At 41.5% G+C, this 107500-nt stretch overlaps 2 protein-coding genes across 2 annotated transcripts in view; both read right to left on the bottom strand.

The window, feature by feature from the left end:
- Positions 1-18149: 18149 nt before the first annotated feature.
- On the bottom strand, positions 18150-95800 carry MYOM3 (myomesin 3). The gene is made up of 37 exons (XM_074305849.1): positions 95713-95800; positions 90266-90385; positions 89170-89247; positions 87917-88076; positions 85020-85177; positions 77258-77353; positions 75826-75914; positions 75269-75313; positions 74542-74682; positions 68736-68897; positions 68312-68453; positions 65792-65991; positions 65091-65144; positions 63067-63194; positions 62360-62543; positions 62023-62197; positions 57944-58065; positions 56329-56516; positions 54994-55120; positions 53074-53252; positions 51313-51427; positions 50023-50179; positions 45845-45954; positions 42236-42280; positions 41814-41950; positions 41092-41236; positions 39301-39360; positions 38163-38230; positions 35651-35761; positions 32719-32806; positions 31929-31967; positions 25205-25313; positions 22961-23124; positions 22589-22625; positions 21646-21668; positions 19126-19181; positions 18150-18592 (listed from the first exon to the last, which is right to left on the bottom strand). Exons 2-37 carry the CDS (start codon positions 90370-90372, stop codon positions 18326-18328), a joined length of 4266 nt encoding a protein of 1421 aa, XP_074161950.1. The 5' UTR covers positions 90373-90385; positions 95713-95800; the 3' UTR covers positions 18150-18325.
- An 8163-nt stretch (positions 95801-103963) lies between these two features.
- The window catches only part of IL22RA1 (interleukin 22 receptor subunit alpha 1), a 24124-nt gene continuing 20587 nt past the window's right edge, over positions 103964-107500 (bottom strand). Inside the window, exon 7 of the mRNA XM_074305848.1 lies at positions 103964-106165. Coding sequence (XP_074161949.1) covers positions 105275-106165 — 891 coding nt within the window. The 3' untranslated portion in view covers positions 103964-105274. The remainder of the gene's footprint in view (positions 106166-107500) is intronic.

Here is a 107500-nt window from a genome sequence, read left to right as displayed (position 1 = left end):
GGATCTCTGCTTCAGTGCCTATGACTCCCTGTCAAGAGTGTGAAGATTTGCAAACTTTCTTGTCCACCTGCAACTTGAGTTCTCTTCTCTTTTATTTCTTTCACTTCTTCCTCCATCTTTTCCTGTCTAGCAGAGGTTATATAGACACTACTTGGTTAGGCCACAAGGGCTGACAACCTATAATAATTCCCATCCTTTCCCTATAATCCTATAATTCCTGTAATCCTATAATTTCCTATAGTCCAATATTGGATTCATTGTTCTGAATTTGTTTGATTCCTCTTAATAATAGAAGTGGACTCCTCCATTTTCCTATTCTTTGGCTCTTCATCTCTGCTTGAGCTACTCTGGAGAAAGTCACTACTTTTAGAGTCACTTATTAGAGAAATGATCATGGGTTTGAAGTTTGAGGTTTTTCCAAACAATGGAAAGAAATATATATATATTTAAAAGGTATTCAATTTATAAACATGACTCAGGTATGGAAAGATAATTTGTTTCCACCCAGAAAAGGGAATACTAAATAATAAAGAATTATAGCATGATTATATCAGAATCCAGTAACTTTTCATTATAAATACCATCAATTGGAATTTTATTGGGCAGTAAACAGTTGTCTCACCCCCTTCTCCATCCCTTCCAAGACTGCTAATTGGAAAGTTCATATTTCACTTTTACTAAGCATTGTTGGATTAATTGCAAAAATCATCAAAGTAACTATCTTTCTTTTGTTTTTGTGAAACTGTCTCTTCTTCCGCCTCTCTTTTTATATCTGGTCGTGTCTCTGTCTCTGTATTTTTGTTTCTGTCTATATTTCTGTCTATATATCTTCTCATGTATCAGCTTCTCCTACTACTACTATCATAATTGCAATCTATTGCTTTAGTGGACATCATAGCTACTGATCTCAGCTGACTCTTGGGCCTCCTAATGAAATTCATAACATCATTTGATCTTATGAACTTCTAAAGAGTAATGTTGCATTACCTAGCTGGGGAAGGAAACATATAAAAAGAGGGACAGGACAGTCCCATCCCCAGCACAGGTTTGCTCAGATAGGACATGTACTCAAGACTGTAAATGGCTGGGTAGGGGACACATCTTCTGTCATTACCAAATCTCCCAAACATATCTCTGAATAGCTTTCCCAATCTTAAAAGCTTTCCAATCTTAAAAGAGGGCATGATCCTTTTAGTACATTCAAAGAGTTCCAGCTCAATAGTCAATTAAATAACTTTATTTAGGAGATAGCATTCATCTGTTTATGTTTTATTTTTAATTTATGGACTGAAACAAACATTTCCATAACATAATATAAAAAAGATGATTGGAATGAGATTGCAAATCTATTATGTATAACTTATTATTCCTTTAAAATATACAGCAAAGTTATCTTGTAAATTTCTTTTTTTTCTTTTTTTTTTCTTCCCTCCCCTGCCATTAGACACAAATGGGCATACACGATATGTAACATTATTCTATATATACTTCTCTTTATTAGTTTTTGGTTGCAAAGCCTTTCTTCATATGTCCTATATAGCTAATTTACATATTTATAATAGGCAAGATAACTTATTTGCTCATTCTTAAAATAATATTGCTGTTACCATGTACAATATTCTCTTGGTTCTGATCATTTCATTCTTCATTATTTCATGTTTTTTTAAATCATTGAGTTCATCATTTCTTATATCACAGTATTATTCCATCACAACCATATATAATAAATTGTTCAGCTGTTCCCCAATTGATGGTCATCCCTGCAATTTTCAATTCTTTCTCACCACAAAGAACTGCTACCACAAGTTCTTTTCCTTTTTCCCTAATCATCTTAGGAAATAGACCTAGTCGTGGTAATGCTGGGTCAAAAGGTATAGATGGGTTAATAGTCTTTGGGAATAATTTCAGCTAGCTTTCCAAAATGGTTGGATCAGCTCACAGGTCTACCAAAAATGAATTAGTGTCCTACTTTAGAAGCTCATATTCTAATGGATGAGAAAATATATAGACAAATAGGTATAAGATATATATATATATATGTGTATATATATATACATATATATCTATATACATACAGATAAATGGGAAGAAATTTCAGAGGGATGGACACTAGGAGCTGAGAGCCTGGGAAAGGTTTATCAAAGAAAGGTTTCTAAAAAAACATGTCCTACCTGAGATTTAAGTTGACATTTGAAGGAAGCCAGGAAAACAAGGAGGCAGAAATTAAAAAGAAGAAAATTCTAGGCAAAGGGAACACCACTTCACTTGCTGATCTCATCAGCTTCCATGGATTTAATTATCATGTATATGTTGATGATTCTTAAATCTACTTATCCTGCCTCAATCTCCCTGCTGACCTTCAATCTTGTATCTACAACTCCCTTTCAGACATCTAGAACTGGATGTCCAGTAGATATCTTAAACCCAATACATCTAAAACAGAACAATTATCTTTTACCCTAAATCCTGCTTAATTGTTATCTACCATATTATTGCAGAAGGCAACACCATCTTCCCAGTCCCTGAGACTTGTAACCTAGGAGCTATCTTGGCTTCTTCATTCTCTCTTCCACCTCTCCACCTCACTATTTCCAAGATGTTGCCAAAACCTACTGATTTCCTGATTTCACCTCTGCAACATCACTGGACTAGCCTCAAGTCACTCCCCACTCTAATCCATCCTCCATTCAGTCACTAAAGTGGTTGACCTAAAGCTCAGGTCTGTCCATGTCACACACATTCCCCCCCCCCCCCCACTCTGAATTCCAGTATTCCCTATCATGTCCCAGATCAAATATAAAATCCTCTGTTTGGCATTCCATGCTCTTCATCACCTAGCTACTCTTCCTATCTTTCCAGTTTTTTAATATCTTTCTTCTCAATGTATGCTCTTTGATCAAGTGACACTGGCCTCCTGGCTGTTCCAGGAATGAGACATTCAGTTTCTTGGCTCTGGGCATTTTCTCTGGAAGTACCTGAAATGCTCTGCCTCTAACCCTCTGTTCTGATCACTGATCTCTCTGATCTCTTTTAAAGCCCAGCTAAAAATCTCATCTTTTATTGGGAGCCTTCCCCAACCCTCTTAGTTCTAGGACCTCCCCTCAACTATCTTCTACTTATTCTGTGTATACCTCGCTTTGTATATATTTGTCTGTATATTCTCTCCTCCATTAGATTGTAAACTCCTTGAGAGCAGGGACTGTCTTTTTCTTTTTTTTTTAAATCCCTAGTGCTTAGCACAGTGTTTGACATATGGTAAGCACTTAATAAATGCTTATTGATTGATTGAGCCAATGCAAAGACACGGAGATGAGAGATGAAGATTCTGTGTGAAGAACGAGGATGGAGAGTAAAGTACATGGAGGAGAATAAAGTATAAGAATTCTGGAACATAGGAAGAGGCAGATTGTGAAGAGCTTTAAATGTCAAACAAAAAGTTTCCTATTTGGTCTGGAGATAATAGAGGGCTTCTGTTATTTATTGGGTAATGAGGATAATATAGGCAAATGAGAAATTCATTTTGGTAGCTAAATAGGGAATGGATTGTAACAGTGAGAAACTTGAAGCAGAGAGACCAATTAGGAGGTTATTGCAATAGTCTAGGGAAGAGATGAGGAGGGTCTGAATTAGGGTGGAGAGAAGGACACATATGAGAAATAGCAAAAAGGTAGAAACAATGATGAGTTGTTTCAGTCATGTTCAACTCTTTGTAATCTCATGTAGGGTTTTTTTGATGGATACTGGAGTGGTTTGCCATTTCCTTCTCCAGATCATTTTACAGATGAGGAGACGGAGATAAACAAAGTTAAGATTCTTACTCAGGCTCACATTGCTAGTAGATGTCTGAAGCTGGATTTGAACTCATGAAGATGAGTCTTCCTGATTTCAAGCACAGCTCTGTATACACCACGGTGCCAAGGAACAATAGGATTTGGCAACAGATTGAAGATATGGAGTCAAAGTGAGGCGTAGAATTGATATCAAAATTATCAGTCTGGACAACTGAGAGGAGGATAGTGCCCTTAAAAGTAATTTCTGGGAAATTCAGAAAAGGGTAGTGTTTAGAAAGAAATAATGAGTTTAGTTCTGGGCATGTTGAGTTTGAGATGTACTTAGAACATCCAGCTTGAAATTTCCAAAGGTATTTGAACATGGAGAAGACCTTCCAGAAACTTGTATCTGGGAATTATCTGCAAAGAAATGATCATTCATCCCATGAAAGCTGGTGAAATGACCAAGTGAGAACATATAGAAGTTCTTAACTGTTTTTGTGTTATGGACATTTTTGACAATGGAATGTATCTCATGGACCCCCATATCAGAATAAAGTTTTAAAATGTATTAAATAACATTGCTAGGATTACAAAGGGAAAAAATGGCGAAAATAAAAATGAAATTCCCTTTCCCTTCCCCAGGGCAAATGAAAAGAAAAGGGGATCTAGGACAGAACCATGGGAGATATCTGTAGATGACCATGAAATGGATGAAGATCCAGCTAAAAAAAGGAATGTTTAGACAAGGAGGAGAATTAGGAATGAGAAATGCTGTGAAAACCCAGGGATCAGAAGATATTAAGATATTACGAAGAAGGTGATTAATAGTGTTAAAGTCTTCATAGAAGAAGAAGAAAGATGAAGATAAGGAGTGTGTCTAGAAACATTCAAATTCCTAGTGGTTTTCCTGGAGGCAAATTAGTTCATCCACCAAAACATGGAGAGAATCAGGAGGAAAAATGGCAGATCACTACAACCACGGCACTTTAAACTTCTTGAAGCTTTACCTTTAATCAGTTTCCTCACTTTTCCAAACAGCACACCATAACTCTTTCGAGAGTGGGGCTAGTCTGATCAGGTTATACTAGTATTGAAGTCAGAGAAAAATTGGTGTAAATACTTGTTTTACCCCATTTTGGTATGAATAGAATCCTTGGGCTCATTTCCCTGATTGGCTTAGTTGAGAGCCTTTGTGCCTTTTTTGATCTTTTTGACTTTTTGAGCCTTTATGATCATTTTTCATTTTCTCTTTCCCTGAAATTACTTAGTATTTACTCTTATTTATACACTTATGTATATCATTCTTCATATATTATATATATATGAATATATATTTACATTATATATATTTTAATTTATTATATTCTTAAATTATATATATTTATATACACATGCTCCCAGTGGAATGTAAGTACTTTGGGGCAGGGACTATTTTAGTTTTATGTTTAGCACTCTATAAATATTGAATTGAATTATGCTAAGTGCTAGTAATAAAGAAAGAAAATAAAAATGAAACAGGCCCTACCCTCAAGGAACTTATATTCTACAGGAAAGAAAATAGTTTATTGAAAGAAGAAAAAAAAAGATAGATACCCTTTAATGAATAGTTATTAGTCTCATGGATCTTATAATGATCCCCAATGATTCATAATGCTTTAAATAAGGGAGTTTTTTCTTGCAGATGCTCCAGAAAACTCTTGTTTATGATTTCCTAGTTGTGTCAGAGATGAGTGATCACCTTTAGCTGTTAAAGACAAAAGTCTTTTGGTACATTTTTCAGTTCTCTAAATTTAGACACAGGGGACTAACACCAAAATGCACAGAGTTCTGGAGTTAGAAAGACATGTGTTTAAATCCTGCTTCAGACCCTTAGCTGTGCGACTCTAAGAAAAGTCACTTCACCTCTGCCTGCCTCAGTTTCCTTATATGTAAAATGGGAATAACTATAGGACCTAATTACTTCAAGGTTATCATGAGTATCAAATGAGAAAATATGACTTGTAAATCTTAAAGTTTTATGTTAACTGTTACTGTGATTATTTAAAGGATTATTTAAATTATTTAAACAGCATGGAAAATAGTTTCTAAAAATCCTTACTGAATAGTGGTTATTTCCTCAATTGATAAAAGGTCAAAGGCTATGAATAGACAATTTTCAGATGATGAAATTAAAGCCATCTATAGTCATATGAAAAAATCCTCTAAATCACTATTGCTTAGAGAAATGGAAATTAAAACAACTCAGAGGTCCTATCTGACTCACACCTCTCAGATTAGCTAAAATGTCAGGAAAAGATAATGATAAATGTTGGAGGGGGTGTGGGTAAACTGAGACATTAACACATTTTTGGTGGAGTTGTGAAATGATCCAATAAATCTGGAGAGCAATTTGGAACTATGCTCAAAGGGCATAAAACTGTGCCTACTCTTTGACCCAGCAGTGCCATTACCGTGTCTATATCCCAAGAAAATCATAAAGAAGGGAAAAGGACCCACATGTGCAAAACTGTTTGTAGCAACTTTTTTTTTTTTTTGTGGTGGCAAAGAACTGGAGAATGAATAGATGCCCATCCATTGGGGAATGGCTGAATAAGTTATGATATATAAAAGTAATAAAATATTATTGTTCTATAAAAATGATGAACAAGCTGACTTTAGAAAGACTTGGAAAGATTTACTCAAACTGATGCTGAGCAGAACAAGAAGAACCGGGAATACATTGTACACAGTAACAGCAAGATTGTGTGATGATCAACCATGATAGACTTGGTCCTCAGTAGTTCAGTGTGATCCAAGTCAATCTCAATAAACTTAGAATAGAAAAGCCACCTGCAGCCAGAGAGAGATGCTGAATGTAAATCCACACATGTTATGTTCACTTTTTGTTTCTTTTTCTTCTATTTTGTTTCTCTTATGGTTTTTCCCATTTGTTCTAATTTTTCTCTCTAAAGCATGATAAAGAAATGGGTATATAAAAATGAATGTACATGTATAGCCAGAAAAATAAAAATAATAAAGGTTTCAAAAAGTGATTATTCTATGTGTCAGATTTTTAAAATTATATTATTTATATTTCCATTATGGGCATCAGATTTTAACATATGTCACTCAGAGATCCTCTCATTATTTTACTATGTTCTTATATTTGGCTCTTGTCTGGACCACTTCTCCATTGTACTTCTGTAAAACAGCACCTGAACATCTGTTCTCTTCAACTACACTTCTCCTTTCTTTGTTGTGTAAAGGTCAGCCCAAGTCTGGATGACTTCATGAGAACCACAGAATTTCAGAAAAGGAAGGGCTCTCAGTGACTCTCTTGTCTTATCCATTTTGAATTGGAAATCCCTCTATGATAATAGCAGCAGAATTATATGGTGGGAGAAGCATTTTATTTGGAGTTAGAAGATCTGAGTTTCTTTTTCTATTTTGTTTCTTTTCTTGTTTGGCATTTAAGTTTTAAATAAATAAATAAATTTTTAAAAGGAGGGAGGTTTACTGGTTAAGAGTTCCTCCCTGAAAACATTTTTTTCTTCACAGGTGTCAGATATTCATTTCAATTTACCAAAGATTTGTTAGTACTTATTGTTTGCAATCATGGTCAGTGTTAGCTAAGCAAGATAGTTATGATAGACCCTGCTTTCAAGGAACTTGCTATTTAATTGGGAGAAGGGGGTGAGAAGAAGAATACCTTCTTACCATGTGAATGGGGGTAGCCTACCACAATTGGTTGTGTGACCAGAACAGGCTGAATCTTTACAAATGGCCAGACTGCGACAATCTCTCTTTTTCTTGCTGCATCCAGAAGATGAAGATCACACACAGTTCATCCACAGAGTAGGTAGTATAAATTGAATTAAGTAGAATGGCCAACTTTTGGCCCCAATCTCCTAGTTCTCCACCTGAAAGGTGAGGGTAAGAAATGCTAGAAATATCTCTTCTTGCCTCCCTCTGAGCTATACCTTGACAAAGCTTTATGGGCAATATAACCAACATGTACAAAAACAAAATTGTACTTCCACACTGTCCCTAAATCCAGGCTTATTTCTTGGAGCCAAATTAAAAGAGAGGTTGAGGGGACAAGATGTGTTCCCTCTCTATGTTCAGTTCATGGTGCTTGAGCTATGGATAAATTGTGTGTGATCTTCACCCTTTGTATGCAACAGGAAAGATCATGCCGGAAAAAGAGAGACTGTCCTTCTCTGGTCATGTTTAAATTTTATGCAGCCTTCTGGCAGCACAGCCAATCAAAGGAGGCAACTCCTGCCCATGTAGAACTAAGGTGTCTCCAAGTTAGGTGATTTGGGAATGTTCCAAAGTCCATTTAAATTTGCATGCCTTGTACTTATCACTGGATTTGCTCCTATAAAGGTTGTGTTATTGTTGTTGTCTTTTCTGACTCTTTGTTTCCCCATTGACCATATTGCCCATGGGGTTTTCTTGGCAAAGGTACTAGAGAGTTTTGCCATTTCCTTCTCCAGTGGATTAAGGTAAACAGAGATTAACTGACTTTCCCAGGATTACACAGCTAGCAGGGATCTGAGACCAGATTTAAACTCAGATTTGAATTTTTTGATTTCTATTCATAGTCATTTCTGTTCAGAAGGTCTAGTACCTCTGGTGGGAGGGCTAACCAAGCCCTTTTCAGGGCTGCTCACTCACCTTTGATGTGCACTTGTCATCTAATTCTCACCTGTGGCTCCAAGAAGCTATAGTATGGAGATCAGCCACAGCCCAGTAAAACCATCTTGGCAGATGGACCAAACCAGGTTTGGAGCCACCAACAGATCTCATACCTGTTGGTGAGTTTTGTGAAGACTTCCCCTGGTAGAATGGGCACATGAAAATAATTTGTTCCAGTGGTCATGAAGATGGCTGAAATAAGTGCTATGGAGTTGTAGGGCTTGGTTAACCATTAAAGATGCTTAGATCATCCATTGCATTCTGGGTCATCCCTAGACATTTTGTCTTGTCACTGGATTTTGATAACTCTAGAAGAGAGTAAAGACTTTGCACAACTTTGCCTCACTTAAATCCAATTTATGAGCAAGTCAAGATATCACTCCGTGATTCATTGGTCCTCTTTGAAAATAAAGTACAAATAATTCGTCACTTTTAGTTATTTGATGATATTCTATCATGTCAACATTCCATAATCTATTTCACTATTCCCCTATTAGAGGACTTTTTAAAAATAGGTTTTTAAAATTTTTTCCAAATACATGCAAAGATAGTTTTCAATATTCACCTTTGCAAAATCTTGTGTTCCAAATTTTTCCCTCCCTCACCCTTTCCCCTTCAATATAGGTTAGACATGTGCAATTCTTTTAAACATATTTCCATATTCATCATGTTGCACAAGAAAAATCAGATGAGAAGAGGAAAACATAAGAAAGAAAAAATTAACAAAAAGGTGAAAATACTATGTTTTGATACACATTCAGTTTTTATGGTTCTCTCGATGAGGATGGCTCTTTCCATCACAAGTCTATTGGAATTATTTTGAATCATTGTTTAAAAGAGCCAAATCCACCATTGCTGATTATCACATAATCTTGTTGCTGTGTAGGATGTTCTCTTGGTCCTGCTCACTTCACTCAGCATTAGTTCATGTAAGTCTTTCTAAGCTTTTCTGAAATCAGCTTACTCCTTATTTCTTAAAAGATAATAATATTCCATTACATTCATATAGCATCACTTATTCAGCCATTCCCCAACTGATGGGTTTCCACTCAGGTTCCAGTTTCTTGACACTACAAACTGGCCGCCACAAACATTTTTGCACATATGGGTCCTTTTCCCTTTTTTATGATCTCTTTGGGATATAAACCCAGTAGAGAGAGATTATTGAATCAAAGGATATGCACAGTTTTGGAAACAGTGCTAAATTGCTCTATTGGAGGACTTTTAGATTGATTCTGGTTTGTTTTGTTTGCAGTTGCATATAATGATGCTTAAAAATCTTTAACTTACTATTAAAAAAAGTTTTCAGATATATTCCCAATATTGTAATAATTGGGTCAAGGGGCATGATTATTTTTGTAATTTTTGTTGCATACTGCTAGGTTGTTCTCCAAGAAGATTGTGCAAGATTTTTAATTTTGCTAACAATGGATTGCTTCTTTATGATTCTGTCAGCATTTCATTTTATTGCTTTTAATTATTTTTGCCAATTTAATTGACTGTGAGGGGGTATCTCAGTTATTTTAATTTTCCTGTCTCTGGGGATGAGAGCAGTTAGTCATTTTTCAAGTAATTATTGATACTTTGTATTTCTTTACTTGGAAATTGTCCTATCTTTTGTTCCTTATGAACTTCATGTTATTTCTTTTTAAATTACAACTTATGAAGAATTATAATTCAATAAGTTTTCCATTAGAGTGCAATAATAGGGCTAGTGGGTCTACTTGGGAGCCTCCAGTAAAGAATGAATTGACTGAAAAATTGGTGATGCCCTGGATAGTATGTGTTCAAAATAGGGGAAGGTTTTAAAGGAAAGATAATGAGTCTAGTTTTGGACATGTTGAGTCAATTCACAGCAGAAATGGGACCAGATTCCATTTCTCTGCTCATAGGATCATGTCCTAGAACTAAAATCCTAGTTCTAGAGTAAATAAATAGAGGCCAATTAGTTCAGCACCCCATTTTACAGGAAAATGAGGCACATAGAGAGAAAATGACCCAAAGATGTCTATAGGACATCTAGTTCAAGATGTGCAATAGGTAATTAGAGATGTGAAAATGGAAATCCAGGCGAGAGGTGAGAGCTGGATAGATAGATCTGAGGAGCATCTTTTATTATATGTCATAATTGAATCCATTGGAGTTGATGAGTTTTCTGAGTGAAATAATATAGAAAGAGAATAGGGCCTTGTATAGAGTCTTGGGGACACCCATGGTTAGCAGGTGATACCTGGATGAAGAAAGATCCAGGAAAAAATGTGATAAGGAATAGTCAGATGGGTGGGAAAGCCAGAAGAGAGGATGTTATAGAGAGAGAATAGAGCATGGGGAGAAGAGAGTGATTGAATGTCAAAGGCTACAAAGAGGTTAAGAAGGAGGATGGATAACTAAGAAAAGGCTATTGGAATTGGTTCTTAAGAGATCATTGGGACCTTTGGAGAGAACAGTTTTGGTTGGATGATGAGATCTAAAGGAGATTGAAAGAATTTAGACAAGAGTGAGGGGAGTAGAAGTGGAGGTACCAGATGGTTTTCTAAGGAGTTAATACAAAAGGAGGAAAGTTTAAAAAATCATAGCTAACAGTGATGGTCCAATCAAATGATGTGCTTTTTTTTTTTTTTTTTTTTTTTTTTAGAATAAAGGAGACGGGGTAGCTAGGTGGCATAGTGGATAGAGCACCAGCCCTAAGTCAGAAGGACCTGAGTTCAAATTTGACCTCAGACACTTGACACTTCCTGGCTGTCACTTCCCTGGGCAAGTCACTTAACTTGAATTGCCTCAGCAAAAAAAAAAAAAAAAAAAAAAAAAAAAAAAAAAAAAAGAAGAAGACTTGGGTGTAGATAAAAGGGAAGAAGCCTGTAGACAAAGTGATGAATTTTAGGGAGCGTGTGGATGATATTAGAAACAATCTGCAAAAGAAGATAAGATGGAATGTGATGGAGGTATGCATACATAGGAATTTGCTTTGGATGATGCTTGAGACAAATACAAGATACCAATGGGGGATTTCTAGAATTAGGAGGAAAATATTTTTTAATTGTTTCTTTAATACCAGTTCTTCATTTCTGAAGCCATTTGACCTAGCAGAGAGACTTGCGGAAGAAGCCTGGCATTTCTCTCAAACATAACTGTTTATTTGCCTATCAGCCCAGATCAGGAAAGACCAGAAGCAGAGATTCTCTCATTTGTTTGTTTGTTTCTTGCCCTAGAATTTAGACCCTCCTCACTCTGAGTAAACACGTCTCTCAGAGGCTTCAGTCAAGTCTCTGCCTTTTATGATACATCTGGGGAATTTGGGCTTTTTCCCTCCCTGTAAATGTCACTACCCAGCTTTCTTTAAGTAGATTTTCAATATGATTTGTTTTGACTTGATGTGGATCTTCTCAGGTATTTTAGGCATCTGGCTTTTCAAGTGTTTTAGGTCCCAAGGGTGGAGTGAAAGTTATATTTGGCACATGACCAGTCTCTTCTAATTAAGAGAGCTAATGCTTCAGAGGAAGCAGCAACCCGCAGGAACACCTTTATATACAGTACTTTAGGGCTTATGAAATGCTTTCATATTCATTAATTCTTTTGAACCTCCCTTTGTGAGGGAAGGAATGAAGATGAAAAAACTGAGACCCCAAAGTACTAACCTGTGCAATGTGGTTCGGTAAAGTTGGAGATCTTGGATTCAAATCTTCCCTCTTTGTGCCTCAGTTTCCTTATTTGTAAAATGAGGAGGTTGTACTAGATGGCCTCCTAGTTCCCTTCTAGCTCTAGGCTTATGATTTGATGAGCCAAGAGACTTGGGTTTTAGGCCCAGTTGTTTCTGTGAATCCATTCACCTAGCCTTATCTCAATGATTCCTTTATCATATTCCATATTTTGGCAGAATTGGACTGCCCTACTCCTTGCTTTCTGTTCCTTTGCTCCTCTAAATTCTTTGTCCTTGGAATGGACTCCCTCCTTTATTTTCAGCTGTTGAAGTCCTTCCCTTCCTATAGACTCTGGCTCAGATAGCGCCTCCTCCAGGGAGCCATTCTTGATTCTCTGCAGGGCAGGGAAAGTGAAGTGGGCTCTTGCTTCCCACATGTCTTCTACTGCCTGTCCTGGGCCTGTCCTTTGTACTTATTTCCCTTTACTTTGTGTTTAGATCATCTTTACATTCCATTAAGTCAATCATCCAGATGACCATCTGGCCATGTGCTTGCCCCTCTCATCACCTGACCCTCCTCTAAGTCTCTAAGTCAAAATTCCCCAGATGTGTCATGAAAGGCAGAGACTTGGCTGAAGCCTGTGAGAGACGTGTTTACCCAGAGTGAGGAGGGTCTGAATTCTAGGGCTGGAAACAAAGAGAGAATGAGGCAACAAATGAGAGAATCTCTGCTTCTGGTCTTTCCTGATCTGGACCAATAGGCAGATAAACATTTATGTTTGAGAGAAATGCCAGGCTTCTTCCGCAAGTCTCTGCTAGGTCAAATGGTTTCAGAGATGAAGAAATGGTAATAAGGAAACAAGGAAAAATGGATAGAGGCTGGAACTGTGATTTCATGGGTGCTGGGAACCCCAAAATGAGAAAAGTCTCTTTATCAGTATAGACTGGTACCTGACCATATATGATATTCCATTTCCTGTCTCCAATTCCTTTGTACAGGTTGTCCCCCAAGCCAGAATACTCTTCTTCCTCACCTCTGCCTTTTGATTTTTCCAGCTTTCTTCAAGGCTCAGCTCAAGTACTATGTCTTTTAAGAGACTTTTCATGAATCCTCTAATTCCTAATACATTGTCCTATCCCTCCAACCCCTCTATTACTAAGAAAAACTTGTATTTAAAAAAAATCTCTTGACAGGGATTTTATAATTTATCTATCTACCATCTTATTGCATGTTTGACTCTACTTCTCCTTTCATCCTTCCCCCTTTAGAAAATAAGCTTCTCCAGGCTGGGGACTGTTTTCATTATGGTTTTGTATCACCAACACATTGCATAGTGATAGATGCTAAATACATGCTTTGAATTGATTGTCTTATTAGTTTTCTGAGCCGGCTTATAAATATAAATATAAATATATATTCATGGAAAGGTGATTGTGGTGTTAGTGAATTGGATACAGGGAGGGACCTAGAATCAGAATTTTGATTCAGCTTCTGATCTATTATGGTGACATCCTTTGGAAGCCCCAAGCATTTCCCTAAGTAACATTTAAGTTGTTAATTTATCACAGGGAAGGGACTTTCCCCAAGGGGAACTCCCTATGCTGCTGAAACACAGATCTGGAACTACAACAAAAAGTACACACACACACACACACACACACACACACACACACACACACACACACACACACAGAATATAAATGTGATCAGATGACATCTTTTTTTTTTTTTTTTTTTTTTTTTTTTTTTTTTTTTTTCTTCTCAGCCAAAAGAAGTTCTTGAGAAATCTGGTATTCAAACTGCAACCTCTGAACTTGGACTTTGTATCAATGTCCTCTGAGAATGTCTGGCTTTCTCAGAATGCTGACACACTTAAGCATCACTCTTGGGGGAATCTAAAGGAAACACACCAGCTTTTTCAATATCTGCTGCCCACCTGAGTCCATTGAGAAGTTGAGAGGAATCATTCAAACTCCAAAAGCAGAGGGATATAGATATACATTTAGCTAAAGTCTATATACATATATAAATTACACACACACACACACACACATACACACATACATATATATATATATATATATGTAATATGCTAATCATTATGGTTTAGAGCAGAGTTAGTGGTTACAGAGAAAAGAGTAATATAATAAAGGAAAACACAAGAAACTGGAAAGAAAAGGGGAGGACCAGGAAGTCCATGCTTGAAGGACTGCCCTAGGAGTGTTGGGAACCTGGCCCTGAGACATACTAGGTGTCCTTCCTTCTAGCTTTCTTTTAACCTGGGTATCTAGGTAAGATCAAACAAGGTTGTTGTTTCATTCTTGCAGAGGACCCTGCCATCAGGAAGGTGATGGGGGCCTTGCTCTAAGACATAACAACCATCCCTCCTGCTAGCTTTCTCTTAACATGAATATCTAGATTAGCTCAAATAAAGTTGTTGTTTTTCCTTTGTTTTTGCAGAGGAGCCTGCCATCAGGAAGATGATGCAATGACATGCAAGTGAATTGGAATGAAGTGAGGGCGAGACTTGTGCCTCAATTTCCCCTCCAGAACCATCTGGGTCCAGAGGCAAGATATAGATCCAGACAATACACAGTGCCTGGCATATAATGGGCACTATGTAAATGCTACTTATTATCATATAATACTTATATAATTAATTTATGTAACATACATTATACATAATATTTTAATATTTAATTATATAACAACAACAATAATATCAGTGTGGTGTAGGGGATAACAGGCTGCCCTCTGATAGACCTAGATTCAGTTCTGGTGGCGCAGACACTGGTTCTGTGGTCACGGAGAAAAGTTTTTTAACTTTTCAATGCTCTAGACAACTCTTTCAAAGAATGGTTGCAGAGAAGGTGCCAATCAGTGTTATTAGAGGGAGTTCCCTCACCTGGGAGTTCCCTATACTACTGAAAAAGTCACAAGAATAGTCCTTATTCTTTTCATCAAGATGAAATTAGGTTAGGATGAAGAATGAGGGAAGCCGGGAAAAGGAAGGAGAAAGATGGCATTCCAGGGCAGCCTTAAGTTATTGTGCAGAAGAGTACATGAGGAGGACCTGGGTTTGAGAACTAGCTCCAGGACTCACTATCTAGAGGACATCTGACAAATATTTCTGAACTTAATTTCCTCATCTGTAAAATGGGGATGCTCAAGAGTAGAATACTCAAAAGAGAGCCACAACATAACGGATGGAGGGACAGTCTAGAAGTCAGAGAGTTCAGGTCTCCTTCTCTGACTCAGTGATTGGGCCACTCTGGACAAGTTACCTCACCTCTCAGGACAACTCTCTAAGTCTTTGAGTGGTCATACAGTTTCCTATTGGCATTGATGGAGGGAAACTCTTCCCTTTGAGAGTCCTAATAACGAAATTATTATTTTATTATTTTATTTTTTCTGGCTGAAGCAATTGGGGTTAAATGACTTGCCCAGGGTCACACATCTGGGAAGTGTTAAGTGTCTGAGACCAACAGGTCCTCAGGTGCTCTAGATTTCAGGGCTGATGATGTATCCACTGCACCCCCTAGCTGCCCCTGAAATTTGTTTTACATCAAAAAGTGGACAAAGTTTACATTTAGAGTTATTGTGAAGAAAGCTTTGTGATAAAATCAGAGCTATTTTTATTGTAGAGAGGAAGGCAAGGGCTTCTTCTCCCTTGTTGATCTGTGGCTATAGAAGAAACCCTGGACCTTAAGATTCATAATTGTCCAGCAGATCCAAGGATTTAGAATTGGAGAAGGCTTTCAAGATCGTTTATTCTGACTTTGCTCATTTTATAGAGAATGCCTGCTGCTGTTCCTAGGACTCAACATGCCTTCTGCATGAATATACTCACCTTAGCTCAGACTCAAAGCATTTCCTGAGCCTCCAAGTCATTAGTGAGCTCTTTCCTCCAGTGCTGACTTTTCTTATCTTGGGGCAGGCCATATCCAGCAAGTACAATGTAGGATCTTTGAGGGATATTTTGGTTTTGTCTTTTTTTTTTAATCAGATTTATATATTTATATATCACCAACAAAATGCAACAGCAAGAGATACAAAGAGAAATTCCATTCCAAACAAATGTTGAGAGTATAAAATATTTGGGAATCCATCTTCCAAAGAATAGTCAGGAATTATATGAGCAAAATTACGAAACACCTGACACAAAAATAAAGTCAGATTTAAATAATTTGAAAGACATTCAGTGCCCTTGGATAGGCCGAGCGAATATAATAAAGACGACAATACTCCCCAAACTAATCTATTTATTTAGTGCTATACCAATCAGACTCCAAAGAAACTATTTTAATGACCTAGAAAAAAATAACAACAAAATTCATATGGAAGAATAAAAGGTCAAGAATTGCAAGGGAACTAATGAAAAAAAAAAGTCAGAGGAAGGTGGTCTAGGTGTACCTGATCTAAAGCTATATTATATAGCAGCAGTCACCAAAACCATTTGGTATTGGCTAAGAAATAGACCAGTCGATCAGTGGAACAGATTAGGTACAAAGGACAAAAAAGGGTACATCTATAGCAATCTAGTGTTTGACAAACCCAAAGATACCAATATTATGGATAAAAATTCATTATTTGAAAAAAACTGTTGGGAAAACTGGAAATTAGTATGGCAGAAATTAGATATGGATCCACACTTAACACCATATACCAAGATAAGATCAAAATGGGTCCATGATTTAGGCATAAAGAATGAGATCACAAATAGATTAGAGGAACAGAGAATAGTCTACCTCTCAGACCTGTGGAGGAGGAAGGAATTTATGACCAGAGGAGAACTAGAGATTATTATTGATCACAAAATAGAAGATTTTGATTACATCAAATTAAAAAGCTTTTGTACAAACAATACTAATGCAAACAAGATTAGAAGGGAAGTAACAAATTGGGAAAGTATTTTTACAGTTAAAGGTTCTGATAAAGGTCTCATTTCCAAAATATATAGAGAACTGACCCTAATTTATAAGAAATCAAACCGTTCTCCAATTGATAAATGGTCAAGGGATATGAACAGACAATTTTCAGATGATGAAATTGAAACTATTTCCACTCATATGAAAGAGTGTTCCAGATCACTACTGATCAGAGAAATGCAAATTAAGAGAACTCTGAGATACCACTACATACCTGTCAGATTGGCTAAGATAACAGGAACAAATAATGATGAATGTTGGAGGGGATGTGGGAAAACTGGGACACTGATGCATTGTTGGTGGAGTTGTGAAAGAATCCAACCATTCTGGAGAGCAATTTGGAATTATGCCCCAAAAGTTATCAAACTGTGCATACCCTTTGATCCAGCATTGCTGCTATTGGGCTTATATCCCAAAGAAATACTAAAGAGGGGAAAGGGACCTGTATGTGCCAAAATGTTTGTGGCAGCTCTTTTTGTTGTAGCTAGAAACTGGAAGTTGAATGGATGTCCATCAATTGGAGAATGGTTGGGTAAATTGTGGTATATGAAGGTTATGGAATGTTATTGCTCTGTAAGAAATGACCAGGAGGATGAATACAGAGAGGCTTGGAGAGACTTACATCAACTGATGCTGAGTGAAATGAGCAGAACCAGAAGATCGCTGTACACTTCAATGCTGTATGAAGATGTATTCTGATGGAAGTGGAAATCTTCAACATAAAGAAGATCCAACTCACTTCCAGTTGATCAATGAGGCACAGAAACAACTACACCCAGAGAAGGAACACTGGGAAGTGAATGTAAATTGTTAGCACTAATATCTGTCTGCCCAGGTTACTTATATCTTCCGAATCTAATACTTAACATGCAACAAGAAAATTGGATTTACACACATATATTGTATCTAGGTTATACTGTAACACATGTAAAATGTATGGGATTGCCTGTTATCTAGGGGAGGGAATAGAGGGAGGGAGGGGATAATTTGGAAAAATGAATACAAGGGATAATGTTATAAAAAAATTACTCATGCATATATACTGTCAAAAAAACCCTTATAAATAAAATTAAAAAAAAAAAAAAAGGAATTGTCATTTATAAAACACTCTCTTTACCACAACCTGGTGATGTAGGCAATGCATTTTTTTTATTCATTCTCATTTTGCCAATGAGAAAACAGGCTCAGAAAGGAAGAGCAACTTGCTCAAAATTACAAAACTAGTAAGCCTTCAAGTCCAGCCTTCTTTCCATCACATCATACTCCAGTGGGGTCTGGCCCAGCAGCAACATTTTGAAAACTCTTGCTATTTTTGCTTCCTCAGCTCTTTGGGTTCTTCCCCATGCTTAAATACACTGACGGTGACCAGCCCAGTTTCAGAACCATATTTGTTCTTGACGAAGATGCCATAGCGCCCGCTGTCTTCACTGCGGACTTTCTCGATGGTGATGGTGACCACAGTCCCCTTTACTTCCATCCGATAGCGGTCATGAAAGGCCACAAGTTGGTCGTTTTTCAGCCAGGTGATTTCTGGGGATGGGTCTCCTGAGATGATGCACGTCAAGCACAGGGTCTGTTTTGAGAGAGAGCCCTGTGTCAACCCTGGAGCTATCCAGTTCCGTGAGGGAGAATTACATCCTGGTTCAGTAAGGGTGAGGGTCTATTTTTGTAGGGGGGGCCACATAGTAGGAAAGGATGAAAGTGGTGGGGAGATGAATGAAAAGTGTGAGACTTGGAGTCAGGAGACTTGTGGTCCTTTCCAACTGGGCCATTTTATGTTGTATGCTCCCTAAGGTCCCTCCCAATGTGATAATCCATATTCTATAGTTCCTTCTAGTTCTAATATCTTAGATCATATTCCAAGACCCCCATTAGTTATAATATTTAATATGCTACTCGTTCCTTCTAGTTTTGTCAGTCTACATCCAAAGATCCCTCCTTGTTCTGCTCCTCTATTCTCTAAGTCCCTCCTGGATGTGACATTTGTTGTCCACGGTCCCCTTCTACCTCTAATACCCCAAATTCTCATGCTCTGTAGACACCCTATGACTTTATAAGAACTCAAGTGGATTTTCAGTATGTATTTGGAATTGACTGAACTCTTACCTTATCCTCCATAATGGTGGCGACATCTGGCAGACCTTTTACAACTTTAGCCCGATCTGGAAAGAAGTAAATGGGATAAAAGTAAAATCCTTGTTTATCTAGATGATTTATTACATAGAAATGAATTTTTCAAACAACTGATACTCACTCCTTTAAGTATTAAAACTCTTAAAAAACTAACAAACATAAATCAAATTTTATTCATCACCAAACCTTCACAGAACAGGTAAGGGAAATAATGGAAATGGACTGTTTGTGTGCCAAGATTGAAGGATGCTCTCCTAGATTCCACCTGACAACCATCAAATTGGCGAAGATAAATGAAAATAAAACTTAATGATGGTGCAATCGTGACAAAATAGTCACATAGAACAGAACTGGTCCAGTTGAATGTACTTTTTATGATGGTACAGGGCCATTGATGTACAATAATTTATAAAAAGTACATTGTGTAGAAGGAAGAGCACTAGGCTTGACAGCTAGATGTGGCTTTAAGCCATATCCCATAACTCTCTGGACCTCAGGTTTTTCATCTGCAAATTAGGGATATAGAATTGTTGAAAGCAAAAATAAGCTGGTATATGTAAAGTTCGATTGTCTCTCAATTGTAATCCTTCTCTGGGAGGAGGTTTCTTTTCTGTATAATCTTTTCCTCTGTGAGCAAGTTTCTTGGGAGGCTTCTGGAGCCTCCCCTCCAAAAGTGTGGGATTACTGGACTTGCGAATCCACAGGACATCTTCTCTTTGACTCAATCCATACTCTCTCCTTCCAGACTGCCGTCCAAACTCAATGTCCCCAGAAGCAGCCGTGGTGGCTCCTTATATCCTCCCAGAAAATGGGCTTGTGGGAATTCCAAAGGTGTAAACTTCTTTAAAGGTCCAAACTCCTTTTCAGAAGTTTAAAGGTGTAAACTCCTTGAAAGGTGTGAACTAAAGGTGTGAACTCTGAGCTAGAGAATTGTTAAGTAATGACTTATCACCTAGTAAGAACCTAACAGGTATATGAGACAGGGGCTATAGGTGATACCATGGTGCAGAGCACTGGGCTTAGAGATATTAAGACCTGAGTCCAAATCTGACTTCAGACACTTACTAGCTGTGTAATCCTGGACAAGTTAAGTGACTTTGCCTCCTATGTCAAATGAACTAGAGAAGAAAACAGCAAAGCACTCCAATATCTTTGTTAAGAAAACCCCAAATGAGGTCACAAAAAGTGAAATATTACTGAAATAACTAAGCAACAAAATGTGACAGTACTTAGCAGTTAGCTATATAGTGCCATGAAAATGTTCAGTGGATCTCAGGGGCATAGATTTAGAGTTGGAATGGACGCCAGAGGCCATCTGTCCAACCTCCTATATTTTAGAGATGAGAGGCTTTGGGAGGGTCACAGGGGTCGTGAAGGAGGAGCCAGATCTCTGGCCAACATACACTGATGGCCTTGGGTTTTCCTCAGAGTATGGGGCTCTTTGTCCATTGTCTAGATGACTCCAACCTGCTGAGCTTTCTGAGTTCTTGTTTCTGCTTCTGAGAGTCTCTCTGCATCCTCCCTCTCTGACAGTCTCAGTTTTCACTTCTCTCTCTTGCCACGGACTTTTGATATAATCGTTGATTTTTTTTGTTTTTTAAAACTTGCTACTTCTAATCTGTTGCAAGTTGGGAAAGCAGATAACTGAATTTGTTTAAATGGTTCATAAAATAAAAATAAATAAGCTCTGGTTAGGGGTTTGGGGGACTTTTCTGTGGGTAAAAGTCATGGGTTTTGTGTTAGCTATTTGAGGTATCCGGAGACTGTTAGGTGTTTGGGAGATGGAGTGCTGGACCTCCAGTCAGGAAGACCTCACTTCAAACCCAGCCTCACACACTAAACTGGCTGTTATGACCTACTTAGCTTCTGCCATCTCACTTTCCTCTGCTATAAAATGGGAATAATAAGAGCAATTGTTTAGCACAATATTTGGAATTGGAAGTCCCTAGTAAGTATTTCTTTTATTTATTTATCTATCTATCTATTTATTTATTTATTTCCTTCCAGATTCTCAGTTATAATATGATTAATTTGAGGATAGATCAAATGAGGTAATAAAGCCTGGCACCAAGTAGGTGTTTAATAAATATTCCCTTCCCTTCCCTTTTCCTCCTTTCCCCTAATCAAGTAAATGAGGTTGCCATATTAATTTTTTCTGGGGCCACTTAGTATCTAAATAGAACTAATTTTAGTCAAACCCTAGTTCCTGAACTTCTTTGAAGTACTCTGATTCAAACTTTCTACCAACAAAGACCTATAACTCTTAATTCCTTCTCTTCCTTCTATCCATCGATCTGCCCTCTCTGTGCCCCTGGCACAACTTAATTATCCCTCTCCCTCATCTCTCTTGTGTGGACTGATGGTGCACTACCAGTCCAGTGGAAGGATAAGAAATGGCCAAGGTGACTTGGCCAATCCTGGGACTTTTTCTCTCTTGGGGTAGTTTTCTTCTATCATGAAAATGGAAAGATATGTAGATATCAATGGACTTACTCTTCTCTATGATTGCAGCTTGCCTGAAAAACAGAAATAGGGAAAAAAGGGATGAGTTTCCAATTGTTCTGCAATCCTATCTAACAGCCCTAACAGTGACAGTGACGATAAAAGCTCAGTTATCTAGACTCCTTTGCAGTTTCTAGAGCGTTTGCTAACTGCCTCCCAGTTTGCAATTGGAACAAATATCCCTGCTCCCAGATATTCAATGGCTCCCTGCTACCAAATGAGTAAAACAAACCTCATCATGAGAGGAAATATGGGATAATGATGGATCACTGTATGTGGAATCAGGAAGTATTGGGTTCAAATTCTATATCAGATATTTAGTAGTAAATCACTTCAGGTCTGTTTCCCTCATCTGTAAGATGAGAGAGTTGGACATGATGACAGCTAAGGTTCTTTCTAGTTCCAAGGCATCCTGTGATAAAGCCTTTTCTTATATTATTCCTCTCCACATATTTGATGCTCCAACCAAACCAGGAAATAATCTCTTCCTCCCCTCCCCACAGATGCCTTGTATTCTCCCACCTCCAGGTCTTTGCTCCTGCTGCTCAGATTCCAGATTGCTTTCTATCCCCTCTTTGCTCATTGAATTCCTTCAACTCCTTTAAATCCCAGGTCAAATGGAACCTCTCCCAGGAGGTCTTCCCTGACTCCACTGGTTGGCAAAGTGCTTTCCCTGTGACCTACATAGGGAACTTTCTTTTGCAGTTTTTAATATTTTTATTATATAATATTTGTATCATGGTTGTCTTTGTGTCTTATCTCTCTACTAAACTGTGAGTTTCATGAGGATGGGTATTCCATATTATCTAAACGTGTTTCCCTACTCCCAAGTCCCTCAATCCCAAGAGCATTGAACGTGCACACAGTAGGTGTCTTATAAATGTTTGCTGAATAACAAGAAAAATCAATGAATGAAATGTCAGTGGAAACTTACTTCAGTTTCTGATGTTCAGCCAGTGCATCATCAAAAGCTGTAGGAAGAAAGATGGGTGAGACAGTGAATGCCTTATTTAATTTGATCATCCAATTCTGGGTCTTCAGTGAGAACATTTAAATACTAATTAATATAAGATGATAATAAAGCTGACTTTGTATAGTGCATTTTAAAACTGACAAGGGGGGGGTTGAAAAGCCTATTGAACTTAAGGATAGCTGGTTGTCCAAAATATGATTTTAAGTTCAACTTTAAATTTAAGTTCTACTAAACATAACACATTTAAAAACCAGAGAAAAGGAGGCTCCGAGAAGCCTGGGAGCTTTTCTGACCGTGTTTGGACAGACAGACAGACAGGGAAGTCCTGCTCACCTTGGCCTGACAAGTCCGCTGTGAGTTTACGGATGTCCTTCCCATATGAGATTTCGAGGGTGTATTTTCCCTTATCAGAGTCTTTGGGGTCAAGAATGTGGAGCCAGATTTCATCCAAAGTACTTCCTGCCTTCACCCGGTCGCCACTTTCCAGTCGTTTTTCTCTGAAGACGAAAGTTACCAAATGGTTAGTGTGATCGGTGTGATTGGGGACGGTGGGGCTGTCTCAGTATCTCTTCCATTCCACCTTCATTTCTGCCCTAACATTGTTAGATAGATTTTCAGGCCCCCTTGCTCCCAGTATCTAGAGAGAGAGGGAGCCGGTGGTGGTGGGAGTCAGCGCACTCAACTTGGAGTCAGAAAGGCGAACCAAGAAAACAGTTTTCCAGCCATTCTCGTTCCTCTCCATTTTGTCCCCTTTGTCTGTCTTCACCAGGGAATTTAAGCTGAAGGGGATATTAGTGGTCAACCATCAATACCCATTTTATAGAGGAAAAACCTGCGGTCTCAAGATGTGAAGTAACTTGTCAATATAACGTAAGTGGCTGAGCTGAGATTTGATTCTAGATCTTCTAACTCCAGATACTTTCAGATCCTTTTCTTTCAATCCTCATTCTTTTCCCTTTCTCTCATCCTCCTATGGCCACCACTGATAGTTCTTTCTGGTGATACAGACCCAATTCCATCCTTTGAGAAGACTGTGGTAAAATGGGAAAGGAGACGTCTAGAATAAGTCACAGCTGGGCAGCATTGGTCTAGAGAAGCCAGGCCATTCACACTTGACCGTGATCTCTGCTCATTTTTAAGAATGTGGTCAAGTCAGTCCAATAGTTAGTTTCCATCCGCCAAAAGATGGGGGCAATAAGGCTTGTTGTATGTAGCAGAAATGAGGGATCTTAGGCTGATAAGATGGAAAATTCTGGGCTGGTGAGGATTTGGGATGTCATCTGGACAACCCCCTTATGATGCAGCAGAAGGGTGGACTGACGTGTGGTGATCTCAATGTATGGTCAGAGATGAGACGGGCAGAAGACCTGGACCCAGAGAGCAGCACTGCTCTTGTGACATCGACAAAGCCCATCCTTCCTCTAGGCTCCGATTTGTACTCTTTTCTACACTTAGAAGATTAGACTACAGGATGTTTTAAAGTCCCTTACAGCTTTAAAGACTGCGCTCCTAAAAAAAAAATTCCATCCCTGAGGTCAGAGAATTTTTTCAGAACTAGCAAGGATTTAAGAATAGAGAGCAGGGCTGGGAGGAACCTTAGAACCCAGGAGGTCAGAGCTGGGAGGATCCTTAGAACCCGGGATGTCAGAGCTGGGAGGGCCCTTAGAACCCAGGAGGTCAGAGCTGGGAGGAACCTTAGAACCCAGGAGGTCAGAGCTGGGAGGAACCTTAGAACCCGGGATCTCAAATCTCATAGCAACTTTGGAATACAGGATGTTAGAGGTAGGAAGTTTTTGAGACCAGCCTGGTCCACTCAGTTTACATTTCAGGCAAGGCACAGAAGCAAAGCCTTCTCTAAGGTCAGACAACCAATCAGTGACAGAATCAGTGCCGGGACAGCCCTTTCTCCACCCAGTGCTCCAGCTGTTTCTGACCATGACCCAGGCCCCTGCCCTGTGTTTCTATAGCTGGATCAAGGAGAGATGTTCTCCCTGCTCTCGTTTTCTCATCCCATGCCTGGAGGACCTGCTGTGAGGTGTTTATCTAGGTCCACATTTTAAGATTCCTTTTAGCTCTAATAGTCTGGTTTTTTTTTAAGGTCCAGTGTTTTTGAATCAAATTCTCTGAAAATGGCCAACATAGACATGGCCAGAGATTGTGGTCTGGGATCTACTAGCTAGTCTCTGCTAGAGATGGTCATTGGTTGGAGGTACTATGGTACAGAGGAAAGACTGATGGATTTAGAGTCATGTGCCCTGTTTGAATACTGACTCTGCTACTTCCAACCCATGTGACCTGAATCACCTAACTTCCCTGGATCTCTGTTTCCTCTTCTGTAAGACAAAGGGGTTGAGCTGGATAGCCTCTGACTAAGCTGAGACTTGCTAAAGATCTCTCCTCTTGCTAATTCTGCTGCTCAAGGCTGGCATCTTTGACCTGGCCTCTTGTCTATTCTCCTTTTCAGCTTACTAAGGGGAAACACTTGGAAGGGGCTGTGTTCTCCCTATAGCCCCAGTCAGGGATGGAGTGGAATGGGAGAGGAGCTTCTTCTCTCCACTTCTAAGGGGAAGGGCATACTTGTGGTACCACGAGGTCTTCATGTAGTCTATATCATAGAACTTCACTTTGCTGAAGATCCGGATGCCTTCTTCAGTTCCCTGGATTTTCAGTGGAGTAGCAGAAAGGGCTGATGGGAAAAACAGAATTAGTTTTCCACACATTGTTTTCACTTTAAATACATTAAAAAAAAATTTCCCTAGTATCCCTTCTCCTACACAAACCAGACAGTTATTGCAAATAACAAATAATATTTTTAAGACAAAAAAAAAAAGAGAAAAAGAAGAGGAAAAACCTTAGTAAAATTGATAAATGCATCAAAAAGAGTTTGAGAATATGGGCAATGGATAGTACTTGTCAGATAGTATCACCTCTTCCACAGGATGTGCTGAAGATCAGATTGGCTGCAGAGAACTGATTTTTAGATTTTCTTTGTGAACATTTACACTTTATAAATCATCTATTTAGAGCTTAATTTATTGTTTTGTCTGTCTACACTTTGACTGTCTACACTTAAGAAAGTGATGGAGAAAATGTAAAGACTGAGATTGAATTTTAAAATATATCTACAACCTTTTGGAGAGTCAGCTTTTAAATATTTACCAGCATACCCCATGAATAGGTATCTGCTCATACCTTTTTTTTTTTTTTTTTTCAAGCCATGCTTGTTCTTTATAATTTTGTACTTCACCTTCAGGTTTTTTTTTTTTTTTTTTTTTTTTTTTTTTTTTTTTTTTTTTTTTTTTTTGTAGTTTTTCTTACTGTACACAATGTAAATAGTTGCATGTTCTTCTGCTGGAATGCTCTAGTGCTAGTTCTAGAATGGAAGACCATTCTACCCCATGATCCCTGACTGTAGCTATAGAGAGAATTTAGCCCTTTCTAAGTATTTCACCTTGATAATGTGTAATCATGTTCTTGGCACTGCTTACTTTGCATCAGTTCATGTAGATTTTCTCATGTTTTTTCTACATTCAACCAAATTCAGCATTTTTTTATAGCACAGTAATATTCCATTTTATTCAGTTTGTTTGGACATTCTCCAGTTGATGGGTGTTTACTCTGTCTCCAATTCTTTATTGTCTCCCAAAGTGTTGCTAATAAATATTTATATAAGAACTTTCTTCTCATCAATTACCTCCAAAGCCATTCCGCAGTAAACAAGTAGTCAAAGGATGTGAGCAAATAGTTCTCATAAAAAGAAGGACTGACTGTTAACAGCCATATGGAAGAATGTTCCAAATTGCTAATTATAATAAAAATTCATATCAAAACAATCCTGAGATTTCAAATGGGCAAAGATGACAAAGTATGAGGTTAATCAATATTGGAGGGGCTGTGGGCACTCTATATGCATTGTTGGTGAAACTACACAATCACTGGAATGGATCAGTACAACCATTTAAAAAAGTCATTTGGTTAGTTCCAATAGAGCTAATGAACTGAACCAGCTACACCCAGCGAAAGAACTCTGGGAGATGACTATGAACCACTACATAGAATTCCCAGTCCCTCTAATTTTACCCGCCTGCATTTTGGATTTCATTCACTGGTTAATTTGCACTATTTCAAAGTCCAATTCTTTTTGTACAGCAAAACAACTGTTTGGGCATGTATACATAGATTGTATTTACTTTATACTTTAACATATTTAACATGTATTGATCAACCTGCCATGGGAGGGGGGGAGGAGGGAAAAAATTGGAACAAAAGGTTTGGCAATTGGCAATGCTGAAAAATTACCCATGCATATATCTGGTAAATAAAAACTATAATTAAATTTAAAAAATTAAAAAATCATTTGAAATTATGCAAATAAAATTACTAGAATGCCCATATCCTTTGACCTAGAGATTCCCTTACTTCTCTGTCTGGCTTTTAAAATCCTGGCATCTCAGCTTACCTTTCCAACATTATTATTATGATTTCCCTTTCTAGTCTGGAAGTTCAGCCAGACTAGACTTACTGTTCTATCTATAATGTGTTCCATTTCCTTTTTCTGTATTCTTGTGCTTTTGCACAGGCTGTCTGCCAGTCTTGGGATGTGCTTTCTCCTTCCTGCTACCTCTCTGAAAGCCTGTTTTCTTCAATATTCTCCTTAGGTCCTACCTTCTACTTGAAGTTTTCCCCAACATTCCCAGATCCTAGTGCCTTCCTCTCAAAATTGTTTTATACCAATTTTGTGCATATATTTATATGTACATATTATCTCCCCAGACAGAAAGTGGCTGTGGAACAAGGACTATGTCAGTTTTGTTTTTGCATGAGTTTAGCACAGGGCTTGGTGCCATTTAATAAATGCTTAATAAATTCACTGACTGAAGCCTGAATTAACCTTTTTGCAAATCCAGCTGCTGCCCCCATTTCTACCCTCTGGGGCTACTACAACAAATATATTCCCGTTACATTGGTAATTTTGTTTTATATATTAGAAAGTTCTTAACCTGGGATCCATTGATCCATAAGAGTTCATATGTAATTTCAATTATATCTTTATTTTCACTAGCCTCTATCTGAAAGTTAGCATTTCCTTCAGTTATGAATTAAAAAAACACACACACACACATTCTATGAAAGTGTCTAAAGGCTTTACAAAGGGGTCTGTGACACTAAAAAAGGGAAGCGACCCTAGTGTAAATGGTAGTCCTTCAACTAACTGAAGCCAGATAATATGTCTCTCCTAATTCTTCTTTTTCAGGCTAAACCTCCTTGATTATTTCCAGTGTTTCTCACTGAATGAATGAGCTGGAAGCCCCTCCTTATCCTGGTTGCTCTCTTAGTCAATTCCCTTCCCAGTTTCTCAGTATTTTTCCTAGATGACAATACCTATAATTTAGCACAATCCTCTAGATGCCTCTATGGAGGCAGTGCCCTCATCAATAGCTCAGTGAAATTCATTCTTCCCTGTCCTGATTACCCAGAGGGCATTGCTTGGGGTTATCAAAGTGCTATGGGAGTCATTTCTATTTTTATGAACATCTTCCCATTCCCACTACTGAGTGCTCGGCAAATAGAAGGTAAGCAGTCAATATTTGTAGATCAACTCTTTTGATAGTGATTCTGGTCCAGCGGGTGCTTTTGCCTCATTCCATCTTTGGCTGGGTAACTGACATTCCAGAACTTCACACAGAGAACCTTGCACAGGACAGCCATTTAACAAATATTTGCAAGAACTCAATTCTCATCCATAGAATCACAGACTTCTAGACCAATGAAACTGGAAGGAACCTTAGGGGCATGAAACAAATGATCCTTAAGTTAAACTGAATTGGAGCAAGTTCAGTACCCTTGATAGGGTGCATGGGGTGAAGTTTCTAGGGGAAATATATCAGTAATCCTGAAGTCTTCTGCCCATAGGAATATAATAATTTGTAATGTCTGGGATAGCTTTCTGGAGGTCTTCAGGACCAGCCTTGATCTTAGTGTAGGAGGCAGGAGAGCCACCAGGAGGCTGGTCAAAGATAGAATGTCCCTCTTCCAGTCCTTCTTAGCCCTTATATACCTTATTGTAATTATCATTAGTGCCTACTGATTATGTGTGAACTTAGAGAACCATTACATCACCATGCTAAGTACTAAGTATGTATGTGAACTAGAGAACCATCATCTCATCAATTCCACTGAGTTAACATCTTGTTTCAAGTATACTTCTCCAGAGTTCCAATCTTCTATAAAAATATATATTTATTTATTTCTATAAATCTTCCTATGATTTTAAGGAAGATATAGCAATAATCTTGAGACCCTCTGATCTTAAGATATTATTGTTCTAACAATCTGTCTGTTAGTGATGCTAAAGTCTCCTGGCCTTAGGAATGTTGAGTTGGGAAGGGACCTCAAAAGATTGGGGGTCACTGACCAGTACTTCGAGGTGTCTCAAAGAATTTGCAGGCTTGAACTCATCTCCAAGTCAAGGGGCAAAGTTTATTGTAATTGTAACTCCAATTAAAGAGGTCTAGGTTCCAAAAGAATTTAGCAAAGAAACAGAAGCAAGGAGACACATTTATCTAGATCTTCGATGTCACAGATATGCTAACTTTATGGCCTAAGGGATAGAACCAAGGAGTGGTCTCCAGAATTTGGTTATCACTGACTAACCGACAGTAGTGTTTGTAGGACTATTCTAAAGCCAGAAGACGAGAAATCATCCACAGCTTGTCAGAACAATAGAGAGTCTCAGGATCACTAATATATCTTCCCTAAAATTTAAGGGAAGAGATATTATTATATTCCTGGGCCAGAAGATTTTTATAATCATTGACAGAACAATAGCATTCTTAGATCAGAGGGCCACAGGATCAGACTCCAAAGCCAGAAGATTTAGAATCATTGACAGTTAGAACAGAAGCCGCTCAAGATCAGGGGATCTTAAAATTATTGTTGTCTGCCCTGGAAGCTATATTACAACAGGAATATTATAGTATAGTCCTATATGCATTGCTGACTGTCAGATAAACAATCTGTTTGTCAGTAATAGCCAAGTTCTGAGACAATAGTGAATGGATCACCCCTCAAATCTACCTGTAAGCCATTAAAATTAGCAAATAAGTAACATGAAGCTCTGGTCTCTAACTTTACCTTATAAAATTATCTTCTTTCTCCTAGTTCTCTGCTAAACTTTTGGAACTTAGCCCGTTTCAATCGGCATTACAATTATAATCAACTTTGTCCCTTGGCTTGGAGATGGGTTTGAACCTGCAAATTCTTTTGAGACACTGGTCTGCAACCCAAACTATTTGAACCTCAACACTCATTTTAGAAATGAATATAATGAAGCCCAGGAAAGATAAACAGCTGACTCAAGTCTGTTTCTCTGTCTCTTTGTCTCTCCCTACCTCCTTACTCCCAAAGCTGTGTGGTATAGAGAGTAAAATATGGGACTGAGCCTAATGAAATGAAATTTAAGAGAGATGAATTAAAGATCTTATACTTGGATTCAAAAATTAGCTTCACCAATACAAGATGAGGGCTAAAAGACAGTTATTCTGGAGAAAAGATCTGAGGTTTCCAGAGGTCCACAAGCTCAGAATGAATCTATAATGGGATAGAACAGCTAAGAAAGCAAGTGTAATCTTGTGCTGTATTGAGTTGTGTAGCATCCAGGACCAAGGAGATGGTGGTCCCACTATCCACTATTAGGATCAGAATACATCGGAGTGATTGCCCTCAGCTTGACATGTGATATTTTAGGAAGTGAGTGTCCAGAGGAAGAGTCAGAGGGTCAGAGATTTAATTTAGAGGATGTGTAGTCTAATCTCCTCATTTTATAGATGAGGAAATTGAGGTTGAGAGTAGGTGCTTAGCCTTAAGTTCCCTGCTGTCTTAGATTTAAATATACTTTTTCAGAGTTCCAACCTTCTACAGAGGGGATTCCTTCTTGGGTATTGGTCAGAATCAGGGGTATGCTGGCAAATGTTCAACAACTGGCTCTCCAAAAAAAAAACAACTGTAAGCATGATACACATCTAAACTAATCTACATTACTGACATTTTTCTCTGGTATTTTCTTAAGTCTAGAAATCAACAAAACAATAAAGCAAGCCCTCATTTCTAGCATTTGCGGATTTCTGAGGTGCAAACATTCACATTGAATATTTAACAAGCTCTCTGATGAGTAGGACTTGGAACCAGCACATCCCTGACTAGGCCAGAGGCTCCTTCCAACTCTCAAATTCTGTGATTCGAGAATTCTGCCTTGGCTTCACATTCTGACAAATCACTCCCTCCTTCTGAGCCTCAGGGTTGTTTTTTTTTTTAATGACTTTTTATTTTCCAAATAAGTCTCCAACATTCACCTTTGCAAACTCTTGTGTTTCAAATTTTTCTTCCTCCCTAGATAGTAGGAATTCAATATAGATTAAACATGTGCAATTTTTCTAAGCATATTTCCATATCTGTCACTGAGCCTCTGTTTTTATACAAAAAGATGGTTAAGTATGTGGGCTCTTTTCAGCTGTAAATTTTAGAAAACTCTGTATACACACACACACACACACATATTACACTACACATTACATTACAAAATACATATATTTTAGGCCACTAGGTGGAGCAGTGAATAGTGTGTCAGACCCAGAATCAGGAAGATCTGAGTTCAAATCTAGTCTCAGGCAGTTACTAACTATGTGACCTTGGGCAGGTCATTTAACCCTGTTTGCCTCAGTTTCCTCATAGATAGAATGAATTAGAGAATGAAATGGCAAACCACTCAAGTATCTCTGCTAAGAAAACCCCAATGTGGTCACAGAGTTGGCTACGACAGAGGCAATAGAACAACAATATAGTGCTTTAAGGTTTGCATAATACATTACAGACATTTTCATTTCAGCTTCAGAGTCACTCTAGGAAGTAGATATAATTATTCCCATTTTTCAGATGAGAAGATCAAGTCACATAGTGATATATCAGTTGAACTCGGGGCTTCCTGACTTCAAATCAAGTTTGTTATCTATTCTAGTCCTAGCTTCCCCTTAGCAATTAGCCTAGTGTGTAAACAACAGACCAGGGATATTCATAGCCAATTTAGGGACATTATTACACTGATAAATCCAGGCTCATCATAAAAATGATTTCACATGGGGGTTACCCCTGAGTCCTCTATGTTTATCGGTGCAGTGCTGCCATAGGGCTTGAGGCTGGTCTGTCCACTGTGTGTAGAAGTGCAGCCCAGCATCAGGGGCAGAAGGTGGGGTTCCACATGTACCGTTAAGTTCCTAGCAGGGTTCACACAGGAGGTGGTACTTACCGCCGATCCTGCAGAGCTCCTTAAGGACGGCATCATATGCTACACAGGAGAGAGACAGAGAGGTCACAGATGTGTCTCTCATGGTGAGAGGTCATTGCGGAGAAATTATTTTGTGATTATTATCTATCTATATATAGTATGGATATGTGTGCTTTCACTGAGGTGGGACAAGTATCAAGAAACTGGGATATGGTAAGCTGAACCTGTACCTAGGGTGGGGTGACTAAGGCTTAGTCCCAGGGAGCCAAAATGGGAGAAGGGCACATTTCTTCCCTTTGGTGGTATTCTGTGTAGCACAGTAAATCTATCTCTGCCCCATTGAATTTGTCCCGGGTACCAGGATTCCTGACCCTAGCTCTGGGGGTATGGTGGGCATGAGGCTGGGGAGGTGGAAGCTTTAACAAGGGGAGTATTGATTGTACCAGCATTTTCACTGGGAGTTTTAAGGGTCCTGGATGGTCGAAGGGGGCTTCTAGCACTCTGTTGACTGCACCAGTCAATCAGCAAACATTTATCAAGTGCCTACTACGTGTCAGGCACTTTGCTAGTCATCTCTAGCTAGTGAGGCCCAATTGGGAATGCTTGGGTGGGCCTCTCCATGGGGAGGGGAACTCTGGGTGTGCACATGTCTGCTGCTGTGTCCTTTGTAGGGTTACAGGGGAGACTATCGGGTTATGGGAAGGCTTGGAGAGAGGGGAAGGAGGAAATAACCCCAGAAAGGGCAGCTGGGGACAGAGAGAGTTTTATCTTGGGAGGGGACCCTATTTCTACTTGGACTCAGAGTGCTCACCTTCATCTGTGAGGTCAAGGATGGTGTCATCTTCCCCTCGGTCATCCGAAATCGCAGCCCTGTACGTGCCCTGGTCTTTTTTGGACATCTGGTAGAAGCGTTGAGAAGATGTATGAGAGAGAGGAAAATGGAAATTTGGCATTCAAGGCTCCAAGGAACTGGTGACCCTTCTCCCTTCCTGGTCCTCTCTGCCCAGAAGGTATCCTGTGCTCCAGACAAATCGGGCAACTCATCCCCTCCTATTTAGGCCCCCTGCCAACTCTCTATTAGAATACCTTTCTCCCCAATTCTACTGTCTGGAATCCTTCAAGACCCAATACGTAAAAACCAGTTCCACTCTTACTCAACATCAAGATTAGGATAGGGCCTGTAACTTCAGTCATATAGGGAACCCCCGGGCCAGGAAATTCCTTCCCACTTGCACATAGTGGGTGCAGATTAAATGTTTGCTAAGTGACTTGCCCAGGGTCACACAGCTAGTAAGTATCTGAGGCAGGTTTTTCTGCCTCCAGACTATACAATATGGCACTCCTAGCTTGATGAAAATTCTTTTTCTTTATTTTAAATTTTTTTAAACTTTTTCTTTTCTTTTCTTTTCTTTTTTTGAAAATTCTTTAATGTTTACTTGATGTCTGGAAAACTGAGTAGGATCCTAATGGTGAAAGGGTCTCAAATGTCAGGCTGAGGAATTTGTTAGTATTCTTGAGGCAATAGGGAGTCACTGATGATTTTTGACTGAGAAAGTGATGTGACGGACCACATCTTTGCTTTAGGAGTGAAACCTTCAGTGATCTTTTCCATAGAGAGTAACTCCTATCTTTACTGAACTCCAGGGCTGTTTGCTCATCTCTCCTAGATGTTTGTTCTATAGTTATTTTTCTCTTTTGCTTCATTTCTAACCTTTATTTCCCCCCTTGCCTCCCATTCCGTTCCTGAACCCACAGTTTCTCTTTGGGTGCTAGTCAGGGAAGATATGTTCAACAAATGACTCCAAGAAATTGAGGGCAGGGGGCCCAGAGGGCCTAAGGGAAGAGACCAAGCAGACGTCAGCAGCTCCAGCAGAAACAGCATCCCCAGTGGTGGACAAGTTGGTTTCCTTCTCTAGGACCCAGTTACCCAGGCTGCAAAACTGTGGGGGTGGGGACAAACTACAAGAGCTCTAAGGTCTCTTCCAGCTCAGACATGCCGATTTTATGGTTTACAACCAGCCAGTCAACTAAGGACCTCTCCCCCCCCTTTTTTTTTACTTTGAAAGTTTTAACAAAGGAGTGTTTCTTTCGAAGGTATGGCAAAACAAACATACAGACATTTCCTCTAACACCTTGAAACATCACCCACCCTGTACCACATCATTTTGGGGGGAGTAGAAGGGGATTAAATTCCCAGTCTAGAAAAATTCCTGTATGGCACAGACTCAGATTCCAAGTTTTAAGCCCCCTGTGGGCTTGGGGTCCAGCTCTCTTAGGGCTTTCCTGTGGGGCTGGCTGGCTGCAAGGTCATCACAGCTGGGACTCTAGCTGCACATTCCATCAAGGACACACAGGGTGTGTTGCTATTTATTTTGCAAGTTCACAGAAGTTCTTGTCACAATTTGCTCTAGAGCCCAAATTTATATCTCCATCCTCAGAATTTAGAAAAACAAAGAACTGAGCTTTTTTTAAGTCAGTGACTTTCACTATAGCTCCCCATCTATCCTCACAGTCCCGATTTAGAAACCTTCAGGGGATGGAAGGGGAACTGTTGAAGTTGTCACAGGATTTTGGACAAGAAGGGATTTTTGGAGTGACTTCCTCCTACCTCCTCATTTGATAGAAGGGGAAAATGAGGCTTAAGAAAGGAAAGACATTTAAATGATCACATAGATAGTAAGAAGAAAGACCAGGAGTTTAAATCCAGGCAGTGTCTGCTGAGCAGGCCTCTGAGAGGGTGATGGGAGCTGCTGGGTAAGGAGCCTGGGATTCATTTTGGTGGGAGAAGGGGAGGGTGTGAGATACAGGCCAGAGAGACTCTTAGCTTTGAGAAAGGCTTTTTCCTCTCTCAGAACTCCTTATCTCTGTTCCAGGCTCTGTGGAGCTCCCTACCAGCTAAGGAAAACATTCCACACTCCTGGACAGCTGACTCATCACAAAGAACAAGGATCAGGATGAAGGGGGAAGATTCATGGCCATTTTCCTCCCCTTCATAATTGCCATGTTTACTCAACTCCCTTGCAAGAGAGAAGTCTGCTGTAGTAAAGCAAAAAATTTTTTTCTTTCATTTTTTTCTACAAGAGGAAGAATATTTATTTCCTAACAGATGTCCACCAGTGAGATTCTTTGAAAGCCACAGGGAGGCTTAGAAGGGGGAACTTCCTAAATGTGATCAGCTTTCAATTCTAGAGTCATATAAGGATCATCAAGTTACTTGATCCTGGTATCAAGGTTTAGAATATCAGAACCGGAAACCCTTAGAACACAGGATGTCAGAGCTGGGGGGGCCCTTAGAACCCAGGATGTCAGAGCTGGGGGGGTCCTTAGAACCCAGGATGGCAGAGCTGGGAGGGCCCTTAGAATACAGGATGGCAGAGGTGGGAGGCCCCTTAGAACACAGGATGGCAGAGATGGGAGGCCCCTTAGAAGACAGGATGGCAGAGGTGGGAGGTCCCTTAGAACACAGGATGGCAGAGCTGGAGGGGAGGGACACAGGATGTTAGATCTGGGAGGGACCTGAAAACATACAATTCTTAGTGACAAATTAGACTGAACACTTCATTTTAACAGAGGAGAAAACTATGACCTAGAAAAACGAAAATGACTTTTTCAAGGACACACAAGCACAGCAGGGATTAGAACCAGGTGATGTCACTTTACCTAACCTGCTTCTCTTGATTCATCCCTTTGCCAGTATTCTCATGCCCATCACCCTAGCCCCGACTCCCTGGTACCATGTTTACCTTTGGAATCACTAGAAGGCCAGCCCCTGTCTCCGCATTGTACTGGCCATCTGAATTCTCCTTCTTCTGAAAGAACCACTTAAATTTGGATTCTTTCTTGGTATTTGTTACCTGGGGAATGAGAGAAAGTTCAGGAAATAGGAGTGAGAATTTCCCTTCAAACAAGTTGTTTCTTTTCTTGTTTTATAGGGAAAACCCCACTAACCACTATATTATTCCCTGCTCTTGGTTTTTAAGAACAGGACAAAAGAAAGCCAATTCTCCTTTGTTTGATGGATTCATCTGGTTTTTAACACACCCTGCTCTGTGCTGCCCTCTTTTGTGGTTGGATTTTGGCTGCTAGGCAATGCCACAAACTCCTTTGGGAGTGGGGCCCAGACCACTCATGTCTCTTAGAGTTCACAGTCCTAGTACATTTTTTAAAAAAGGACCAAATCTCCCTATCTTTACTGGGCTGGGAGTGCAGAGGCCATTCCCAGGCCTGGTTCCACAACCTCAAATTCCCAAGTATCTGTACCTGGATTTTAAAAATATTTGTTGTTTTCCATATGAGGAATTTAGTCAAAAGACACTTCGAAATCAGCAAACAGTTCTTAACTTTTTCCTTCCTCCCACTTTGGCAGTCTGGTGAAAGTTATGGACTCAGAATCATACATACAAAAATACATATATATACATGTGTGTATATATACACATGTGTGTTTATGTATATGTGTATGCATATTTAATTCAAGGAAATGCTATATTTGTCAGACATTTTCTCCCATCCAAGTTCACAGATCCCCCAAAACCTATCCAGGAGTTCCCTAGAGAGTCTGTGAATTCTGGTTTAAGAACTTAAGCCTGTTTTAGACTGTAGTTTAGAATCAGTTAAATTAATCAAACAACAAATCAGCCTACACTCAAGTGTTTACTTTGGGTCAGTCGCTGGCCAAGGTGCTGATGATGCAAAAGCAAAAATGAGACTGTTCCTGTCCTCAAGAGGCTTAGAAAGTTTCTGGGTTCACAGGGCAGTTTCCTCCCAACCATTTCTTTAGGGAGGGGCTAGCAATGAGATCTGGTTTAAGGTTTTGCAAATGCTTCTTTATATTATCTCTGTACATTATATCTGTGAGGTAGTACTGATAGGGATAGAGACTGATACGGAATGAATCTATGATTTTACTGGTATAGGGAACTCCATTACGAGAAAACTCCTTTTACAGGTATTATTAATCCCATTTATAGATAGAGAAACTGAGGTCCAAAGAAATTGTAACTTGCTGCTTTTCTCCTCTTGGGAAATGACAAATTATCCCTCAACTTCCTCATCTTGGGGTCTATTTTGCTTCATTACCTTTTGGAGAAGTCCTCCTACAAGTTATATACTTGAGTTTACCTAGGGTAACACTTCATCATATTCAGGGAAATCCCAATACGTTTAAATAATTCTTCTCCTTTCCCACTTATATTGATTACTTCCCCTTTTGTGCTTAAGAATCCCTTCTGCCTTATAATGGGACCTTTCTTCTCTCAAATTTTGGTTGTTTTTGAGTCATTTTAGTCTGATTCTTTGTGTCTTGCCTAAATCTTCGGTAAAGACTTGCCATTTCCTTCTCCAGCTCATGAGGAAACTAAGGGAAGTAGGGTTAGGTGATTTGCCTTATCCAGAATCATCCAGTTAATAGGTATCTGAGGATGGACTTGAACTCATGAAAATGAGTCTTCTTGATTCCAAGCCCACTGCTCTATCTACTTTCCCCAACTGTTGTTGTTGTTCACTTATTTCTGTCATGTCCAACCCTTCACAGTTCTATTTAGCGTTTTCTTATCAAAGATACTGGTTTGAGTTACCATTCCCTTCTCCAGAGGATCCATTTATCCATTTTGTCAGGTAATCAGAAGTTAAGTGAAAACTAGGAAATGTCTGAGGCTGAACTTGAACTTGGGTCTTCCTGATTCTAGGCTGCCTCTTCTTCCCAGTTAGCGTGGCTTATATCCCATCATGCCTCTAATAATAATTATATATATATATATATATATATATATATATATATATATATATATATATATATATATATATATATTTATCAATTTTCCCTGGAGCCAACCCATGTTCTTCATTTTCATTTCAGGAACACCCACTTTCCTTATAATGGAACTAGCCCACATTCCTGGAGGAATTTCTTCCACTCCAAGGTCATACAGATATATTCTTTCTCCTGTGAACATATAAATTATTTCTCTCCTCCCATAAGATGGAAAAATCAGTCTTTAAAAATGGATTCCTTTCTTCCCTTCTACCCACCAGTCATCCCACCAGGGAAGTCAGATTCAGCCAGGCCAGTTTGGACTATTTTTCAGATTGGACTATAGAGTGTCAGAACTCAATTCTTGTCCTGGGAAAAAATACATAGTAGACTTCCTAATTGAGAGACATCAAGAAGGTTCATTGGGTTTGGTTGGGGAAGAGCTTTGTCTTCCACCGTGAAGTCAGAAAAGAAAAGATGAGGGATAAAAGTATCATACTTGCCTTGCAAGTCAAATGCACTTCACATTCTTCAGTGACTTTCCACTGCAAAAATTCCAGAAAATAGGGACCTGCCAATGCAAACATACCCACCCACCCATGTTCATTAGAGCTGAAAAAGTATTGCCTACTTGGCACAAATCACCCTTGGTTGGCCTCTGTTTTTAGTGCCCACATATCACCCTTATCTTAATTTTAATCTTTTACTTTGTTGAGGGACACTGGGCTCTGGAACCACTAAGGATTAAAGTCCACACAAGAAATTTAAAAAGTAATTGTGTGATAGATTGCTGAATAGAACTGTATTGAATTGAATTCTTTCTCAAGTTTAATAACACAAACTTGATGCTCAGTAACTATTCATTGACTATCATTACCATTGTTGTAATCACCATGGCTTCTTTCAAGACTCAACTCAAATGCCATTTTTTTGGCAGAAGGCCTTTTCTGGTTCTTCCAGACCCAGTGTCCTCCCCTCTCAGGTAACCTTGAATGTATTTATTTATTTAGATCTATTTATGTACATACTATCTTCCCCAATAGCCTATAAGTTTCTTGAAGGCAAGGATTAATTCTATCTTTTCTTTGTATCTTTAGTACTTGGCATGGTATCTAGCATATATTAAATACTTAAATACTTGTTGAAAAAATATTTGTTGATATATTATTATTTTTAATAGTATCAAAGAAAAGAATGGAATAATGATTATATTAAGGATATCATAGGACCATAAATCTAAAATTAAAAGGGACTTCAGAGGCCATGTAGATCAACCCTTTTTTATAGGTGAGGAAACTGAGTCCCAGAAAAGTTAATCCATTTGTTTAAGACTTCAAAACCAATAAGTATCAGAAGTGGTATTTGGACCCAAGTCTTCTGATTGGAATGATAACATATGTCAGCTTTTTCCAACCAGTGTTCCATAGAATTCTGGTAGTTTTCAGGATGTAAAATTTAAGTTCCAGTGATAGTTTTCCTCTAAAATATTAAGTATGAAAATATGTTCTTCAACAGATAAGTGATTTCTTTGGTGTGGATATTCCCTTCAAAGATCCAGATGTGAAACCCTCTGTGACTCAGTAGATGGCTTTCAGGGGTCCAAAAAATTACATCACCCAAGGGCTACCTGGGTGCCCTTACCTTGTTTTCTCTTCCAGTCTCTCCGTTTAGCAGCTGAAGCCCTCAGAAGTTTATCAAAATCTGTAAAAGCCAGATAGAGGGGAATGTCATTAGCCAATTTGGGAGACCTTATCAAGGTTAGGAGTAACAGACAACATGATTGCAATCAATATTCTAAATCAGAAGACGGGCTTCAAGCTCCCTGAGGGTAGAACTTTGTAGGCTGAGTCTGGCACAAAGTAAGTATATAAGAAGGACTTGTTGATTGGATCTGAACTGAATCTTTGATCTGAGCAGGAATTTTCCTGGAAGGAATACTGAACAATCACAGGAATCTTCCTGGGTGAAATCCACTTAAATCCTGAGGGAGAAAGTGTGGAAGGGGGAGAAGCAGGTCCTAATCTTTGCTAGGGTGATGGTGTAGGCTGAATGCATAGGTGTGTGTCTCATGTTTTGGGGGATTTTTAAGCATCAATTGAATCCACAGATTCTTTATTCCTTATTCCCAATCTGACTCATTGAAAAACCACCCAGCATTTGAGGAAATAGGAGGTTATTTCCTCTTGGAGACATCCCATTTGCTTTATGAAGGGACAGCTCTACAGGGGAGCCAGTATCATCATCATCATCATCATCATCATCATCATCATCATCATCATCATCATCCCTAGTATGTACAAATGGTTTTAAGATTTGCAAAACACTTTATAAATATCCTATTTTATCCATGTAATCAATTAGACACTATTATCATCCCCATTTTACAGATGAAGAAATTGAGCCATAAATTGAGTCATACAGCTTGTGAGAATCTGGAGTAGGATTTGAACACAAGTCTTTCAGTCTCCAGGACCAGATTTCTATTCACTGTACCACCTAGTTACCTCTCAGATCCCTGAGTGCCATAGAATTGTGAAATTTGTTTTCTAGAACCTAAATTCCCTTCACTCTCCAATTTTACATACTCTACCTCTCCTACCTTTATTGTATTCATATTATCAGTTGATATCCTACCCCCCACCCAAATTTCCTGGTATTTATTTAATATAAATTTTGTATATATTTATAGGAGTACAAGTTATCTTCCCATAAAATATTGTTGTTGATGATGATCTTTATTCTCAAAGAGGACCAATAACATCATGCAAATCATGTCTTGACTTGCTCTCAATTGGATTTAAGTGAGACAGAGCTCTGCAAAACCATCAGCCTCACTCTCTCTTCCAGAATCATAGAAGTCCATGGCAAGACAAATGTCAAGATGATTGCTGGTAGCCTGGGGTACAGACACTATGAAGACAAAGGACTGCTTAGTATCCCTGGCACAAAGCCAGGTACATGCCGGACTCTTACTAGATAATTGATTGATTGCTCATCAGCTAATGTATTATAGTTGACAGATGATACACCTGGTTATTCACTTATCAGTTAATACATTAGTTCTCAGCTAACTGTGGTTTTCAGCAATGCTTCAGTTGTTAATTATCACTTCAGTAATCATCCAGCACCTTAGAGGCTTTGGGGAGGGGAGGAATTTAATTTTTCCTCCATCACAATTTTTCATGGGCAGCCTTGCTCAGAGAAATTTCGTGGAAGAGTAGAATGGTAATTGGCGTGTGGTAAGGAGAGGGTACCCAGGTGTGGGAAGCTGGCCTGGATGACGAGGAAGAATGACGTGGGGACCAGAAAGGATGCCTGGGAGGCAGAACTTGTCTCAGGGATTGTTGAAGAAGGAAGTTTTGTAGACATTTCCTCTTCTTCAAGAGTAATCCCTGCAAAAAGTCAAATGGTAATGTATCTGCTTTTACTTACCATCATCAACCAGGGCCAGTGTGATCTGGTTCTTAGCTTTTCCATCCTGGAGCTGAGCTGTGTACGTTCCCATGTCTTCATCAGAGAAGTTATCAATAGTCAGTTCCACAAGTCCCTTTTCTCTATCAAAATTGATTTTGTGTGACTGGAAAAAATAAAACAGAGAGGATAAAGGATTGCAAAGGAAGTCAAAGAACTGGACTTAAGTCCTGTTTCTGTCATTTATAAGTTGATTTTGGGTAAGATACTTAACCCTCATGAGCTTCGGTTTCCTTAATTTTTTTTTTTTTAAACAAAAGGTTGAACTAGATAATGTGTAAGATCTTCAGTCCAGTTTCTAGCATGCCCAATTTAACATTTATTAAGCACTTGCTACATGCAGGGAACTGTCCTGGGTGCTAGGGACACAAACCCAAAATATTTGGTCCTGCTCCCAGTCGTTTATAGTTTGTTCAATACATGTATTGAGTTATTTAACAACTATTCCAGAATAAAAACTTCAAAACATTGCATGATAACTGTCAAACTACTGTATATATTAAGTAGATTTCTCATCCCTCCAAATCACACAAAAAAATTCAACCAATCCAGGTCCTCTGATTCTTGTTCTAGGATGGTTTCTGTTATTCTTCACTGCTTCTGTGCTGAGCTCTGAAAGTGAAAGTTCAGGAAACAAAGGGAATTAAGGAGCGAGGGTCTCAGTGGGAGGGGAACACACTTACTGGAGAGCTGATGAGCTCTTTATTATTGAAGATTAAATGCAGCTCAGCTGCAGGAGATAATTTTTCAACCTCCAGCCACAGTCGAACCTCTCCATGTTCGAGGATGTCAATGTTCCAACCTGATATCAGCTTAATCACTAGGAAACAGAAAGAAAGGACATGTTCATTTGGCTCTATCATTCCTTCCCTCTCTGTTTCTTCTTCTATTCCTCCTTCCTTATCACTTTGATAACACCTTTGAGTTCATCCTTATTCAATAATTAAAATGGTCTTGGGTGTCACTTCTAAGTTTAGAATTCTGAACTCCAGACCAGGGCTCTCAATTTCAGAACCAGTTCCAATGATATCTTTGCCTAGGACATCTTTTTTTTTTTTTTGAGGACTGGGCTGGATAATTCTACATCATGACTTTATATACTCACCTGGATTTTTGATCTCATGACTCAGTTTCTTCAGCTTGTCCAGTTCTAGAGCAGGGAAGAATAAGGGGGAGAATAAATTGAAGATATAAGTCACTTTTTAATTTTTTTGCTGAGGCAATTGGGGTTAAGTGATTTGCCCAGGGTCACACAGCCAGGAAGTATTAAGTGTCTGAGAGCAGATTTGAACTCAGGTCCTCTTGACTTTAGGGCTAGTGCTCTGTCCAGTGTGCCACCTGGCTGCCACTTGAAGGCATAAGTCAACAACCCAAATACCATCCCACATGAGATGTTCTCTAAGCCTCAGGTAGGGCATGATGGCCTAGAGTTTATCAAATACCTTCATATGCATAAGGCCTCTCCAAGCTCCATTTCTGATTCTTTGGATTTTCTCTACCATCCTCCCCTCAAGGGAAACTTCTCTGCTCTATATCTTCTCCACCCTGCCCTTTTTAGCTTTCTTTTTAAGTGTTGTCTTCCCTCATTAGAATGTAAGCTTTGGATGGAAAATACCATCTGCATCCAGAGAGAGAACTGTGGGGACTGAATATAAATCAACACATGCCAGGTTCACATTTTTATTCCTTCTGTTTTTTTCATCTTGTAATTTTCCCCTTTTGTTCTGATTTTTTTTCACCCAACATGATTCATATGGAAATATGTAAAAAATGAATATATGTGTATAATCAAAAAAGTTATTTATATGTAACTGGGGAAATAAAAAGAAAAAAATGTAAGCTCCTTGAGGATAGGGACTAGCTTTCTTTTTGTTTGAATTTGTTACTCAGGCTCTTAGCAGTATCTGGTAAAACACTTAGTAAATGTTTGTAAATTTTATTAAATGGAAAGAATTTGGGATTTGATGTAAATTTAGGTCCAAATACAAGTTCTGAACCTGTATAACTTTAAGCAAGTCATTATATTTCTCAGACCCTTTGTTTTCTCATCTGTGAAATAATATAATTGGATGAGACAGTCTTCAAGGTATGGACTAGTTAGTTCTGTAATTCTGTGCTCTTGTTTGATCTTCATAGAATCTCAGAATTGAAAAAAAAACATCAGAGTCCATTTGGTTCAGACTACTACTTGAACAAAACCTCTCTCTACTGTACATCTATCTTGGACACTCACATTTGGGAAGGGGAAACGGGGTGAGGACTGGTCTGAAGAAGCTTGTTCCACTTTGCAGTAGTTCTACCTACTTAAATGCACTCCTTTACAATTTCTATAACTCTTTGTTCTGTCTTCTGGGATCAAGCATCTTTTTTTCCTATATGATCCCATTATTTTTTTCAGTTTCCTCAACTATAAAATAAGCTGGAGAAAGAGATGGCAAACTATTCCATCTTTGCCAAGAAAAACCCACATGGGAACATGCCAAGTGAAAATAACTAAACAATAACAAAAATTAACCTAGGCAAGTCACTTAATCCCTGACTCCCTCAATTTCCTCCTCTGTAAAATGTTGCCCCTGCCCCACAGGGTTGTTGTGAGGGACAAATAAGATAATATTTGCAAAGTGCTTAGCACAGTGCCTGGCACTTGGTAAATCTATATAAAGGTTCACTGTTGTTATTATAGATCTCTTTCAAATGTAGAACTTACATTGATAGCTACTTAACTTTGTGTGATTGGATTTGGTCCAATGTATTAGTCGCAAGAGCATTTTAAAATTCATATTCTATCATCCAGCATGTCAGCAGGACCTTCCATTTTTGAGTCATACTGATGTCATCTATGTCTTATTCAAGTCAATGATAAAAATATTAAGATCAAGATTAGATCCCTGGGGCACTTCCCTAAAGACCTTAAAAGTTGACATTGATCCACTAATGACTGTTCTTTGAATATGGCCATTCAACCACTTCTGAATTTACTTCACCTTGTTATACTTGAGTCCAAATATCTCCTTATTGTCAATAAAAATAGCGTGAAGAATTTTGCTAAGTATTTTGCTGAAAAATAAAATATCTATGCCATCTATCTTATCTACAAATCAGGTTATTCTGTCAAAAACAAAACAAAAACAAAAACAAAAACAAAAAAACCAGGTCACTAGTTTGGTATGAATGATTCTGGATAAAACTATAGTAACCCTTAGTCATCACTATTTTTTCCTAAAAATTCACTATGTATCCCTTTACCCAACTAAGATGACTTGGTTGGGCTTTTGCCCAGGGCTGCTAAAATTTAGAAGGTGCTGACATGCAGAAGATGCTTCTTTCCTCTAATGACTGAGCCTTTCTTCTCATCTTCCCTTTTCCAATATCCTTCTCAGTGGCTAGTTCTTTAAGTCTCATATTAATCTGATGGTACTCTGGGGATGCACATCCTCTATCCTAGTAGCCACATCTCTGACCTCCCTCGTGCCTCAGGTACACAAATGTTTAATTACGTCTTTGCCTTTAGTAATATAATGTCAGACTTTCCAGGAATCCTTATCACAGCCAGAAAAAGAGTCTGGCCAAGTATTATACTGCATTTTCCTCCTGGCCTTTGGACATCTAAACCATGCTCTTACTATGGCTGGCTCATCCAGGAATTTCCCTGAGTGCCTGAGACCTCCTCATCCAGCCTATTGCACCCAAGGCCTTCCCCATGGAATAATCTTCTACATGGTCTTGGTGAGTTCTTCCTGGAGTTTCCGTTTTGTAGAAGGACTGGGCTGCCTTCATCCTCCTCCCAGTCCTATTGCCGATTTCCTTTGTACTTCTAAAGCTTCTCTTTCCTTCTCCTTTTCCTACTTCCCTCACTTTTTAGCTTTTAAAACATCTTAACCTCTTTAGAATGTAAGCTCCTTGAGGACAGGGACTATTTTTCTTTTTCCTTGTATTTATATTCCCAGCACTTAGTAATAATGACATAGTACTTTGAGCATAGTAAGTACTTATTTCTTTTCATTACTTATATTACATTATTTTTATTTCATTACTCACTGAGGCTTAGAGTGGTGACATGATTTGCACACGGAGCAATTAGAACCTATGTTTCCTGTCTTCCAGAATGACTGTAATAGAGAGAGCTGCAGCAAAGGGGATCTGTGAGTCTTTGAGACTGAATGTTGATTGTTTTCTCATAAAATCACATAACGTTAGAATAGGAAGGAATCTTAACGGTCGAGTCCCACTCTCTGATTTCATAGACAATTCAGGAAAGTGACTTGCCTATGGTCATAGGGATTCCAGTCAGTCAACTAGCATTTATTAAGGACTCTATTTTATGTCAGATTCTATGCTAAGTAGTGGAAATACAAAGAAAGCATAAGACAGTCGCTGCTTTCAAGGAGCTCACAGTCTAATGGGGGAATTTGTTCAGTCATTTTTCAGTCACGTCCACCTCTTCATGACCCTTTTGGGGTTTTCTTGGCAAAGATACTAGAACACTTTATCATTTCCTTCTCTGTCTGATTTTACAAATGAGGAAACTGAGGCAAACAGGGTTAAGTCACTTGCTCAGGATCATACAGCTAGGAAGTGTCTAAGTCAGATTTGAACTCAAAAAGATCAATCTTTCTGACCCTTATCCCAACACTCTGTCCACTGTACACACAAAGCATCAAGCACTAGGTCAGAGTCCTTTCCACTACCCTACACTGTGCTGGGAGCAGTTTACCTTCCTCGGTCAGAGTATGACTTGCTGAAATGTCTTCATCCACGTCTGTGACCGTCACTGAATAGGTTCCCAGGTCCTCTTTGCTTGGTTCTTTCAGTATAATCTTGGAACTAGAAGGGAATAGGAGACTCTGTGTTAGGTTCTTGGATGTCCAGAAGATCATTTCCCTGGATTTTCAAACACATCCCACTCCCCTCACCTGGATCTAGAGGCATTTTAGGTGACCTCACAAAGTCATGAAGACAGTGTGGTAAAGAGGAAACTGTGCTGACTGGAACTGGGGGAGTTAGATTTAATCTTTGGCTTTCCAACTTATCAGAGGACCCCTAGCAAATCCTTTCCTCTCTCTAGCGTTCAATTCCTCATCTACAAAACAAGGAGATTGGGACAGTGAGATAATGCATGAAATGTGTTTTTATAAACTAAAACATGATTATGACAGAGTACTACTGTGCTATAAGAAATTTTGAGGAAAAACATGGGAAGACTGATATGGAATGATGCAAAGTGAAGTGAGAAGAACCGAGAAATCATTGTCCATAGTAATAGCAACGTGGTAATGATGATCAGCTGTGAAAGTCCTGATTATTCTTACCAATATAATTATCCAAAACAATTTCAAAAGACTCATGATAAAATGCTGTCCACTTCCAGAAAAAGAAAACTGATGAACGCTGAGTACAAACTGAAGTATAATGATCTCACTTTCTTTATTTTTCTTTCTTTTTTGGAAATAAGATGAATATGGAAATGTTTTGCATAATATAATTGATATGAGGAAGGAAGAAGGGAGGAAGGAAGGAAAGAAGGAAGGAAGGGATGAAGGAAGGAAGGAAGGAAGGAAGGAAGGAAGGAAGGAAGGAAGGAAGGAAGGAAGGAAGGAAGGAAGGAAGGAAGGAAAGAAGGGAGGAAGGGAGGAAAGAAGGGAGGGAGGAAGGGAGGAAGGAAGGAAGGAAGGAAGGAAGGAGGTAGGGAAGGAAGGGAGGGAGGGAGGGAGGAAGGAAGGAAGGAAGAAAAGGAGGGAGGGAGGGAGGGAAGAAGGAAGGGAGAGAAGGAGGAAGAAAAGGGTTTTTGTTTTGTTTTTTTTGTTTTGTTTTTTTAACAAATTATAAAGTGGCAGCTAGGTGGCACCATAGTGAACAGAACACTGGACCTGGAGTCAGATGTGAGATTAAATCGGAGCCTCAGACATTTACTAGCTGTGAAAGCCTGGGCAAATCCCTTTGCTGCTTCTGTTTCCTCAACTATAAAATGAGGTTAATAATGGAACCCACCTCACAGAGTCATTGTGAAGATCAAATGAGATCATATTTGCAAAGTACTTGGCGCACTGCCCAGTAGATGCTTAACAAGTCTGTGTTCCCTGCCTTATCTTTCCCATAGAAAAGTGAGGATGACTGTTGCTCTTTTTTTACTGTCTCAGAGGAGTGCAGTGAATAGAGGTGGTTTGAAGGCAGAGGGACCTGAGTTTGAATTATGCCATTGACCCTTTTGACTGTGAATCTGGGTAAGTGACTTAACCTGTCGGGGTCTTTGTCGAGCTTCTAAGAAAAGGTGCTGATCTGCAGAGGAAAATTCTCCATTGGGAATGTCCCCCTGGAAATCACTCTCAGGGTCAAAGAAGGAAATATATCAGCAAGGGCTTTCTGGAAGCCTGGACTATGTTGTTCATTATTATTAACAGGGAAGTTCAGAGTAATGTTTGGGGTGGGGATGTCAGACTTCATCGAAAGAGGAAGAAGGCAGCACTTCGGAAGGACAGGTGGGGCTGAGGGTGCCCTGAAGATCCCCATGAGTAGGCAGTCACAAACTAGGTAGGGCAACATGTGACCCTGATGCTCTGTTCCCACAAAGGTGACTCAGACGTGTTTTCCTTGTAGTTGGGATATTTCATCCTTAGGTGAAAGGTTAGGGCCTTGCAGTTAGGGACATTAGCCTTAGAATGATTCTTTAATTCTCTGTCCACTTGGGATCTCTGATCTTCTGCCCTCCATGATTGTTCTGGCATGGAGGATTGTGCCATATTTCCCTGTATTTAATACACTGGGATGAACACTCTGGAGAACAGGGACCCTGTCCTCCCCACCTTCCCAGAGCTTAGTGTGAGGATCTGCATACAATGGGAACTCAATAAATGACATAAATGTCAAGATTGGATTTTTCCATTTCTCTCCTTGTTCTTTGTGCTGTGCCCAGAACTGGACAGACAAAATAAAAAAGGCTTGTTTGAGTAAGAACAAATAATAAAATCCCAGGACAGTCAGTCAGAGATGGAAAGGGCTTTACAACAGAAAATAGGAAGGCTGGAAAAGAACTTAGAATAGAAGTGTTGGAAGAGATCTTAGAATTAGACCTGGTAGTGACCTTAGAGTTCATCTCATTCAGTTCCAACTCCCACTCTCAATGTTACAAATGAGGAAACTGAGACCCAGAGAAATTTTATGCCTCAGGACACATGTAAAAGAAGTGTTTGAGGAAGGACTGGAACTTGTGTCCTCTCACGTTGAAATCAGCTCTCTCTACCCTGGGATCCCCCGGCCTCTAATAGAATGGTTTGGACTGGAAGGGACCTCAGAACATAAAATATTGTTAATTCACCAGAAGAGATCTTAGGATAGTACAAGAGCAGGGCTAGAAGGTGTCAGCTTGGGCTTGGGTGATGGGGAAGTGGCAGGTTTCAGTTTTAGGAAGCAGTCTGATGATGCTTCTGATGGCCTAAAAGGGTCAGGAAGGGTGACTCTTCCATTTCCTCCCTGGCCTTTGTTTGCTAGGAGATGTTTCTATATTCTAAGGGCAGATGACTGGCAGGTGGGAAATGGGATAGACTCAAAAAGAAAGGAGGCAAAGATCAATAATGAGGAGAAATTGTAGCTACTGCCTCTCCTGGGAGAGCAAGGATGAACAGTCCTTACATAAACACGTTTTATCCCAAAGACAGAGGGAGACAGGATTGTGCTAATCTGAGCTGATGGCTATGGGGTGATGAGAAAGAACAGTTCAGGCAGGATATCTGGACTGCTGGATCAGCTGGGAAGAAGTAGGGGAGGAGCTAACCTAATCTCCTGAGCATCCGGGTGAGGGAAGAGAGGATAACATGGCTTAATGTTATGGACCACTGTTCCATATGTAGGATTTGAGCTGTGCAGTCTAGCTTTTATACAGAGCTGCAGAGCCTAAGTAAAGGTTTGGATAAACCCAGGTTTTTTCCCAAGTCACTTTGTGTCTTTGGAAGGGAAAGTCTAGAAGCAATAGAAAACACTCAAGAACATAGAATACTAGAGCTGAAAGGGATCTTAAGATAGAGGCTTTTAGAGCTCAAAGGTACCTGAAAACATAGACTGACAGGTCTGAGAAGTCCTTTAGAATGTTGAATGTTAGTGTCATATATTATATTTATATAATATTATGTATAATATATATTATATTTAGAATATAGGATGTTTTAATATCTAGGGTTCTTGGCATAGGGCCCTTAGAACCCAGGAGGTCAGAGCTGGGAGGGCCCTTAGAACCCAGAAGGTCAGGGCTGGGAGGGCCCTTAGAACCCAGGAGGTCAGAGCTGGGAGGGCCCTTAGAACCCAGGAGGTCAGGGCTGGGAGGGCCCTTAGAACCCAGGAGGTCAGAGCTGGGAGGGCCCTTAGAACCCAGGATGTCAGAGCTGGGAGGACCCTTAGAACCCAGGAGGTCAGAGCTGGGAGGGCCCTTAGAACCCGGGAGGTCAGAGCTGGGAGGGCCCTTAGAACCTGGGAGGTCAGAGCTGGGAGGGCCCTTAGAACCCAGGAGGTCAGAGCTGGGAGGACCCTTAGAACCCGGGAGGTCAGAGCTGGGAGGGCCCTTAGAACCCGGGAGGTCAGAGCCGGGAGGGCCCTTAGAACCCAGGATGTCAGAACTGGGAGGGCCCTTAGAACCCAGGAGGTCAGAACTGGGAGGGCCTTAGAACCCAGGAGGTCAGAGCCGGGAGGGCCCTTAGAATAAAAGATGTTAGTGCTGGAAGCTCTATTATTAGATCATGTAATACAATTTTCTTATTTTATGGGGATGAGACATTTGCCCAAAGTCACCCAGCTGAGCTGTGACAGAGCTGGGACTAAACCCTGGTTCTCTAGATGCCATGGTGCTGCTCTTTACCCCACAGGGTAGTGAAAAACAGCTGATGGGTGAGTTATTCCCCCATATACCTGCAAACGTCATCTTTCACTGTGACTCTCTGTGGGTCTGGAGGACCCTCATAATCCTTTGCCCATTCAAACTCGGAGGAATCTGGAGCCTCTGGAGCCTCAAAAGCCATGAAAACAGAGCCTTCTTTATCCACGCCAATCTTGATTTCCCTGGCATCTGAGGAAAGACACAACAGTTCAGTAATACCTGGAGCCTGAGAGCGGTGCTAGGTCCCCACACTAGCTAGCCTTCATTCTCTCAGGGACTGCTTGTGTACAACAGCTGGGACCTCACACCAGAAGGAATAAAGGTAAAAAGACTAGGACCTCCTTCCCTCTCAAAGACAAAAGAACTTCCTTAAAGTCACTGGTAAAGTCAGTAGTAGTACTCAGCCTGATTTCCAGTGCAATGCTTTCTGTATTCAGCTTTGCTGAGGGAAAGAGAGGCAGAGAGCATGAGAGAGGGAAGGAGACTCAGTACTCCTTTGTACAGAATGGAAGAGTTGGAAGGAGACACAGAGAACGTATTGTCAGAGGAAGTTTAGAACCCAGAATATCACACTTGGACAGGGTACTGGATGTCCGAGATGTAAGGGACTTTAGAACACAGATGGTCAGAGATAACTTCTTATTTATAACAGGTAATGTCAGGATAGGAAGGATCCTAGAATGTTAGAGCTGGAAGGAGTCTTAGAACATCAGAATAACCTCAGAATTTCCCATGTGGATGGGGCTTTACAATATAGAGGGTCAGATCTGAGGGTAAAGGGGGGTAGACCTTAGAACATGGAATGTCAGAGTTAGAAGGAAGCTTCAAACATCAGATCTGGGAAGGGTCATAAAACATAGACTTTGTTAAGGCAGGGGTAGAGGAACTTAGAATATTAGAGCTGGAAGACATCTCAGAATATGGAATAGGGTAATGAACTCATAGATTTAGAGCTGCAAAGGACCTCAGAGGTCAGCTAATCCAACTCCTTTTCTTACAGATGGGGAAATTGAGGCAAAGAGAAGGACCCAGAGGATGGGGGAGAAAGAGAAGCCAGATTAGCCAAACATGGGCTGTAGACAATTCCAAAAGTGAACATGGAGAGGAAAATATGGGTTTTAGAAGGAGAAGGTGGGGGTGAGGGGAAAATTAGGAGATGGTGTGTCAGAGTGGAAAAAGAAAGGGAACAGAGAGGGAAGAAGTATATAGAGTGGAACAAGAGAGAAGGGGGACCTTGACAATGGCCTCAGTGTGCTTCAGGTAATGACCTTCCCAGTCTTGATCACTCCTCCCTTAATATACTATTTTCTAGGACCTCTTACCTGGTTTATCTTCCATCAATACAGGATCAGAGGGCAAAGATGGCTGTCCTGTCCCAGCTGAATTCACAGCCTGCACCTGAAACTTGTAACTTTTTCCTGGTTCCAAATCTGAAACCTGGGGAGACCAAGAAAGGGCCATCACCAACAGCAGAGAATCAATACTCCATTCCCAGGAATTAAATGGCTATCATGTTAATGAGGTGAGTGGAACTAAATGTCCCATGGGCTGAACTGCTGCAATTATTCCATCGTATTATGGCCAAGGGACATGTAGCCAAGGGAAATAGGAATGAAAGGACCCAATTCCGCTTCCTTGTTCTCCACAATGGCTATTAGCTGTCTCAAATTTAGGTACAGAAGACTAACAATTTATCGTAGACTTATGTAGATGGACAGGACTGAAAGGACAAAATGCCAGAATTGGAAGGGACATTAGAATATAGAATGCTGGAACTGGAGAGGACCTTAGAACACAGAATGTCAAATCAGAAAGGACATCAGAATGCCTATAATATGTTAGATATGGAGGGACTTTAGAATATTGATGCTGAGAATGATCTGAGAACACATGATGTCAGAACTGAAAGGGACATTAGAACAGAAGATGTTAGAGCTGGAAAGGACCTCGAACATAGAAAGGGAAGGAAATTAGAACACAGAATTATAAAAAATAGGAGGAGCCTTAGGATAGAGAGTGTTAGAAGTAGGAGGTCCCTTACGACAGAGGATGTTAGAGCCAGGAGGGGCCTTACAACATAGGATGTCAGAAAAGAAAGAAAAAAGAAGAAAAAAAATCAGCATCTCTTAGGACTTCACAATCATAATCCTAATTCTTCCCCATTTTTCAGATGGAAAAATCTGAGGTCCAGAAATATGAAATTATTCAAGGACATACAGTCCTAATTGAAGAGTTAGGATTCGGTTTCGGAATTTCTGGTTCTCAATTTCTGGTCTTAGATGCTGCCTCATGGTGTTAATGTACAGAATAAAACCCAGCTACTTGACTCTTGAGTCTGGCAGTTATCGGTTATCTTTGCGGATTGAAGGCCTTCCTGCATAGAGAATCCAGTGAAGGAAGGGATAATCACTAAGAAACTTTTTGGCTTCTGGTTGGCTATGAAATCCTTCCTATGATTCCTGGATGGCAGAAAACAGATGGCAGGAAAGAGCTTTATCTTCCTAATTCTTTCTTACTGATGTTTATTTTAAAATGACTTGGTCTGTTCTGAGTTCCAACAGCTGATCTCTGGGAATGTAATCTGACACTGGGGGCAGACTGGACCTGCAAGCTGGCCACAGAAAAGTATCAAAGAGACAATTGTCTCCTGCTAGGTTGTTTTGATTACAGGGATTCTCATTAGCAATGGATCCCTCTCCCCTGCCCCAGGTTAGGGGCTGCTATTCCCCTTGGAGAGTCACTGGCTTCTCTACCTGAGAGTCAGGAATTTTGAGTTCTCTTCTGCACCTTGACCCTGCATATTGACTCTGGGTTTCCTTTAGTGTAGAGTAAGGGTGGGAAGTAAGAAAGTAGAAGATTTATCAGGGGAACAACTCAATCCATTTGATGAGAATCTTTGTGAGACAGGGGAACTCACCGTAGAGCCAGAGTGCACTCTGACCAAAGTTGCCCAACATGTAATCTCGTCAAATGGATAAAGGTTATTCCTTTGTTCAGGAAGATGGTCGTTTTCCCACTTTACTAATGAGATGCTGGAGAAAATATGGAATCATGAATGCTCTGAGCAAGGGATAAGTACTTACTCTTAGGTGGGTGCCTGAAACGGGATCAGGAACAAGTGGCTTCCATTTCTCAGAGCCTTCTTCTTGGACACTCACACGGTAGCCAGTGACGGGCCCTGCTCCTTTGTACAAGGGGGGCTCCCAGTGTAGCATTAGGGAACTAGCTCTCACCTCCGAAGCCCTCACATCATACGGGGGTCCTGCAGGAGAGGAGAGGGACACAGAAGAGGGGAGGTTTGTCAATCAGTCAGATAACTCACCTGGGATTATGATGGTGGTGGTGGTAGTAGTACTAGTAATAGTATAGGGTAATAGTAGTGGTAGACTGGTAGTAGACTATTACTACTAGTAGTAAGCAATTACTACCAGTAGTAAATTACTAGTAGTATAGCAGGAATATTGGTAATAGCAGCAGTATTTATAGAACATTTTACACAAATGATTTCATTTAATTCTCACAACATTCCTGTGAGGTAGGGATTATTATTATTTCCAAAACTGAGGCAGACAGAAATTAAGTGATTTACCCACAATCACAGAGTTAGGATTTTCTGAGGCTGGATTTTCCTGATCCCTCATCTGACAATCCCAGGCTAGTTATCCACTGCCAGAGAGGCACATTAACTGATTGACAAACCTCCCCTCCTATATGTCCCTCTTCTCTCCTGCAGGACCTCTCTGTATGATGTGAGGGCTTCTAGGGTGAGGGCTAGTTCCCTCAGAAGATGGAGGGGTCTAACTGACAAACACTCTGCTCCTTCCTGCTTCAATGTGCTTGAGGGCAGCCTCAGGGTGCCCTTTTTAGGGTTCTTGGCCACAGCAGCTGCCCAGCTGTGCTCCTTCCCTCTTGGGCTAACATTGAGCAAGAGACAAGGGGCAACAGTAAGAGCGAACACCTCAGGGACAAGCTGAGGTGTCCCAGTGACTCTGGTTGGTTGGACAATGACACGGCGGAGCCACGTAGCTTTGTTTGGAGAAAGGCAGCCGGCATAGGTTAAGCCTGACAGCTTCATAAAACTCTGAACATGGCCCATTGAGGGAACAAAGATGTACTTAGATAGTTATTAGGATTCTTTTACAATGTGTGCATTTCAGAGGCTGTCCTAGTTTAGGGTCATCCTGCTGCTTGGGTGGGGCTCAGTTGTAGCCAGGTTAGGACTCTGGGGCAAGGACTAGAACACAGACTTAGGCTATGACTAGAGTTCAATCTGTGACCTGCTAAGGACTCAGTCTAGAGCCTGAATTGAGCCTCATCAATTATGCTGAGAAGTTGATTGTTAGTGTGAGTATTTATGGCTCAAAAATCTACAAATTCTACAAGTTAGGGCTTATTTTTAAATTTTTTTATAAATAAAATTTTTTTAATTTAATAAAAAATAAAAAAAAATTTATAAAAAGTATTTTTAATTATTTTTTGGCTTAAAATCTATAAACTCTACAAGTTATGGCTTATTTTTTATAAATAAAAATTTTATACATTTTATAAAAATGACATTATCACTAAGGCAGAATTCATATTTTAATCTATAGTGTTCATTTGGCACCTGGGCTAGGCCTCAGTTTGAAGCCTAGTTTTGGGCTCTCAAACAATGGACGAGACCCAAGTTGTGACTGGGCTAATGGGTCAACCCATTAATTAGGAATAATTTTATTTAATTCCTTTATTTTCTTGCTGTGAAACTCAGTGATTCATCTATGGGTTGAACCTACAACCTGACTTTCAGTAGACTGTAACCTCCTTGAAGGCAGAAATGATTTTTCTTTGTATAACTACCATTAGTTATATGAAGAATGTTTGTTAAACTGGAGTTGAGTTAATGGATTCAGAACTATGGACAGGAGTCGTTTGGTTAAAGGAGACAGGGAAGAGAGAGTGGCTATGGGACCTGCTGGTCTGCTTTTTCTCTGGCCCAGAGAGATGGGGCAGAGGCAGAGCCTTACCTGGCTGGGCCATAGTCCATTCCTTACACTCAAACAGGTCGCTGGGCTCGGAGAGCTCACCCACCCCGGCCCAGTTGCTCGCTCGAGCACGGAACTCATAGAAATGTCCCTCCTGGAGGTCAGTGATCTTCAGGGAAGAAAAAACATGGAATGAGAGGGCAAGAAAGGGCTGAGACACTGAAGAAGTGGGGGAGAATAAGGGATAGTGGGGAAGAAAGGAAAGGCAGACTTAGGGAGAGTTCAAACTAGACTCTCAAAGTGAGAATATTTTCAAGACTCAGCTCAAGGGTCATAAATGAAGTCTTTCCTGATTCTCCATGGAGTTGCTTAGTATATATTTAGTAGTGACTTATTTACATGTTTTTTTTCCTACTCCATAACATGTAAGCTTCTTGAGGGCAGGGCCACCGACTCCCAATATGTCGTAGCCTTTGATAAATGCTTTTCGAATTGAACCAAAATGTTTCACTTTGGGATAGTTTCCTTTGTTTCAGTTAAAGTGAATTGAGATAAATGTATGGCAATCAACTCAGACAACATACCTCTGAGTCCAATCTGAAAGACTTGGTTTCTCTGTTACAGGACTAATTAATCTTTTTCCATTGCAACCCTTTTTGTCTGAGAAATTGTTACACTATCCCAGATATATATGTATATAAAATTAGAAATACCAAATCAAACATTTACTGATACTACACCATAATTTCATGACCCTCATATTTCCTTACGTGATCCCATTTGGGGTCATGACCCATAGTTTAAGAAACGTTGTTTTAGGGGATACACATATACACTAGCATAGACAATTGAGAGTTGGCTGATCCAGTTAAATAAGCTCCAGTCATTCTCAGGATGAATTCCTGGATAAGACATTAAATTCTCTGCTTGGCTATTTAAGTGCTTTATAATCTGACCCTTTCCTGCCTTCCCTGCCCCCTCCCACCTGCCCTGGCTTCTTACACCTTGAGGCACCCTCCTCCAAGAACTGGGATCTGTGGCCTCCTTACTGTTTCTCCCTCTGCTGATTTCAGAAATTTTCCCCTCTCTCTTCCATGCCCAGCACTCTCTCCTTCCTCCGCTCTGCCTCCTGTTTCCTTCAGCTAAAGTCGCACCTTTTACGGAGGCTGGTCCTTAATCACAGGCCCTTCCCCCGAGATTATCCCTAAATTAACCTGTACTATGTAGTTCTGCATGGCTGTGGGTCTCACCCTTAGATTAGGAGAACATTGAGAGTAGGGACTGTTAGTTTTCTGGGCATCCCCAGCACTTAGTGCAGTGCCCAGCGCATAGTAGGTGCTTAGTGAATGCTAGTTGGCTGCTTTTCAGGCTGGGTACCTTATAGACTCGTGTAGGCACTGGCTGCTGGTTGACTGGCTGCCATTTGGGCTCTGACTCCTCATGCTGGTCCAGGTAGTAGCCCAGGATCTTGCCTCCACCTCGGCGCTTTGGGGGCTTCCACCCAATGACCATCTCGTTTTTCCCACAGGCCAGGAGGGCAAATCCATAGGGAGCAGAGGGTGTAGCTGGGAGTGAGAGGACAAGGGTGAGAGAGGAAAGACAGATTAAAGGCCAGCTGTTTTCTCTAGCCAGCATCATGTGGGGCTGAGAGAAATCTTGTAGAATGCCAAAAAATGACTTTATCTTCATTTCAGCCCCATTTTACAGATAAAGAAACTGAGTCCTGCAATGGAGCAGGCCAAGTGTAGTGTCATGGAAAATCCACTCATTTAGGAGTTGGAGGCTGTGTGATTGAATTCTACTTGCCCTTTTACTCATTGGTGCGTGATCTTGGTCAAATTATTTCCACCGTTTCCCCTTCTGTATTGCTGGGATTAGAGACGCGGCTCTCCCACACTCTGGAAATCTGCATCAAAAACTTTGGTCTTCCCTTTTTATCAGAGAAGTCTAAATTTTTTCTTTTTCTTTTATGGGGTATTTATAGTATCTTATTGTAAAACTTGGGTGGATATATTGTTGGGTTGATAATATATAAAATATTATACAATATGATACATATATTTTATGTATTTCTGAGTTTCTAAACTTTTTCTGTGTCATCTGCAGGCTTTCACATGTCATTTGTGGCTTCCACAAAACTCCCCCCAAATTCCCATTAATTTCTTCTGTGGACCTGCAAGCGATCAAAACCTTGATGGGAAAAATTGGGGTGGGAAAGGGATGACTACTCCCAGGACCTCATTTACCTCCCGGAACACAAGATGTTCAACCAAATGATCTCAAAGGTGCCTTCTGGCTCAGAATCTTAGAAATCCATGAAATCATTGGCTCAAAGCATGTTGCTGTTTATTCTCAAAGACATCAGGGAGGGGATGCCATGACATGCAAGGAACTGGATTTAAGGGAGGGAGAGCTGTACAAAGTCACCAGCCTCACCTTCTCCTCCAGAGCCATCTGGAGTCAGGGGCAAGTTACAGATCAAACCATATAAGTATGAAAGACAGACCTGGATTACACCCAGGTCTCTTCTCCCAGTATGAAGCTCTTGCCTCTAAACTACAGGATCCTTGATACAGAGATAGGAATATTAGAAACCTCACAATAGAAGGCCAGGGGAGGAGGATGACTTGTCTAAAGTAACACAGATCAAGCTGTTTCCTCTGCCAACAGGGTCTTGTGAGGAGCAGTGGAGACCTTACGTGTAATCTCAGAAGGGCAATTGGAACAACCCATTCCCAAAGCCAGTCAAGAGGTCAGATCATGGGACCCCATCTCCAGAGATTCTGTTTCTCATCCCATGAGAAAGGGTCTTACACAAGGATTATTCCCTGCCATTTGCCAGAGGGGAAGGCTCCTTCTATCCCTCTATATTCTATTCTCTCACAGGGTTACCCCTACAACTCTGGAATGAATCTTCTCTCTCCTGCCCCTTGGCTCCAATTCCTGGGGATAGGGGGAGGCGGTCAACCTCTCTTCATCCTTTCTGACATACCGATGGCCTGTTTGACGGTGATAGGGGCGGGCTCTGCAGAGCTCTCTCCCACTCCAGCTTCACTGACCGCCCGGACGCAGAAAACATATTCCTTTCCTGTTTTTAGACCAGGGACTGAAAACCTGTGAGAGAAACACATGACCGTCAGGAGGTCTAAAACCAGGTACAGAGTCTCAAGGTGATGTCGATGGGTCCAGTATGGCCTGATAAACATATTTGAGAGCTACAGTCTGGGCAGGTTCTCACCGATCCCAGGAAGAATGTGATTGGCAAAGCCCGTTTCCTTAGAATGAATATATTTTTAGAGATTTTACAGATCTACAAATGATGGATCTGTTTGTTCTGGGAATCACGAAAATGGTAAATAGCCCAAATATGAATGGTAGGGGTAAGCAGGACATAGCCCACCTTCAATATGAAGACCATCATTTGGGGATGATCAGAGAACAAGGGGCATTGCATTAGGGAAATCTCTGTCTCCACAAGATTGTAGACTTAAACCGAGGAAGGCATTCAGACCATTTTACAGATGACAAAACTGAGTCCCAGAGAGGCTACATAATTTACCTTGGGTGTGGAAAAGATTGGATTACAACCCAGGAACTCTGACTCCAAATTCAGCTTTCTTTTTACTATGATACACAGTCATGCTCTTAAAGGTCCTTCTGATATAATGTGTTCTGAGATTCCTCTGAGATCTGATGTTTTGTGTTCTAAAATCCTTCTCAGCTTTGACATTCTGTGTTCTAAGGACCCTCCCAGCTCTGACATTCTCTGTTCTAAGGGCCCTCCCAGCTCTGACATTCTCTGTTCTAAGGGCCCTCCCAGCTCTGACATTCTCTTTTCTAAGGATCTTCCCAGCTCTAACATTTTGTGTTCTAAGGGCCCTCCCAGCTCTGACATTCTCTGTTCTAAGGACCTTCTCAGCTCTGACATTCTCTGTTCTAAGGGCCCTCCCAGCTCTGACATTCTCTGTTCTAAGGACCTTCTCAGCTCTGACATTCTCTGTTCTAAGGGCCCTCCCAGCTCTGACATTCTCTGTTCTAAGGGCCCTCCCAGCTCTGACATTCTCTTTTCTAAGGATCTTCCCAGCTCTAACATTTTGTGTTCTAAGGGCCCTCCCAGCTCTGACATTCTCTGTTCTAAGGGCCCTCCCAGCTCTGACATTCTCTGTTCTAAGGACCTTCTCAGCTCTGACATTCTCTGTTCTAAGGGCCCTCCCAGCTCTGACATTCTCTGTTCTAAGGACCTTCTCAGCTCTGACATTCTCTGTTCTAAGGGCCCTCCCAGCTCTGACATTCTCTGTTCTAAGGACCTTCTCAGCTCTGACATTCTCTGTTCTAAGGGCCCTCCCAGCTCTGACATTCTCTGTTCTAAGGGCCCTCCCAGCTCTGACATTCTCTGTTCTAAGGACCTTCTCAGCTCTGACATTCTCTGTTCTAAGGGCCCTCCCAGCTCTGACATTCTCTGTTCTAAGGGCCCTCCCAGCTCTGACATTCTCTGTTCTAAGGACCTTCTCAGCTCTGACATTCTCTGTTCTAAGGGCCCTCCCAGCTCTGACATTCTCTGTTCTAAGGACCTTCTCAGCTCTGACATTCTCTGTTCTAAGGGCCCTCCCAGCTCTGACCTCCTGGGTTCTAAGGGCCCTCCCAGCTCTGACATCCTCTGTTCTAAGGACCCTCCCAGCTCTGACATTCTCTGTTAGAAGGCTCCTCCTATCTCTGAATTCTAGGTCTAGGGCCTTTTCCAATGTAAAAATCTATGGAATAAAAATAGAAATCTAGTTCATATGATCCTGGAATAATGGATGGTTTTAGAGCTGGAAAAGACTCTCAGACTATCTAGTCCAGTCCTTCTCACACAAGTTGAAAGCCTCAGGCAGGACTTCAAAATCCTTAGGATACTAAGAAAACAAAAGGAAGCCCACCAATGCCTTTTGTAGATGGTTATTTGGAAGGTTTATGGGAAACTTGAACAAAAATTAAAGGATGATAAGGGATGGACATTCTTTTGATTCTACTGGACTTAGACTCCATACAAGATCAAAGATGTACATCTAAATGTGTAAAAATATTTATTTAAAGCATTTTTTCCCCTATGGTAGAAAAGAGATGGAAATTAAGAAGGTATCCTTCTATCAGGAGAATGACTGAATAAACTTTGGTATGTGTTAGAAGAGAATACTATTGTGTTGTGAGAAATGGTGTAATGGACAATTTAAGAAAAATCTGGAAAATCTACTGATGCAGTATGAAATGAGCAGGATCAGGAGAACAATTTATACAATAATAACATCATTGTAAAAAGAAATACTTTTGAAAGACTTAAGAACTCTGGTCCACAGGACCAATGATGAATCTGTTTGTGAGTCTGTGTGCCTTCTCAAGATTCCGGCACACTGTAATTATCAGACTCAGAAAGCTTATCCCATTTGTATCTTCCTGGAAGAATGGAGATTCATGGCAGAAAGCTCCATTGGGAGCATTTAACCTTGTTTGCCTCAGTTTTCTCATCTGGAAAATGAGCTGGAGAAAGAAATGGCAAACCACTGCAGTCTCTTTGATAAGAAAACTCCAAATGCGGTCACAAAGAATCAGACATGGCTGAAATGACTAGAGAAAAATTCATTGAAAATCGATTAGTTAATATGTCAATATCAACTTCAAGGGAGATTGTCAATGGTCTGTTAAGGGCAAGGTCCTTGGTTCTATGCTGTTTAATATTTTATTAATGTTTGGGATGATATAAAGGGTATGTTTATTAAATTTATTTCCAAGACAAATCTAGAAGAGTCAGTCAAAACATTGCATTTTAGATTCAAGACCTAAAAAACATCTCAAGATGCTATAATGATAGGTTGGACTCAATAATATGAAGCTTATTAGAGAGGAATGTCGGGTCCTAAACTTGAGTATAAAAATTTGACTTTATAGATACAAGATGGGAGGAAAATTTGAAAAAAATCTGGGGGCTTAATTAACACAACATTCAATATGGTCACAATGGAATTTTGTCCTAAGTTTCATTGAGAGTCTTATTATCTAGAATAAGACCATTGTACCTTACTGTGGCCAAATCACCTATGGAATATTGTGTTCATTTTTTAGACACAACATTTTAAGACCAGTTGGATCACGTTTGAGCGTGTGAAAAAAGGAGGGTGAGCGGGTTGGTGAGAGAATGGAAAATAATATCTTATGAAAATATCTGTCAAATGGATTGGGGTTATTTGGTCTGGGACACGCAAACAAAAAATGGAATGGGGTCTAGTGAGTGTCTCTTCATTGAAGGTGTTCAAGCTAGATTTCCTTTTGTTGACTGTTTAGGAGTTTTAATATGAGAATAAAAGGATTCATAGGCAAGCAGGGGCTGGACTAGAGCTCTGAGGTCCCTTCCATCTACGCGATTCTGTTATTCCATAATCCAATAAGACAATAGGGAAGATTGGAAAAAATTCAGTTAAGGCAGCAGCTATTTCTGACCCTGTGCCATAGATCATCCCCACTAAGAACTTTTGGTGTTTTTCAGTATCTCAACCTCAGGCAGTTCACAGCAAAATTTGGAATAATGACTTCCGCAGGGAACTGGATGTGAACACATACACACACACAGAGTGGAACACAGACAGAGAAACCCTCCTAAATCCATCAGATCAGAGCTTCATGGCATTGCTATGAAGTGTCTCATCAGATCATTGTCCCTCACTCCATCCACTAGAGCTTCATAATAATACGATGGGCCATTCTAACAAGCATCAGCCAAAATCCTTCTTCTTATGGGCTTAAATCCTATCTCAGATTTCTGCCCTGTCACAAGCCCTAATGGACCTCAGTTTCTCTTTTTTAAATGAGCATAAAATGAGGTTGGAGGACAAGCTCCAAGTCAATAATCTAAGTCAGGATGTGTCTCTGGTCTTCACCCCCAAGTTCAGAGCTCCAGATTCAATCTGCTAACTGCAGGTATCTTCAGAGTGGGAGAGGGGCAGGAGCCCCAGTTGCTGCTCCTCCAGTCCAGATGCCCCGGCTTCCCACATGTGGAAGTGATAGATTTGGGGAAGGAAGGAGATGGGGAGGACTTACTTGTTCCCCTTGACGGGTTTGTTGTTAACGGTTTGCCATTCGGAAGAGCCTGCTTCCCGAGAATATATGTAATAGCCCAAGAGCTCGGAGTCACCCACCACATGGTCCCAACTCAGGGAGACGGAAGTTTTTGTGTCTCTGAAAACTTGGACTTGAGCCGGAGGGGGAAGAGTAGCTGAAAGAACAAAAGAAAACCATGTGATGGATAAGGGGTAGGAGGAGAGAAGAGGGCTGGGTCCTAGGGGGCAGAGGCAACGGAGGTGCAGAGCTGGCTTGTGGTCTCCATTGTTTGAAGCAGAATGTGCCCTCCTTCCCTCTGCCCACCAGGAATACCCACCTGGCTGACTCCCAAGGCTGATTGGTTCGCTGGGCTCCGAAGGATCGCTCAGGCCATAGCGGTTTGCTGCTCTCACTCTGAATCGATAGGCCTTCCCTTTTTCCAGATCCAGGAGCGCGAATCTTGGGGACTTGACAGGGGTCTCTGAGCTCACTGCCTCCCAAGCATCACTGCCTAGGACTGACTACAAGGCAAGCAGACAGTCCTTGCCTTACTCTCCAAGGTGATAGGATAGTGCACAGAAGTGTGACAACTATAGGAAAATGCTGGATGGTCCAAAAACATTTTTACTGAGCTTTGGAGGTTAACCCCACAGTCAGACATGCAGAGAAGAGTCCCGGATGTGCTTGGAAACATGGGCTCTGAAACGGTGGCTATGTGATTATCAGCGAGGCACTCAGCTTCTCCAGGACTCAGTTTTTCCTTCTCTAAAAGGAAGATTATGCTATTTACACTGTCTCCTTCCCAAGGTGGCAATAAGGAAAAATGCTTTTCAACTTCAAAGTTCTATAGAGACACAGCAATATCATTTCTCAGTCACTCCATCCCAGCGGAGTGAGATTTTGTCTTAGGCTAATTTTTAGAAACCTAGGATAGGGGAGACTTCTGTTTTCTACAGGCCTTCTCAAAGGATGACTCTACTATCCCTTTAGATTGTGTGGCCCAATCCCCCATCCAAGAAGGAGGGAATGTGCGGGTCTCCTCACCTTCTCCAACAGGTAGGTCAGATCTTCTTTGCCTCGGGGACATGGCTCATCCCAGGACAATAGGACATAAGCTTGTCTAGTCTCACTGGCTCTAACGTTGGTGGGAGGTGAGGGGATGATCACCGAATCTACAAGGAATCCAGTGAAAGCACCCATCAGTTCATGGTTATCTTTAAGAGGGGCTCCTCCTCTCACCATCCCAAACATATCATTTGAGCATTTCCTATCCTTTCATTTTTTATTTTTTAATTGTTGAGATGTCAGGGAGGTCATTCAATAGTTTGTGGGACAGGACATTTTCATATTTTCAAGTGAGAGTATTGGTTTTTTTCGGATCTGAATAGTTTATGTTCTAATGATCCTTTCAGCTCTGACATCCTACGTTCTAAGGTTCTCTCTGGTCTACAATTTCTGTTTTAGATAGCCTTCTAATTTTCACAGTCTATGGTTTGAGGTCCCTTTCACATCTAACATTCTATGCTGTAAGAGTCCCTTAGTTCTAATATTCTGTATTGTAAGGGCCCTCCCAGCTCTAACATCCTGGGTTCTAAGGGCCCTCCCAGCTCTAACATCCTGGGTTCTAAGGGCCCTCCCAGCTCTGACCTCCTGGGTTCTAAGGGCCCTCCCAGCTCTGACATCCCGAGTTCTAAGGGCCCTCCCAGCTCTGACCTCCTGGGTTCTAAGGGCCCTCCCAGCTCTGACCTCCTGTGTTCTAAGATCCCTCCCATCTCTGACATCCCGAGTTCTAAGGGCCCTCCCAGCTCTGACATTCCGAGTTCTAAGGGCCCTCCCAGCTCTATCCTCCTGGGTTCTAAGGGCCCTCCCAGCTCTGACCTCCTGGGTTCTAAGGACCCTCCCATCTCTGACATCCCATGTTCTAAGGGCCCTCCCAGCTCTGACCTCCTGGGCTCTAAGGGCCCTCCCAGCTCTGACCTCCTGGGTTCTAAGGGCCCTCCCAGCTCCGACATCCTGGGTTCTAAGGGCCCTCCCAGCTCCGACCTCCTGGGTTCTAAGGGCCCTCCCAGCTCCGACATCCTGGGTTCTAAGGGCCCTCCCAGCTCTGACTTCCTGGGTTCTAAGGGCCCTCCCAGCTCCGACCTCCTGGGCTCTAAGGGCCCTCCCAGCTCTGACTTCCTGGGCTCTAAGGGCCCTCCCAGCTCTGACTTCCTGGGTTCTAAGGGCCCTCCCAGCTCTGACCTCCTGGGTTCTAAGGGCCCTCCCAGCTCCGACCTCCTGGGCTCTAAGGGCCCTCCCAGCTCTGACTTCCTGGGTTCTAAGGGCCCTCCCAGCTCCGACCTCCTGGGCTCTAAGGGCCCTCCCAGCTCTGACCTCCTGGGTTCTAAGGGCCCTCCCAGCTCCGACCTCCTGGGCTCTAAGGGCCCTCCCAGCTCTGACCTCCCGGGTTCTAAGGGCCCTCCCAGCTCCGACATCCTGGGTTCTAAGGGCCCTCCCAGCTCCGACCTCCTGGGCTCTAAGGGCCCTCCCAGCTCTGACCTCCTGGGTTCTAAGGGCCCTCCCAGCTCTGACCTCCTGGGTTCTAAGGGCCCTCCCAATTCTGACATCCTGGGTTCTAAAATCCTATTTAGCCCAATATTCTATATTTTAAAGATCCTTCCAAATTTAACATTCTATGTCTCATGGTCCCTTTTACCATTAATATTCCTCTAAGGTTCTATCTCTATATTTCCTTCTAATTTTGACCTTCTTTGTTCTGAAATTTCTCCCAGTTGAACATTCTAGATTCTCAGGCCCCTTTCGGCAGTTAAATACTATGCCCCTATGTCTATGCTTCTTGTGAGCAGGAACTTTTTAAGCCTGGGGTTAAGTGCTATATAACTAATAGCTAACATCACCATCATAGTATCAGTGGGGTGGCAATGGTTTGTACAGAGTTGGTTAGATTCCCATTTGCTCGAGTCTGAGCCTTATGCTTGCCGCAGATGACCTGGGGCTCACACTGCACTCCCCGCCCCTGCCAAGGATGATGTTAAAATCTCACATTCTCTGCCATGGCTTGATGTTACCTTCAGTATCAGTTTTGCTGACTGTGATGTTCCTCCCGAGATCAAAAGGGATCACTAGGACAGAGAACAGATTTGCATTAGGGGTGTGGGGGTATTTGTGATGGAGGGCTGGAACCGAATCCAGACCATTATTTCTTCTTGGTCTTTTATTTCACTTGCTCTTTCTGGGTCTCAGTGATCTCCTCTGCAAAATGAAGAGTTGGGCTAGATATTGGTTAGGTTCCCTCCCAGCTCTGTTATTCTGTGTTCTAAGGTTCCTTCCTGCTCTGTGTGCTCTAACATTTCAGGATTTGGAAAGGGGCTCTTGGGGTAGGAAATGTTCTGTGCCTGTGGCAGAATGTGTCCAGCCAGCCTCCTCTTCTCTATACATCTTTATCAGTCACTTATTCAAATATTACTTGTCTCAAGGATGTGTGTGTATGAGTGCATGCACATAAATGTGTGTCTTTCATCTCTAAGGAGAATGGGGGATCCCTGGGTCCCCCTTCAGAAAAGGAGCACCCTAGAGGCAAGGACCATGTCCCATCAAACCAGGGGCTTTCTCAGGATGTCTGCCATCCATCGGTAGATACTCTCCAAGGGCAGAGTTAGGCTCACTGTCTCTTCTGCCTCTCTCCCACAGTGTCCAACATCCACTGTTCCAGTTTCACTCATGAGGCTCTGGGAAGGTTGTGACTGGCCCACTGGGTCCCTGTACCTACCTGTCTTGCTCTCGGCTCCCTTGGAGTCTTGCATGGTGACCAAGTCCGTGGCCTTGGAAGGGAGGCTGCTGCCTGCTTTGTTGTTGGCTCTCACGCGGAAGCGGTAGCTCTGGCCCTCAACGAGGCCTCGAACAGGGCACCTGCAGGTTGCTCCAGGGGCCTCGTGGCAGATTTCCCAAACCCCAGACTCTCCCTGGCACCTAATATCAGAGGTAACTCAAGTTCTAGCTCTCCAACATGGGCACTGAGCCTCCCCTCCCCGAAAAACCAGGTCTCATCTTTTGTATATCTGAACATTTAGACAGGACATCCTTCCCTGAAAATCCAAGCCCTTTTCCTCTCCTTTCCCCAGTAATCCAAGCCCTTCTTCACTTTCAAACTGTGGATTAAATCTTGCCTCGTCTAAAAAAGTCCTCCTTGCTTAGCCCTCCTGTCATCAACATCCCTGTCTCCATTTCTGATCTGTTTGTCCTAAAATATGTATTAATCTGCACTGGCTGCCTTAGTTTTTTATGTCAGACCCCCTTCTTCCTGCCCTTGTCCCCTATTGCCAGTCACTAGGTTGAGTGAAGCAGTTTCCTCCTATGACTTTTCCCCTTATTATAATAGCCCCTTCTTCCACGGATCTCCAGGGCTCTCCAAGTGAGTTGCTCCACTGTATCCTCTGCCTTTATCCTATTCTGCCTTTGCAGAAAACTAGAAACCTGAGTTAGGAAAATAATTTTCCTTTTCCAGTATTTAGTTTTCTCATCTATAAAATGAGGTGTCATGGGTCAAAATGATTCCTGAAGTCCACTCTGATATTCCTTTCCTGTTCTACCATGTGCTCTAAGGTCTCGCTTTCCACACGCAGTATTCTAAGGCCCTCCCAGCTCTGACATCCCGAGTTCTAAAGGCCCTCCCAGCTCTGACCTCCCGGGTTCTAAGGGCCCTCCCAGCTCTGACATCCCGAGTTCTAAAGGCCCTCCCAGCTCTGACCTCCTGGGTTCTAAGGGCCCTCCCAGCTCTGACATCCTGGGTTCTAAGGGCCCTCCCAGCTCTGACCTCCCGGGTTCTAAGGGCCCTCCCAGCTCTGACCTCCTGTGTTCTAAGGGCCCTCCCAGCTCTGACATCCCGAGTTCTAAAGGCCCTCCCAGCTCTGACCTCCTGGGTTCTAAGGGCCCTCCCAGCTCTGACATCCTGGGTTCTAAGGCCCCTCCCAGTTCTGACATCCCGAGTTCTAAAGGCCCTCCCAGCTCTGACCTCCTGGGTTCTAAGGGCCCTCCCAGCTCTGACCTCCCGGGCTCTAAGGGCCCTCCCAGCTCTGACATCCCGAGTTCTAAGGGCCCTCCCAGCTCTGACATCCTGGGTTCTAAGGGCCCTCCCAGCTCTGACCTCCTGGGTTCTAAGGGCCCTCCCAGCTCTGACCTCCTGGGTTCTAAGGGCCCTCCCAGCTCTGACATTCCGAGTTCTAAGGGCCCTCCCAGCTCTGACCTCCTGGGTTCTAAGGGCCCTCCCATCTCTGACCTCCTGGGTTCTAAGGCCCCTCCCAGTTCTGACATCCTGGGTTCTAAGGGCCCTCCCAGCTCTGACCTCCTGGGTTCTAAGGGCCCTCCCAGCTCTGACATTCCGAGTTCTAAGGGCCCTCCCAGCTCTGACCTCCTGGGTTCTAAGGGCCCTCCCATCTCTGACCTCCTGGGTTCTAAGGCCCCTCCCAGTTCTGACATCCTGGGTTCTAAGGGCCCTCCCAGCTCTGACATCCTGGGTTCTAAGGGCCCTCCCAGCTCTGACATTCCGAGTTCTAAGGGCCCTCCCAGCTCTGACCTCCTGGGTTCTAAGGGCCCTCCCATCTCTGACCTCCTGGGTTCTAAGGCCCCTCCCAGTTCTGACATCCTGGGTTCTAAGGGCCCTCCCAGCTCTGACCTCCTGGGTTCTAAGGCCCCTCCCAGCTCTGACCTCCTGGTTCTAAGGGCCCTCCCAGCTCTGACCTCCTGGGTTCTAAGGGCCCTCCCAGCTCTGACCTCCCGGGTTCTAAGGCCCCTCCCAGTTCTGACCTCCTGGGTTCTAAGGCCCCTCCCAGCTCTGACCTCCTGGGTTCTAAGGCCCCTCCCAGCTCTGACTTCTTGGGTTCTAAGGGCCCTCCCAGCTCTGACCTCCTGGGTTCTAAGGGCCCTCCCAGCTCTGACCTCCTGGGTTCTAAGGGCCCTCCCAGCTCTGACCTCCTGGGTTCTAAGGGCCCTCCCAGCTCTGACCTCCCGGGTTCTAAGGCCCCTCCCAGCTCTGACCTCCTGGGTTCTAAGGGCCCTCCCAGCTCTGACCTCCTGGGTTCTAAGGGCCCTCCCAGCTCTGACCTCCTGGGTTCTAAAGGCCCTCCCGGCTCTGATATCCCGGGTTCCAAGGTCCTTCCCAGCTCTGCTGTTCTGAGTCCCCTTATACCAGGAATTCTGTCTCCCGTTTCCTGGGTTCCCTCTCGGACACAATTCTTCCTGGGTGAGAGAGAGGTTCTAACTTGTGGTAATTGTCCCTTGCTGCAGCACCCACCTCTCAATGGTATAGCCAATGATGGGGCTGCCCCGCGTGTCGCTGGGTGGGACCCAGCTCAGAATCAGGCAGTCTCTATTCACATCATGACACTGGACATTCAGTGGGGATCCTGGAGCCCCGGCTTTCTCCGCAAGGGCATCTGAAACAGAATGCTCTTCAGATTAGAGTCCATTTCTAAGCCCTTGCATCATTTCTCCGTCCTTCACCCTCACCTCCATCTTCCCCTCCATTGTCCAGATCATTGTGGCTTCAGGAGAAAGGGGCCAGTGATGTTTGGGACAAGATTAGACCCTGGCCCAGTTTGATCCAAGTCCCCCCCAGCTTCTACCCTTTCTAGGGTTCTTGGTGACAATCATCTCAGACCTGCTCCCTCCTCAGGCCAGGCCCTCCATTGCTCCTTCCCACTGTCCCCAGAGCTCACCTCTCACAAACACGTAAGCACTCTGTTCCTTGGAGCCAAAGGGAGAGGGCACATGGATTGTGTACAGTCCTTCATCCTCTTTGTAAGCGCAGGAAACTCTCACAGAGGCCTGGCGGTCCAAGTACCGGAGCTGTCGCCTCTCAGAGACCTGGAGCAGCTTTCCTGAATCAACCAATCGGCCAACATTTATTAAAACCCTTTATTTGTCAATCACCAAGCTAGCTGCTGGACATATAAAGACAAAAAATTAGTCTCTGACTTTGAGGAACTTACATTGAAATGAGGGAGGTAGTGTGCACATGTAATTTCTATAGAAGAACATTTTAAAACCTGACAATTTTAAGAGGTTAGGGTGGGGAGGAAGTTCCAGAGAGACGTTCTACTAAGGGTAGTATTTGAGTTGAATTTCTAAGGAAACAAAGATTCTAAAGCAGAGATGAGTAGTTAGTAACGGGATGGAGGACAGTTTGTGGGACATGTGCGAGGAACAACAAAAAGCTCCGTCTGACTGGATGGAAGAGTGTGAAGGGAGGTAACGTGTGGCAAGCTGGGATTTAGGGGCAGGTTGTGAAGAGGAAGAGTTTCTTTTCAAAGGGGAGGATGATCCTGCCTTTGGGGTTGGAGCAAGGGGAGAGAGGGTATCTGTCCAGCACAAGAGAGAAACCTCGTACCTATCCAAAAATAAGTGTAGAAGCAAAAATACCAGGAACTCAAAGTACACATTATGGAAATTAAGGCAAAGATTTACCTAAAATTTACCAGGAATCTGCAGGGGAAAGCCACTGTTTACTGATCAAAACAAAAAAGCCTACATGCTGGCACACACTGGGAGACTCCAGAAGAGAATGCCAATTTTTAATGACCAGTCAGAAATGAAGTTTGTTCTTATTAGACTCCTGCTGTGTGCGTATTTGTGATATACTTTGCTCATCTAAAAGTGGGAAATGAAGGGGAATAAGCATTTGTATAGCATGTATTATGTGCCAGACTCTGTGCTGAGTAATTTTGCAAATATTTCATTTGATCCTTACCACAACGCTAAATGGTAGGTATTATTATTATCCCATTTTATAGTTGAGGAAACTGAGGCAAACAGAGATTAAGTAGCTTGCTCAGGGTCACACAACTAATAAGTGAGTGAGACCAAATTTGAAGATCTTTATTTATGTCCAGACACATCCTAGTCAGGTGACCCTGGGCAACTCACTTAACCCTGTCTGCCTCAGTTTCCTCATCTGTAAAATAAGCTGGAGAAGAAATACAAAACATTTCTTTGCCAAGAAAACCCTAAATGGTGTCATGAAGAGTCAGACACAACTGAACAATAGCAAATTTCCAAATGTTTTTCACTGTTGTGTGAATGCTGTTTTCTCTGAATGAATTGAAATCATATCTTTTGATACTGGCCATGGGTTATTTGCTTTTTCTATCTGGGCATGAGTATGAGAATTGTTCTACACTTAGTTCATCCTTGAATGATGAATCCAATTTGTTCCCAGATTTTTCCGGCGAGGTAGTATCTGCCCAGGGCAGCTAGTGGCACAGCAGATAGAGTGCCAGGTTCAGAGTCAAGAAGACTTATTCCTGAGTTGAAATCTGACCTCGGATACTTCCTAGCTATGAGACCCTGGACAAGTCATTTCATCCTGTTTGCCTCAGTTTTCTCATCCATAAAATGGGATAGAGAAGAAAATGTCAACAACTCCATTATTTTTGGCAAGAAAACCCCAAATGCGTCACAAAGGGTCAGTCTTTGTAGATGTTGAGACTATTATCCTCATTCACATTTTAGGTGTTTTTTGGTTTGCAAATTTCCTTTCCTCACAAATAGTATGAGGTTTAAGTATTACTGTTCACTTGTTACAGAAATGGCTGAATGACAACAAAGGACCTGCCAGTGGTGGTCTTTGGGAGCTCAGGCTCCCCCCAAAGTCATGAGGAAGGTCTGGAAGAGATTGTGGATGAAGACTGGGCATATTAGCAGGTTTCGGTGTCCCTAGCAGGCAGTTCTTGGATCATAATAACATTGAGGGCTCTATCTTTATCCTGTCTGGCTCTATACCTCCAGTTTTGAATCCAGAGCTCAGCGCATAGAGAAGTATTTGTTGAGTTGCACTGAATAAATACACGAAAGGAGGACTATGTAGTGGAAGCTGACCGTGGGGGAAAGTGCAGGCAGCGAGGAGGGAGGGGGCTGGGGGCTTCTCTGGGGCTTTGTCAAAGTGAGGGAGGACATCAGTGTTGAAAGATTTTTCATGTGCTTCCAGTCCTAGGGGGTGGGAGCTCAGTGATAGGCAGGAGAATCAGTGAGGAGGAAGGGGACTCAATGAAGGGACGGTGACACAATGGTGGGGGCTCAGGGAGGAGATAGGGCCACAGTAAAGGGGTCGTGGAGGAGTTATAAGAATCATTGTGGGACATGGGCCACAGAAATAGGGCCACAGTAAAGGGGTCGCGGAGGAGTTATAAGAATCATTGTGGGACATGGGCCACAGAAATAGGGCCACAGTAAAGGGATCGTGGAGGAGCTATAAGAATCATTGTGGGACATGGGCCACAGAAATAGGGCCACAGTAAAGGGGTCGTGGAGGAGTTATAAGAATCACTGTGGGACATGGGCCACAGAAATAGGGCCACAGTAAAGGGGTCGTGGAGGAGTTATAAGAATCATTGTGGGACATGGGCCACAGAAATAGGGCCACAGTAAAGGGGTCGTGGAGGAGTTATAAGAATCATTGTGGGACATGGGCCACAGAAATAGGGCCACAGTAAAGGGGTCGCGGAGGAGTTATAAGAATCATTGTGGGACATGGGCCACAGAAATAGGGCCACAGTAAAGGGGTCGTGGAGGAGCTATAAGAATCATTGTGGGACATGGGCCACAGAAATAGGGCCACAGTAAAGGGGTCGTGGAGGAGTTATAAGAATCACTGTGGGACATGGGCCACAGAAATAGGGCCACAGTAAAGGGGTCGTGGAGGAGTTATAAGAATCATTGTGGGACATGGGCCACAGAAATAGGGCCACAGTAAAGGGGTCGTGGAGGAGTTATAAGAATCATTGTGGGACATGGGCCACAGAAATAGGGCCACAGTAAAGGGGTCGCGGAGGAGTTATAAGAATCATTGTGGGACATGGGCCACAGAAATAGGGCCACAGTAAAGGGATCGTGGAGGAGCTATAAGAATCATTGTGGGACATGGCCCACAGAAATAGGGCCACAGTAAAGGGGTCGTGGAGGAGTTATAAGAATCATTGTGGGACATGGGCCACAGAAATAGGGCCACAGTAAAGGGATCGTGGAGGAGTTATAAGAATCATTGTGGGACATGGGCCACAGAAATAGGGCCACAGTAAAGAGGTCGTGGAGGAGTTATAAGAATCATTGTGGGACATGGCCCACAGAAATAGGGCCACAGTAAAGGGGTCGTGGAGGAGTTATAAGAATCATTGTGGGACATGGGCCACAGAAATAGGGCCACAGTAAAGAGGTCGTGGAGGAGTTATAAGAATCATTGTGGGACATGGGCCACAGAAATAGGGCCACAGTAAAGGGATCGTGGAGGAGTTATAAGAATCATTGTGGGACATGGGCCACAGAAATAGGGCCACAGTAAAGGGGTCGTGGAGGAGTTATAAGAATCATTGTGGGACATGGGCCACAGAAATAGGGCCACAGTAAAGGGGTCGTGGAGCAAATGGGAGAATTGGAGAGAGATGAGGACTTAGTGAGAATGTAGTCAGAGGACCACAGGGAGGAGACTGGAGGCTCAGTCAGAGATAATGTGATCCTAGATTTTAAAGCTGAAAGGGACCTTAGAGATTGTGGAGTGCAATTTTCTCATTTTGTAAATAATGACAGCTTTAAGGTTTACATAGTGCATTCCAAATACATTCTCATTTTATCCTTATAGCAATCCTGTGAGGTGGAGGCTATCATTATCCCCATTTTGCAGATGAGAAAACTGAGGTTGAAAGAGATTAAGTAAACTATCCCATACATCTAAGGTTTGAGGCAGGGTTTAAAGCTGACAATGAGAAGGCAGGAGTTCAGTGAGGGAAGAGGGATTCAGTGAAGCAATTAGGGGCTCAGGGAGGGGTAACAGGGATCAGTGAGGGAATGGGATGGGAGTTCAGTGAGTAAAATGGTAGTTTAGCCAATGCCTGGCACATAAGGAATCGCTGCTTTTGGCTACCCATTGATTGATTGATTGGCGGGCCCAGCAAAAGAGAATGGAAGACTTAGTGGGGGGGCTGGAGGCTCAGTAAAAGGGTCAGTGTTCCTTGAGGAAGGAAGAAGGGGTTCAATGAGAGGATGAGGAGTTAATGAAGCAATAGGAGTTGAGTGAAGAGATGCAGCCCTTCATGGGGAGGGATCCCAGTGAGAGAGGGAGTTAGGGCTCAATGAGAGATAGGAAAGAGATGGAGGCTGTGTGAGAAGGGTGGAGGCTCAGGAACCCAATCTAGCTTTTGCTTATTTCCTTTCTCCATGATCAATATTATTCTTAATCTGCCCAGATTCCCCTTTTATTCCCTGATCTGGACCTCCCTGCACTCACTTCTGTACATCTCAGTCTGCATTTCTTAGCTCAGCATCCCATGTTCTGGCTGCTCTCTGTGTTCCTGAAAATATCCCAGGCCTTGTTTTTACAGCTGCTTCTGGGGGCTCCTTAGGGACCATGGCCCACCCCCTAAAAGACAGGTGCTGGCTTCCTGGGCTCAAGGACTTCTCCTTGTCCTTGGGGCTTCAGTGTAGGCTGGGGGAGAGGAGTATCCAAGCGAAGGAGCAACTCCTGCTTCCTTTGGCCCAGACTAACTCTCGCTAGGGGAGGCAGTCAGTGCTGATGATTAGCCCCCTCTCTGAAGCAGCTCCCATCTCCTCCCACACGGGGCTGGAGGTTGGTCTCAATTGCTTGGGTGGGGAAACTAAATCTGGGACCCTGAAATGGCTGGACCTAAGATCACCCTGGAGAGCTGAGAGCAGGATTAAAGGGAACTTGGCCACCTTTTCCCCAATTCCTGGGACTGGAATCCTTTAAAGTAGCGGTATGGTGGGGAGAATGTGGAACTGAATGCCATGGGATCACTGACCATCCTTCAGAGCCCAAAGGGCTCAACTCGACTGATCCCTCCCTTTACAGATGAGGAAACTGAGACTCAGAGCATAAAGAACTTCTGAAGGTCTCACATTTGAACCATATCCATCATTCTTCCCATTTTGGGTAGTCCTGAGTTTGAGTCCCACCTTTGACACCATCTCTGGCGCCATTAGCTCAAGCAACAACATCTCTTAGCTTTAAATTCTTCATCTGTAAAATGAGGGTGCTAGAATTATTAGTAAGGGGGCTGGGGGCTCAGTGAAAGGGTTGGTGTTCCTTGAGGGAGGAAGAAGGGGCTCAATGAGAGGGTTCCTGGGAGAGGGAGTGCTTTGCAAACTTTAGTTATGTAATTCTCAGCTGTCATTTTCAAATCTGGCCTCCACAAGCACTTTGTGAATGACCCCTCACCTCCTTTATTTGTGTCCTCTTATTGCTTGATTTGTATTGGATTTGATGAATTTAGGACAAGTCTCCTTCTTTTGACCCATCAGACCCAAAGGTAGGGATTTTCTTTCTCCCGTTGGATTATATAACCTCCAAAGGAAGGGGTCGCATCTCCCCAGCAGACTAGGTAAGGTGGTATCCCCCGGAGTCATCCCCAGGCTCTTTCCTCAAGGGGTTAATACATACCTACAGCCGGTGACTTGGGGGAACTGAATAGACAGGCTCAGGCTGATGGGAAACATGGGGCTGTGAGAAGGACATACCGTCTCTGAACCACTGGATCTTTGTCTGGCCATCAGGCACATCTCGAGTGAAAGTGCAGGCCAAGGTGAAGGGCTCCTTCTCCCTGGCAAAAACAGGCTGCAGCACAGATTCAAACTCAACGTCCGGGCCAAGCAGGAATCCTACAGAAAGAACACAAACCCTTCGATCTAGCCCAGAGTCTGGACCTGGCCCGGGTTACTGCAGGGATGTCTAAACTGCCCTTGTCCAAGCCACTGATAATTTCCATGTTAGTTTCTGGGCAAATTGTCATATCTCCCCCTTCTCCAGGAGATGTAATCATTTCATTTGAGATTTTCTACAGACCAAACTAATAGACTGTAAGTTTTGTAAGGTTAAGATGATATTGTTTTTATTTTTGTATTTCTAGACTTGGCCAGTGGGGCCTGGTATTTAGCAGATGCTTGGACAAATGTTTGATGAATTGTTCAATTGGATCTGACACTTTCGATATGATTTACTACCATGACCCACTCCTTTGATTTGTTTGAACAGCCCTGGAGCATACTGGGTATCAGTGAGAAGCCAGCCTATAATATTTCTATCAACTAAGTCAGAAAGGGATATGAAAGCACATTGAATTCCAATTGCAGGAAGCTAAATGGGAAATCTCAGCCTTTAGGAGAAGTGTCCATGATTATACGCAGCTGCCCTTCTCCCATTTCCATCCTCTACTCCTTCCCTCCCCGCCCTGACCCCCATCCTTACTTTTAAATATCTCCGAATCGAAGCCAGACTCTTTCCCCAGGTATTCTGCAAAACCAAGAAAGATAATCAGGGCTCTGAGTAAATGTCCGCCCCAGTCAGGAGTGAGGGTGGGGAATCAGGACCCTTAGCTACTCAAGCTTCTAATTGGGACAGAGGACAGCAGAAAACAGGAGAAGCCTCTGGAAAGTGTGAGGAAATAGTTTCTTCCCAAGGACAGCCACTCTGGGGCCAGGTTGATGACAGGAGCAGATCCATCATTTAGAGGGATTGCTTTTTCCATTTAAGTGACTGGGAATGAATGTTCCCCTGAGGGCATTTAAGTGCTCGGCTGTGACTACTTCTTCTGAGGGGATGGGGCAAGGAAGGGAAGAGTCTTAGAACATAAAAGGTTAGGATGTAAAATGTCAGAGCTAGAAGGATCTTTAGAACATGCATAATAAAGGAAGTCCTTCCTCATATCTGGCCATGAGCCCAATTCCATATTTGTTTACTGACAGACACTGCAAAGGTCTCAAGTAGCATTAGGTCAATTGAGGGGGGAGATGGGAAGGACTTACTCCGAACAAGGACTTTTGCAAAAGAGGAGGCCTGGCCATAGGCATTCTTCACCATTACTGTGTAGGTGGCTGAATCCTCCACTGTGCATCTAGAAAGGAGGAAAGACTAAGGGGAGTGGTAATAAGTTTATGGGGTCTCATTCCTGCCCTTTGGGTCTCCAGGAAAAACTGAACCTGGACTACAAAAGCTAATTTTGTTTCAAAAAGGAGTTCAATGTAAATTCACCTTCCCTATCGCTTACCCTGGGCCCAGACTTTAGATACATTAGCATATCACAGATTCATTGATCTGGAGCAAGTCTTTGAGATGCTCTTGACCCATCCTCTCATTTTGCAAATGAAGAAGCTTAGACCAAGAGAGATCAATGGTCACTCAAGAAGAGCATCCTACATCACCGTTTCCCAAATACCCTCTTCTTGAATTCCATCAATCTCCATCCTGGTTCCTCCACAGAAAGATCAAGATTCCTTCTTGAGAAAGCCTTCCCCAATCAATTCCACTAATCTATGAATGTTCTTCCAGAACAGAGACTATATATTGTATTCAGCAGAGATATAACTAGCTTTTTATTATACTAGTCAAACGTCATGGAGAGGAGAAGAGGAAAGGGATGGAGTAGAGAGGAGCTCACCTGGGGTGCTTGTTCTTGGGGAGAAATGCCATAAGGTCAATACTGGAGAAACCATTATTTGGAGCATGGGCTAAGCTAGAGAGGAACTCTCTTAAGGATATATTTACTGGAGAAAAAGGAATATATTCCCAGAAGATGATGAAGTTTCTACAATTTCTGAGGCTGAAGGATTGCAAGTGTTATTAGTGACCTTAAAATTTCAATATCCAGGTTTCCACAAACTAAAATAAGCCTGTAATCAAAATGCTTTAAGGTTCATTTTGTTTTTTTTTTTCTTTGTGTCTTGACTTAATAAGTATTAAGCTCTTATATTTTGAGAGACTGTTTTCCTCTCAAAAAAAATTTCAATCTCCAGGGACAATGCTCCCATTGTCCCATCCTAGTTATATCTTTGTTCTTAGGCACATTATTGCCTGGAAGTGGTACTTCTTACTTGAAGAAACTTTTCATAGAAATAATATTAAAATTATTCCTCTGGAGCAATAGATAAAACAACTTTAGATACGATATATTAGATTTGATGGTTTAGATGCAGTAATTTAGATGAAAATATATTCATGACATTGAGTGAGATAACCTTATGTGGGATAAGTATGTGGAGATCTCTGAAATGTGTTTATTCTCATCTTCTCAGTAAGCAGGAATCCTATTTTTGCTTCTTTCAAGCTTTAAGAGCCCAGGGCCTCTTAATCTGGATGGGTTTTCTAAGAGCAAGCTAAGAAAAGCTTTGTAAGTTTTCACTTTAAGCTCAAAGTCTCAGAGTGGTAAGGAAAGAGAGACAGGCAGAAAAGATATATTACCTCCTGATCTCCAAGGTGAACAACCCCAAATGACTCTTCATGGTGTATTTCCCAGGAGGAAAGAGGCGAGGATCGATCTTAACATCATTTTTGTACCTGTAGAGACAGCACCATTTGAGAGTGAGGGTGAAAGGCTAGGTGGGTGGAAGGAGACATTTGGAGAGTAATATAATGGAAGGAGGAACAGATTTGAAGTCAAAAGACCTTGGGTGGACCCCCAATGTTGACATTTACGGTTTATTTGACCTTGGACAATCACATAACTATGCTAAGTCTCAGTTTCTATAAAATGAGGATAATATTAGCATTCCTTGATTCTGAGGCTGTTGTGAGAACATCAAAAACTTTAATAGAAATGTGTGTGTTATTATTACTAGAGAGGGGAGAATTGATTCTTTCCCACACTGGTCAGCCATACCTAGCCCCAAAAGATCAGGACACCGAGAAGAAGCTGCTGGTCGGAACTGGAACTAGAAGTGGTGAAGACAGGGCACTATTTCAGATGGTATAACTTAGAGAAAACACTTCCTCCCCCAGCAGCAATTGTCAATTCAGCTTCGGGTACCAGATGCATAAAAATCCAGACCACCAAAATCTGACTGTTCTCGGTTTCTTAAAACAACGTGTGAGTTGGTTTTCCTTTTTCTTCATCCTAACACCCACCATTCTCAACTCCATTAAAATTCTAGTAGTTCTTTTTTTGTGGTAGAGAAAAGCTAGAAATTAAGAGGATGTCCTTTCATTGAAGAATGGTATTACATCCAGTGTCATCTCCAGCCATCCTTATTCGTATCTGTCTATTGGAGGAGAAAGTGAGGCAGGTGACCTTGCACAGATCTCCCTCACATCAATCCAATTCATTTGCATGTCATGGTATCACCTGTCTTGTCAGAACAAGAACAAACAAGAGTTACAATAATGTCTGGATTTATAGTTTATGAATGGAATACTATTATACTGAAGCGGCAGCTAGGTGGTGCCATAGTGCACTGAAAGCTCTGTTCCTGTAGTCAGATCTGAGTTTAAATATATTCTCTATATTCTGTGTGGCCCTGGACAAGTCACTTAACCCTGTTGCCTCAGTTTTCTGTGAAATGAGTTAGAGAAGGAAATAGCAAACTACAGTATTTCTGACAAGAAAACTTCAAATGGAATTACAAAAAGTCAGACCCCCTCCTTGAAATGTGCTGAAAGAAATGGGGAAATAGAACATTTTAAAGAGAAGTGCAAAGACTTATGTAAAGTGAAAATAATTTATTCCAAAATTTATTATAAAAATGATACTTTTTGAAGACTTGTCAACTGATGAAGAATGAAGTGAGCAGAATCAGGAGACAAAAAAGCAAGACCATAAGAATGAAGTCCTTTGAAAGTCAATACAAGGCCATCAGTGATTCTCCAGCACTGACTGTGAAATGTGCTAGCCATCATAGGGAGATGATAGATTTAGGATGCAGAATGAGACACATTTTTTGGGAGTTTGTTTTGCTTGATGGTTCAAATTTCTTTGTTTGTTTGTTTGTTTTTTAAATGGGGGGAGAGGAAAAAGATAAAATAGACATGTTAATTTAAAAATTTTACAATTTAAAAATTGGGAGTAGCACATCTGTGGTGCTCCAGATAGGAAAAATTTGATGATTAGCTGGAACTCTGTCTTCCCAGAAATCAGCCAGAGTCAGGATAATCAAAAGTCTTTATTCTTGGTCTTTTGAGGTCGAGGTCAGGGGATTAGATCTAGCAATCTCCACACCTCCTTCCTCTCTCTCCACCGGCCAGGAGAATGCCTCAGTTTCCTCCTCCTACTCCACCCACACATGTCACTTCCCCTCCTTTATCCACACCCCCAATCCAGCCAGCACCGAATAGTTGGGGAGGGTCATCCTTCAAACATGTTAATAGAAAATTGTCCAATTGGCAATTAGTCTCACGTGCTCCGTTATCCAAGTGCATTGCTCAGTTCTAGCCCTTTACAATGATTAGTTTGTAGAGTTAACTTTTATTTTTTTATGACACTTCTTTAGAAGTGGGAGTAATTCACAAATGTTTGCAATTCTTTTTTACAATTTTAATCTGCATTAACATCTTTTCCATCATTTTCGTAATTCTAGATAATCAGCAAATCAATAAATCAAGTCTTAACTTATAACATTAGCTGAGCTCAAGTTTACTATAGCACTCCTCTGCCAGTATACGTCCAAGGTGGGGCTTGAACGGAAGGCTTCCTGGCACTGAGGTCAACCCTCCCTCCATATAAATCTTGGAACAGTTGGGAGGTCACCTGCAATTTAGGCAAGAATCTCAATTGTTACTGAAAATTATTGAAGCCTTACTCTAAGATTTCCAAGTAAACAGAAATGTATTTTTGAAATGTGGTAGATGAATTGAGGAATGTAATATATGCTCTTTTTCTTTTTTTATGTATTGCATGCTGATATAAGAAATCATTTGGCAGATTGTCTAGCTTAGTAAATGGAAAAGCATCTAAGGTGTGGAGAAACCACAATCCTGACCATTCTTTGGTTCTCTAGAAAGCCCCTGAGAAGGCAGGCTTTGCTTCCATGGTATAAACCATTTTCCCCAGCCATCCAAATCCCAATATCATAGGGGAGCCGAGGTCAAGATTTTTAGAAAAGTTTCATTTTTAATAATCTGTCCAAGACCCCTCAAGGAGATAGGAGTTACTAGAAATAGGAGTGGGGATATAAACAAGTTGCAAATGGAGGCAGGAGTTCATGAACTGAGTTCTTGAGACAAACTGAGATCCACTCTCTGACTCTGGATCTTATGCCATTCCCAGGCCACCTGCTCTGCATCCTCAGTCACTGCTTCCTACCCAACGCCTCTCCCTAGCCCACGGAACTGTTGTGTCTAATGCATGTTCTTGTGGCTCAAAGAAACAAATCCCTTCCCTTCCTGACCCATCTACCTTCCTGGGGAGCTTTGACTGGATAGAAATCACAAGAAAGCACAATCCATTGTGTTGCTGGGGCAACAGTCTGACTCCCTGGATGATGGGCAAGTCAAGGATGCCTATACTCAGTAAAGAACTCATCTGAATAATAGAGTATTATGAGCTGGGTGTACCCCTTCAAGCAGGGATTCTTAACTTTCTGTGTTTTTCATGGTCTGATGAAATCTAACTCAATTATGGTTTATTGCCAACATTCATAAGTGAAGGACACACTAAATTTTGATTATTTTTCAAATTCACATTCAAGTTCACAGATCTCCTAAAATCTCTCCACAGACCCCTTTGGGGGTCTGTGAACCCCCGATTAAGAATCCCTAAATTAGATGATGGGCATTCAAATCCTACCTCTGAGATTTATTACTTTTGTGAAATTAAGCAAATTAATTAATCCCTCTGAGCCTCATTTTCTTTATCTGTAAAACGAGTGGATTGGATTAAATGGCTTTTGAGATCTCTCCAAGCTCTAGATCTAATAAAATACTATTTTAGGAGGTCCCTGTCTCAAAGGGTGATATAAGGCTGAAATGAGGTCACAGATAGGAGATACTTAGAAGACCTTTAAGGGTTTTCTAAAAGCTGATTGTTATTATGGTCACTATTCTTTTAAAAAAATTTTCTGGTGATATATGTATATTAACTTTTAAACACACATTTCTTTATGAATCATATTGAGAAAGAAAAATTAAAACAAAAGGGAAAAACCATGAGAGGAAAAGAAACATGAAAAAAAGTGAATATAGAGTTCTGTTTCTGAATGCAGAGGGCGTCTTCTATCCAAAGTTTATTGGGATTGCCTTGGAACACTGAACCACTGAGAAGAACTAAGTCTTTCACAGTTGATCATTGCATGATCTTGTTGTTATTGTGTACAGTGTATTCCTGATTCTGCTTATTTCACTCAGCATCAGTTCATGTAAATCTCTCCAGGCCTTTCTAAAATCAGCTTGTTCATCATTTTTTATAGAACAATAATATTCCATGACTTTCATAAACTATAACTTATTTAGCCATTTCCCAATGGCTTGACGGCCACTATTCTAATATAGGCCATTTCTACCAGTTCAGAAACTAAGGCCAAAAGAGCCGAAATACTTTATATTCATAGAATCTAGAATTGTAAATGAACTCATGAATTACTTTGTCCACTCATCTTATTTTACAGATGGGGAAAGATGATTAGAAGAAGAAAGCGGCTTGTCTATGGACATCTATGTCTCAGAAATGGCTGAATTGGGAGCAGCTCCTATTACCTCAAGCTGTCTTGGGACTCTTAGAAAATAACCTGGTGAAGATTTGGATTGACACAACCTTGTTTCCATTGATACTGACCATTTGAGATGATACATAGAAAGCCTTTTTTGTAAATATAAAGCGCTGTATAATGGATGATACTGATGCTGATGTCTGCAACAGATTCCCATTTCTACTCTCTTGTCAGTCCATCCTGCATATTACACTAGTGGAATTCCTTTAAACGTAAAGCATATCATGTCACTCCTTTTTTCACAAATTTTCGGTGGCTCTCCATTACCTCCTGACCAAACTTCAGACTCCTTTGCTTAACGATCGAGGCTCCCTGTATCTCGGGCCACACTAATTTTTCCAGCTTTTCCTTTCCTCCATTCAGTCTGTACGTTAGCCAGACAGGTATGTTCTCTGTCCCTGAAACTTGCGGCTGGCTCTTCACCCTCTGTCCTCCGCTGGTACTATTACCCAGGTTTGCCATGCCCTCTGAGCCCCTCTTTATCTGCTGAATTCCCAGCCTTTCTTCAAAAGTGTTTCCTGATCTCCATTAATGCTGTTACCTTCCTTCCTTTTATCCTACCTAGATCCTGTTTGTACATATGTATGTAGTTTCTTCCATTATTTTGTGAGCTAGCTGAGGGAAGGAATTGGCTTCCCCCTTCTTGTATTCCCACTGGTACATAGTTGTTGTCCATTGGCTTTTCAATTGTGTCTGATTCTTCATGATCCAATTTGGAATTTTCTTGGCAAAGATATAAAGTGGCTTGCCATTTCAGCTCATTGTTACAGATGAGGAAACTGAGGCAAGCAGTGCCCAAGGTCACACATTTAGTAAGGGTCTGAGGCCAGACTGGAAGAGATCTGAAGATGAATCATCCTGATTCCGGGCTTAGCATCCTATCTTATTAAATGCAAATTGACTGACAGACATACATCATCACTTCCAGGAAGGCTGCCTTGCTGGCCCCAGGTCAATAACTACCTTAGCCTTAAACTTCCTGTCCCATTTGTATCTCTCTAATGAACTGATAGAGGAGCGGTATGGGGTAATGATGGAAAGCCTCTGACCTTTTTGCTATTGTTGTTGTTCTCACAATGCTTATGCACACAGTAGGTGCTTAATAAATGCTTGTTAAATGAATGATCTATCAAGATCACTGTGTCTAGTTTGCAGAAAAAGAAACTGAGATCAAGAGAATGGAAGTGTTTTATAGTAGAATCTGGAGTTGTAAATGAATTTATAAATTATTTTATCCACTCATTTTACAGGTGAGGAGAGTAATAATTAGAGAAGAAAAGTGTCTTGTCTATGAATATCCATTTCTCAGCAAAGGCTGAGCTAGGTTTCCTGGCATTATTTATCTCAAGCTGTTTCTGCATGACTCTCTAGGAAGTTGGGGGCAATTACCAGAATGGGAACCCCCCTCTTTTAGCTCCCTGTCTGGGAATCTACTGAAGCTCCTATTAAGATCCTTTAGAACTACTTTGTTTCCCATAATACCCAAAGATGGGAACGTAATTTTCTGTGTCCAGACCTGGTAAAGACATCTCCGGGGCTCCTGAGTCACTCCCATTTGGCCGTGGGCACAATCTTGGACCCGAGCCAGGAATCTTGCTGCATGTGTTGTAGCAACTAAGTTGTCAGAAACAGCCCCTCTCATAATAAGCTTCCAGGAGACGCCCTTGGCTTTTGGCCACAGGATTGGGAGGGAGCCAGGTTTGGTTGCCAGGATCCAGGCAGCTGAGAGGGGGGTGCTGCTGTTCCCTACTCCCACCCACGAGAGCATCAGCTCACACGTGGAGAAGAACAAAGTCAAGAAAGATCACCAGCCCAGCAACAGGAGCTATCCTGACGTGCAATGGGCTGACTCAGGACGTGTCCGGCTCCCCTTTACTGGCCTGCAAGCACAGACTGAATGTCTACTTAAGTTATACTAGGAATTTTTTTCCAGGTATGGATTGATCTGTTCTTCAGACTTTTACGGTCTATGAGTCATTCTCATGATAGCCCCGTGAAATGGACAGGTCACAGGGAAATGTGGTGTCCTGGACAGCGATGACCACAGATTTAAAACTGGAAGCAGCTCTGAGTCAGAGGATTATGAATTTGGAACAGAATAGGGAGACTGAAGCCCAGAAAGTGATTTGTTGACATTTCCCACAGTAGAGTGGGGAACAGAGATGGAGATTTGAACCCAGGACCCCCATTTCCAAATTCGGTCCTGTGCCATGGTGTCCCGGCCCCACTGTCTCCTCCAAATTGCTTCCCTCTTGGCTTTCCCCATCTCTAACGGGGATGCCCAGCTCTGAACAGCTGTGTGAGGGCCCTCCAGAATCATATTTTTATGATCCTCTGCCCCATAGAGAGCTGGCTGAGAAGGAGCTAAGAATATCTTTATAGAGAGCCGCCTGGAGCCAGTTTTGTCCCCAGCAGTTGCCTTAGGGAACTCTCTATTTCTGAGCCTTGGGCAGCTGGTCCAGCGAGACCTGTGGAACCACAGGCTAAGATTCTGAGGCTCACTGGGTCACACGTGGAGAGTTAGAAGAGACCATCTGATCTAACCCATTTACAGATAAGGAAACCGAGGCTTAGAGGTGAGATTTGTCCAATGTCACACAGCTAGTAAGTTTCAAACTCAGATCTTTCAACACTAGCCTTCTCTCCATTGGACTGCACTGCTAGTTCCAGCTCCACCTGAGTTCTTTTAGAGCAAAGCTTCTTAAGTTGTAAGTGGTGACCCCATAAGGGATCATGTAACTAAATGTGAGGGTCAGGAAATTATGATTTGCTGTGAGTATATGGTTGATTTTTACAGTTATTTTATATCCCTATATATTTGGAATTGAATAAAAATTTCGAGTGAAAAGAGGTTAAGGGTGGGAAAATCCTGGTTTAGAGCAAGGATTTTTAACCTGAGGCTCACAGATCCCTCAAGAGGCCTGGAGGTGGTTTTCAGAGGGCCTGTGAACTTGGATGAAAAAAACCCAAAACAACTTGTATCTTTATTTTCAGTAACCATTAACTGAAATTTAGCATTTCCTTCAATGATTTAAAGACAATCTTCCTAGAGGAGGTACAAAGGCTGCATGAGAATGCCAAAGAGATCCAACCAAAAATGGCTAAAATCTAGGAGAATGAAGGCTCCTATTCATAAGAGCGGAACGTCATGAGATTTAGAGCTAGAAGGAGCCATCTTTTTTCCAGCATTCATTTTGCAAAGGAAAAAACTGAAGGTGGGATAGAGTAAGTGAACTTGTTGAAATTCATAAGAGGTAGTAATAAAAAAGTCAGAATCAGAACCTCTGCCTTTTCATTCCATATAGAATATTAGCCCAAGCCTATGAGACTGAGACCCAGAGCATTGGAAAACGTCACAGTTTGGATTCTTGTCTTGCTGCTTCCCCCAGCATGGAGACTCAGAGAGAGTGAGCATCTGACCTAAGGTTGCTCAGCACAGAATCAGGATTAGAACTCATTCCCCGAACAAATGAGCTCCATGTATCCCTTCCTCTAGCTCCAACATATACACACTCACTGTTACTTACCAGGTGACCTGAGGCGGAGGAGATGCATACACAGTACAGATCAACAAAACAGATTCATTTTCCCAGATTGTGTGGGAGCGGAGAGGGATCCAGAAGAAAGGACCCCGGCTGGAGCATAGCTCCCTCAATTCTTTAGCCTCACGGATCTTGTCTTCTGTCTAGAAATGTTGGGGAGTAGAGAGAAAGAAGAGAGCCTGTGACTCCTGCAGCCCATGGTCAGCAATCCTGTATACTGTCTCACTTAGCATAGTTCCTGGTACACAGTAGGCACTTAACTGATTATCTCCACTCTTTTCTCTATTATCTCTTCTTGTTCCCTTCATCTGTACCATTCCTTCCACATCACTCTCATGATTTTTCCTCACTCCATCTTTTTTAAAATTAGTATTGTCTTTTCCCCCAATTATGTTAAAAACAATTGTTATATTATTTAAAATTTTTTTGAGTTCCAAATTCTTTTCCTTTTTTCCTCTCTGCTCTCAAAATGATAAGCAATTTAACATAGGTTATACATATGCACATGTATATATGTATACAATGTATAACATACAATTGCAATGTTAGTTATGTTGTGAAAGAAAACACAGGAAAAATAACTTCAAGAAAAATAAAGAAAAAAAAATTTCCCTTCCTTCCTATCCTCCCTCCTCCCTCAAAATGGTAGGCAATTTGACATAGGTTTCATATATAATATATATAATATATAATTTCAATGTTAGTCACATTGTGAAAGAAAACACGGACAAAAAACTCCAAGAAAAAATAAAGAAAAAAGGATGCTTGATAAACATTCAGACTCCCATCAGTTCTTTCTCTGGAGGTGGATAGCAATTTTTATCCTGTCCTTCAGAATTGTCTTAGATTGCTGTGTTTCTGAGAATAGCTAAGGAAGTCATACTTGATCATCACACAGTGTTGCTCTTACTGTTTACAATGTCCTCCTGGGTCTGTTCATTTCACTTTGTATCAGTTCATGTAAATCTTTCCCGTTCTACCTTTCTAAAGAGAATGGAAGTATCCTTTGGTAGAAAGAATATTGGACTAGGAAGCCCATCCCAACTCTCTAGTCTGAGGTCCCTTTTAGTTTTCATGGTCTGTGTCCTAAAAACTCCTCTCAGCTCTCCCATTATTTGTTCTAAGGTTCCTCTGGATCTCATATTCTGTTTCCATCTCCTCTATCCAACTCAAATACCAGGGACCTCTGGAGCAAATGCTCAGAGACAGCCTCTTCCCAGATTCCCCATTTCCTACACACTTGTCCTCTCAGATGTCAAGGCTCACGAACTCCAAAAGAGCTGGAGGAATCGTTAGAGGCAATCTAATTCCACTATCTAATTTCACTGATGAGAAAACGGAGCCTAGGACCTGGGAAGTAATACACCCAAAGTTATAGAGTTCATGGGAAAGCCAGTCCTAAAAACCATTTGCTTGGTGGAGCCAGAAGCTGGCTAGATTTTTTTTGAAGGAATATAGAATTACACAGCAAAAGCTACAAAAATACTTCATGTTAGATCCCAGTGTGATGTTTATATCCTAGAGAAGTTAATGATAGGAAGAAAAGGCCCATCCCTGTAAAAGTATTCCCAACTATATTATATGTGGTTGCAAAAATACCAAACCCAAAGAACAACTATGTGAGGAAATGGTTGAATAAAGGGTATATATGAATATAATGGGATTTCATGTAGAAGCTATAGGGCAATATGGACAAAACTTGAAATGGGACGGAGTGAAGCAGAGTTGAACAGTGTGCCATGGGAAGAGGATTTTGAAAGACTTTTAAGTCTGAAGACATGGCTTCTGATCCAGGCTCTATCATTTCCATTTGTGTGATCTTGGAAAAGTCCCTTGACTATTCTATGTCTCTGTTTCCTTATCTGTCAAATGAGGGTATTAGAAGAAATGAATTTAAAGTTTTAAGTCTCTGTTCATTGCTTCTAGCTCTTGGGATCCCTAATTTTCTCCAATACTCAGTTCTGCTGCCCCCCATACAACATCTTTCCTGACTCCCACGCAGTGTGGGTAGCTCTTTTTTCCTCTTAAAATGATTTTCTCCTTATGTATAAAGTGTTTATTTCCTTATGTATATGTTATCCCCTCCCCCAAGTAGAATAGGAACTCCTTGAAGATGGATTCTTCCTTTTTTGTACCATTAGTGCCTAATACAATGCCCTCTATACAGTAGGTACTTAATAAATATTTGCTTGCTTGAATGGAAATCTTTGACCATATTTGAAACACATACATGAAATATAATTATGTAATCAATCAGCAAGCATTTATTAAGTGCCTATTTTATACCAGATGTGGAGACAGTATGGCAGAGTGGATAAGGGTTAGCCTGGAAGTCTTAAGTTCAAAATCTGTTGCTGATACAACAGGCTTTGTGACTTGGGCTCTTAACCACCTTTTCATGTCTCAGGCAACTCTCAAAAGACTCTAAGTGACAGAGTAGGTATCGTCTGCATTGGGAGAGGGAGGGAGCTTCTTATGCTGGTAAAGTGTCAGATTGGATAAAACAGACAGATGTGCAAGACATTGTGCTGAAGGCTAAAGATACAGAGAAGAAAGAAATGGCTCCTATTTATATGAAGCTTACATTCTGTCTGGGAAAATAATCTGAAAAGACATTCAAAAAACATAAATAGTAAATGGAAAGGTGACACAAATATGTAATATGACTCATTGATAAAGTTGGGATATGAGATCTTTGTTTCTTTGATCAGTAGAGAAATAATAGAAAGGTCTCCTCCAAACCCTATGCTTAACCCTATGAACTCTTTGAGAGGGACAGTACAGGCCCAGGGATGAAGAGATTTAGAGGTTTTATGCAGTCTTTCAGGCCAGAGCTCCAGGGGACCACAGAGCACCCTGTGGTCCTATGTTCCCCTTCTTACCCTGTGCCATAGCGCTTTCCGATCCACTCTCTCCCGAAGCATGCGGCAGATATTCAGGATGCTGATTTCAGTTTTCTCCCAGTCATTCCCAAAACCCACCCTCTTCTCACCACGTTTTTCCACTTCCAGGACAGAGACCTCACTCCTCAATTTGGCTTCCCTGGGAATGAGAAATGTTTCCATCTTAAATGTAATATCTAGTCCGCTCACGGTCTCAAACTGCCCCAAAGTCCATTCTATTTCTGTGGTTTTTTGAGGTTAATTGGGGGGAACCCCAATAGTCCTATTTGTCAACCTCATTCCTGTCCCTCAGTTGCCTTTTCTTCTCCTGTCCATTTAGCGAATTCCTCCCTATTTGTGAAGGCCCAATTCATTTCCAACCTCTTCTTTTTGAAGACTGTCCTGATCACCCCAATTTCTCTCTCTCTTTTCCTGGATTCCCATTACATGAATGGTCCAACCTCCTTAGCTGTCCACACATTCTGCTGCAAATTTAGCTTTTTATGTGCATGAGCAAGTAGAGTGGAAAGAACCCAGAATCTGGCATCAGAATTATCAAGTGTAAGTTTCTACCTATGGTATTTTGGGCATGTCATTACCTCCTCTGGCCAGTGACACACAGAAAGTCAGAGTTCAACAGAAGTCGGCTAGTCTAATATCTCCTTTTTAAAGCCCCTCCCAGCTCTGATATTCTCAGTTCTAAGGACCCTCCTAGATGCTCCAAATTCTGACATTCTTTACTCCAAAGACCCTCAAAGCTCTTATACTGTGTGTTCCAAGACTCTTCCTAGCTCTTAAATTTCATGTTCTAGGGAACCTTTTAGCTCTAAGATTCCAAGCTCTAAAAAATATTTTCCAATCTGATTTTTTATTCTAAGGCCTCTTCTTCCTCTAAAGCCTCTTCTTCCTCTAAGGCACCTTTTCCATCTAACATTGTTCCGTCAGATTCTTAATCCTAATCTTTTTTTCTTTACTTATAAGTATGTTCAGTTGATTAATCAATAGATCCCGGGATGATCACTGACAATGCTTTGATTTCTCTCTATATAAAATATATGTAAATCTTTTTATTTCTCTCTATTCCTACTCTCTATTCTTCCCCTCCCCATCTTCCCCAGGTATCTCTGTGAAAATCTTAACAATGATCCCTCCGCACACCCCAGAGTATGGAACTTCAGTGAGAAGGCAGGAAAAGACAGACAAATGACCCCTTTCCTGGGCCACTGATTCTCTGGAAGGTTAACCCAGCTCACCAGGATAGCTCTGTAGCAGTCAGGGCCAGGGCAGCTGCCATGGAATAATCCAGGGAGCTAAATTGTTCCTCTTCCTCACTGAGGAAAGAAAAAAAAAAAAGAAAATGAATAGGGCTGAGGAGAGAGAGAGCCAACTAGAGGGGTGGATGGTACTAGACATGTTTTTCTGGGAACCCAAATGGACTAGCTTATTTCAAAAGTCCTTTTCTGATCTAAATTCTATTATCCTGTGAGGTCTCTTTTTAATATAATTTTAACTACAAAATATATAAAGTAAGGAATAAATCTCATCTAAAACCCATAGTATTTTACAAAGAAGAACAGCAGAAATGTATAGACAATTAAGACACAAATGTTTAATTAGTATTTTTGTCTCAAGTTGGAAATGATGGTATATTTTTGTTATTCTCATGATCAGATTTAAAAAAAAAAACATTTCATACCTTCCTATGGTTTTATGTATTATTTTAAATGAATTGCAGTTTAAGGAATTGGTTTTTTTTTTTTTTTTTTTAATCATCTGCCCTCTCTCCCAACTCCAGTGCTTGAGAAAAAGGAGTGTCCCAGAGAAGGGACTGAATCTCTATAAAACTTGGGGCTCTCTGAAGCTAGGGGATCTGTCCTCTGCTTGCTCTGTGACACCCCATAGATCCCAACATGGGAGAAGGAAGAGGGAAAGCTGAAGCAAAGGGAGATTCATGGGCCCACTCCAGGAAGATAGTAGCACAATGAAAGAGAGCTTTCCTTTCTTCTCTCAGTTCTTTGTTCTCCCAAGACCTTGCCAGTTCCCCTCAGATCCCAAACACAGGCACAGACAATGGTAAAATCAGATGTGATCTCAGAGACTCACTTGGCAAACCTAAAGCCAATGATGGTACCCTCTCTCTAACATCGTCATTTTGGTCACTCTCTTCTGGACACTCTTCAGGTTGTCAGTGTCCATCCTAAAATGTGGGTCCCAGCACTGACACAGTAATATCACTGTGGGGCTGACCAGGGCAAAGGACTACGGGACTCTCAGCCCTCATGCATCTGGGAAATGCGGCCTTCAATCAACTTAGCTTAGGAGTTGTTCCTTCCCACAGCCACCCCTCACCTTGTGTGGAAGGTTCTTCTTTGGGTAGCAGAGGACATATGCAGACTCCGCTGCCTCTCTTCCTTCTGCTCCTCCTGACTTCTGTGTTCTAGGCGGTGTATCTCCATGTCGTCTACTAACCTTCAGGGAGAGATCAGAATACTCATAATGACCATGCTACACCCTGCCATGAAATAATGCTTTTCCATTTGTCTTCTCACAACACTCCTGCCTTTTTAAAATCTTGATTTTTTTTATTAGATTACTTTTCATTCTAAACAAATACCTCCTTTTCCCCTTCCTTTACCCAGCCCTTAAAATCTAAGCCATGGCAGGCTAAGTCATCCTTGTCACAAAGAATAAGAAAGAGAAAGGCACACAGAAAGACAAACAGAGAGAGAGAAAAAGAGAGAGACAGAGACAGAGAGAGACAAAGAGAGAGAGAGAGACAGAGAGACAGAGAGAGACAGAGAGAGAGACAGAGACAGAGAGAGACAAAGAGAAAGAGAGAAAGAGAAGAGAGACAGAGAGAGAGAGAAAGAGACAGAGAGACAGAGAGAGAGAGAAGAGAGAGAGAGAGAGAGAGAGAGAGAGAGAGAGAGAGAGAGAGAGAGAGAGAGAGAGAGAGAGAGAAGGAAGGTTTCCTCATCTGAGCTGGAGAAGGACATGGCAAACACTCCAGTATCTCTGCCAAGAAAATCCCAATGGGATCAGGGAGAGTCGTACATAAGCAAAAAGTGACTCATTAACAAAACTAACTAATGCAAGAGATTGAGCTTGATAAGTGCTTCTTAACTTGATTCAACATCAGCCAAATCAGACTCTATATACAATTTTTACTTCCATAATGCCCCTTCCCAACCTCTGAAAAGAATATCACAAATGTGCTGGAGTTGGGATGATTCTGCCTCTTTTATGGAGGGTGAGAAGCTAATTGAATTAATCAAACAGTAACCTCATTCTAAGCTTGCTATGTTTAGGCACTGTGCCAGGGTTTCAAAAACAAAATGTAAAGAATCCTTGCTCTCGAGGAGGGTATAATCTAGGTCCTCATGAAAAATAGGAAAGCAACAGCTGTCGTAGCCTTGGAAAGCCTGGGAAACACTCTGTTCTCTAAACATTCCATTATTCTTGTATAGGGAAAGGAACACTGAATGTCAAGTCAAAACTGGGTTCAAAAGCCATCAATTGGAGAACAAATTGGGATCCCTGAAAATTTTGAAAATGAATTTTGAAAAGAAAAAAGAAAATGTTGTAAGAAACATCAACATGATGAGGACCAATAGAGCAGCATGGAAAGCCTCTCCTGAACAAAGTGACATAAACAGAAGCAGGAAAACAATATCTCTAATGATTCCAACATCACTGAAAAAACCCTGCTAATATGGATTTCTGTGAAATTATAACTGGCCCCAAAGAGATGGTAAAGTGTACCCCCTTCTGTGTCTGCACATGGGGGAGACTATACATCCAGACACTGGCATATACCCTTAGCTTTGCTGAACTTTTCCCCTCTCCTTTTTTGTCATGAGGTGGTTTTAAGTGAGAGCAAGCATTTATTAAGCACCAATGTGCCAGACACTGTTCTAAGCACCATTATATGTGCTATTGGGGTATATTGGGATATGTGGGATATATGTGCTATTAGTATCCCCATTTTACAGGTGAGCAAACTGAAATAGGTGAAGTCCGTCATGCAGCTAAGTAAGCATTTGAGACTGGATTTGAACTCAGGACTTCTTGATTCCAGGCTCAACATCCACTGCCCCATCTAACTTGTCTCTGAAATATGAGAAAAAATGGGAACAAAGGTCACACAAAACCGAAAGAAATCAATTTTTAAATGTGTTTTTAAAGGCCTGCGTTCCAATCTTGGATCCATTACATACTGTAGACTTGAGGAAGCCATAGGATCATAGAATTCAAATTAGAAGGAACCTTAGAGGTAAATTTAGGTTGGCCTAATTATTGTACTGAAGAGGAGTCTGAGGTCCAGAGAGGTCAAGTGACTTAGATCACTCCTGTAGTAAAGAGCAAAATCTGGATTTGAACTCAGAGACTTTATCTGCGTACCCCACTCTCCACTATACCATCGCCTTCCCGAATATCATCTCTATGAATCGCTGCTTCTTGAGCTATAAAATGGGGACAGCGATTCTTACACCATCTCACCATGATTCTGAGGAGAGATTTGTAAACCTTAAGGAAGCTATCGTTACTAAAACATTGTTGTCATGAATGTCTGGGCCATTAGGGTGGTAGTGTGGAGCCTGGAGTCGGGAGTTCAAATCTGACCTCAGATCCTACTAGCTGTGTGACCCTGGGCAAGTCACGTGAATCCTGTTTTCCTCAGTTTCCCCATTTGTAAAATGAGCTGGCACTCCAGTGTAACCCAAATGGGATAACAAGGAGAAGGACGTGACTGAACCATGACTAGACCACAACACAAATATCTCCCTTGCTTCTACCTTCCATATCACAGTAGAGGGCAACCCAATCCTCCCATCTCCTGGACTCCCCACTCTCTTTCACCCCCATATCCAAGCTATTGCCAAGATTTGTCGATTGCACTTCCGCACCATCTCTCCAACGCACCCCCTTCTCTCTTCGGACACTTGTACATCCCTAATATTCTCAGTACCTATAGAACATCTTCTTGCCACAATAAGCACTTAATTTCAAATGCTTTTGATTGGTTGGTGATTCTATGAAGTTTAAAAAAACCACTTTCTTTCTAATGAAGCAGGAAATGCACATCTGATTATGCTCAGTTCGGAGATGAGAACTAAAGCTCTGAGCAGGTCAGGGCCCTCATCAGCCCTCACAGGTCTATGGCAATTGCCTGTTGGTAGGCCTGTCTGCCGCAGGGTCTCTCCCCACTCCAAACCCATCTTCCACTCAAACAACAAAATGTTTCTCCTAAATTGTAGGTGTGGCCAGCTCACCACTTCCCCCTACTCTGATGGTGTCCTGTTCCCTCCAGATTAAATGCTAAATCCTCCATTCCCTTTTCAAAAGTAAATGATGAATCCCGGAGCAGAGAGTTGCTGCAGCCTGGCAGGCCCTGTGGTGAAGGAGAAAGATTCATCTTTCTCTTCCTTGGGTCGGCCCTTTAGGGCCCCTTACAGCAGTGGTCTTCCATGGGGCATCGTGATGGGGAGTAAGAATTGTTCTCTTAGGCAGAGGGCCTCTGGGCCTGGAAGTCCATCCCTTTGACTCCATGCCCAGCTCTAGTGGAACAGATGAGCCTTTTCCCTTGGCCAAGGTGTCCATATGGCTTAGGGCCCGAATGGAGCAAGGAAACACTTATAGACTCATTTGATTAAATTCAACAGGCTCTTAAGTGGCTCCTTAAAATGCTGGAAGAAACATTAGCAGAGAATGTCCGAACTGGGCTGAAACTCAGAGGGCACGTGATCCTCTCCTCCCCTCCTGGTTTTACAGAATCTCAGGAGCCTTTTTTTTCCAGAAGGAAAAGGGTTATAGCTCTGGGCACCTGTCCTTCCCCCACCTCTGGTGCCTTTTGCCTGGATTCTCTCACTCTAATTAACAAGACAGGGACTGGCTCCCAGCCCTCAGCTCTCCCAACTGCCAACAGCAAGAGCTGGCTTAGGGGGAATGAGCCATCAATTTTTTTTTTAGGACTCTGACTGATGGCTGGGAGATTAAATTGGAGTAGGTTTGCAGTCTCTCTGCTCTCCTTCCTCTCCCTCTCCTGCCCTCCCAAGATTAAAGCCCCAATTCCTTTTGAATAGACCTTTCTTTAGGGGCCCCTTTTCAGAAACAGGAAGGGGGTGAGTTAGAGAAGGTATATCTCTGGAGAAAGTGGATAGGGCACCTGCTCAGAGCTTTGGGGTCCTCATCTATAAAACAGGCATAATCAGACATGCACTTCCTGCTTTGTTAGAAAGAAAGTATTTTTTGGTAAAATGTATGGAATTAAAAGTATTTGTTCAAGGGGCAGCTAGATGGTACAATGGATAGAGCACCAGCCCTGAAGTCAGGAGGACCTGAGTTCAAATCTGGTCTCAGACACTTAACACTTCCTAGCTGTGTGACCCTGGGCAAGTCACTTAACCCCAATTGCTTCAGGAAAAAAAAGTATTTGTTAAGTGCCTATTATGGCAAAATTCTGCTCTATAAGTATTGGGAATACAAAAACAGAAATGAAATAATTTCTGCCCCCAAGGGGATGACTTTTTTTTATCAAGTGAGACTATCTTCCAACTCTAAATTGAGACATTTATTAGCTGGGCAAGTACACTTCACCAGGTTTACCTCAGTTTCCTCTTTTGTAAAATGAGTTGGAGAAAGAAATGGTAAACTACTCCTATATCTTTGCCAAGAAAATTCCAAATAGGGTCACAAAGAGTTGGACATGGCTAAAGTGATTAAACAACAACTTGGTAGAGCCCAAATCCTGGGTGCTCACACCACATCTGGACTTTCTGCCCCATGTTTCTGCCCAGTTTTGCTGATGGAGATTGAAAACCAGACAAGTTAAGTGATTTGGCCAAAGTCATACTATGAGTTGATTACAGAACTGGAGCTGGAGCCCTGGGACCTTCCCCTCAGATACTCCTGTTTCTGAGAGATCAACTCTTCCCAGGTCCCAGCTACAACTCCATGAAATGCAAGGCTCTGGACTCAGGCCACAGCCCCAGTCACTGTCTTTTGAGTTAGGAGGGGAAATTAGAGCTTGGAGGGAATCTTACATATTGTCTAGCCCAACCTCTTTATTTTACTGAGGACCAGGTAAATTGAAGTAAATTGAAATGATTTACCCAGGATGTCTGAGCAAATAAATAAGTGAGCCAGCCTGGAGCGGAACCTCAAGTCCCTGGGGTGTGGAGGGTTCTTGGAACTGCCAACCTCCCTAACAACGGCTCCTGGGAGTTTGGGATGAAAGAGATCCTGAGGTTTCTCATCCTTTTCTCTAAACAAGCTCCAACTCAATTTTTGGATCCCACATCAATGTTCAGACAATTATTATTATTATTAATTACTATTATAATTATTGTTCATGTTTTAGAGTATTTTCTGGTTTGCAAAATGCTTTTCCTCACAAGTTCTGTGAGGCAAGAGATTTAAGTATTATTGTCCACCTGTTACAGATGAGGAAACGAGGCTTAAGAGAGATAAAGATATGTCCCTGGTTACACAGTTAGTTATAAGAGCTGGAACCATGCTGCTTCCCAGGGATCAATATAGGTGGGGGGTGACTAGGGATGTTCACAATACCCACAATGTATCTGGCTTGAGATCACTGCCATAGTTCTCAGATGGGCCAGATCCTTGTTCCCACATCCCCGTTCCCCCACATTTATCAAACATTCAAGCAGTCTAACAGTCCCAATGAAAAGAAATTGTTCCCGATGCATCGCCCCCTCAGAAAGCTTAGCTCTGGTAGAAAAGCTTTCCCTCTTGGGATACCCCAACATCCAACCAATTCCCAAAGTCTGACTCACGGAAGTCTCAGAATCGCTGAAAATTAGAAAAGAGAGGGAAATCTCGGTCTCTTCTCTTCTTGTCCACGGCGCAGGACAACAGTTGGGAGCGGAAGAATGCGTTCTGGGCACAGTAGAGATGTCTTAAATATAGCACCAGCCTGGATCGTGCTATGACAATGGATGAGAAGCATCTAAGGGATGGGAGGGGGGAGTTTCCAAGGGGGCGAGAATATAGGAACTGCTCTGGCCCCAGCTGGCCTCCAGCCAGCATCAGGAACAGGTGTGAGCAGCCCCCAAGGGTTCTCTGGGAATGCTGGTCTGCTCTCAGCCCTGGCTGCCATCCATGGGATAGAAGAGAAAGTGTACCAGAATGGGAGGGAAGGAGGTCACTATGGTACAATGGATTGAGTACTGGTTTGGGAGCTAGAGGCTATGAGTTCAAGTCTTGTCTCTATTACATGCTTATCTCCATGATCCTCTTCTCCAAGTCTCACTTTTCTCATCTATAAAGCTAGGGAGGCTGGATTAGACAATCTCCAAGGTCCTTCCAAGTTCAGTGGTCTGTGTTAATAGAACACAGAGCTGGAAGAGAGACCTAAGACTATCTAGTCCAACCCCCTTATTTTTATTTTAGAGTTTAATTTAATTTTTTTTAATGAACAAAAATCTAATTTCCTTTCTATATCTTCCCTTGCCCTTGCATTAAAAAAAGAACAAAAGAAAAAAAAAAAAGAAACTGGTAACAAATATGTATTAGCAAGCATAATGAATATCCAAATTTGTTATATATTTTTAAAAACCCCTATATCTTATTTTATTCTTTGAATCTACCATCTCTCTGCCAGGAAATGAATTAAAATCTTCATCCATTTTCTGAAATCGTAGTTGGTCTTAAGTTTGCCTTTATAATGTTACCATGTATTTTGTCTTTACAATGTTACTATGGATTGTATCAATTGTTCTCCTAGTTCTGTTCACTTCACTTTGCATCAGTTCATACAAGTCTTTCCAGCTTTCTCCGAAACTAAGCCCTTTATCATTTTTTTGCAGCTTAATAGTATTCTAGCCCATTCACATGTATTTTGTTCAGTTATTTTTACAATTAATGAGCACCTACACTACCATACAAAAAAAAATAGCTCTTTCATTATTTTTATACACATGGGTCCATTTCCAAGAATGGATGGGTCAATTCGAAGCTCTACCAACAGTACATCAATGTGCCTGTTTTCTTCCAGCCCCTTTTTTGTTATTTTCCCCCCCTTTTTTTTTAGCATCTTTGCCAATCTGACATGTATGAGATAGAACCTCAGAGTTGCATTAATTGACATTTCTCTAATTATTAACTTTGTTCAATATAAGATTTTCTTTTTTGTTATTGGGTCACTTCTCAGTCCTTTTTGACTTTGTCACTTTGTGATCCCATTTGGGTTTTCTTGACAAAGATACTGGGATAGTTTGTCATATCTTTTTCCAGCTCATTTTACAGAGGAGGAAACTGAGGCAGAATTAAGTGACTTGCGCAGGTTCATACAATTAGCGTCTCAGCCCAGATTTGAACTCAAGATGAGTTTTTCTAACTTCAAGCCCAGCACTTTATCAGCAGTGCTAGCTAGCTGTCCTAAGACTTCAAGGTGACACTGAACCATTAATGAATATTCTTTGACCATTCCACCACCTCTCAATTCATTTTGCTTATATCTTTCTAGTCCTCCTCTCCTCTCAAGTAGCAAGAGAATCTATCAAATGCTTTGCAAACCTTTAAATGCTAACAAAAAAATGTAAATTTATAACATCTAAGAGGCTCCCAAATGATCATTTGGGGAGTATTGAGATCACCATTTTACAGACAAGGAAGATTTAGTTAGTTTATGAGACTTACCTGATATTGTACATCTGACATGATTGGAATTGAAGTTCAAGTCCTCTGACTTCAAATCTGATGCTAATTAAAACCCAAGAAGTGTCTGGTTTTCCATTTTTTTCCTCATTGATTTATTATCTCTTTCTCCTTACCACTCCTGGCACTTCTGTGTAAGGCACTTCTCTCCATTTCTAGAGTGAATGCCTTGAAGATATAGCTTGGGGCTTATGAATCCTAAAAATTAGCCATTAGTAAATAGATGGAACTTTAGTTTTGGAATCAGAGAATCTCTGTTCAAATTCTACCTGTGTGATCTTGGACAAATCCTGTCATTTTCCAGGGCCTAAATTATTCACATATAAAATGAAGTGGCTGGTTCAGGAAGGGATATTTACCCAAGGTCTGTAAGCTTGTTTTTTTAAACAAATATTTTGATAACTATATTTCAATTTATTTGTATTTCAATATATTTGTTTTCCTTGAAATCCTACGGATTAAAAAAATAAACCCATTATTTTGAAAAAAGGTACAGAGATTTCAAAGAATTAAGAGGTCCATGACATAAACAAAATGGGATAATTCCTGGACGGGGGAGTTTCTAAGATTCCGTCTAGCTTTAAGAGCATCTTCTCCATCTGTTTTTCTCAATCATTAATTTGCAGGATTTCTCAAAACTCTCATTGTTAATGTAATGCCAGGTGTTTTTATTCATTACAAGGAGTGCAGTACTAGTGTTTTCTTTTATATTTTCTCTGGGTCTCAGTGGGTTAAGTTAGTCTTTAGAGCTATCCTGGGAACCAAAGGAGCATTTATAACATAGTTACTATGAATTCCAAAAGACTGACAAAAGAGCTTTTGAAAGACAAGCCCTTTGTAAGCAGGGGACAGCTTGTACCTCCAATGGCTCCGTCCAAGGCTTAATGTTTCAGGGGAGGGAAAGAGAAGGGTTAGACAATAACATCAGGTCCCTCTGCTACAGCCAGAAGGCTGGGCTTTCAAAGCTGTGGAAGGAGAGGGTAAGGCAGTGACATGGAATAATCCTTGGCCATTGTTCTACTTCTTGCGTTCTCCAGGTCCTGGGAGTAATGGCAGTTGAAATCTTAGTCACAGATGGTGGGACCAGAAGGGGCCTTAGAAGGATCTGGAGGACATGAAATATTAGAACACAGAATATCGGAACTAGAAGGGATCTTGGAAGAGTAGTGTCAAATAGAATTAGAAATTTGACACTAAACCTTATCTATTTCCTTCAGGATGATGCATATTGACTTGCAATTGCTTTTCAGTCATTTCAGTCAGGGTTAACTCTTCCTGACTTTATTGGGATTTTCTTGGCAAGGATACTGGAGGGGTTTGCTAATTCCTTCTCCAGTTCATTTAACAGATGAGGAGACAGAGGCAAACAGGGTAAAGTGATTTGCCCAGGATCACACAGTTAGGAAGTTTCTGAAGCTGGATTAGAATTGTGGAGTCTTCCCGACTCTAGGTCTATTCTGTTGGTTACTCCATGTAGTTATCAAATCTTGACTTAGGAAACATATTAATATTATCTATGTCTATTGATCTTGCTATTTCCCAATAACATTTTAATCTGGTTCTGTTGGGTAGGTGACTATTTGACACTTCTGATTTAGAAATGTTAGAACAGGGATGGATCTTAAAACATAGAATGTCAGAGCCTGAAGGGCTCTTAGAACACAGAATGGCAGAGAGACTTTAGAACCTAGGTTGTTAGAATTGGCAAAGATTAAAAAAAAAAAAAAGATTTGATAAGGAACATTATATTTGCCGCTAACTCTCTCTTATCATTGTCCTGTAAGAATGGGTTGAGTTATGAAGACTACTTTCCCTCCTCTTCCCCCCAAATATATACAAAAGGAGGGCTGGGGGTCTTGGCTCCACTGAGATAATGATGCCTCTTATTCTTTTCCTATATGGTTCTTTTCTCAAACTCCTCCCCATTGATTTGGGGGAACTTTATCTAACCCCACTTTTTAGGGGACAAAACTTTTCTATCCTGGGAAAGGGTCAGACGACTCCAGTCCCAGTGTCACCACTGTCACATATAGTATGATTGTGGGAAAGTGTTTTTCCCTTTTTGTCAGTCAGTCTCCTGTGCATAAAGTGGGGGAAGGAATAAATGATCTATGAAGTCCCTCCTGGATGTCAATCTATGAATCTTATGTTTGTCTCCAGAGATTCCTGCCCATCCAAGTGGGCCAGCCCCCATGTGACTAAAGAATTCTAGGGAGCAGAAATAGCCTCATTGGTAACAGAAGCTGCATTGCCTCCCCACCACCCTAATCTCCTTTAGCTTCTCCAGAATGAAGGCATCCTTAAAAGAGGGCCAAGATGTTCCTATGGCTGTGATTCTGGAGCTAGGATCAGTTGAAGGGCACCAAGGGGACAGGATACTTGCACAATTGCACAACAGGTTTAGCAATTAACTCATACTCCCTATGCTGGATTAATCATAGATTTAGAGCTAGAAAGGGGCCATCAAGCCTAATCCACTTATTTCACAAATGAAGAAACTGAGACTCAGGAAAGTTAAATACCTTGCCCTCATCACACACACACACACACACACACACACACACACACACACACACACACACATCACCTGTCCTATCTTCTATCACCCCTCTCCCTTCTCTTACCCCTTTCTCCTAGTGTTTCTGCCGTCCCTTCTCTTCTGCCCCTCTCTTTTCTTTCCTCTTTCTCCTCCTACTTTTTCTTGTGGGATCTCTTTCTGGAGGTGATGGATGGGTTTTCCCAATGATTATTTCCCCTTATGTTTCTAGTATATCAGAGCAGTTTTCTTTGATGATCTCTTGAAGAATGGTCTCCAGATTCTTTTTTGGGTCATAGCCTTAAGGTAGCCCAGTGCTTTTTAAATTGTTTCTCCTGGATCTATTTTCCAGTTTGGCTGTTTTTTCCAATGAAGTATTTTAAATTTTCTTCCATTTTTTTCAATCTCTTTAATTTGTTTGACTGATTTTTGATATTTTATAGTCATTAACTTTCGCTAATTTGCTCTATTTTGGTTTTTAATGTGTGATTTTCTGTTTGTTTTTGTATCTCTTTTTACATTTAACTAATTCTACTTTTGAAGGTATTGTTTTCTTCAGTGAATTTTTTTTTTTTTGCATTTGGTCAACTGTATTTTTTAAGGAATCGCCTTCTTTTCCCAAGCTATTGACTCTCTTGCATACATACATCTCATTCCTTTTCTCATGTTTTTCTTTTACATTTATTTGCCTTTTAAAGTCTTTTATGAGCACTTCCAATAAGTCTCTTTGATCAGTTTATCACTCTTTGGGATTTCCTCTGTTGGACATTTTGTTCTCGTCTGAGTTGGTGTTTTAGTCTTCTCTGTTACTATCTTTTTATGATCAAGATTCTTTTGTGTTTCTTGCTCATTTTCTTTCCTTTTCTTTTTCTATTTCCTTTTTTTTTTTTTTTTTAATTTTTATGATCAAGCTCTGCTCTTGAGGTAAAGGGGGCACTATCTCAAAATTCCCATGCAGCTTTGAGCCTTGGTTTTGAGCACAGGGCCTTCTTGTGTATTCAGGGGGTAACTTTGTCTGTTTTTTCTTGGTTTACCTTCTGAGGGGGGCTGAAGGCTACTCAATGGCCTGCTCCTCTACAGAACCAAGACTCTGGGTCTCAGTTGCTGATTTGCTAGGATTAAGATCTGGCTTTTTCAGACTCTATCTGAGCTGAACTGAACACCCCTTTTCACTCCAATGATACTGAACTTTCTTAAAGTTTTTCCAATTTATCATGAGCTGGAGAGTGGTATCATTCCATCAGACTATGTTCAGAGGCTTGGTTCATGTAGTTTGACATAATAATCAGTTTTATAGTAACATAATATTTTATAAACTCCCAAACTCCAGTTTCTGTGATAAGAGCTCACTATTTCACAAAAATTGCTGGGAAAACTGGAAAATAATCTCATGCCCTATATCTCACACCAGCTTTGAAATTTTATGTTCTTAAGGTTCCTTTTAGCTCTGACAGTTTATGTCCTAAGGTTTCTTTGATATTCTTTGATATTCTGTGTTCTGTGTTCTCTGATATTCTGATATACTCCTTCCAGCTTTGATTTTCTTTGTTTTAAGATTCTTTCTAGCCATGATATTCTGGGTTCTAAGAATCTTTCCAACTTTGACATTCTAAGTTCCCAGAGTCCTTCCAGTTCTGATATTCTTCCCAGCTCTGATATTCTGGGTTCTAAAATTCCTTACAGCTCTGATATTCTGTGTTCTAAGACCGTTTCCAATTCTATCATTCTAAATTCTAAGGTTCCTTCTAGCTCTGACATTCTATGTTTAACGACCCCTCCAGTTATGACATTTCACATTCTAAAACTTTTCTTGACTCTGACATTGTTTGTTCTAAGGTACTTTTCAGCTGTGATCTTCTAAGATTCTTTCTTAGTCTAATAGCCCATGCTCTAATATTCTAAAACATTCTGATTCAAAATTTCAAAAGACCTTAGAATTGGAAGAGCCCTCAGTGATCAAAAGCCCACGTGTCTGTCTCTGTTCTAATAATATCCTTAAATAATAGACTTGATTTACTCTCAGAAGCTTTAGGGGATAATTGAGCAGTTCTACCTTAAAGAAAAGACCTGGATACATGGGAAATCTTTCCATTTGTCACTTGACTGCTGAAAAAAATGGTACCAAATGACCCCAAATAATGGTTAAATATTAATGAGCTGATAAGGATGCCAACAGGTGCATCAGCAGCAGAGAGAGGGAGTAAAAGGAAGCTTTTCTTGGTATCGAGAAGCTTATCTTGTGTCCCTTGGAAGAGGAAACTGACTTGGTTTCACAGTCCTGAGAGTCTGAATCTCTTTTTCAACATTTAGAAAGGACTTAGAGAGGCTGTTTGAAGGGAAGGAGGTGAGCAGCAGCTCTAGCATTTTCATACTTAACTCCTTCATTATTTCCCTTCTTTGCATCTCCATGCTTGATTGAGAGGAGTAGGAAAAAGCAAAGAGTAAGAAGCCTGAATTTTAACTTCCTTTCTGGACCTTACTTTCTTCCTCTGTGAGATGAAGGGTGTAAACTAAAATTGGACTTTTGCAAGTCTTCCCCCAACTTAGTTCCAGATCCCAAGCCACAGAATTATCCTTGACTCCTCCTATCAAAGTCTCTTCCATCATTAAAATATTTTAATTCTATAATTCTAGTCCCAGCTCTGGCATTCATCTTAATAGCTATTAGCATTTGTATAGTGCTTTAAGATCTGCAAAGTGTTTTACATATATTATCTCATTTAATCTTTACAATAACCCTATAAAACAGGTACTGTTATTGTCCCTTTTATTGTTGTTGAATTGTTTCAATCATGTCCAACTTTTCATGACTCTATTTGGGGTTTTCTTGATAAAGATACTGGAGTGTTTTGTCATTTCCTTCTCCAGCTCATTTTAAGGATAAGGAAATTGAGACAAAGTTAGGTGACTCAGCCAAAATCACACAGTTGTAAAACCTGATACTAGATTTGAATTCGGAAAGATAAGTGTTTCTGACTCAGATCATACTCTAGCTTTTCTCAATCAGGATAAAGCATTCTGACAAAAGAACCTAAATTTTTTTTTGCAAGGATTTATTAGGAACCTACAAAAAAATCTGGTATTGTTATAAATGCTAGAGATACTAAGAATAAAAAAACAAACCTGCCCTCAAGAAGTTTACATTCTACTGGGGGTAGGGTACAAATTCAACATATACTTAAATAAGTATAAAATATATAGGGAGTGATATAAATTAATTTTAAGAGAATATCATTAACAAGTAGAAGAAATCATCAGATTTAAGACTAGAAGGAACCTCTTCCAGTCTAATATCTTCATTTTATGGGTGACTTGCCCTATTCAGGATGCAGGAAGGAAGAGGGAAAGAAAGAGTAATGATACTCCAGGATTGTGAATTAAAATGATTGGAAAGATTATTGTTGTTTAGTTATTTTCAACTATGTCCAATTCTTCTTGACCCATTTGAGGTTTTCTTGGCAGAGATACTAGACTGGTTGGCCATTTCCTTCTCCAGCTCATTTTACAGATAAGGAAACCAAGACAAAAAAGGGTTACAAAGTGACTTACTTGCATAGAGTTACACAGCTAGTGTCTGAAGCTAGATTTGAATTCAGATCTTCCTGAATTTAGTCCTAGTACTCTATCCACTGGGCCACCTAGCTGCCCCCAAAGAATGGGAATAAAATTTGGGAAATTTGGAGGGGTTAACAATGTTGGGAAAGGCAATTTCTGTTTTGAACATGTCTGTTGTGAGACATCCGTGGAATGGATACCTAGGTGGAGATGTCTAGGAGGCAGTTGGGATTGTAGCCTGGATTTCAGAAGAGAAAATGAGAATCATTTGCATAAAGATGAAAACTGGACCCATGATGGAATCACCAAACCGATAAGCATTTAAGTGCCTACTATGTGCCAGACAGTGCTAGGCACTAGGAATAGAGAATGCAACAGTCCTTGCTCTCAGAAAGCTTACACCGGGGACTGTGAGTGGGGAGAAGACATGTACACATATAAATCTGGGCAAAATATAAAGAAAGTAAATACAAGATAATTTTTGCTTAAAATGTATCTAGTATTGAGAATGGTCTCTAACTTTTGCAGAGAGATTTAGAAGGGTGAGGACTGGAATTAGCAAATAAGAGAAATGTGGTAATTTTAGAGAGTGGGCACAATGAACAGATGGATTGGAGGCAAGAAGCTAAATTGCAAGTGACTGAGAAGTGTTTGTAAGAAAAGGCTGTAGAGGAAATGAATGCAGACAGAATGAGTATATTTGCAGCAGCCAGGAAGGAGGAAGTGATTGTCAATGAGAGAGAGGCCATGATAGCAGAATCAAAATTGTCCTAGAGATGGGGCTGCTAAGGTCATTGAAATGGGAAAACTGGGGCTTAGTGGCTTAGAAGTGGGGTCCATCTTCTTTAGGAAATAGGGTCTTATTAACTTCTTCCCTAAACACCTTTCTCCTCAGGGTCTTCTCCTATAAAGGGAATGAAGTTCCCCAAGTCAGGGCTGTCTGTCTCCTCAAACTAGGGCCCATGGGAGAAAGTGTCTCCTTCTTTCAGGCTGGGGACCCCCCTGAGGGCAAATTCTGTCTCTGATAGAGAGCTCCCTGATAACAAGAGCTTCATCTCTTTCTTCAGAGGGCTTTTTGAAGGCAGTGGAATATTGCCTTCCTAAGAAGGGAGATCCGTGAGAGGCTCCCTGAAAGCGGGCACTGTGTCTCTCTCCTCAGACAGGGAGCTTCTGGGAGGACCTGTCTCCTTCCTCAGACTGGAGGCTCCCTGCAGGCAGGGACTGTCTCACCTTTCAGATGGGGGATCCCCATAAGCAGGGGCTGTCTCCCCTTTCAGACTGAGGGTAATGACTATGTTCCTCTGTTTCAGACCAAGGGCTTCCCAAAAATAGATGGGGATAGTCTCTAAAACAGGACTATCTTCCCTCCCAGGACTGCAATTCTGGGAGGGCAGAAATAGTATTTTCTTTTTCTGACTGCAGGCTCCTTGAGGACAGAAACTATGTTTACCCAAATATAAACAGGGAGGGCCGTGATTCCTAGGACCTCTAGAAAAGGCTGGTCAGCTTGAGGCTCTGTCTGAACTCAATAGGGGCGTACGGCAGTGACTGCCTAAACATGAGGAGGGGGCTGGTCCCCATACTTTCCTTCAAGGTTCCCACTGTACTGTGAGGTCCAAGTCTCTGAAGAGCAAATCAAGCTCTGTAGATCGTGCTAGGCAGTCCTCCTCAGGTCCTGGAGAAGGAAGTTCATCCTTGGGACACACTACAGAATCTAGCAGGCCCCAGGCTCCCTGAATCTGCTCCCTGGGCTGAAATCGGAGGGAAAGCTTGGGAGAAGGGAAGGAAAAGGTTTGGTCTTCCACCTGGACTGAGGAAAGTAAAGAGGTTTGATTGCTTAAGTATCCTGAAGCTACTGACTCCAGTGAACCATTTGGGTGAACCAGGGGCAAAGCTGGGCTGGATGGCTGTTCTCTCTGCAGTCCTAGGGGCTGATGGAAGAACTCTTTTCCTCTGGAAATCTTCTGGAGTTCCTTGGACTGGGAATTTAGCAACAAAGGTCCATCTGAAATCTGCTTGGGCTGAGGTTGGCCTGTGGTTCCACCGAAGCATCTGAGGTTCAAATCCTGCTGTGGAGACATTTCTCCTCCTGAGTCTTCCACGCAGGCTCCATAAGATGGGGGCCATGGATAAGGAACAGCCTGAGGGGCATAGTTTGGGGGCTCTATGTCAGGAGTCACTTGGGGGGCATAAGAAGGGGGTCCCACCTCTGGGATTGACTGGGGGGCATAGGAAGGTAGGGAAAGTGCTTGGTGAGCCAGGAGAACAGGGATCGGTATCTCGCTCTGTCCAAGGTAGGTGATCTCAGGCAGGCCAGGTGGCAGTGGAACTCCTAGGTTCTCCCTGGTCCCAGGTACCTTCACCTGGGAGTATTGGGTCGGGGGAACCAGGCTCCCAGAACTGCTGAAGTCAATGGCTGGGATCAAGATGTGTTCTTGGATGAACCTCAGTGGCTGAAAGGTCAGCACTCTCTGGATATCCTGCAGGGAAACAAGAACATCAGGACAAAGTTAGTGGACTGGGCCATCAATTCTACAAAAGGATATGGTCTAGACTTTGGGGTTCTCCAGGGATGCATCTTAGGGACAGAGATTAAAGCTGGAAGCTGGAAGGGAAGCCCAACCCTACCCTCATGTTACAGAGGAGGAAACTAAGGCTTGAGGAGATGAAGGGACTTGCCTAGGCTCACACAGATTATGAGTAGGAGAGGGAGCATTTAAGCCCAGGTCTTCCTGATGCCAGATCCAGTGTTTTATCCACTCCATCACACTGATTCTGATCCAGGTGCCCAGTGTTGACCTGCTCTTGGGCTCATCCACAGCTCCTTGAGGCGTGCTGGGATACATTGGGTGGAGAGGGAGGGAACTGACCTGAAGTTGGGAGATTTTCAAGATATGTCACAGCTCTTCAGGGTCTCTCTCTAATTTCTCCCTCCCTTTCCCCTCCTCCCCAAGATGATAATAATGATGGTAAGAGTTAATATTCTTCTAGTATTTTAACTATCAGAACCCACTTTACAGAAATGACTTAATTCACTTATTCAATATTAAGCCCGTATTAGGTCTCAAGCACTTTCCTAAGTGTTGGAGATACCAATCAGAAAGCATGATGGCCCCTGTCCTCAAAAGATTTACATTTTAATAAGATAAAGTAAGACAAACCTCAAGAAGGCCATGCTGCTTCTGAGATAATGTAGGAAAGTACTTGTAGACCTCCAAGCTTTATGTAGAGGTCCAGACTGCTGCTTAATACTGGTCATTACCAATTATTCTTTTGAAATTTTTTTTGAAATCAAGGAAAGGGAAATAATTTTCCCGCCGTGACATTCTCTCCCTCTTAATTTTAGTCTTCATCACCTCTCATCAGCATCACTTCAGTAGTCTCCCTTCGGTACCCCTCCTCCTTCTCTATGAAGCCAAACTTCATAATCTGTCAAATTGATCCTCCCAAAACTATCGGAGCATTTCAGCCTTTAACTCAAAATTTTTCTCATTGCAGCTACAGTAAAATGCAAACTTTTCAACTTATGACTAAAAACTTTCCACAATCTGACTCCCATTTACCTTCCTAATCAAATCTTATAAATTTCTTTCCCATATCTTTATTCTAGTCAAACTAGTCGTTCACTGTTAGTAATAATGATGGTAATAATAATAACTAGAATAGATAATATTTTAAGGTTTGTGGAGCATTTCACAAGTATTGTTTCATTTGATCCTCACAGCAACACGGGCAAATAAATCCTATTCTTATTCCTTTTTTACAGAGGAGGAAACTAAGCCTTCTTGCCTAGGACCACCTATCCAGAAAGTGTC

Source organism: Sminthopsis crassicaudata, chromosome 3, assembly GCF_048593235.1.
Source record: "Sminthopsis crassicaudata isolate SCR6 chromosome 3, ASM4859323v1, whole genome shotgun sequence".
NCBI lineage: Eukaryota > Metazoa > Chordata > Mammalia > Dasyuromorphia > Dasyuridae > Sminthopsis > Sminthopsis crassicaudata.
This window is presented reverse-complemented; position numbering and strand designations above follow the sequence as displayed.

What these genes read in the sequence shown, in the direction of transcription:
- MYOM3 (XM_074305849.1), bottom strand. Translation starts at nt 90,372, where the DNA reads ATGGAGATACACCGCCTAGAACACAGAAGTCAGGAGGAGCAGAAGGAA. An exon ending in TTTCAGGCACCCACCTAAGA is followed by an intron (nt 51,428 to 53,073) that starts GTAAGTACTTAT and finishes TGGTCTCCCCAG; the next exon opens with GTTTCAGATTTGGAACCAGG. An exon ending in CCACCATTATGGAGGATAAG is followed by an intron (nt 18,593 to 19,125) that starts GTAAGAGTTCAG and finishes CTCTCAAAACAG; the next exon opens with ACCCTGTGCTTGACGTGCAT.